This window comes from Vitis vinifera, chromosome 12 (genome assembly GCF_030704535.1).
Source record: "Vitis vinifera cultivar Pinot Noir 40024 chromosome 12, ASM3070453v1".
NCBI classification, from domain to species: domain Eukaryota; kingdom Viridiplantae; phylum Streptophyta; class Magnoliopsida; order Vitales; family Vitaceae; genus Vitis; species Vitis vinifera.
This window is the reverse complement of record NC_081816.1, coordinates 12,709,634-12,816,524: the sequence shown is the minus strand read 5'-3', so window position 1 is coordinate 12,816,524 and position 106,891 is coordinate 12,709,634. Positions and strand designations below refer to the sequence as shown.

The 106,891-nt window shown below is 37.1% G+C and overlaps 1 protein-coding gene across 1 annotated transcript; it reads right to left on the bottom strand.

The window, feature by feature from the left end:
- Positions 1-24,808: 24,808 nt before the first annotated feature.
- Positions 24,809-87,329, bottom strand: LOC100252548 (potassium transporter 7). The gene is made up of 10 exons (XM_002274543.5): positions 86,858-87,329; positions 85,228-85,456; positions 84,872-85,120; positions 84,663-84,713; positions 64,474-64,734; positions 47,150-47,202; positions 46,875-46,989; positions 46,410-46,664; positions 26,066-26,588; positions 24,809-25,692 (listed from the first exon to the last, which is right to left on the bottom strand). Exons 1-10 carry the CDS (start codon positions 87,107-87,109, stop codon positions 25,158-25,160), a joined length of 2,523 nt encoding a protein of 840 aa, XP_002274579.1. The 5' UTR covers positions 87,110-87,329; the 3' UTR covers positions 24,809-25,157.
- Between the last annotated feature and the right edge of the window lie 19,562 nt (positions 87,330-106,891).

Below are 106,891 nucleotides of genomic sequence, written 5' to 3'. Positions count from 1 at the left end.
GTCAAATTCATAAACATTTGACTATAATAATAATAGAAATGGTTATAATAATAGCTCTTGATTATTTTAAATGTCTATAATAATAGAAATGGTTTAAAACTCACTTCAAAACATTTATCACAAAGTTGTCTAATGTTTAAAAATGATATTTCAATTATTCAATTAATAAAACATTTTCAATTAAGGATGAGGTATCATTACCAACATTTTTATGTGTAATGATTCTTCCCTTGACATTATCTTCAAATATCACACTATACACACAAAAATTCGTAAAGTCTTGTAATATAAGCAAAATAATAGAAAAATATGCGAAACAAATTATTTTATTAAAATTAATTAATTGTGGAGTACAATCTTAGTGTTAATGTTCTTTACAAAAGAATATTTTTTTTCTAATTCTTTTACTTTGATCATAATCCAAAAGTAGACGACAAAAGTGTTATCTTGATTTTGAAAGTCAATCAAAAGTCTAGAGTTGCTTATTCCCAAATGACTTTGTTGAGAGGAGAAAAACATGTGTGTTGTTCTTCTGCAATTTCTCAAACTTGTGAGGAGATTTTGTGAAGCCTTAAGTCAACCGAGGACTTAGAGTGGCTTATTCTTGAATGACTTTGATCATAATCCAACAAATGACAATGAAGATATTTCTTTGTTTTGAAAGTCAATCGAGAACTTAAAGTGACTTATTCTTAAATGACTTTGTCGAAAAATGAAGAATATGCGTGTAGTTCTTTTGTGATTTCTTAGACTTCTAGAAAGATTTTGTGAAGCCTTTTCTTCTTTGTGAAGTCTCTTTTCTCGTGTAGGGTCGTTTTTGCCTATCTGAAGTCCCTTTCATTGAAGGAAGTCACCATTATTTATAGGTGAAACTAGGGAATTAAATATGGAATTCCCAAGATTTAGTTGCTTAATTTAAATAATTTAGTTCCTTGATTTTAGCAACTTATTTCATTCATTAAGGAAATTTACCAAGAAGAGAATATTTATTTTTAATTCTCTTTTGACTTCAATCGAAAGATTTGTTTCCTTTAGAAATTTCCCAAATTTCATAGCCTTCCAAATTTCGTCACATGTCATCTTTCAAATATATGCCACGTGTCAAATGTGTGTGACTTATCACTTGTCAAGCCTAAATTTTATTGAATTGAGAAGCCACAATTTTGAAGACCAATTTAATGATAATTTAATTCACTTAAAAAAAATGATGTCTACACACACATCCTTCTTTCTTCTCAATAAGGATGACCATTTTTTGAGGAATCTTTGTTTATATATGCCTTGAATACCCACTATCTAAGAATTATTTACCTTTTTGGCACCTAAAAAATAATTAAGTTGCTTTAGGTACCATACTTTCGTGGGTCTATAAGGGTTAACCTTGTTGGGATTGAGCCCCTAAAAGTAAGACATGATGTAATAAAATTAGACTTAATTGTTCCCTTACTATCTTTTTGGTGTATTAAAATTGATTTGAGCATTCAGTCCATGTCTCTTACATTGTACATGACTTGGGTGCATTAGGAGTTACATAGAAAATACAAGTCATGGGTTCCTTATAAGTATATAAGTTTTCCATAATTGGTTCATGGATTTGGGCAATCTAGTAGAGACTATAGTGCACTACCCTCAATTGGAGAGATGACTTATCTTGGTTGTTGAAATGGGTTTCTCATGGTGAGTGCACTAATGTATGTGATACACACTGGACAAGACTTACGATGAATCATGAGGCAAGACTATCAAATGTTATGATTTATCAAACTACTATATTGCATGGACTCTCAACCTTGAGAGGATATTAAGTCTATATTGAAATCAATTGGAAGCTTTGACCTATGAGTTAGACCCTAAAGTGGTCATATATCCCTATGGATTGGGTCACTATTAATGGAGGTTGGTGGTAACAGGTATTCTCAATAGAGACACTGTGATATCTCATGGGATTGAGAGAATGTGTCCCTTTGGGTGATCCAAAGGACATGCGATCATGAAATTTGTGACTACAATAATTTCTTTAGTGGAATTTGATATATACTCCTTGGAGTTAGAGTATATCATTTGATCACATAATAAGTGAGATATGCAACTCAAGGATTGAAGAGGTAATCTTGATAGGTGATAGTAGGTCACAGACCTGAGCACTTGGTGTCTCGTTGTAATATACATAGGGTATGGAAGTGCAGTTAACTCTCTATAATGGTATGTTAAGTCAATTTCAAAATTTAATTCTAAGGAAACCAGTACTCCTATGGGTCTAGTGGTCCCCACTTTGAGCTCATATTCCTTAATGACACTGTTTATGAGGGTTGGATGAATTTTTAATTCACTTCTATGAATAAGGACATTTTGGTAAGTACGCAAGGTTGCACATGGATAAGTGAGTGGTATTTTTGGATTGGGCTAATTGATTAATTAGGGCCCTGTTGTAGATTCTCCATTTTGCATTTTTAGCATATGCCCCATTTGGTGTTCTTTTAGTACTCCATAACAATTCCTTGGTAGCCTATTCCTACTCATATAACTTACTTTTTTTAGTCACCTTGGAGACTTTGGTTAAGGGATTTATTTGACCCCTCACTATGACCATTGACAACCCTTTTTTAAGATAGCTCATTTAGGTACACCTTTAAGATCGCATACTTTAGCTTGTCTATGTACTTTTTTAGGTTCACTTAGGCCCACCTAGGCACACATGACCCACTTAGATTCACCTGACCCACTTAGGTTCACCTAGGCCCACTCAGGTTCACATACCTAGACACACCTAGCCCACCTAGGCATACCTTGGCCCATTTAGGCACCCCGAACCATTTAGGCACCACCCTAGGCCCATATAGGCTCATTAGCCCACCTAAGCTTACCTAGGCCCATTTAGGTACACCTGGCCCATTAGGTACCACCAGACACATTTAGACACCCTTAGGCCCGTTTTGGCTCCCCTAGGCTCTTTTAGGCACATGTAGGCCCATTTAGGCACATCTAGGCCCACTTTAATTTACCTAGGGCCATAGATTCACTGAGGCACACCTTGACCCATCTTGACGCACCTCGACCTATTTATGTCCCCTTTAGGTAATTCTTGCATGACTTACATAGTTCTCATTATTTTCATTTTTAACACTTGCATGTGCTTGATTTTATCTATTTATTTATTTTATCTAGTTATTTTTTTTATTTAGTTATTTTAAGAAAATTGCATTTGATTGGTGATCTTATCTTATTATTATTGTTATTGTTGTTGTTGTTGTTAAATTTGCATGAATTAATACTTAGGTTTTTCTTATATATGCATGTATTGATATTTCTATTTTCCATTTCCAAATTGGCATGATTTATTTATTTATTTTTTATTATTAGTTTTATATTATAAGGTTTCTAACTTCTATCTCTTTTGATTTTTATTTTTTTGCATGGGAATTTGTTGACTCTCCAAGAAGAAAGACAAGGGTTGTCATCTTTCCAAAAGGACACATTCACGCACCTTAGAGAGATTTTTAACATGCATAGTCCACTTGCCTAAAAGAATTCTCCATGGGCGTCATTGAGAAAGAATAACACAACGCAACTAAGAGAGGATTCCCATAATAACACGTAGCCATAAATGGGAATAGGGGGATACTTTCCAAAGAGAAAAAGTATTCTCTCTAAGGGACAACACAACTGCATATTTGAAATTCTCTCTGTAAAGACAAACAGTGCACAACTAAAAAACAAAATTGCAACAACTTCAGCCATGTCATCTATTAGTTAGAGATTTGTTAGATTTTGTTCTTGATCAGTTGGCAGATTAGTAAGCAAAAAAGAACACTCTGCTTTTGTATGTATAATCAGAGTACAACCAACCTCTGTTGTGAGTAATGAGGAAAAAAAAAAACTTCAGTCTCTCCAATATTTGTTTCTTGGCTCCATCGTTTTCTTCCATTTTCTTTTCTTAGTCACCAAACAGTTTCTTCACATGGTGTCAAAACTCTCATTTTTCTCTCTTTAAGCAAAAGAATGTCTTAGTCACAATTTGGATTTGTCTCTGCTACACCAAGCCGGAACGTGTTGCAAAAGACAAATGTGTCTTTTCCATTCACAACCACTCTTAGAACAACACTCTTAATCAAACTCGATCGGGATAATTTTCTCTTATGGAAATCTCAAGTGTTACGTATAGCTAGAGGTCATGGCATTGAAGGCTGCTTGTTTGGAACAAAGCCACAACCACCAGAATTCCTGGAATCTCAAGATGAAGATGGATATAATGTCAGGATTATCAATCCTGAATTTGAACAATGGAATAGAGAAGATCAATTACTATTGAGTTGGTTGCTTTCATCTTTATCAATTGTAATCCTAAGCCAAGTTGTGTCCCTGCACCACTTGTTTACCTCAAAATAAAAAATAAAACTGCTACAACTCAAGATGCAATTACAGTCATTAAGAAAAAGATCTATGACAATGAGTGATTACTTTGCTAAGATGAAAAATATTGCAGATCAATATGCAATGGCTGGTTGTTTTGTCAATGAAGAAGATTTGGTACTTTATATTTTAGCAGGTCTCGGATTAGAATATGATCCAATCATATGCAGTATTACCACCCGTAATAGTACCGATCATCTTTCTCTAAAGAAGATTCATGCTCTTCTACTCAATCAAGAAAGTAGAATTGAGCAATTGTATGCAACTAATTCAGATTCACACCATTATCTTCCAATTTTGCTGCTCATAAAAATGGAGGAAATCATGGTCGTGGAAAAGGAAACCTGAACCATCGAGGTCGAGGCAAAAAAAGAAATGAAGGTTTTTTTGGTAGAAGAAATGGCAATAAACCTATTTGCCAAATTTGTGGTAAACAAGGACACATAGCCCTCACTTTTTGGCATAGAATGGATGAGAACTTTCACATCATTCTCTACTAGTAGCAACAACAACTATAAGGCAACAGTCTACATGGCCACACCGGATATAATGATTGATCCAAGTTGGTATGCTGATAGTGGAGCTACAAATCATGTTACAGTTGAGATGAATAATCTGAGGTTGAAGAAACCATATGAAGGACATGAGAAGCTGATGATTGGAAATGGTAAGAGTCTTGACATTACACACATAGGTCACTCATATTTGCCAATACCTTATGCCAAATCATTACACCTCAAAAACATACTTGGAGTGCCTAAAATTACCAAAAACTTAGTCAACATCTCCAAACTTACTGCTGATAATCATATATTGATAGAATTTCACTCTGACTTTTGCCTTGTAAAGGACAAAACTACAAAGAATGTGTTGCTACGAGGGAGACTTAAAGATGGCTTATACCTACTGATTGAACCTCAACCTACTATTGCATCCCAAAACAGAAAAACTCCAAGGTCTTTTGCTTCAAATTCTAACATGTTTATTAGCAGTTGTCATCCAAACAACTCTTGCAATTCATTTTGTTGCTCAATGATTGCTTCCAATGTTGATCCCAATGTTTGGTATAGAAGGCTTAGTCATCCCTCTACTGGAATTTTAAGTCAAGTGCTAAAGACTTGTAACTCTTCAATAAATAAAACTTCAGATTTCTGTTCAGCATACCAATTGGTAAAAGTCATGTGTTACCTTTTCCAAGTTCAGAAACCAAAACTGCTACCCCTCTTGAGCTCATTCACTCGGATATATGGGGAGCATCACTTGTAATTAAATTCCACTACTGGTTATAGGTACTACATTCACTTCTTGGATGATTATACTAGGTACACATGGATCTATCCCCTTAAATTTAAATTTGAAGCCTTTTCAGTCTTTAAATAGTTCAAGGTTTTAATAGAAAAATCTCTGAATAAATCCATCAAGTGTGTCCGAACAGATTGAGGTGGAAAATATAGGCCCTTTCAAAATTTTCTTGCTCAAAATGGAATCTAGTTTCGTTATCCTTGCCCTTATACTCATCAACAAAACGGTAAAGTGGAGAGAAAATATCATCATATTGTAGAACTTAGTCTTACCTTATTAGCCCAAGCGTTTATGCCACTCTTCTTTTGATAGGAAACATTTTCAACATCTGTTTACTTGATTAATAGACTTCCTACTCCTATTCTTCCACATGATTCACCATTCCAAAAATTGTTTGGTTATACACCAGGTTATCATTTCCTCAAAACATTTGGATGTACTTGCTTTCCCCATCTGAGACCTTATAACTCTTATAAGCTGCAATTTTGCTATTATAAAAGCCACTTTTTGGGCTACAATTCAACTTATAAAGGCTATCTTTGTTTACATCCTTCTAGAAAAATTTACATTTCTCATTATGTAATATTTAATGAGTTTGAATTCCCTTATTCTGAACTATTTGGTTTGAAATTTGATGTTTCTCATCCCATATCTCTTCAAGAGTCTTCAACATTGTCCACAACATTTTGTTTGGGTGATGCAATTGTAGCGAGGGACATGATTAGGCCTAGTGCAGACTTACTTCCTGTAGCTTCTGGCATCCAATCTGGGTTACCACAACCAACTCAAACCCCACTCTTAGATGTTCATACCTCACCTACCTCACAACCATTTATGTCTTTATCTGCTCATGCTCCAACTCCATGTCACCCCATGATTATTGGAGCCAAAGCTGACATTTTTAAACCAAAAGTGTATGTTTCTGTCAAACATCCCTTGAGTTTCTCACTTGGTCCTATTGAACCTATGTGTGTAAAGCAAACTCTTGTTGATCCAAATTGGAAGAGAGCAATAGAAGAAGAATACAAGGCTTTAAGGAGGAATCGCACATGGGAATTGGTACCTTATTAGCCCCAATATAATGTAGCGGACAATAAGTGGGTGTTCAAGTTGAAGTTTCACTCAGATGGCACTCTTAATAAACACAAAGCTAGGTTAGTTGCCAAGGGATTCTATCAAACTCCAAGTGTGGATTTTTCAGAAACTTGTAGTCCTATGATTAAACACGCCACAATTAGAGTTGTATTAACTCTAGCGATTGCTCAAGGATGGGAAATTAGGCAACTGGACACCAACAATGCCTTTCTCAATGGATATCTACAAGAAGATATGTTTATGTCCCAACCTTAAGGTTTCATTCATCCTACCAAGCCTCATCATATTTGCAAACTGAGGAAAGCTCTATATGGTTTGAAACAGGCTCCAAGGGCTTGGTTTGATAGACTTAAAGAAGCATTATTGCAGTGGGGTTTTCAAGATTCAAAGTCTGATGTATCTTTGTTCCTATATAAGACCAAAGGAATCCTACTCATGCTATTGGTATATGTAGACGACATCTTGATTACTAGAAAAAATAGCACAACAATTTCGGACTTGGTTCATGACCTCAATAAGAGTTTTCTTCTGAAGGATCTTGGTTCATTACTTTGCTTCCTAGGAATTGAAGCCTTTCGAGATGAAACATGTCTCTATTTAACTCAGTCCAAATACATTGCTGACCTGCTTCAAAAGACAAATATAGATGCAGCAAAGCCCTTACCAACACCAGCTATTTCTGGAAAAGTACTCTCAAGACCTGATCCTATGGATAATCCAGCCATTTATAGAAGCATAGTTGGAGCCCTGTAATATGTTACAATCACAAGACCTGATATATCATACATGGTTAGTAAGTTGAGTCAGTTCCTACAAAGTCCAACAGAGATACATTGGAAAGCTTGTAAAAGAGTATTACGATATTTGAAAGGCACCATCACTCATGGTTTGCATTTCATGCCAAACCAATCTTTAAATCTTGTGGGTTTCACAAATGTAGACTGGGCTAGCTATCCAGATGATAGAAGATCAACAAGTGGCTATTATGTGTATCTAGGAGGCAATCTTATTTCTTGGAGCTTAAAGAAACAAAGTGTTGTTGCTAGGTCTAGCATTGAATCAGAATATTGAACCTTAGCTCATGTGACAGCTGAGGTGATTTGGCTTAAGTCCTTGGCAACATATTTGGGCCTTCAATTGAGATTAAGACCAGTAATCCAGTGTGATAACCAAGGAACTGTACATTCAATTGATCAAATAGCTTATTTGTTTACAAAACCACTTTCAATCACTCGGTTCTTCAAACTTAAGGCCAACTCCAGGTGAAAGAATCCCTCTTTTGTTTGAAAGGGCGTGTAAAGACAAAAAGTGCACAACTGAAGAACAGAATTGCAACAGCTTCAGCCATGTCATCCTCTCCAGAAGCTTCTGCCATGTCAGTTATTAGTTAGAGATTTGCTAGATTTTGTTGATCTGTTAGCAAATTAATTAGCAACAAATTAGTAAGCAAAACAAAACACTAATTTTTTTTATATATAAGTACAGTGCAACCAACCTCTGTTCTAAGTAATAAGAAAAAAAAAAAAAAAAAACTTCAGTCCTAATATTTGTTTCTTGGCTCCATCATTTTCTTCCATTTTCTTTTCTTAGTCACCAAACAGTTTCTTCACACTCTCTAATGAAGCACGTTCGTGAGCATATGGAAAGAAGATTAAAAGGGATTTTGAAGGTTGCATCTTGGTTGATATGTGGATTAGATGCATTGGAAAAGCAGGAATTGCATCTTTTGGAAGGTTTTCACAACGCACTATTGAAAGAGGTAGGAAGAGGATGCCCAGGGCCACATGGAAGAGATAATCAGATCGTTGGAGAAGGGCATGCAAGCTGCGACTTGATATTCATTAGGGGACTCGAGGTTTGCCACTTGGATGGGGGGATCACGATATTAGAGTTTGAGGAAACTTAGGGATGCTAGAGAATTTGAGATGGGAGAGGACATCTTTTGGTGAGCATTTTTGGAGATGAAGAGCATTGAGACTTGAAGGAAAAAGGGCTGCCAAATATTGAAGAATAGGACTTGAGGGTTTTGGAGATTAAGATGACTATCTAGATGATGTCATTAGAAGAAGAAATGGATGATCTTAAGGTTTTGACTTACGGCTACATGGGGGAACTTGAGAAGAACACCAAATCATTGTTAGAAATTTCCAGCACACACCATTAGCAGCCACTTTTGCCACTTAGTGGAGAGCTGAATGAAGAAGAAAACTCATGGTTGAATCACAGGTTGTTAACGAGGGCTTGAAAGGTTTAATTTAAATGGAAGTTTGTGGCCATGGAGATGAGGTGAGATGAATTTTTGGCATTAACAATTCAAATATGGTGGCTGCATCATGGAGGATACATGATTGAACAAAGTGAATGCAAGATGAAACTTTTGTGGCTGAAAATTTATGGAGAATGGAGCTTAAAGATTGCTGAATTTTAATGGCTACAAGTAGGGAATTTCATGATGGAGACACGACTATGGATGGAGAAAATCATTTTTTATTTGCTAAAAGTGGAGTTCGATTCTTCCAATTGTGACTGAAACTTGCTGAATTTTTTTATAGTTGTTAGTGGATTCTTGGATGTCGAATTTCAGTGGAAAATTAAGGGGAAATTGTGGCTGCATAAAGGAAGATTCTTATGACTGAAAATTAAGGGAGTTGTGGTTGCATAATGGAGAATTCTTGTTATTGTTTAAAGTGGATACTATGTGGGAAGTTTAATGGATGAAAGTGGCAACCATCAAATGGTTCTCTGGTGGCTGATTTTTTTTTTTACTGAAAAATCAATGGAAATGCAACCATGTAATGAGGTTATAGTGGCTGAAAATGAAGTGTGGTTCAAGTGGAAAAAGTGGCTGCATGCGTACATGATTTCATGGCTGAAAATTCTATGGAATTCAAGTGGATTATGGCTGCATGTATGCGTGATTCCATGGCTGAAAATTCAGTGTTTTCAATGGGAATTGTGGTTGCATGTGTGCGTGGTTCCATGATTGAAAGTTGTTTATAATTCAATAGGAAACGTGGATGCGTATGTGTAATATAGTTGCTGAAATTCAGAGCAAGTTAATTGATGCACACGGTTTGAGTTTGGCAACGTGAAGATGACATCAATTTCGAAAAAATTTGAGGTAAGTTTCAAAATTTGTTAATTTGTTAATTTTGGTTTTTAGATTCATCCTATTTGACTTATGTGTGGCTTTAGGATTTTAGGTGATTAATTTATTATTTGATTCCATGTCATTATCATTGTGTTTTTAATCTTAGTTTTTGGATTCATCCTATTGATTCACGAGTCTTAGAATTTTAGTTGATTGATTTATTTGATTTCGTGTCATTATCTTCATGTTATTAAAATTATTAATTTTAGTTTTTAGATTCATCCTATTTGATTTATGTCTAGCTTTAGGATTTTAGTTGATTAATTTATGTGATTCCATGTCATTTTGTCTATGTCTTAAGTTTGTTAACTTCGATTCTCAATTGGTCCAATTTTAGATCATATGTTTTCTAGAGTTTATTAGTTTGAGTGAACTTGTGTTATTATATTTATGTTTTTTAAGCTTATTAACTTTAGTTTTGATTCATCATATTTAGTTTCAGTGTTTTTTTTTTTTAATTTTAGTTGATTAGTTTTGTTAACCTCATGTCATTATTTTCATGTTTTAAGTTCGTCAATTTTGGTTTTTGATCTATCGTAATTAGTTTCCATGTTTTCTAGAATTTCAATTGATTAGTTTAGTTGATCCCATATTATTACTTCATGTTCTACATTTGTTAACTTTAATTCGCGATTCATCATATTTCAATTTATACATTTTTAAGTTTTGGTAAATTAGTTTAATAGATCCCATGATGCTATTATTAGATCCTATCTTAGTTTACATGCTTGGAATTTTGGTTATTATTTTGATCAATTCCATGATATTTAGTTTTTATGTTGAGTTCATTTTCTTTTATTCTTGATTAGATCCTATCCTAGTTTACCTGTTTATTTGGAATTTTGGCTTTGGTTTTGAGGTTCCACGATACTTAGTTATATGTTGAGTTCATTAATTTTTGTTACTTGTTTATTTGGAATTTTGGTTATTGTTTTGAGCGGTTCCGTAATACTTAGTTTGTATGTTGAGTTCATTTTGTTTTCTTTCTGATAGGATCCTACCTTAGTTTATTTGCTTGTTTGATTGGAATTTGGTTATTATTTTGATTGATCCTATGATATTTAATTTGTAGCTTGAGTTCATTAATAGTCGTTTTGATTGAATCCTATTTATTTATTTTATAAATTTAGTTAATTCGAATAAAATGATTGTTTTGGTTGAATTCTATCTATTTGTTTCATAAATTTGGTTGATTCATATCTTGAGTTCATTAACATTTATTTTGATTGAAATCAATTTATTTGTTCTAGAAATTTAGCAAGTTCAAATAAAATAATTGTTTTGATCTAATCTTATTTATTTGTTTTAAAAAATATTGATTAAATAATTCAAATAGAATATTTGTTTGAGTTGTGATCCTTTTAAAATTATCTAATTGTTTTTTTTTGGGTTGAGTAAATTTTTTTTTCCCTTTTGTCAAAATGAATTTTCTCGACCATGGATATGACTCCTTGATCATGAATAAAAGGTAACCAAAAAGAAGATCCTAATTGTTTTTTTTTTTTTCCTTTTGTTTTCAAATTCCTTCAAGTTAGAAATTAAAAGTTCATTTTCTTTCTTTTTGCTTCTTCTAAAATTATTTTCAAAGGAATTTAAATTATTTAAAAACTTAAAAAAAAATCCATTCTAGGTTTTTAACGCAAAGATTTCACTTTTTTGCAACTCTATTTTATCCAAGTTGCATTCTCCATTTCCTAGTTTTTTAAGACTTTGTGTTTTTTTTGTTTTGTTTTGTTTTGTTTTGTTTTATTATTATTATTATTATTATTATTTTTAACATAGTTTTGAAGTGGTGCCCTGAAGCTAATGGTTTAAACTTATGCATATTGAATGGGGAGTTGATGAACCCCTATATGAAATATTTTTTCAAAACACATCTTTGCTGCCAATTTCCACTCAACTGCTTACCTTTAGTTTTAAAATTTGTTTTGATAATTTTAAAATGTTATAAAATTTTTGCCAAAAATTATGTGACGTTCCTTACTTCTTATAGTCGATTTTGGAATGTTATTTGAGTCAAAAAGCTTTTCTCAAAGTTGATTATAACCCTTTCTTTCAACATGTTATATATTTGTATGAAGCTACACATCCGAGAGTATTCCATAAAATTAAATTACTTCGTGATCTTTTAAATTTAAAGGAATATTTTCCTTAAACTCTTGACTTCTTAAAATTGAATTTTGACACATAAAATACTGAAAAAAAAAACATTTTCTTAAGGTAGATATGATCTTTCAAACTCACCTACTGCACATGATTGAATCTAGGTAACTGATCAAGTTTGAGCATTTTTAAAATACTTTCGAGTGCTTCCTAGTCATGGCTTTATTTTTATTTTTATTTGTAAACTAGATACCTTAAAGGACATGTATGATTTTAGGAGACTTGAATATTTTTACAAATTTAGTTTATGCATGTCATCATTTTCTATGCACTTCTAGGCCTTCTATAGCTTTTGGCTATTTTTGCTTAAATCTATAGTTTGAATGAGTGTTTGAGCTTTTGTATGTTGTCTAGATGTGTAGAAGATGTTTCTTGAAAATTTTTGTAATTAAATTCCACTTCAAGATATTTTTTAGGATTTGTTTTGTGATGCCTCCTATTCTGACTTCATATTGATAATCTTGTACTTTGCTCAACTTTGTTATTTATTTTGGAGTTATTTGACTTATCTTGGTTTGACCTTGGTTATTGTATGATGATATAGACATAATAGAGAGGTTTGTCTTAATTTTTCATGATAAAATGATGTTCCTAGGTATTAATCTACAATTTTTCTTTTGATAATAGTGTGTTATCCCTTTTGCTACATGTTTTAATCATAACCCTTGATTTTTTTTTTTTGGTTGTATACATGACTTGTGTAATAATTGGTGTTTCCTTATGCTCTAGCCATTTCTGTTATGATATTTAGATACTATGCATGCTAGGATTTCTTTTCTTTCTGAGTGATCTAGGATGATTAGAAATGTGCCCAAGTGACCTAGGGTGAAGTGCAATGTGCTTAGGTGACCTATGGTGAGCCTAAATGTGCCCTACGTGAATATAAGTGAAGTGTAACGTGCCTAGGTGACCTAGGGTGAGCTTAAGTGACCTAAGGTGTGACTTAGTGGTTTTAAGTGACCTAAGGTGATCAGCGAGGTGCCTAAGTGACCTAGGGTGAGTGTGTGCAATCTGGAGGTGCTTAAGTGATCTAGGGTGGGTGTGTAGTTTGAAAGGTGCCTAAGTGATCTAGGATGCGTCTACGTGACCTATAAAGTGTACCTAAATATGCCTAAGTATGCAATCCTAAATGTGTACCTAAAAGAGCTATCATAAAAAAGAAAAAAGAAAATCCTAGATCTAACTCGAGGTTGCCAAGGGTCAGAATGAGGGGTTAGATAAATCCCTCAACCAAAGTCTCCATGGTGGCTCAAAAGGTAAGTTGTGAGAGTAGCAATGGGCTATCAGGAAACTCATATAGAGTATTGAAAGAATAACTAAGGCATGTGCTAAGAGGACAAAATGGAGGGTCTAGAAATATGCCCTTCTTCGGTAAAGATCACGAGTGTAAGGAATATGAGTAGAAATACGAGTAATGAGTGGAATAAAGTGAACTATACTGAAGAACCAAAAGACCAAAATTTTTATCTAAACACATGACGAGGTAAGCTTAAAACTTGGGATTGTTGAACTAGGGAAAGAAATAACTCTACACACAAAGGATGACAAGGTATGGAGAATGTACATGTAATCAACAACTTAAGGCTGTGGATGCAATGAGCATCTCAAGGTTGTGGATGTAATGAATAACTCAGGGTTGTGGATGTAATGAATAACTTGGGATTGTGATGCAATGAATAACTTAGGGTTGTGACGTAATGAACAACTCGGGGTTGTGATGTGATGAATAACTCAGGGTTGTGATGCAATGAATAGATATGAGCTATGGGTTCTGAACGCCTAAAGGATGTGGGCTTTGAATGCCATAAAACCGATTGAAAGAAGAAGTGTGGTATGTAAACTCTAGATCAAATCTCTCAAAGGTAATTGAAAATAATGAACAACTTAAGGTTGTGATGCAATGAACAACTCGGGCCTGTGATGCAATGAACAACTCGGGCTTGTGATGCAATGAACAACTCGAGGTTGTGATGTAATGAACAACTCAAGGTTGTGATGCAATGAACCACTTGGGGTTGTGATGCAATGAACAACTCAGGGCTGTGGGTGCAATGAATAAATCAAGGACATAGGCTTTGTATGCCCTAAAAATGAACAAAAAAGGGAGTACGATATGCAAACTCTTGGTCAAACCACTCAAAGATGACCAAAGTAATGAAGGACTCACATTTATAAAGGAATGAACAACTCAGGATTGTGATGCAATGAACAGCTTCAGGCTATGGGTGCAGTGAATAGCTCGGGGCTATGAATGTAATGAATAGTATCAACTGTGAGGTGAGCCTAAGGGAGATCACAATTCGCGATTCCAAGTCGAACCACTAAAGGGTGACTAAAAATGATGATCAACTCATTCAAAGGAGAATCTAAATATCTCAAGGAAGGAGGTTTGCCTTAGATAATACTTAAGGAAAAGGATGCCACAAAAAAAATCGGAGTGAAGAGATGCCATGAGTAAAAGTAAAAGATAATAAACTTTAAACTTAGATGTAATAAATAACTTTGGGCTGTGGAAGGGACATGCCCCAAATGATGCTTAAAGAATAGGATGCCATAAAGGAATTGAAAATGATAATAAACTCTGAATTGAGATATAATGAATAGCTCCAGGTTGTGGGCTCTTAATGCCTAAGGGACTCCAAGTCAAACCACTAAGGGTGACTAAAGATAGAGATGATCAACTCATTGAAAATAAGGGGGTATGCCCCAGATGATACTTAAAGATGAGGATGCCACAAACAAAATCAGAAACTACAATAAACTCTGAACTAGGATATAATGAATAGCTTTGGGCTATGAAGGGGGAATGCCCTAGATGATGCTCAAAGAAAGGGATGCCACAAAGGAAACTGGAACAAAAGGATGCCATAAAAGAAACACTGGAATGATGATAAACTCATGAATTAAAGGTAATGAACAACTTTGGGTTGTGAAGGGAGTATTCTTCAAATAATGCTCTAAGAAAAGGATGTCACAAAGGAAACTGAAACAAAAGAATGCCATAAATGACACTAAAATGATTAGAGATAACCCAAACAAACTAAGAGATGGGTGGGTACGGGATTTGCAATCGAGAAGACCTAAAATAGAAACGAGGACAAATGAATGATCGATAGCCAAAAACAAACTAAAGGATCTAGAGGAGGGATGAAAAAGATAAAGAACTTAACGAAAAGGGGTACATGCCTAAGATGATAGCTCATAAGGATTAGCAAATGGATCAAGCAACCCTAGAGTCAACATAAGATCAAATAATCTCAATGAAGGAGGTATGCCCTAGTGTGAAAAAATAATCAATAAAATGATATTGAACTAAACACTCTAACGAGATATCAACATACTACTTAAGAAAGTCTACTGATAAGAAGAAGCTAAACTCATCTACTATATCGAAAGCATGAACATCCTCACTCATCTAGTTGACTCAAATTACTTCTCGAGGAACTATGGTAATCATGATGTTTCCAACCTAACAATAGTCCACTAAGAAATTAGAATATGAGTCCACCCATATGTCAAGAAAAATACTCAAGATTAAATCTTAAAAGGATGACCAAAATGGCAAAGGGTCTAATAATCTCAAGAGTGGAAACTACCTTAATGAAACCCTAACTGAATCTGATGTGAACCTGACAACCTTAAAGTGGGGAAATATGCCCCAGTATGCATGGTCTACACATTGCACTAAAGAACGTCTCCAACTCAACAACAATCCACTAAGAAATCATAATAAAGAACCAATTAACGTCTCAAAGAAAATACTCCAACTCTAATCTCAAAGGATAACAAAAATGACAAGGGATATGATAATCTCAAGAGTAAGAGCATGTCTCTGATAAATCCCCAACTAAATCTAACGGGAATTTGGTAACCTGGAAATGGTGAAATATGCCCCAATACACAAGATCTGTACATTGCATTGAAAACTATCTCCAAGTCAGCAACAATCCATTAAGAAACCAGAATTAAGAATCTGCCAATGTATCAAATCTCGAAAGGATAATGAAAATGACAAGGGATTTGATAATCTTAGGGTAGAGATATGTCTTTAATGAATCCCAACTGGATCTGATATAGTAACCTTGAAGTGGGAAATATGCCCCAATATGCCGGATTTGTACATTGCACTAAAAATTGTCTCAAACTCAGTAATAATTCACTAGTCTATCTCGGAAATGCTCCATAAGTGGAACCCAAAATCACGAAAACTGTTAATGAGCTCAACAATACTCTAACGGTCTCTATCTCAATAACAATCCTAGGCTAGTGAACAAATGATCCATCTCGAACGTACTTTAATAAGATTTGTCACTATCTCAAAATGATCCACTAAAAACTATCATTGCCTCTTAAGGAATACTCCTCTAGGGATCATGGTACAAAACAATCAATTGGATTTGTCTTAGAGGCTCTCCACTATGAACTCAAGATAACTACAAAGCATATCCACTAAAAACTATCCATACCTTAGACTACACTCCACTAAGGAACTAGAATGCACAACAATCAAAATGACCCATCTCAAAATCTCTTTACTATCTCAAAATAATCCACTGAAAACTATCTCTATGTCTAAAGGAATACCCCTCTAAGGATCATGGTACAAAAACAATCAATTTGATTTGTCTCGGAGGGTTTCCATTATGAACTCAAGATAACTACAAAACGAATCCACTAAAAACTGTCCATACCTCATAATGTAATCTACTAAGAAACTAATGCACAACAATCAAACTGATCCCTCTCAAAATCTCTCTACTAGGGAATCATGATGATGAAAATTGTCAAAACCTTGAGAAATACTCTACTAGAATTGATACCATCTCAACATACTCCACTAAGGATCTCCAATTGGTGAAAAAGCCTAGGCTCAAAGAAAGTGCTCCACTTGAGACTCATGTCAACCAAAGGAAAGTGCCCCAATATAGCAGCTGATGTAAAGTCACAAAGGCCCCCCTAAATGATACAACTCATCATCTTTGTGTTGAAGGGTGAGACAATCAATAACTCAAAAGGTACATGTGCAATGACCCATCATGCTAGCTCAAAAGCAAACTCCACTAGGAATCGAGAATCATCACACTGATTTACTACACTAAGAATATGGATGAAAACATGTCTCACTAAGGTAAATCCATTGAGAATAAGGAGGATATAAGAAAATATGAGTGTGATTAATGGCTCGGGGAAAACTCCACTAGAGAATCGTGATAAAACCACACTATCAAATCTACATCCATCATCATAAACAAAGTGACCATGTGAACCAATGGTAATTTGGCAATCTGGCAATCTCAACAAAAGAGGGATATGCCCCAGTATGACAGCTAATGCATAGTAGAATGGGAGGTTAGATAACATCAAATGTCCACTGTTGAAAGAGAGAGAGAGAAAAAACCTTAATTCTCATTCATGTGATTAACTTCTTACAATAGAGAAATATATACACAAGGCTAGGTTGAACTAACTACCATATATGTGACCTATATTAAGAAAGGAAAGAAATATTGTACACTATAAATACATTATATTCAACACTCCCTCTCAAGTTGGAGCATACATGTCATATGCACCAAGCTTGTTACAAATGTATTTAATCCTAGGACTTCTAAGAGATTTAGTGAAGATGTCTGCTAGTTGATCATTTGAATTAACAAAACTTGTAGCAATGCACCCTGATGCGATCTTCTCTCTAATGAAGTGACAATCAACTTCAATATGTTTGGTCATTTCATGAAAGATAGGATTAGATGCAATATGTATTGCGACCTGATTGTCACAGACTAACTTTATCTGTTCCTCTTTTCCAAATCTCAATTCCTAAAAGAGTTGCCTCAACCATATGAGTTCACATGTTGCCAAAGCCATAGCTCGATACTCAGCTTCGGTGCTTGATCTGGCCACTACATCTTGTTTCTTATTCTTCCAGGATATTAAGTTACCTCCAATAAAAACATAATACACTAAGGTGGAACGCCTATCTGAGGGTGAACCAGCCCAGTCTGCATTTGTGTAACCAACAATTTGGGTATGACCCCTATCTTCATACAACATACCTTGGTTTGGTGTTCCTTTAATATATTGAAGAATGTGGATCACAACATCCTAATGGTTGTCATATGGTGATTGTAGAAATTGATTAACCACACTCATAGGAAAAGAGATGTTTGGCCAAGTGATGGTGAGGTAGTTCAGTTTGCCTACAAGTCGTCGATATCTCCCAGGATCTCTTAGAGGCTCCCCCTATCCTGGTACAAGTTGACATTTGGATCCATAGGAGTGTTAACAAGTTTACATTCTAACATACCTATTTCTTCCAAGACGTCTAAGGCATACTTCCTTTGTGACATAACCACACTTGAACTGGATTGAGCTATTTCAAGTCCCAGGTAGTACTTGAGTTTGCCCAAGTCTTTGGTTTGAAAGTGGTTGAAAAGGTGTTGCTGTAGATTTACCAGGAGATAAAGAAACAAGATCCCATGTGCCATTGGAGTGCAGAGCAGCCATTTCATCAACCATTGTCTGTTGTCACCCAGGATGAGAAAGTGCCTCACTAGTGCTCTTAGGAAGAGAAACAGAGGATAAAGTAGAGACAAAGGCAGAATAGGATGACGATAATCGATGGTAACTCAAAAAAATTATAAATAGGATGAGGATTACGAGTAGATCGATTACCTTTCCGAAGAGCAATAGGCAAATGGTCAGTAGATGATAGGGTCGAGGTAGGAGAAATCGCTGGGACAGGAGGTGAGTCATCAGGTACCTCAGTTGAAGAGAGAGGAGGAGCAACGACATGATGTCGACGATGAAAAACCTGAAGAGGACGAGAGAGCACATCTGAAGGGGGGGATATATAGGGAAGTGACAATACTTCAGAAATGGGAAGAGATTCAGAGAATGAGAAGAATGGAGAGTCCTCAAAGAAAGTGACATCAACGGAGAGAAAATAATGATGAGTGTCAGGGGAATAACAATGATAGCCCTTCTGAAGTCGAGAGTATCCCAAGAAGATGCATTTCATAGCCTTGGCGGAAAGCTTGTCTTGTCCAGGTGTGAGAGTATGAATAAAACAAGTACAACCAAAGACACGAGAAGGAAGGAAATAAAGAAGTTGGGTAGGAAAAAGGAGGGAATGAGGGATTTGGTAATGTAATATAGATGAGGGCATACGATTAATCAAGTAACAGGCTGTAAGAACAACATTCTCCCAAAAACGAAAAAGAACATGCCTATGGAGAAGGAGGGTACGAGCTGTCTCAACAAGATGTCGATTTTTACGTTCAGCAACTCCATTTTGTTGAGGAGTATGAGCACAAGATGACTGATGGAGGATCCCATGTTGGGACATAAATGAAGTAAAGGGTGTAGAAAAATATTCCCGAGCATTGTGATTGCGTAACACTCGAATAGAAACATTGAATTGTGTTTGGATTTCAGCATAAAATTTCTGGAAAATAGAGAATAACTCAGCTCGATTTTTCATCAAAAATAACCAAGTACAACTTGAATAGTCATAAATGAAAGTGACAAAATACTGAAATCCTAAAGTAGACGCGGTCCGACATGGACCCCAAACATCAGTGTGGACAAGTTCAAAAGGAGACTTTGTCAGATTATTCAAACGCTTTGGGAACGAGACACGAGTATGTTTCCCAAGCTGACACGACTCACACGCAAGCGATGACAAAGTGGAAAAACGAGGGACCATCTTCTGGAACTTGGAGAGACTAGAATGACCCAGACGATTGTGAATGAGAAGAGGAACATCGGTGGAAATGCAAGTTGCAGGAGATGAAGGTGATGTGAGGTGATAGAGGCCTTGAGACTCACGCCCTATGCCAATCGTCTTCCCCGTACTCCGGTCCTGCAAGATCACAGATTTATTAGAAAAAGTGATAGAACAGTTAAGAATGCGAGTTATTTTGCTGATGGAAATAAGATTAAAAGGACACTCAAGGGCATAAAAGACAGAATGGAGAGGTACGGAAGGGAGAGGATGAGCCAAACCAATACCTTTAGCCATAGTTTGGGAACCATTAGCTAAAGTAACAATAGGTAAGGCAGAGATAGTAGTAATAGAGAAGAAAAAATGTTTATTACCAGAGATATGATAAGATGCTCCAGAATCTAGAATCCATGGGCCAAGACAAGGAGACTGAGTAAAACAGACAGAGACATTACCGGTCTGGGCGATAGAAGCAACAGAAGCTGATGTGTCTGCCTGATATCGGAGATAGGCATCATAATCACTACCAATAAGGGTGATACTCTGAGATGTGGAGCTTGTAGCGGAGTCAGGTCGAGATAGCAGAGGATCAGATGATTGAGCAATGTGGGCAGAGCGAGGAGGCCGTCCATGTAACTGATAGCAACGATCTCGAGTGTGACCAAACTTATTACAATAGGTGCACCGAGGACATTGTCCTTGACCCCGATTGCCACTACGTCATCCTCGAGAGTTAGTTTGAGAAGCTAACATAGATGAATTTGAAGGACCATCAGTCGACAAGGTCTTAGTAGAGGAGAGGTGTAAGAGACGAGCGAACACATCATCCAATGATGGTACTAATGGACTAGGAAGAATCTGATCTTGGACAGACTCAAGATCTAGACGGAGGCCAATGAGGGTTAACACTATAAAGAACTTGTCAGTCTGTATTTGTTGAGCTTCAGCACCATTAGTGAAGGGCATCAAAGTTAAGAACTCCTCCTTAAGAGACGCAATTCGGCCAATATAAGTAGACAGATCCATGTCCTGCTGTCTCACATGAACAATATCAGAAACCACCTTATAAAATCGTTGAATATCATTCGTGTATAATCCTTTAGCCTGAGCCCAAAATTTAAAGCAGGTTTTGTAAGCATGAAGATGATGTAAAATTTTGGGATCAATAGATTGCCATAATATGTTGCATAATTGTGCATCAATTTTCTTCAATTGCACTTTGTCAACAGCAGGTATAACATCCTCAGGTGTAACAAGATGATCCTTATAACCTTATCCCATAAACCAGAGTTCCACGGATGCTAACCAGGAGAGATAATTCTCACTACCAATCAATTTTTCCGATGTGATAGTAGGAGATCCAGGGATGACGGATGTAAAAATAGGATTTTTAGTCGCCATATCTACTTCACCTGAGATTGAATCACGTTTGGATCGAAGAGAGCCCTAAAGGGAGGTTGGATCACAGCTGTGGAAGAAGAACCTGGTATGTTAGGATCCAAACAAATGAGAAAAGTGACTGGAGATGAAGAAGAGGCCTTCCCAAGGCACACACAGGTCTCGACCAAGGAAGGGAGCTGTCGTCGGAGGCCGGAGGAGGCTGAAAGAAGACCCACGGAGGTTGAAATGCCAAAAAAATGGAGAAGTAGGGTTCAGAGAGGACTGATGGAGGCTTAGAAGTGCAAGACGACGCCGGACGAGCCTGTTGGTAGAAGCTCGGCACCAGAAAGTGGGCCACCCGCCCTCACGCGCCAACGTGTGGGATTCAGGCCGTGGGAGAAAAGCGGCGCGTGGATCGGTTTTTGGCTCTAGTTCTTTGAGAAAAGTTGTAGATCTTTTCTTTGCACTCCAGATGATGTGGTCGATGTCGAAAAATATCATTGGGAAAATGTTAATGGTGATGAGGGTTTTCTGACCACGATATGGTTGATTAGAAAGCTTTGGGAGATGGAAAAAGTGATCGGAATGAGACACGGTCACTGGACGGATTCCCGAAATTAATTACACGGGTAAACCAGAAAGAATAAAGTTTTCTCCCTTGGCTCTGATACCATGTTGAAAGAGAGAGAGAGAGAGAGAAAACCTTAATTCTCATTCATGTGATTAACTTCTTACAATAGAGATATATATACAAGGCTAGGTTGAACTAACTACCATATATGTGACCTATATTAAGAAAGGAAAGAAAGATTGTACACTATAAATACATTATATTCAACATCCACCATAAGATCAAGTAATCATCTACATCCATCACTAGATGAAAGGGGTATACCCTAGTGTAATACATTGAACAAAGTGGCTACATATTCAACCATACTCTTTGAGGTGGCTATGCCTTAGTGTAAGGTCATGCCACATCTCATGATCCATCATAATCTGAATAATCTTTGATCAATCTCAAGTATTGCCCACATGAGAGCTATTAAACACAATGCATGATGTCATGACCTCAGGGTGGACTTAAGACACAAGATGTAACGTAGGTTAGGGTGGTCATAAAGGTGCCTAAGTGACCTAGGGTGATCAGAAAAGTGCCTAAGTGACCTAAGGTGTGACTTAGTGGTCTTAAGTGATCAATAAGGTGCCTAAGTGACCTAGGGTGAGTGTGTGTAATTTGGAAGGTGCCTAAGTGACCTTGGGTGAGTGTGTGCAAGCTGGAAGGTGCCTAGGTGTGCCTAAGAAGTGTCTAAGTGAACCTAAGTGATCTAAGATGCATTTAAGTGACATAAAAAGTGTACCTAAACAAGCCTATGTATGCTATCCTAAAGGTATACCTAAAAGAGCTATCTTAAAAAAAGAAGAAAAAAGAAAATCTTAGATTTAACTCGGGGTTGCCAAAGGTCACAATGAGAGCAGATAAATCCCTTAACCAGAGTCTCCAAGGTGGCTCAAAAGGTAAGCTGTGTGAGTAGCAATGGGCCACCAAAGAACTCTTATAGAGTACTGAAAGAACAACTAAGACATGTGCCAAGAAGATAAAATGGAAGGTTTACACTTGTATGATTAATTAATCAATTAACAACTTTTTTGGGTTAGGTTAAGTGACCTAAACCTATGGTTGGCTTAAGTCACTTAAGCCTAGTAGGAAACATATAAATTTCCTTGTAGGGGTTAGGGTTTCTATGTCATGCTATTTTTATCCTACAGTCTAGAGAGAGAACCCTAACCTCTATCATTGAGATCTTTATCATCTTAGTGCCTAGATACAAGGAAGAGTCATCGGGTGAGAGATCAAGGTGTTTACAAGATCCATTACAACTTTAGAGTTATCTACATTGATTGGAATTGATTCAGGAACATCTACCTCAAAGGTATGTGACTTTATTTTCTAGATCTATGATTTTTGTGGTATCAATATTGATTTTTGAATACCTGGTTTTCCATTGAGATAGATTTAGAGAGCCTAGGCTAGATTTTCATGCACCTCATGAAATCCAAAGCATGGAAATAGAGTGATCCAAGTTCCCTACAAACCTTTCTTTCTTTTGGAACCCAAATAACTTTAGAATTTAAAGCAATATGAAAGGGTTTCTTGGAAGACAAGTGTTATTAATGTGAACATTTCTCTAAAAAAGTTTCAAATGGTAGATAAGATACTACTTAAGGCTTCTTTTAAAAAAGTCATTCTTGAAATACTTTTAGTTTTTGTGAGGCTTGTAACCTTTTTTGTGCCAAAAAATCACTTTTGGCTTGTCAAAATTATATTGAAAATCGTTTGCCTATTTGAAAATTTTAAGAGTGAAGCAACTAACCATTCATTTTTCTTTTCTAACACATCTCTTGCCCTTTTTCAAGAGAACTTTTAGACTTTTCACGAACTACACATTTTCTTTGAAATCATCAAGCTCTACTTGAAGTGAGAATATCTTCTTTTAAGAGGCATTTTTTAAAACCAAGTTTTTCTAAATCATCATGCAATTCTTCAAAGGCTCTTGTAAATCACTCATAATTTGTGGGGATTTTACTTTATCCCCCTTCTCTTCTATGGTTAGGACGCGCATGTTAACCATTTCATTCTTTTTATTAACCTATCAGGGCTCCTCATGGTAATTTCTAATTGGTTCACATTGTTAAACTATATTGTACTTATTTTTATCAATTGCGCAATGGAGATAACATACAACTCTAGAATTTAATTGAACCTTTATTTTTATCAAGTTCATTCCACTCATGGATTTGAAATGACCATTGCATTGTCAACTTTTATAGGAGTATGATGACCATTTTGATTAACTTCCCAAAGATCATAACCAATGGATTTTCAATACCAAGTTATTTTGTATTTTTAATAGCTATAGTCGCTCCTAGTGAAGAGTTGTCTATTGATTAAATAGTCTTCAATGAGGGATAAGTATGATCTCTATAAAGTTAAGTACTTAAACAAGGGACTTTGTTGTGATACCAATTGTACAATCCTTCTAATTAGCAAACTCTAAGTTATAAGAGTGAGAGTATGCAATCAATAAATGAAAAATGCCATATAGAAAGAGTAAATCAAATGCCAAGTATAATGTGGTTTGATGTAATCACATCTACATTCACAATCCTCAAGCTCATCCAAGCCCTAAAGTTGATCCACTAGAATGAGGATCCTTCGGGCCAAGGCTTCTTCCAAGTACAATTGGTTTCAAAGGGAACAACCAATCTTTACAAAGCTCTTCCATGTGAAAAGTCCTACTTAAAAAACAAGCACACAATACACTAGTAATAAATGAAGAACAATATAAGAATTTGCTTGAACAAGAAAGACTATAAGGGAAAGTAGAAAGTAATTTTTGCACACACCTTGATATTGAATACTAAGGAAATAATTTTTGCATATGAAGTACCTTTTAGGAGCACTTTTGTTCTATTAATGAATGTATTTTGCCTGTAAAAAAAAAAATGGAAAAGAAAAGGTTGTTTTGATATGAAGAATTGCATAAAAGTTGAAAAGATTTAGAATTAGTGGAAGGATGTGCTGAAATTCAAACTTTTAGAAACAGAATTATGACATAAAGAATCACATTCTCTGACTTTGAACCTGAAAATTACAAGAGCTTGTTCCATATGAGATGCCATCAACCCAAAGAAGAAAACACTACAAAACTTGTGAAATAATTAGGTGAGGAAATGTCAGAAGATTAGAGGATGCAAAAGGCCATCTATGAGGAACAATGCAACCATGGATGTGATGCATATTTTAACTGAAGAAATGTAAGATATTCCATCCATATCCCTCCCAAAGCCCAATCACCTCTGTTGTTGAACCTCTGCTGTCAAATTAAATAAAAACGTGCCTTATTTTTTTGGCAGCAAATTCAAACTTCAAACCATGTAAGTCATGCCCACCTGCATTAGATGCGAGTGGGGAACACTTAAGTTGGCAATGCCCCTCCTGCAGTTCTTTCTCAAGAAAGCATAGAAGTAATTTATCATCAACTTCTTAATGAACCAGGAATTCTTCTTTGCCCTGATATCTCCATGACCAAGAAGATAAACAACTCCAGATTCTTTGGCCTTGCGTATGAAGGACAGCTCCCTCTCAAGACTATGCTCTGTATCAGACACTGTTGGGTCCGAGGGAGGCTCTGGCCTCACCTCCTCTGAGGTGCTTGCTTCTGTTATGGGTCCCCTTGTGCCCTTGTACTCAGCCAGGAGAGGAACACCAAGTGAGTAGACGCTGCCATTGGGAGCTATAAGGACCCCTGAGGAGGACTCATCTTCAGAATCTGTATCACCATCCCCATCACTCTCCAGTGACCGTTCCTGGGCCTCACGTCGAATGAACTTCTCAAGGCTCTCTATTAGCAGCTGCTCAAATGTCTGATGATTCTCTTTGCGAACATCCTTGTAGCCATACCTGTCAACCACAGTGGAGCGATGGAACTTCAGTCCTGTGGTCTATCACAAAATAGGTTTAAAGGACTAGGCATATCAATATTACACTAGGGTTAGAGAATGAAAATTTGTAAGAAGATAATCTTGTTCTTGAGGAATGCTTCAATTGGTAACATGTCACTGAACTATTTTACAGGCTAAATAAAATATATATTTGGTGAAAATGAAGGCACAGTTTTTCTCCAACAACCCAACCCCCCAAAAAACAAAAAAATCAATGGCCTTTCACATATCATTCCACCAATTGGTGTCTATAGCAGGCATGATTGATGACAATGAATCTCATGCAATTCCACATATGTAACAAGGACAACTTGCAAGAATGAGACTGCTACCTGGCAATGCAGCGAAATATGTGGTAGCTTTTTGGGCAGACTCTGCGGAAAAGGAACCTTTCACTCTGAGGCACTACAGGAACTGGAACATACTTTATGCACACAAATATTATCATGGAATGAATTGCAGGGAGGGTGGTTAGGAAATGGCCAAATATTGCTGGTATTCCCTTCACCAGCTCATTATAAAGCAAACCAATCCCAGGAGCTCTGATTGTTCCCAGGTTGCAGCCTAGTTCTCGCATCAAATCCATTGAAAGCTTTTGCTTGACTTCAGTTTCATACTTGAGCTTACTTCCATAATTCCAGATGAACATAATAAAAAACATGACAATGGCAAAAACCAATATGATCCAACTCCCATCTCCCACACTCCATAAAACTGATGAGAAGAAAGTTAATTCCACCCCCAAGAACACAACCAGAAAACTGAGCACGATGATAATGTTTATCTGCCATATAAGAAGCATAACAATGGTTACTAAGATTGTTGTCATCATCATCACCCCAATTTCGGCAATGCCTGTAAAAGCAGAATCAGTATCAGAAAGTGCAATAGCTTCCACAAGTATCCACAAAGGAAGCAATATTCATTAATTCATTCAGAGATAGGAAGCATGTGATTGAATTCAAGTTCATATGTAGTCAGTGATATCATTTTCAGCAAATAGCAACATAAGAAAGGCTAGTCACTTTCAATACTATCCCCATATAACCAGATATATAGATGATAGCTAAGATTAATAGCACCTTGTCAAAAACAGGGGTGCAAACTCAGTGCACCTGGAGTACACACAGAGAGTGAAACATACACGCACACAACCGCACAAAAACCAGCACTGAGATAAAGCACCTATACAGCCTATCTATAACCCAAACCCTAAAGGAAATCCATCAGGGAGATCAAACCCACAAGGGAACCTAACCCAATCAAAAGGTGATCTCAGGAATAAGTCCTTAGGCATCTGATCGGGGTGCTCCTCTTCTCTGACAATTCTGCTGTTGCATTCCTTCCACATGTACACTCCACATTTTTTCCCATTCTTTTTGCATTCTTGTACCCTGCCAGGCTAAGAGTCTTAGGGAACACCCAATAATAGCCAAACAAAGCCAGCACAAGGTCCAAAAGCATTTGGACTTCGAGACAAATGGATTAGAGTATGACAAGCTGATTCCTCCTCACAGCTACATGGACAGTGTCTATCAGCCAACAGCCATCCCCTCTTCATAAGCTAATCAACTGTTAAAATCTTCTCCCAAACAGTTTCACAAGGAAAAAAACCCAACCCTCATGGGACCCCAGACCAGGCTTAGAAAGCATGAAATTCGTCACTGGAAACATTTCAGAAATCCAGCACAAAGAGAAGAACAGCAAGAATTGACAGAAAAGTTCCCATTCTTTGCTCCCCTACAAACTAGTTATTTTCATTGAACCTTAGATAGCCACTGAATGAATAAACTCAAAAAAAGTGCTACTTCCTCCAACTTCCATCATAAAAGCACCTACAAAAGCAAGGATTTCAGAAACCATACCCATCCCCCCCCCCCCCCCCCCCCCCCCCAATCCAAAGATGCCCTACTCTAGCATTTCTACTAGAAGCAATTCTAAACAAGGGGAAGTGATCTTTTGAAAACGATTCAGCACTCCACCTTCCTAACTAGAACTTGGTTTGAATCCCACTCCCAATGGAGATGCTACTCCTGTGCTAGAATTCACTCCACCCACTTCTAATACCTTCCAAAAGCCCCAGGTCAATGGCTCTCCTACCTGTTTGGAGCTCCATCCATCATCACTCCTGCCAAACTTGCCAAGTAACCTGTTTCCATAGGCAATTTACTCTACAGAAAACCTCCATATCCCTTTTGCAAGAAGGGCTTTGTTCAGAATTATAAGCCTTTTTAAACCAAGCCCTCCCTATTTCTTTTCCTTACAAACAATGTCCCAATTCATATGATGCATTTATTTTTTCATGAAAGTATACCCCCACTATAGGAATTCCCTTTGAATTTTTTCCAACTGATTTTTCAATACCTTGGGAATGACAAATAGAGAATAATAAAGTAGCAAGCTGGAAAGGGTACTCCTAATAAACCTCAGTCTGAGTTATTGCCATATTGTCATCACGGTTCCAAAATCAACCACCCTTCAGTTGTAAAAGAAGAAACAATATAATACTAATGATCAGTATTTATCATAAAAAAAATTTATTCTAAAAGTTCAGTGCCCTATCATGCATTGTATAATACTAATGATCCACTGATTGAAGCTTTTAACAAAACAATTAAAAAAGAACAGAAGATAATCTTACTTTCCTTAAAAGTACTTTTTCTCTTTTTCCATAAGTTTGACTTTCCTTGTTAAAATAAGAATCCTTCTCCATGCATTTATGAGGTGGACTTTCCATATTGATATAGGAATATGCTCTTTCCTTGTTGATATAGGAATCTGCTCTATATCTGTGTATAGTTCACTTATACTTTCAACATGATTATATGAAAATTTCTCTCTTTTACCATGGTATCAGAGCAGGCTCTGATACCCTAATCATCATCCTTAACCATTGCCACCATTATCCTATATTAGAAAATCCTGAGCTATCCCACTGGATGCTAACATTAGTGATCATGCTTTGGAAGCTTTGTTTCTGATCTCTACTGGTGCTGTCACCAACTTAATGTTGCAATTATTTATCTGATCAGATCTGGACCTTGTATTCTCTAGTACTCAATCTCTGGTATTTTCTAAACTATTTGTGATAATCTAATTTCTCTCTACATTTTGGCTGCTTCTGCACCTCCTGGGGCTGGTATTTCTATCACTGCTGTTAAATTTAATGATTCAAACTACATTCTTTGGTCGAAAGGAGTTGAAAATCTTTTTATGGCACAGGAGAAGTTAAGATTCCTGCATGATTCACCTTCTCCGATACATTGAAAAAATTATGATTCATGGTTAAAGGAAGATGCTAGAGCCATGACTTGGCTTTGGAATAGCATGGAGCCTCATATTGCCTTTACCCAACGTTCTTTAATACAACAAAGCAAATCTGGAATGCACCGAAACAAATGTTTGCACAAGATCAAAATGTATCCTGCATTTATCACTTGTATTTCACTATATTTTTATGTCAACAGGATGATAAATCACTTGGTGAATATTATGTGAATTTGGAAGGATTATGAGAACTCAATGTCTATCATCCTCTCACGAATAACATGGATGTGCTTTGTCGACCAAGAGAAGAATTCAGAATAGAAAAATTTCCAATCTGGTTTAAATCCTGTGTTTGAAAGTTCCAAGAATAACATTTTAGCAGATCAACTGCCTACACACAACAATGCATATTGCGTCCTTGAGAAAGTAGGCTATTCTTCATTTCAGCCCACAACACAATGTCCACAGGAAGCTGCTGCCTTAATATCTTCTGCTGGTCGTGAAGAGAGGAGTTGCTTCTTGATGTGGTCATGGACGTGGTAGAGACCGAGGAGATAGACATTGCACTAATTGTGGATGCAACAATCATGCATCTGAGAAGTGTTGGATGAAGTTTGGCAAACCAGCTTGGGCAAATCAAGCTTATTATGATCATGTGGATCAATCATCCGCTCCAATGGCTGCTAGCTCAACTAGTGCCCAGAGTTCCCTTGTGCCCACTTATGAGGAGTCGAATCATCTTCTGACTTCAGGTAACCAACCAACCAATGGTTTTTCATCTACTCCTACAGCTACAGTTGCATAATCACATACTCCAGATACTTTCTTATCCACATCTGATTCTACATCTTAGATTATTGACTCTAGAGCTTCCTCTCACATGATGGGTAGCTCATCTATTCAGTCATTTTTCTCCTTCTAAACAGTCCTCAGTTATCCTTGTCAATGGTTCCAAATCTCAAGTCTTAGATGAAGTGTTTCCTCCAATTGTTTGCCTCTTTCATCAGTTTTATATGTTCTGAATTTTACTAGTAATCTATATCTGTCAGTCAACTCACAAAAAGGCTTGACTGTTCAGTTACCTTTTTCTTTTTCTTTCTTTTTTTCCCCCTTGTTTTTGTGTATTTCAAGATCTTTGTAACAAGGAAGATGATCACTGGAGGGCATGAGTGGAATGGAGTATATCTTTTATCTACCATCTACTCAATATACACTCTCTTCATCCGTCTCTTCAACATAGTGGCATTTTGGATTAGGATACCTCCTCTGAGACTTTTCCAGATTTTAGGGTTTCTAGTTGATTCAAGTCTATCCTTCGATTGTGAGTCATGTCAAGTAAGGGAACACCATCAATATTCGTTTGCCCCTCAAGTCAATAAAGTTAGTCCTAAGTCGTTTTCTTAGTTCATTTTGATGTGTGGGTATCTTGCAAAATTCCCAATGTCAATGGTTTCAAATATTATGTGCCTTTTGTTGATACGACTACTCAAGAGTTACCTGGTTATACTTGTTAAAAGAGTGGTCAGAAGTCCTTTTGTATTCTAATAATTTTTCAATGAAACAAGAAATCAGTTTGGTTTATCTCTTAAAAGTATTTTGTTCTAACAATGCCTTGGGAGTTTTCTAATGCTTCTATTTCAGATTTTTGTACAAAAAATGGACTTGCTCACCAAACATCCAATACATATACCCCACAGTAGAATGGGGTAGCCGAGAGAAAAAATAGGCATCTCTTAGACATTGCAAGAACCATCATGTTCCACATGAAAGTTCCAATAAGATTCTGGGATGAAGCTATCTTTACTTTCTGTTATTTGATCAATAGGCTTCCTTCATCTCCGTTTTGAATTTTAGAATTCCATATTCTGTACTTTTCCCTGGTAAACCACCATTCTGTCTTACTCCACATGTGTTTGGTTGTGTGTACTTTGTTCATTCAGTTCACACTTCAGACAAATTCACTCCATGGTCAACAAAATGCATCTTGGATGCTCTAGGACTCAGAAAGGCTACAACTGCTATGACCCTATTTTAGGAAAATTTTATATTAGTGCAGATGCAACTTTTTTTGAGTCTACTCCTTTCTTTTCAGCCTCTGGATCAACTCTTGGTTCTGAATTATTTTCCCCTACTCCTATCCTTAATCCTGTAGTTTTTCTGCCAAAACTACTTCAAGTTAAAAGAGGAGAACATGACAGCAAGATAATCGGCAAAATAATATTACTCCAACCTTTCTTGGGGTTGAAGTTGTTTGTAGCAAAAGAGAAGTAGTTTTGTTCTAAAGGAAATATGTTAAAGGCCTCCGTAACTGAAATGGGTATGTTAGGGTCCAAACCTACAAATACTGTTATGGATCCCAACTTACAACTTGATGATGAGAGAAGTCCTAACTTTGAAGAAAAAAAGAGATATAGAAGCCTTGTGGATAAATTGATCTATCTAATGGTAACAAGGCCAGACATTACTTTTGCAATCAATACAACTAATCAATTTAGGCAGAGTCCAAGATAGATTCATTGGGGAGTAGCTTGTAGGATCCTCAGATATCTCAAATAGACAATTGGTATGGGTGGCCTATACAAGAAAGGTAAAAATTTGGATATAGTAAGCTACTCAGATGTTGATTGGGTAGGTCCTAAGTCTGATAGGAAGTCAACCAGTGGGTATTGCATTTATATTGGTGGAAACTTAATTAATTGGAGGAGTAGGAAGCAAATGCTGTAGCCAGGTCTAGTGCTGAGGCAGAATACCATGCGTGCAATGACTTATACTGCCTATGAGCTCATGTGGTTAAGAACCTATTGAGAGAGCTTGGTATTACAATTAGAACTCCTTTAGTAATGTATTGTGAGAACTAGGAAGCTACTTATACAACTAATAATCTGACTTTTCATGAGAGGACTAAACATATTGAGGTTAATTGTCACTTCTTTAGAGAAGTTATTATGAATGGAGAAATTGTCACTCCATATATAAAGTCAGAAGATCAAATTGGTGACCTCTTTACTAAAGCAGTGCACAAGAGCTCATTTCATCATCTTTGTTCCAAGCTGGGCATTAAGAATAATGATGAGATATCCTTTGAGAAAGTAAAACAAATACAGAAAAGAAAGAAACAAGAAATACAAGGACAATGAGCAAAAGCAAATAATTTCCTTTTTCTCCCATTACCCATGCTATCCGGCCCTAAACTCCCAACTGGCTTTAACTTTAAGCATGATCATCGAAATTTAACTTGAAGATACCTTATGGGATAGGAGATCAAGAGCCAATAATTTTCATTTTTCTAGTTGTGCAAGCAGCTTTCTAGTCCAAAGAGATAAAACAATGGAATGGCAAGAAAGCAAGGAACTTCTTGGTGTCTAACACCAAGTTAGATGTGAGAAATAAGATTTTATCCCATAATTCCTTCATAAATCTGATTATATTCTAGAAAACTCTCTGCATTCCACTCCAACCATAACACCCAAAGCACAAAAGACCACACACTTTCATTGATCTCTACCACCCCACTTCCCAACTGCTTTCAAAACCCTCAAAAGAAATAAATAGATAGTAGGGTTCCCAAAAGATTCTAGTTAAAATAAAGTCTTTCCCATTGTCATAAGCAAAAAAAATGATGAAACAAATAAATAGTCAAATAATTTCCCACTATACGTGAGATGCATGCATTGTGTAATCTTGTTTATCACTTATCTAAATTAATTTATTTCCTTTCGATTTCTAGGGTCCTAGTAGAAGTGGCCTCCAAGATTGAGAAATTCCACAGGGACTTTCTTTGGTTTGGATTTGTTGGAAAACCGAAACTGATATGGAAAGAAATAACTTTGTAAAGCTGTAAATTATTTATTAGTTGTCAATCTTTGTATTTTTAGGAAAGTAATTATTAGGAGTTATTTATTAGTTGTCAATCTTTGTATTTTTAGGAAAGTAATTGTTAGGAGTTATTCTTTCCTTCTAATCAGTGATTTAGTTTCCTAATTTGAAGGATTTGTATATGCTGTAAACTCTATAAAAGAATAATCTCAATGAAAGAAAATTATTCCCGTGAAACCCTATTCTTCAACTTGGTATCAGAGCTAGCAATTTGCTTGTCGAAATCCTCCTTCTTCCTCTCTTTCAATCCTTGTTCTCTGAAACCATGTTGGATATTTCAAACGAGTCCACTACTGTTCCTCAACCTTCTCTAAACAATCCCATCATCACTAATTCTTCAAAAATCAGTCCTACCACCTTGGAATCTCACTTTGTCCAAATCACCACGATTCGCTTGAATGGTGACAACTTTCTGAGATGGTCTCAATCAGTTCGGATGTACATCAGAGGACGTGGAAAGATGGGCTACCTGACAGGTGAAAAGAAGGCTCCTATAGTGGATGATCCGAACTATGCTATATGGGATGCTGAGAATTCCATGGTGATGACATGGCTTGTGAATTCTATGGAAGAAGACATTAGCTCTAATTACATGTGCTATCCAACAACACGAGCTTTGGGAGAATGTAAATCAGATGTATTCTGATTTAGGGAATCAATCATAGATCTTTGAATTAATCCTCAAACTTGGTGAGATACGACAAGGGGAGGACAACGTCACAAAGTACTTCAACTCCTTGAAGCGGATCTGACAAGACCTTGACCTCTTCAACACCTATGAGTGGAAATATGCCGAGGATGGACTTCATCATAAGAAGACCATGGAAGACAATCGGATCTTCAAGTTCTTGGCTGGCCTTAATGTCGAGTTTGATGAGGTAAGGGGGAGAATCATTGGAAGACAACCCATGCCTTCAATTGGTGAAGTTTTTTTAGAAGTTAGAAGAGAAGAGAGTCGGAGGAATGTGCTGCTGGGCAAGAAGGGACCTAGAGTTGCTATTGAAGGTTCAACCTTGGTTACCACGAGTGGAGGCTATAATAAAGCTGCTGCGTTTCAGCGCAAATCAGATGAAGGACCACGGGTTTGGTGTGATTTTTGCAACAAACCTCGCCATATTCGTGAGAATTGTTGGAAAATCCATGGGAAACCTGCAAATTGGAAAGGAAAAACAGGTGACAAACCAGGCTGAGCCATTTTTCCTACTGCTAATGAGGCTGAGACCAACCCCTTCACCGCTGAGCAAATGGAGCATCTTCTTGCACTGCTGAAATCCAACTTGACATCCGATACTTCTAGTGTTTCTTTGGCACACACAGGTAATGAATTATATGCTCTATCTTGTCGTTTTAAATCTACTCCATGGATGATCGATTTTGGAGCATCCGACCACATGGCCAATTCCTCAAACATGTTTGAATCCTATTCACCGTGTCCTGGAAATAAAAAAGTTCGGATAGCTGATGGTAGTTTCTCACCTATTGCAGGAAAAGGTCTAATAAAAATCTCTGAGGGAATAGATTTTAAATCTATTCTCCATGTTCCTAAACTTACTTGTAATCTCTTGTCTATTAGCAAATTATCTAGAGATTCTAATTGTTGTGTTATCTTCTATGAATCCCATTGTATTTTTCAGGACCAGAGCTTGGGGAAGACAATTGGCAGTGCTAGGATGATCAATGGTCTCTATTATTTCGAGGATAATTTACCTAGTAATAAAATTGCTCAAGGACTAAGTAGTATTAGTTGTCTTTCTGTTCGTGATCAAATAATGGTTTGGCATTGTAGATTAGGCCATCCTAGTTTCTCTTATTTAAAGCATTTATTTCCAGTGTTATTTCAAAAGGTTGATCCTTTATCATTTCAATGTAAAAGTTGTTTATTGGCAAAGAGCTAACGAAAAACTTACATTCCAAAACCCTACTATGCACCAAAACCATTTTATCTTTTTCACAGTGATGTTTAGGGACCTTCAAAAGTAACCACAATTTCAGGAAAAAAATGGTTTATGACCTTTATAGACGACCATCCACGTCTTTGTTGGGTATATTTAATGAGGGAAAAATTTGAAGTCAAAAGGATTTTTAAAGAATTTTACAGAATGATTGAAAACCAATTTCAAACAAAAATCAGTATTTTGAGATCTGATAATGGGACTGAGTACTTTAATAAAGTTTTGGAAACCTTTTCAAACGAGAAAGGAATTTTACATCAATCCTCGTGTTCTGATACCCCTGAACAGAATGGAATAGCTGAACGTAAAAATAAACACTTGTTAGAAGTAGCACGGGCTATGATGTTTTAAATGAATATTCCAAAATACTTATGGGGGGGGATGCCATACTAACTGCTTCATATCTAATCAACAGGATGCCTACAAAAATTTTGCAGTATACCACTCCTTTGGAGTGCTTGAAAAAGGTATTTCCAGAATCTCGAATTAATTCTGAATTACCCTTGAAAATATTTGGTTGCACTGCATATGTACACATTCCAAAAAGGTCAAGATCTAAGTTAGACCCAAGAGTAGAAAAATGTGTTTTTGTAGGATATACTCCTAATAAAAAGGGTTACAAATGTTTTAATCCCCTTACAAAACGTTTTTACACAACTATGGATGTTTCCTTTATGGAAAATGTCCCATATTTTACCAAAAATTTACTTAAGGGGGAGAAATTAGTGGAACCAAATTTTTGGAAAATTGTTGAACCTTTGCCTAGTGTAATTCTTAATATCTCCCTTGAAAAATAAAATAAGGAAACTAATCCTACTGAATCCGAATCTGAAATTGGTCTGTCAGAAGAAGAAATACTACGAATGAAAAAAAATAGAAAGAATCTTAAGCCTGTGGTTTATTCAAGAAAAAAAGTCCCTGGAAGAAGTAAAGACCAGCCGACCATCCCAACACATGGTCAACCGAAAGCCCTGGGCAATGTGTCACAGGATGATTCAAATGAGCCTCCCCATGGGCTTATATAGAGCCAAGAAGCTTCTGGAGACTCCTAGAGTGGGAAGACTGTGGAAGGTTCTAGAGATGCACTTAGGCAAGTCAAGACGCTTGATCTTGCTAGGCTAAGACGCTCACGACTCGAAAGCTTAAGAAGCTTAGTAGACAACTCTTTAAAGAATGGAAACTCTTATTAACTCAAGGAAGCCTTTACAAGTGCTTGGAAGCTCACTTGCTTGGTGCCTTGGCCAAATGAGGCCCTCACCTATTTATAGGCACCAATGGAACTCTTTGGAACCTTGGAGGGTTCCTTACAATTCAAGAATATTCTAGAATGTCCTACATCATTCTATGTATAAGCCTATGTACAAGAGACCTCTAGAATTCTCTAAAAAGCCCTGGACTCCTCTTATGCTTTCCACCATAGTGTAGAGTTGTGTGGAATCTCCAGGCAGCACGAGCTTAGTGAACGACTAAGTTCGTGACAAGTGGTATCAGAGCGCGGTTACGAAGTGGGCATAGCAAAGGAAGCATGTCAGGCTCTAACGTGGAGGAGACTAGCGAGCAAACTCGTGGAAGGGAGATGGAGCATACTACACGGGGCAGAGGCAGGAAGGATAGGTCTCGTGACGCCTTAGCCAACATGGAGGCAAGGCTAGCCAAGGTGGAGCTAGCCATGGCGGACACCTGGGAAGGGGTGGACTTGGTCAAGCAAGGCATGGAGAAGGGCTTAAAGGATCTAAGGGAGCAGATCCAAGACCTTTGCGAGGGGGTGCTAGGCTCACAAGTTCAACCGGTGTCACACGAGGAGTTCATGTCCTTCCAAGATAAGGTCATGAGCATGTTCGCTAGTGTAGAGTCAAGGATGGAGGCCTTGGCTACGCACATGGAGACCCGAGACCAAGAGATTCGTCAAGAGCTGGCCATCTACAAGACTGCGGTATCAGCACGAGTCATGGCCACTCATGAGGCACCAAGGGTGGAGGTGCCCAAGCCACACACGTTTAGTGGCAAGAGGGATGCTAAGGAGCTGGATAACTTCTTGTGGTACATGGAGCACTACTTTGAGGCCATCGCACTGACGGATGAAGCCACTAAGGTACGCACCGCGACCCTGTACCTCATTGATAATGCTACTCTATGGTGGCGTCGACGGTTTGCCGACATAGAGAAAGGGACGTGCACCATAGACACATGGGATGCCTTTAAGAGAGAAATCAAAAGGCAATTCTATCCCGAAAATGTGGCTTACCTAGCAAGGAAGAGTATGAAGCGTCTCAAGCACATGGGCTTGATCCGTGAGTATGTCAAGGAGTTCTCTATGCTTATGCTTGAGATACCCAACATGTCCGAGGAGGAGCTACTATTTAACTTCATGGACAACTTGCAAAGCTGGGCTGAGCAAGAATTGAGGAGACGTGGTGTCTAAGACCTAGCCACGGCCATGGCAGTAGCAAAGTCCTTGGTAGATTATAGAAGGGGAGACTCCTTCAAGCCCAAGCCACCATCCAAGGGTAACCAATCCAAAGGTGGGGGAGACAAGGGATCACGCGGCTACGCTTCTAAGGAAGGATCAAGCAAAGGCCCTAGTGGCAAGGATGGCAAAGACAAGGATAAGCGGAAGGAGTTCACGCCCAGGACCAATTGCTTCCTATGTGATGGTCCACACTGGGCGCGGGACTGTCCCAAGAGGAAAGCCCTAAATGCTATGATTGAGGAAAAGGAGAAGGAGGGTGATGCTCAGGTGGGGTCATTGCAACTCCTAAACACCCTCAAGGCCAAGCCGATGCCTAAGACGCCTCAAATCAAAGGGCTAATGTACGTAGAGGCCCTTGTGAATGGGAAGGCCACCAAGGCCCTGGTGGACACTGGTGCCACTCATAACTTTGTCTCGGAGGATGAGGCAAGGAGACTAGAACTCCAAGCATCCAAGGAAGAAGGATGGCTCAAGGCAGTCAATTCAGCTGCCAAGCCATCACATGGAGTAGCTCATGGGGTGACTATGCACATTGGCTCATGGGAAGGAAGGGTCGACTTCACAGTGGCACCCATGGATGACTCCAAGATGGTACTAGGGATGGACTTCCTACAGAAGGTCAAGGTCGTGCCACTACCGTTCCTACGCTCAATGGCAATCCTAGAGGAGGAGAAGCCATGCATGGTCCCTACAGTCACCGAAGGTACGCTCAAGACCCCTATGCTATCAGCTATGTAAGTTAAAAAGGGGTTAAAGAGGAAAGAGGTGACCTACCTCGCCACCCTAAAGGAAGAAAGGAATGATGGGTCGGGAGAACCCATGCCAAAGGAAATCAAGGGAGTCCTTGATAAGTTCAAGGACGTGATGCCGCTTGAGTTGCCCAAGCGACTTCCTCCTAGGAGAGAGAAAGACCATAAGATCGAGTTGGAGCTAAGAGCCAAGCCCCCTGCTATGGGGCCATATAGGATGGCACCGCCTGAGTTGGAGGAGCTAAGGAGACAACTTAAGGAGTTGCTAGACGCGGTGTTCATCCAACCATCCAAGGCTCCCTATGGCGCGCCGGTTCTGTTTCAGAAGAAGCACGATGGGTCCCTACGGATGTGCATAGACTACCGGGCACTCAACAAGGTGACGGTAAAGAACAAGTATCCTATTCCGCTCATCGCTGACTTGTTCGATCAACTTGGTAGGGCAAGGTATTTCACGAAGATAGACCTAAGGTCGGGCTACTACCAAGTAAGGATTGCGGAGGGGGACGAGCCGAAGACTACATGTGTGACTAGGTACGACTCATACAAATTCTTAGTGATGCCTTTCGGACTCACTAATGCCTTAGCAACGTTCTGCACCCTCATGAACAAGATCTTCCACCCATACTTAGACAAGTTCGTGATGGTGTACTTGGATGACATAGTCATCTACAGTAACACCTTGAAGGAGCAAGTAGAGCATTTAAGGAAGGTCTTCAAGATCCTAAGGCAGAACGAGTTATATGTGAAGATGGAGAAGTTTTCATTTGCTAAGAAGGAAAGTGAGCTTCCTAGGACATCGCATCAGAGATGGCAAGCTGATGATGGATGATAGTAAGGTGAAAGCTATCCAAGAATGGGATCCACCAACCAAGGTACCTCAACTCAGATCTTTCCTTGGTTTAGTTAATTACTACCGGCGGTTCATAAAAGGTTATTCGGCAAGGGCAGCTCCACTCACTGATCTTCTTAAGAAGAATAAGGCATGAGAATGGGACGAAAGGTGCCAACAAGCCTTTAAAGATCTTGAGAGGGCTGTGACTGAGGAGCCGGTGTTGGCACTACCCGACCACACCAAGGTTTTTGAGGTACACACAGATGCCTCAGACTTCGCTATTGGGGGAGTCCTTATGCAAGAAAGGCACCCAATCGCATTTGAGAGTCGCAAGCTAAACGACACGGAGAGGCGTTACACGGTGCAAGAAAAGGAGATGACCGCCATCGTCCACTGCTTGCGCACTTGGAGGCATTATCTTCTGGGGTCTCACTTCATAGTGAAGATCGACAATGTTGCCACTAGCTACTTCCAAACACAGAAGAAGCTAAGTCCTAAACAAGCTAGGTGGCAAGACTTCCTGGCCGAGTTCGACTATACGTTGGAGTATAAGCCAGGAAGTGCTAATCATGTGGCCGACGCCCTAAGCTGCAAAGCGGAGCTAGTGTCCATGACGAGTTAGCCCCAAGGAGACATAATGAATCTTCTAAGGAAGGGACTGCAACATGATCCAGTGGCTAAGAGTCTCATCGCTTTGGCTCATGAAGGGAAGACTAAGCGGTTTTGGGTGGAGGACGGCCTACTCTACACTAAGGGGAGACGACTCTACGTGCCCAAGTGGGGGAACATAAGACGGAATATGATAAAGGAGTGCCATGACACCAAGTGGGCTGGGCACCCTAGACAACGACGCACGAGGACACTACTTGAGTCGGCTTATTACTAGCCTCAAATACGGGATGAGGTTGAGGCCTATGTGAGGACTTGTCTTGTGTGCCAACAAGACAAGGTGGAGCAACGACAACCTAGAGGCCTGTTGGAGCCACTACCTATAGCAGAGCGCCCATGGGACAACGTCACCATGGACTTCATCATCGGGCGACCCAAGTTGGAGGATAGTGGCTCTATCATAGTAGTAGTGGACAGGTTCTCTAAGTATTTTTTTTTTTTTGATAAGTAAATGAATTTCATTAAAAAAAGGGGAGAGATGCTAAAATAGCGACTCTAAGTATACAAAACCTATACACCCGCCATCAAAGGCCAAAAGACAAAAAACCGATTGCCACAAGCCTTCATGGTAGTCAAGTATGCAACCTTCATAGTAGCCCCGACTGACTGCACTGCGGAAGAGACGGCGAGGCTATTCCTAAAGCACGTAGTCAAGTATTGGGGGTTGCCTAAGTTCATCATCAGTGATCGCGATCTACGTTTCACTAGGAAGTTTTGGATGGAGCTCTTTAAACTTATGGGCTCGGAGCTTCACTTCTCCACAAGCTTTCACCCACAGACGGATGGGCAAACAGAGAGGGTGAACGCCTTACTGGAGCTCTACCTAAGGCACTTCGTGAGCGCCAACCAGAAAGATTGGGCCAAGTTGCTAGACATAGCCCAGTTCTCATACAACCTACAAAGGAGCGAGGCAACCAATAAGAGCCCGTTCGAGCTAGCCACAGGGCAGCAACTGTTAACTCCTCACACTCTAACGATAGGCTATACGGGGAGAAGTCCAGCGACTTTCAAGTTCGCGAAAGGGTGGCACGAGCAAGCTGACATAGCACGCTCATACTTGGACAAGGCCGCTAAGAAAATGAAGAAGTGGGCTGATAAGAAGCGACGTCACACGGAGTACAAGGTCGGAGACATGGTGCTTGTCAAGCTCCTTTCTCAACAATTCAAATCCCTAAGGCCGGTGCATAAGGGCCTTGTGAGAAGGTATGAAGGACCATTCCCCATACTTGGGAAGGTCGGCAAGGTGTCTTATAGAGTTGAGCTACCACCGAGGTTAAAGATCCATCCTGTCTTCCACGTAAGTTACTTGAAACCCTATCATGAAGACAAGGATGATCCGAGCCGAGGGTTGTCTAAGAGGGCACCTACAGTGGTCGTGACCTCCTAAGACAAGGAAGTGGAACACATCATTGCAGACTGAGTCATTAGGAGACGAAGTGTACCTCCTGCTATGGAATACTTAGTGAAATGGAAGGGACTACCAAAGAGCGAGGCTAACTGGGAGCCAGCAGATGCCCTATGGCAGTTCCAGGAGCAGATTGAGTGGTTCCGGGCAAAAGGCGCGATGAGGATGTCTGCGGCTTAGCTGGGGAAGAGTGTCACAGGATGATTCAAATGAGCCTCCCCATGGGCTTATATAGAGCCAGGAAGCTTCTGGAAACTCCTAGAGTGGGAAGAGTGTGGAAGGTTCTAAAGATGCCTGGAGAAATCCACACAACTCTACACTATGGTGGAAAGCATAAGAGGAGTCCAGGGCTTTCTAGAGAATTCTAGAGGTCTCTTGTACATAGGCTTGTACATAGAATGATGTAGGACATTCTAGAATATTCTTGAATTGTAAGGAACCCTCCAAGGTTCCAAAGAGTACCATTGGTGCCTATAAATAGGTGAGGGCCTCATTTGGCCAAGGCACCAAGCAAGTGAGCTTCCAAGCACTTGTAAAGGCTTCCTTGAGTTAATAAGAGCTTCCATTCTTTAAAGAGTTGCCTACTAAGCTTCTTAAGCTTTCGAGTCGTGAGCGTCTTAGCTTAGCAAGCTAAGCATTGGGAGCAAGGCTGACTTACCAAGATCAAGCGTCTTAACTTGCCTAAGTGCCGCACGAGCTTAGTGAATGACTAAGTCCGTGACAAATGGCTCTCTAAATGTCTTAGGTAACCCTCCTTTTATTCCTACTCATATACATGCTTCTTCTTCTTCTGTTACTGATCTAAGTTTACCATCACTTTGGTCCAAGTCCAGAAATATCTGCACCCGAACCCGGTTTAGGATTAGCCCCAATTGTTCTTGCATAGGACCTTGACCTTGATCTCCCTATTGCTCTTAGAAAGGGAACCCGAGCTTGCACTAAACATCCCATTGCCAAATATATCTCCTATAGTAACCTTTCTGACAACTATAGAACATTCACTACAAATATTTCAAAGTTTGTGGTACCTAGAAATATTCAAGAAGCACTAGATGAACCGAGTTGGAAATTGGCAGTGTTTGAGGAAATGAATGCCTTAAAAAAGAATGGCACTTGGGAGGTTGTAGATTTACCAAGGGAAAAAAAAGGTGTAGGGTGCAAATGGGTGTTTACAATAAAGAGTAAAGCAGATGGAAGTGTTGAGAGATACAAAGCCAGACTTGTGGTAAAGGGTTTTACTCAAAACTATGGGATAGACTACCAAGAGACTTTCGCCCCCGTAGCTAAAATAAACTCGATTAGAGTTTTGTTGTCCCTTGCAGTAAATTCCAATTGGCCCTTACACCAATTGGATGTTAAAAATGTCTTTCTTAATGGAGACCTAGAGGAGGAAGTGTTCATGAGTCCTCCACTAGGTTTTGAAGAAAGTTTTGGAGTTGGGAAAGTGTGCAAATTGAAGAAGTCCTTATACGGACTTAACCAGTCGCCTAGAGCTTGGTTTGAGCGCTTTGGCAAAGTAATATAGCATTATGGATATACTCAAAGTCAAGCTGATCACACGATGTTCTACAAACATTCAAATGAAGGTAAAGTAGTCATCTTAATTGTGTATGTTGACGATATTGTGTTAACTGGCGATGATTGCAATGAACTAGAGAAGTTGAAGGGGAAACTTGCTGAGGAATTTGAGATTAAGGACCTGGGGGCATTAAAATACTTTCTTGGGATGGAGTTTGCTAGGTCCAAAGAAGGTATCTTTGTAAATCAACGGAAGTATGTTCTTGATCTTCTTGATGAGACAGGTATGTTAGGATGTAAGCCTGCTGAAACACCTATAGAGCTTAATGTAAAACTGCAGTCTACAAAAGCCAAGAATGTGAAGGACCGGGATCGTTATCAGAGACTTGTTGGGAGATTGATTTACCTATCCCATACACGCCTTGACATAGCATTCTCAGTGAGTATGGTTAGTCAGTTTATGCATGCGCTTGGACTAGAGCATTTTGAAGTTGTTTACAGGATTCTAAGGTATCTAAAGGGGACACCAAGTAGAGGTCTTCTATTCAAGTCACGACGACACCTATAAATTGAAACCTACATCGATGCAGACTGAGCTGGAAGCATAGTGGATCGAAGGTCCACCTCTGGGTATTGTTCATTTGTAAGTGGCAACTTGGTTACGTGGCGAAGTAAAAAACAGAACGTGGTTGCTAGAAGTAGTGCTGAGGTTGAGTTTAGAGCTGTACCTCATGGTATTTGTGAGATTATGTGGATAAGAAGATTACTGGAAGAGTTAAAGATGACAAGTTCATCTCTTATGAAGTTGTATTGTGACAACAAGGCAGCAATTTAAGTAGCTCACAATCCGGTTCTCCATGACCACACCAAACATGTGGAAGTGGACAAGCATTTCATTAAAGAGAAGATAGACAACGGATTGGTCTGTATGACCTATATCCCTACTGAGGAACAAGTGGCTAATGTCTTCACCAAAGGACTACACAAGAGGCAATTCGATTTTCTAGTTGGCAAGCTGGTTATGGAAGATATCTTTAAGCCAGCTTGAGGGGGAGTGTTGGAAAACTGAAACTGATATGGAAAGAAATAACTTTGTAAAGCTGCAAATTATTTATTAGTTGTCAATCTTTGTATTTTTAGGAAAGTAATTGTTAGGAGTTATTCTTTCCTTTTAATCAGTGATTTAGTTTCCTAATTCGAAGGATTTGTATATGCTGTAAACTCTATAAAAGAATAATCTTAATGAAAGAAAATTATTCCCATGAAACCCTATTCTTCAACTAGATTCAAGGAAGGAAAGAGAGACCACCTAATTGGTTGGGAACATGTGCGTAAACCAAAAAAGGGATGGAGGTCCAAGGTTAGGGAGATTCTCCTTGAGGAATAAAGCCCCTTTAGGTAAGTGGCTATGAAGGTTTTCTAGAGAGAGCAATGCTTCATAGGCCATACTCCAATGGAAGGAATGCCAACATTGTTGTTAGTTGGTCGTACTGCTGTCCTTAAAAGGCTATTACTCAAATTTTCAGTGATTTTTCTATTTTTACCCAATACTTAATGGGAGATAGCATAAAAATTCATTTTGGAGAAGACTTGACTGAGAGATTGACCTCTCAAGCTTCAAGTTCCAAATCTTTTCAAACTTATAATAAGGACTAGAAATTTGAACTATTTTCTCAGTTCTACTTTCATCCTCCACTTGTCCATCTTGGAATTTCAATTTTCATTGAAAACTTTCTGATCCAAAGATTAAGGAAATACATGCCTTTGTTCCTTCTTACTATATTTGTACCAATCACCTTACTTCCTAGATGAAAGGGTTTAATCATTGACACTCTCAGGACTCTTCTCAGTGAGCTCTTTCCATGAAGCTTTCTCAATATCTCATGTTTTTTCTGTCTTTACCCTTTTGCTCTTGCTCAGTTAATATGGAACTCAAAAACTCCACCCAAGGTTAAGGCCTTTGCATGGCTTGTGGCTAATATGTAGGCTCATACTAACAAGTTGGTTCACTTAAGGAGGCCTTACAATCTTGGACCGATGTGTTGTGTTTGAAGAGTAGTGAATCATCTAATCATCTTTTTCTTCATTGTTCCACAACATTAGAACTTTGGCAAAGATTGTTCCACGTAGCCAAAAGTTCAATGGGTTCCTCCTAAAGGCATAGCAGAGAGGTTGAGAATCTTCTTTGAAGGCTTTGGCAACATACCAAAAGAGAAGACTCTAAGGCAAGTGGTTGTCTCATCCTTGATATCGTTTTATGGTTGGAGAAGAATGCTAAGATATTTAAGGATAGATGGGTATTTGTGGATGTCAATTGGGTTTTAACTTACTTTTTCTCTTTCCTATGGGCCTTCGTCATTGAGCCTTTTAGGAATATTCCTTTCTATACTCTAATGCTAGATTGGAAGGGTGTTTTCTACTCAAAGAGATCGAAGAAGAAGCTATGATTGGATTGGTTACCCCCTCCAATCGGTTCAATAAAGTTAAATTTTAATGAATGTTCTTTAGATAATCTTAGATGACTAGATATTGGGGTGGTGATAAGAGATCATTTAGGTACAGTATTGAGAGATTACTCTAAGCCTACAGATGCAGGATCGACTATTGAGGTAGAGATGTTAGCCTTATTGGAGGGTCTGTTGCAGACCAAAGCTTTGTCTATCCAATATAATCCTAAAGGGACATTATGCTATTGTAATATCTTAGGTGTCTAATAGGGAGAGGCTCATAGAAATTTGATAACCGGATATGCAAAATAATAGGTGTCGCTACTCACTAGTGAGTTGGGATGCTCCTCTTGGGTTCCTCCTTCAACTAATCAAATCACAAACCGATTAGTCAAACAAGAAGCAAAGCACTTGGTCTCCTTTGTTGGAGATTTTCTTTCACCATAGTGTATAAAGCTGCTTTACCATGTGTACATTGTTTTTCTTTTCCTTGTGAAGATTGTCCAGTTTTTTGTGGAGCAGGATATTGTTTACATTCTTATCAACCAATGTACATCTTTGGAGGATTGCTCATCCTTCTTGTATTTAACATTTAATGAATGAAGATATTTGCTTCTAATAAAAAAAATATATATTTTCCCTTTAATTTGATGGGCCATCCATATCATACAACACATAAGAGTCACTACTCAACTTCATCCATTCTGCTTCAATTTTATGCACATCATCCACCCCAATCTCCCCTTATAAATAATTGATTCAAGATAATGGAAATAATCACTTTAGGCGTCTCTTGAACATAATTTTCACCATACTCCTATTTCTGCTCCTAGTTTTACTAAAATTATATTCTATATATTCTAGATGTTTGTTTTAGCCTGCTAAAATTAAAACGTTTGGATTCTAAAGTATCTTTTCATAGCTCTAACTAGGAATCAATCACTTGTCTAGTTTCATAAATTAAAGTAGATAGTTGACAAATACTATGCACTAGGGACATCTTCATAAATATGCATTGTAAGTTATGATAAGTTTATTCATAACCAATGCAAGAAAACAAACAATTCTTTATATCACCCTCATGCTAGTTAGGACCCTAGGTACATGTCATTGATCATATCATTACATCTAGGACCTTATGCACAATTCTTTATATGCTTCTTCTAAGTCAGATTCCTGTGGAGGTCTTTCTTTCTTTTCTCTGAGCTCTATATCAAATTCATTTTCTAATAATGACCACTTCACTCATTTCTCAAAGTCTAACCTGGTCTACACTTAAAACATGTCACCAGATCCCAATGCAAATTTCAACAGATGTCAAGATGAAACTTGGAAACCAAGTGTTTACAAACTGAGAACGTTCACTAATGCAGAACAAAATTGAACAGAAAATGAAAACACCAGCATATATATATATATATATATATATATATATATATATATATATAGATCTATTATGAATGAAAGGTAGGTTGGAAAGAAGTTTACCATATGCATTTCCAATCTCATTGACATTTGAGATAAAGATGACTAACACCAAGCAAACCACCAGCAGAAACCAGTTTATGACTGGAATATAAATCTGGCCCATGAATTTCCGGGATGTATGAATGATTTTAAGGCGAGGGAAACAACCAAGTGCTGTTGATTGTTTTACACATGAAAATGTGGCCGTTGTCATTGCCCGACTGGCAATTAGTGCAGCAATGTTGGCAATGAGGAAGACTGGCCAGAAAGCACCACCTGGAGACAGAATAAAATTTCCTTCAGTTCCTTTTTCTTCAAACAATAGGCATGCAACCACAATTTCTTAAAATTCAACCTACTTGTTTAATATAATCACACACAACACATTGCATCTAGGAAGTTAAAAAAGTATTATTATAAATAGGTTTTGCAAATTAGATGATAGACACACATGAACTGATTAATAGAGAAAACAATGAAGCTTACTTGGGATAGAAGAAAAGAAGAGTTGACCATATTGATCATGGTTTTCCATAAGGTATGCAGCTTGACCAAGGTAGCCCAACAGAAGGCAAGGCAGTACAAGAAACACAAAGGTAAGCTGCAAACCACCAATACCAAATAAATTAGAATACAATGATCAGAACATGAAGGAGTAGTAACAGAGGAGAACCACCACAAGGTGCAATATTCATTATTCTATATTAAAGGGTACATGTTGAATAAATGATCCAGCAACTTCTATTTCATTCCTACTTTACCTGCACTGATCTTACTGGAAAGTAGCAAAGATCTGCAAACATTGCCTCAGAACCTGAATCAAATAAGTCATCAATGAAATATTAAAGAGGGAAGGAATAATAAAATTCATGTAACCACATAATTTCCATGTCACCATATCTGAATTAAGAAACAATGATAACAAAAATATCAACTAATTCTATTATTATTTTGATTTATGAACTGTCAATTCATTACATTGGTTAAACAGTAGATTCATTAATAGCAGAACATTTTCATGTCTAACATCTGTGCTGCAGCACATAAGCATTACATAATAGGTGTAGATGTTTAATCCTAACATTATAAAAAATTAGTAAGATTATGTATATGGGTCTATGGGGTCATAAACCTGAGGAGAAGGTGATTTGGGATGGCATTCAATAAAATGCAAAGAAGATAATAGGAAAACCAAAGACCAACCTATCAACCTAGACAACATTGATATCATAACTGGCAAATCAGCAGAGTAATTGACCCTATAACAGAAAAACTTCAGTTAATTTTTGTTTGATCATTACTTTCCATATCTTTTATTTGAAATTCCACTATCAGTAATTACAATTTGCATATAAAATTCTTTATTAATTAAAAAATAAATTGCACTTGAAAATATCAGAAACTTGACAAATAAAGAGAGAACTTAAGACTGAATTCAGAACACACTAATGAAATTCTAAAATAAGCATTTAAAATGCCATCATTTCCTTTTTCTTCAAAAATAAACTTCATTCTCCAACATTGTAACTCTGCCATTCAAACAACAAAATAGTAATCCTCTCTCCTATGAGGTATCTTTCTAATGACGATTCTCAGCCAGTTTTCCATTTGAAGAGATGCTGATTCTTTATTTAAAGTCATGATCAGTGATGGACTAGCTACAAAAACAGGGGTGCAACCTAACAAGTAGGCATACAGATAGCACAAAGAGAAGGCAACAAAAGGACAAGAAAATACAAGGACCACAATCCTTCCCTATCTAAAACCATCAATAAAGTCCAAAAGAGAGCTGAAGTCCAATTGTAAAGCGAATCTAGACCAATCCATAAGAGATTAAAGAAAAAATTATTTCAATCTTTGATTGAAAGTTCCTCTTCGATAAAATCGTTGTCATTCCACTCTTTCCATAAGCACCAAAACAAGCATATAACAGCCAACCTCCAGGCATTCCTCCCCCTTTTGTCAAAGTCTCTCACATGCCAACTCAAAAAAAGTTCCTTTAGTGACACTAGAAGAATCCCCTAAATCCCAAAGATAAAAGGTAAGAGATCCTATAATAGTCAGGCTTTAACAAAATGGATGAGAGTATCGTTAGTTGTCTCCTTGCACACCTTACATAAATTTCATTTTTTTTCCAAGGATCATCCTTTTCTCACTAGTCTACTTCTATGCAAACTAAATGAAGAACCTTCACTCTAACCACAAGGTTGGCTAAGGAGACACTTCCTATATACTCATAATCCACAATAGGTGTAGTAAGATTTAATGGGTGTTCTTTGGGTAACCCACAGCTGCTAGGAGGATAGTAAGGGGTCCATTCAGTATAATGCTGAGAGAGCCTTCTCTAAATGTAGAGATTCTAACCCCTTTGGAGGGTTTTTCCAATCTTTCAATGGAAGAAGATTCTGAATGTTGTCATATCTTAGGTGACTAAGAGAGAAAGGGACCTATTGAAGTTTGATTGTTTACTTGACTAAGTTGTTGCCATTACTTTAGAATTGGATGGTTACTTTCATTGTGCTCCTTAGTCAATCATGTGGTGAATATCTTAGCAAAGCACAAAGCCAAGTGTCCTGCTCCTTTTGAAGCATATTTTTTTTCTTTCTATTACCTTTGAGAGTTGTATTAAGCGAGTTGTAACCATCTTCCTTCTGCAGTTAGATTGTTTATTATCCTTCTTTTTTGTCAAATTTTGTATAGCAAATTATATAGTTGACCAAAGGAACATCCTTCTTTGTACTTACTATTCTAGTGCAATGAAATGGCTGTTGCTAATGGAAAAAACTAATTGCTCCAAAATCTGTAACACGCTTTTATTGACAGATTAAGACTAAAGCTACTCTCCAGAGACAAGGAAATAGAACCGGTAGATTTTTCATTTGCCAATGACTTTGATCTAGGACTCAACCAATAATGAGATATTGGCTAGAAAAAGGTTCCATGACTTGGATGCCCAGCCAACTCAGTCCATCAAGCGCTCCTCATCCAAATACAATAGGCCCCTTTAATCGAATTAGGATTTTTTATCTTCTTACTTGCTGGCCTTGAGCCTTTTGCCTGCTTCTCGCAGCAGATTTGTATGCCTATTTTGTTGATCATGATGCAGAGCTATTCAAGATTCTTCATCGTTCACAAATCATTTCCTTTTATGAGTACGGGAGGGTTTGGTTCTTTCAACAGCTAGGCACCACTCTCTTTCTGAGTTATTCAAGCTTTTTCATTCTTTCGTGCCATGGACCCTATTTTATTTAGGAAAACTGTTGTTTCTAGGTTGAGTTCCTATATTCTCTTCTAATTTAATTTTTCTGCTGTCTCCTAGTGTTTGACGTATTAATTTATTTTTTTCATGGACGGGAAAAGAATTGTAAGACAAGTAATGTATAAAATTTCAAATAAGCTATCTAACATACTCTCATTATGTATGATACTGAGTAAATATAATCCTTCTAAAAGTTCAAAAAAAATAAAATAAAAATAATTATCCTTTAAGATATTAGCAGCATAAGAGGCTTGATCTGTCTATAACATATGTTGATGATCAAATGCTCAACATGTTTTTTAGTATGTTTAGTTGCAAATTAAACTTTTGTTTTTCATTTTTTTTTTAATCCAAAAACTCAAAGGGATCTATCTATTTATCCATTATAAATAATCTAACAATGATATATAATATTTTTTAAATATTATTATGTTTTTACAAAAATTATATATAAAGAAAATTGTATTAAATAATCCAGAAATTTCCAAAGATTTCACCGTGGAGACAGAGGGAGACGAAGGGCTTTCGCGTTGTAGTTTGGCAAACAAGGTGTGTCTTCCTCTCTCAACTTCTTTTGAGAAGGGCCATCCTTTGGCTGGGGCTTTTGTTCCAAAATCTCTTCCCGTTTCCTCTGTTTCCGCTTTTCACTCTTTTCGGTGCTAGCCCATTTCTTCGATTCCACTGGAGTCAAACTTTGTTCTCAGGTTGTTCCATTTTCGAATTTTCCTGGTGATGAGTATAGCCGTTTTGTTACCGTGCCCATTTCAGAAGGTGTGGCATCCCCCTTAGAAGCCTCAAACCAAAATTTAAAAAACTGTTCTTTCCTTAGGGAACCACTTAGTAGCCCAGAGAAGCTTTGTGTCTCAGGTAGGGTGTCGTCCCTAGAGCCAGAACCTCCCACCCTCCCGTTGGAAGGTTTTCAGATTGAGGGCCTCACGCCCAGGAAGATGGTCAAGGTTCAGTCGGTTTTGGAGAGTTCAAGGATTAGAATTGTCAGAGATAATGGAAAAGGTGCGGCAATAGAGAGTAGGAGTACTCTTTCTGCGGACAAGGTCTATTTCAGAAGGAAAAGAAAAACTGTTTGTGGAATCTAGGGAGAGGCTTAGATCTGGTTGCAGTTTGTGTTGGGTTTTTTTATTTACATGAAGATCTTAAGTTGGAATAAAAGAGGGTTAGGTTCCAAGAAGAAAAGGAGGATTGTTAGGAATTTTTTAAGTTCTCAAAATCCAGATGTTGTGATGCTTCAGGAAACAAAGAGAGAAATTTGGGATAGGAGGTTTGTGAGTAGTGTTTGGAAAGGTAGAAGCATGGAGTGGGTTGCTCTTCCTGCTTGTGGGGCTTTAGGGGGGATTGTGATTATGTGAGATTCAAATAAGTTAAAATGTATAGAGAAGGTGTTAGGGTCTTTATCTCTAACTATGAAGCTAAATTATAGTGAGGAAGGGTCTTTTTGGTTAACTTCAATGTATGACCCGAATAAGCCTTTGTGGAGGAGGGATTTTTGGTTGGAGCTTCAAGACCTGTATGGTATGACTTTCCCAATGTGGTGTGTAGGAGGGGATTTTAATGTAATTAGGAGGATCTCTGAGAAACTGGGTGATTCTAGTTAACATTCAACATGAGGTGTTTTGATATTTTTATAAGGGAGAGTGGTTTGTTGGATCCCCCTCTAAGCAATGCGGCTTTTACTTGGTCAAACATGCAAGTTGCTCCTATTTGCAAGAGGTTGGATAAGTTTTTGTTTTCTTCTGAGTAGGATTCTTTTTTCTCTCAAAGTCTTCAAGAGGCGCTTCCTAGATAGAACTCAGATCATAGCCCAATTTGTTTGGAAACTAATCCTTTAAAATGGGGTCTGACTCCTTTCAGGTTTGAGAATATGTGCTTGCTCCATCCTGAGTTTAAGGAGAATTTTAGAGATTGGTGTCAAGAGTGTACGGTTGAAGGTTGGGAAGGTCACAAGTTCATGAGGAAATTAAAGTTTGTTAAATCAAAGTTGAAAGACTGGAATAAAGTGGCCTTTGGAGATTTAAGAAAGAGGAAAAATTTCATTCTTTCGGACTTAGGTAGAATTGATCTAATTGAACAAGAAGGGAATTTGAATCTTGATTTGTTATCAGAAAGGACCTTAAGAAGAAGGGAGTTAGAGGATTTGTTATTAAAGGAAGAGGTTCATTGGAGACAAAAATCTAGAGTCAAGTGGATAAAAGAAGGGGATTGCAATTCTAAGTTCTTTCATAGAATGGTCAATGGAAGGTGAAGCAGGAAGTTCATTAAGTCTTTGATCTTTGAGAAGGGGGTGGCTTTAAGCAACATTGAGGTTATCTCTGAGGAGATTGTAAATTTCTTTGGGAAACTCTATTCCAAACCCGAAGGTGCTCCTTGGAGGGTTGAAGGGTTAGATTGGGTCCTTATTTCTAGAGAGAGTGCAGTTTGGCTGGACAAACCTTTTTCTGAAGAGGAGGTACAATTGACAGTTTTCCAATTAAATAAGGAAAAGGCCCCTAGTCCTGATGGTTTTACTATTGCAGTATATCAAGAGTATTGGAATGTGATCAAAGAGGACCTCATGAGGGTGTTTCTAGAGTTCCACACCAATGAGATAATAAATCAAAGTACAAAATGCGACCTTCATTGCTTTGGTGCCTAAGAAAATCCAAACTTTTAAAATCTCAAATTATAGACCTATTAGCTTGGTTACAAGTTTATATAAGATAATTGCTAAGGTCTTATCAGGGCGTTTACGCAAAGTCCTACATGAAACAATCTTTGGCTCTCAAGGAGCCTTTGTTGAAGGGAGACACATTCTAGGTGCTGTGTTGATAGCCAATGAAGTGGTGGATGAGAAAAGAAGGTTAGGGGAGGAAGGGGTGGTTTTCAAAATCGATTTTGAGAAGGCCTATTATCATGTGGATTGAGGCTTTTTAGATCAAGTGCTAGAAAGGAAGGGGTTCAGCCCGAAATGGAGATCTTGGATAAAGGGTTGTTTGTCTTCATCAAATTTTGCAATCTTAGTTAATGGGAATGCAAAGGGTTGGGTTAAGGCCTCTAGAGGTTTGAGACAAGGAGACCCCCTTTTTCCTTTCCTTTTTACTTTAGTAGCAGATGTTCTAAGTAGGTTGATGATCAGAGCAGAGGAAATTGGGCTAACTAAGGGTTTCTTTGTGGGGAGGGACAAGACTAGAGTGTCTTTTCTACAGTTTGCAGATGACACCATTTTTTTCTCTAAAGCCTCTCTAGAACATCTTCAAAACCTCAAGATTATCCTTTTGGTTTTTGGGCAAGTATCAGAATTAAAAATCAATTTAGAAAAAAGCACCATTTTAGGTATTAATACAAGGCAAGAGTAATTGTCTAGTTTGGCCTCGGTTTTTGGTTGCAGAGTGTCAAAGTGACCTTTGTCTTATTTAGGTCTTCCATTGGGAGGGAACCCAAAGACAATAGGCTATTGCGATCCGGTGGTTGAGAGAATTTCGAGGAGGCTGGATGGTTGGAAAAATACATTTTTGTCTTTGGGAGGGAGGATTACTTTAATTCAGTCAAGTCTATCTCACATCCCTAGCTACTTTCTCTCCCTCTTCAAAATCCCAGTATCAATAGCCTCAAAGATTGAGAAATTGCAAAGGGATTTTCTTTGGTCTGGGGCGGAGGAAGGGAAGAAAGATCATCTTATTAGATGGGATGTTGTTTGTAGTCCAAAGGAGTTGGGAGGTTTGGGTATCGGGAAGACTTCTTTAAGAAATATTGCTCTCTTAGGGAAATGACTCTGGAGGTTCCCTAGAGAAAGAAATGGTCTTTGACATAAGGTTATTGCGAGTATTTATGGGACACATCCTGATGGATGGAACGCCAACATGGTGGTTAGATGGTCACACAGATGTCTTTGGAAGGCTATTGTTCAAGTTTTTCAAGGTTTCTCCCCTTTTGTCCGCCTAGTGGTGGGGAATGGGGAGAGAATTCGTTTTTGGGAAGATCTTTGGTGGGATAACCAGACTTTGTGTTCTCAATTTGCTGGTCTTTATAGAGTTATTTCTGTGAAAAACCTCACTGTCTCAAATGTCCTTGGTAATTCCTTTCCACTGTCTTGGAATTTTAATTTTCGTCGCAATCTTACTGATACAGAAATTGATCTCCTTTAGAGATTAATGTCCTCCCTTAGTTTAGTGCTTTTCTCTCCTTTGGCAGATTCAAGAGCTTGGTCTTTGTCATCATCAGGCTTGTTTTCAGTGAAATCTTTTTTCTTGGCCTTGTCAAAAGTCTCAAATCCTATCTTGTTCCTTCCGGCCAAGTTTTTGTGGAGTTCAAAAGCCCCCTCAAAGGTTAAGGCCCTTGCTTGGTTAGTAGTACATGGGAAGGTAAACACCAATGACAAGTTGCAATTGAGAAGACCCTACAAATCCCTCTATCCTCAATGGTGCATTCTTTGTAAAGGAAATGGAGAATCGATCGACCGCCTTTTTCTTCATTGTCCTGTTACCATTGGACTCTGGCACAAGCTGTTCAATCTAGCAGGTTTGGCTTGGGTCCCTCCAAGGAGTATTGTGGACATGATGGTTATTGCTTTTAAAGGTTTGGGGAATTCATTAAGAGGCAAGACACTTTGACAAATCGCTTGCCTTTCTTTGTTATGGATGGTATGGCAAGAGAGAAACAATAGGATTTTTGAGGATAAGGAGAGAACGGAAGAGATGTTATGGGACATGCTTCTTTTATATTCCTCTCTTTGGGCCTCTTGTACTGCAGCTTTTAGCGGAGTTCCTCTTAGTGTTTTACAACTCAACTGGACTGCGGTTTGCGCTTCAAAAGTTTGAGAGTGTTGGGTTTTTTTTTTGTCTTTAGTTTTCTAAAGTTGGGTGTTTTCTCTTTTGTTCAGTTTTTGTTTTTGTGGGAAGGACCTCTCATCCTTCTCTTGTTTTCTTCTCTTTCTCTTGTATCTTTTCTTATTTTAATATAAATTTCTTCGTTTCTTATTAAAAAAAAAAAAAGTCATCATAAAAGCATAAGGTCAAAATCATAAACTTAGTGCTTTACTATGGTGCATTTGAAAAAAAAAAAAGAAAATTGAAGATTCCCTAAAGGATGGGAACTAGCATAAATAAATTTGAAAGGCATCCTCAAGTCTTTATTCCCATGCTGTTGCATTTGAAAAGAAAAAATAAAAATAAAAATTGTAGATTCTCTAAAGGATGGGAACTAGCAGAATTAAATTTGAAAGGCAACATCAAGTCTTTATTCCCATGTTGTTGGGGTTCTTTTGAGGAGGGAAGTTTGTTAACTAGATTTTTTTTTTAATCAAAATCAAAATCTATATATATATATATATATGTATAAGTATGTATAAGTGGGGTATGCAATCTGAGATGTCTGCTAAAAGAGGAGGTAGATGCTGGTTTGCAGTGGACTCAAAGTCTTTTGAAATTTCTGTGGAGGTGTATGGGGAGAGACTTAAGGGAATCATTGTGGAAAGGAGCAGAGGTTTTACTTTCGTGGATTAAGTTTGGAAACCTCAGTTTGTGTTGCTTGTTGAAGGAGTGGAGGCTTGCTGCAGGGGTGTTATTGTGCAGGGTTTTGTTAAAAGTTGGGAAGATGGAGGAAGGAAGTTTAAGCTAGAAAGTCGTGCAAATGAGGCAGGTAGGTTCTTATTATGCTCTATGGTTGACTCGGAATCAAAGAGATATTGTTTAGTGTTTCTAGAAGGAAAAGGTATTTTGGGAGGTTGGGTCTTGTTGGCTGAAAAGCTTTGCTTTCTTGGAGTTTTGACTTGGGATGAACCCAGGGAAACTACTGCTTTCTATGGGACAGGGCGTACAGATGGGGAATCTGAGGGGAAAGCCAAAAAATCCTATGTTGATGTGGTGAAAACAGGAGCAAAAAAGTTAGGGGAAGCAGTGTGGTTACAGTTGGGGGAGAAAGATATCCTAAGCGAAAGGGAGTTATTAGACCGATGCCTGGTTGGGAGATGGGGACAGTCTCCAATGTCGGCTCTAGATATGCCCACTCTCGAAAGTTGGGGGAGATCCCTGAGGAATATTAAAGGAGGGGTGAAGCTTGCGAGGCTTGGGGGCCCTCTCTTGCTGATCGAATTTGAGAATAAAGAAGAAGCAAATAAGGTGCTTTTAAGAGGACACCAATGGTTCAAGGAATCGATCCTGCACTTGGATAGGTGGGACCCAAAGGTGGGGTGTTCTCAAAATGGCGAGAGGGCTAAGAGTGTTTGGGTGAGAGTTGTGGGTTTGCCGTTGCATTTTTGGAGCCAGGAAGTATTTAGAAAAATCAGGGACTGTTGCGGGGGGTTGTTGCAGTGGACGAAGACACTGCTAACTTTAAGGAACTACAATGGGCCAGATTATTAATGAGATCTGAAGGTATAGAGTGGCCGAGCTCCTTGCAAGTAGCAGTTAGGTCTTTTTGTTATGCATTCCAGCTATGGTGGGAGGTGAAACCAGGGATGTCGGAAGTAGTTCCGATGATCAGAAACGAGAAGGGTAAGGAGCGGGAGGTTAGGGATGATGGAGAAGGAGATTCACACGCTGGATTCAAAATGGTGAAGGTACAGACGCATGGGGAACCTGCAAAAGTGGCTAAGGCGTGTGAAGTTAGTGAAGGGGGTTGCAGAAAGGAAGCTGAGTCCTCTGGTACTGTGTCGGAAACAGTAGCAGAGGCTGATGGGACAAAAGAAGGCCAGCGATCAGATTAGGGGAAGAGTTCTTTTTTCGGGCCTGGAAAAGAACTTCCGTTGGGCCGGCAAAGGGAGTTGGGGCTCGGGAGAGGGCCCGTTGAGGAGGGCCAAGTGTTTGAAGTCTTTAAAGATTTAGTGGAGATGGGCCGGCCCATGACGGAGCCTTCTAAAGGCCCAGTGGTGGTGGGATAACCCAACTTGGAGAAATTAAAAGGGGTTAGGGCTTGCGATGGGAGTCTGTGCGTTTGTGGAGAGCAAGAGGGGGAAATGTTTGGTTCCCAACTGGGGTCGCTTCATCCGACCTTTAATCTCACAGTGATCATCGACGAAGCGTTGATGGAGGAGGCTTCCAGGTACTCTGATCAATTCTCTTGTTCTTTGTTTTCTTCAGGGAAGCGGGAAATCTCTCTTTCTTCTACTCCTTCTGGGCAGGATGGGGAAGGTGTTGCCATTGCCAGGGTTTCTGATCGGGGCAGTGGTTTAGAAGCCGTAGGGGGAGCTGTTATGGGCCCGTTAAGGATGATATTGGCGAATGGGAGGGAGGCTGAGGTCTTGGATCTAGCGGGTAGGGAGTCTAGGACTTTTGAGGAGGCATCAGAGGGGGTTTCAGAAAGGGTCTCCCAAGAGGATGAGGAGGAGAGCGACGAAGAGGGGGAACTGTGTTGGCATTCTAGTAGCTTGGCTAAGTTTAGCCGCTATCTTAGAATGCCGACGGAGGGCTTCAAAGGGGAAATTTTGTTTTTGCTTAAAAGAATGAAAGAGAGGAAACTTCAAAAAGGAAAGTTGAATGGTAGAAAAAGGAAAAAATTGGAGTCGTCAAAATTCAAAAGAGAATTGAGAAAGTTGGAATGGACAATGAACTATCTGGGAGGAGGAGGAGAAGGGGAAGAGGGGGGGGGGGGGGGGGGGGGGGGGAGTACAAGCAGGTCTAAATGAAGCTCCGACTGCTTACTTGGAATGTAAGAGGGGCCAATAATTGCGAAAAGAGGAAGGTGATCAAAGCTTTGATAAAGAAGAATATGGTGGATCTGGTTTGCCTACAGGAAACCAAGATACAGGAAATGTCAATGGGCATTATCCATAGTTTAGGAGTGGGAAGATTTCTTGAGTGGGGAGCTGTAGATTTAAGGGGCGCAACTGGAGGTATAGTGGTGTTTTGGGATAATAGGATGTTGGATTTGGTCGACCTTCAAAAAGGATTGTTCTCTATTTCTTGCATTTTTAAGAGTTGCGAGAATGGTTTCATATGACGTTTACAGTGGTTTATGGCCCAACATTGAGGAGGGACAGGGAGAGTTTTTCGGAGGAGTTGGGGGCCATTAAGGGGCTTTGGAATGGGCCGTGGTGCGTTGTAGGGGATTTTAATGCCATTCTAAGTCCGGAAGAGCGTAGCAGAGGAGGGAACCTGAATTCAAATATGAGAAGGTTCTTAGAAGTAATAGAAGATCTAGAGTTAAAGGATCTGCCTATGGTTGGGGATCCTTTTACTTGGATTGGAGGGGTGATCAATTAGTCTTTTTCAAGGCTGGATCGTTTCTTGGTTAATGAGGGGTGGGACAGTCATTTTGGTGATGCGAGGCAGTATGTCCTACCAAGAACTGTGTCCAATCACTTTCCGCTTCTTTTGGACGAAGGGGGCTTGAGAAGAGGCCCTTCCCCGTTTAGATTTGAGAATATGTGGCTGAAAGTAAAAGGTGTTAAGGACCTTTTGAAGTATTGGTGGGAGGGAGGTAGCTTCAGTGGATCCCCAAGTTTCATCTTGGTAGAAAAACTAAAATTTCTGAAGGCTAAGCTGAAGGAGTGGAACATAAACACCTTCGGTAGGGTTGAATATAGAAAGAATTTGGCTTTGGAGCAGGTGGAGTTTTGGGATGCCAAGGAGAAATTAGCAGACTGTTGTTGGAAGAGCTAGAAGCTAGAAAAGAAGCAAGGGAAGATTATAAAAAATGGGTCTTACTTGAAGAAATCATGTGGAGGCAAAAATCTAGGGAAGTATGGCTGAAAGAGGGGGATAGAAATACCGGTTTTTTCCACAAGATGACCAATGCTCACAAGAGGAGGAATAATGTGGACAGAATTAAGATTAATGGAGCCTAGCTTACGGAGGATAATGGAATTAGGGAAGGGATTGCCAATGCTTTTAGGTTGTTGCTCTCCAATCCGGGGAATGGTGCCTTTTTGTTTCCGGGTTGCAGTTTGAGACTTTGGAGCCTTTGGACGCTAGTGCCTTGGAGATTCCTTTTATGGAAGAGGAGGTCTTTGATGCACTATTGGGCTGTAATGGGGATAAAGCCCCAGGGCCAGATGGATTCTCTATGGCCTTTTGGCAATTTGCTTGGGATTTCATGAAGGCTGATGTGATGTGTTTTTTCAAGGAATTCTATGAAAATGACAAATTTGTTAAAAGCCTAAATGCAACTTTTGTGGTCCTAATTCCAAAAAAAGCAGGGGCTAAAGCCTTAGGGGATTTTAGGCCTATAAGCTTGGTGGAAAGCTTGTACAAGTGGCTGGCCAAGGCCTTAGCCAATAGGCTAAAAAAGGTGGTTGGAAAGGTGGTCTCCAAGGCTCAAGGGGCGTTTGTGGAAGGTAGACAAATTCTAGATGCAATGTTGATAGCTAATGAAGCCATTGATTCGGTCCTCAAGAATAATGAGAGTGGCATTTTGTGCAAACTGGGTATAGAGAAGGCGTATGATAACGTGGACTGGACTTTCATTCTCACGGTTATACAGAAAATGGGTTTTGGGGAAAAATAAATCAGGTGGATTAAGTGGTGCATATCCACTGCAAGTTTCTCCGTGTTGGTCAATGGAACCCCTACGGGCTTCTTCCAAAGCTCCAGGGGTTTGAGACAGGGCGATCCCCTTTCCCCTTATCTCTTTGTGATAGCTATGGAGGTCTTTAGTGCTTTTCTCAAAAGGGCTGTAGAGGGAGGTTTCTTATCGGGTTGTAAGGCGAAGGGTAGGAGTGAAGAAGGGGTCCTAATTTCCCACTTGTTGTTTGCTGATGATACACTGGTGTTCTATAAACCTTCTCAAGACCATTTGACTTATCTTAGTTGGTTACTTATGTGGTTTGAGGCCGTTTCGGGATTGAGAATAAATTTGAAAAAAAGTGAACTCATTCCAGTAGGGAGGGTAGAGAATATGGATGATCTTGCTTGGGAATTTGGTTGTAGACTAGGTAGTCTTCCAACCACCTATTTGGGGATGCCCTTGGGTGCTCCTTTTAAGTCAGTTACAGTTTGGGATGGTGTGGAAGAGCGCTTTCGAAGAAGGTTAGCCATGTGGAAGAGACAATATTTATCCAAGGGAGGGAGGGCGACTCTTATTCGAAGCACGTTATCGAATTTACCCATCTATCTCATGTCATTGTTGTGCTTACCAAGCTCAGTCAGACGGAGATTAGAGAAGATCCAAAGGGACTTCCTTTGGGGTGGGGGCAATTTGGAGCTAAAGCCTCATTTAGTAAGATGAGAGTTGGTGTGTTTAAGTAAGAAGAAAGGAGGTTTGGGGGTCAAATGTCTTTCCATTCTCAACAAGGCTCTTCTTGCTAAATGGAATTGGCGTTTCGCAAATGAGAGAGAGGTTTTGTAGAATCAAGTGATTAGAGGGAAGTATGAAGAAGATAGAGGGGGTTGGTGCTCTCGGGAAGTGAGAGAGGCTCATGATATGGGGTTGTGGAAAGGAATAAGGATGGATTGGGAGTTGGTGAGTGATAGGATGGTTTTCATTGTTGGTAACGGGGGGAGGGTGAGATTTTGGAGGAATAGATGGTGCGGGGATTCTCCTTTGTATATGTCTTTTCCTTCTCTTTTTGCTTTGACTGTTGAGAAGGAAGCGTGGGTGGCAAATATTTGGGACCCTTTGGCTGAGGGGGGTTGGAACCCCTGTTTTTTAAGAGCTTTCAATGATTGGGAGGTAGAGGAGGTGAAAAGATTTTTGGAGTGACTACATGGTAAGAGAGTTATTGAGGATGTGGAGGATATGGTGTCTTGGACTGAAACTAAGAGTGGTAAATTCTCGGTCAAGTCTCTCTATGTTGCCCTTGAAGCGGGTTGTTCATCTATGTTTCCTTCAAGCTATATTTGGAATGTGAATGTGCAGCCTAAGATTAGTTTCTTTGCATGGGAGGCTACGTGGCGCAAAGCCTTAACCTTGGATATGGTCTAGAAAAGAGGACAGGCATTGGCAAATAGATGCTTTATGTGTCTTGAGAAAGAGAAGACCATAGACTATCTTCTTCTTCATTGTTCAAGAACAAGGGTTTTATGGGATCTACTTTTTACTTTATTTAGGGTGTCTTGGGTGTTGCCTTCTTCAGTTAGAGAGACCCTTCTAAGTTGGCATGGTTTTTTCGTGAGCAAAAAACGCAAGAAGGCGTGGAGAGCTGCTCCTCTTCACATTTTCTAGACGGTTTGAAAGGCGAGTAATAGATTGACATTCAAGGATGATATGTTGTCAATTCAACGACTGAAATACTCTTTTATCCTTTCTTTTTGGTCTGAGACTAAGTTGTTCATAGATGATTGCCCTCTAACTATAGCTAATTTTATTGATTAGTTGGGCTCTAATTAGGATTGTGTTGTTGGGCTATCTTTGTTTTTTGGCCTTGTTGGAGGCAGGTGTATAGGTGTTGTATACCTTGAGTTGCTTTTTTAGCGTCTCTTTTATATATGAAATCTTATTTACTTATCAAAAAAAAAAAAAAAAAAAAAGTTATGTATAAGAGGCCCACAAAATACAAAACCTAATCAAAGTAAGACTATTCTCGTCCACTAAACAAGGAAAACTACAAATAAAAGACATGAACAAAAATATCTCAAAAACCACAATCAAATTCTCTCAACATTATACACCCCTTTCAAAATATACATACATACATACATACATACATACATACATACATACATATATATATATATAAAAGAGGTCTTTCTCATAAAATACAAAACCTGATCAAAGTAAGATTATTCTCCTCCACTAAACAGGGAGAACTACAAATAAAGGCATGTACAAAAATATCTCAAAAACCACAATCAAACTCTCTCAACATTATCCACCCCCTTCAAATTACAAACCAAAAGCCAACTAAGTTGAATAACATTTGTTAACTACATTTCATCGATGGACATAAGGAGTTGGTCCAAAGTCCTCTATTTTGGCCTTGTGTTTTTGGCCCCTTGCTTTCATATATATATATCATATTTTCCTTTAAATACAATAAATAAATTTGGGAAAATTGAGATAAGATGTAACAAAATAAAAAAATAAATAAAAATTGATAGGTAAATTTTTGTCCCCATTGGGACTTGAACCCACCTCCCACAAACCCTCCCCATCCCTTTACCACTTGAGTTAGGCCTCAAGAGCATAACAAAATAAAAATATTTGAAAAATTATGATTAACTTTTTGCTTTTTTAATTCACATAAATTTATTTGAAATGTTTCAATATATAACATTTATCAATTAAATAAAATAAAAAATACAACATATGGTATTGGAAATTGAGATGATGACATTTGAACAAGATGAAGTTCTTTGAAAGGGTTAACGTAGAAAAGAGTTATGATTTTAGGGTTTCATATTAGGAACTTAATTTGTAGATAATATTTGTAATTCCATAGGTTAATTAGTTATTATTTAATTATGTTGCATTTAATATTTAGAAAATAAAAGATTTTCTTATTGTTTAGTATGGTTATAAATGTAATTTTCCGTTAGGAGTCTCTTTATATGAATTAAAATGTGTTTTAATCTTTTCGTTTCTTTGAAAAAGATAAAAGTTAGTCACATTTTTCAAATATTTTTATCTTGCTACACCTTATCCTAATTTTCCCAATAAATTTTTGCTTCCTATAGATAAGCGTTCAAAGGTCTTTAAACAACATAACTCAAAACCATAACTTTCAATATTAATTTCATTTTTTACCTATCAAAAAAAATATATATTAATTTCAATTTTTGTCAAATGATAACCAAATCAATAGGAGTTTTATTTTGAAGATTCCATTGTAATTAGAAGATTAAATCAGAAAAAGACATGCTCCAATATTCTAAGCTAGTGTGGGGCTCTTGGGCACCTTTAATGGTTGGTTTTTTTTGCTTCAAAGGCGGTTTGGGAAAGGTTCTTAACCTTAGATCAACTTAAGAGAAGAGGATGGTTGTTAGCCAACTATTGTTGTATGCATGAAATCAGAAGAATCAGCTGATCACTTGCTAATCCATTGTGGAAAGGCAAGGGTCTTTGGCATATGTTATTTTCTCTCTTTGGTTGTTCTTGGGTCCTCCCATTCTCTATGAAAGATTTGCTAAAGACTTGGCTTGGGAGTTTTGTTAGCAAAAATAGAGAAAAGATTTGATGGACAACCTCTCTTTGCTTGTCTTGGATTCTTTGACAAGAGGGGAATTGAAGATACTTTGATGGAATTCAATATTCAGATCAAGCTTTAAAGGACTCTCTTATTTGTACCTTTTCCACTGGACTTGCCTACATATTCTAGAGGGTCTTAATCCCTTGTTAGATTTTATTGGCTGGTTGTGTGTGTCAGTGGGAGGGTGTCTTCTATGCTCTTTTGTGGTGTTTCTATTTTGTTGGCTCCCTTTGTATACCCCCTGTGAACTTGGGGTGCACCCCCTTGTTTTTATTTGGTGCCTTTAATATATTTTTGGTTGCCTATCAAAAAACAAAAAATTGTCTTAATGGCCATAGAGCAAACATGGAGAAAAAAATTCCCAAGGTTTCAAGAGAAACAACTAAGACATTGCTATTTCTTTGAGCTATTATGGTGGCTTTCCTGTTTTGTGGTTTTGTATTATCCTTTAGATTCTGGCTGCCTATTCCAGCCTTAATTGGCTTCTATTTTGACTACCAATTTTGGCCCACACCTATACAAGCCTTTTAGACCACCTAACTGGCTACATACATACATGACCACCTAACTGGCTACCTACCTACCTACCTACCTACCTACCTACCTACATACATACATACATACATACATATATATATGTAATGTATATGGATGCCAACACCAAGAAACAACGAGGAAGAGGAAGTACACAATGAGGAGGAGCTTCCACACTCAACTTCACCCCAGCACACTCTCCTTTCCTATCTCTCCGAGTGGACAACATTTGTTTGAGTTAACAACAGAAGAAAAATCCAGCAAAATCAAAATCATAAGTTTTGTACTCTTTTCCTCCTGCAAAAGAATAAAAACAACAAAGGAAATTCTGTGTTGCACTAAGAATTTAAAGTAAGACAAGTTGACAATAATATATGATTCATTATCCATTACATACATCATATTCTTGCCTTTTTCATGAAGCATTGATTATCAGTAAACTAAATTTCTAGTCACTAATCTGACAACATGTTCAAGGGTAGCATCTTATCATACCTCAAGCCAACTTCAATTGCAAAACTTATATATAATACAAAATATCAATCAAATCAATATAGTGAAAGATGAATTGTTGAATTGAACTCAGTTAATCATCCCAATGGAAAAAAATCAACCAGGTAGTTCACCACTTAGGGTCAACTAGCCATTTTGACATCTCTAGTTAGAGAAAAGAACCTCTGTTACCTAGGTTTCAAACAATTGCTTTTGCTGAGTGATTTCATAGCATGACAATAATTGAACTCCACTTAGACTTCACTTCAGATTTTTTTTTCACTAGAATCTCTGTTTAAGAGAGGTTAATGACTATCCTTTCATTTGCTTAATTATCCATCAGTAGAAGTTAAACTAAACTTGCTGTCTATAAATTCTCTTTAATCTTTGCTATAAGGGGAGGGAGTTCGTTTTTTGTTTCCCCTATATCGAAAGGAAAAAAAAACACTTCTTGCTTCAGATCCTTTCTCACCTAAGCACTTGTTTGCTAAAAAATGAAGCTGATACCTTGGGGATCTTACATCATCAGGTAGAATAGCATGTCTACACTTTTTTTTTTTTTTTTTGAACAAAAGTGGATGGTATCCACCTGTAGGATAAAGAAACATTTATTGACTTGAAAAACATAACATCAATTGAGAGGACAAAAAAACCAAATTTAATAGTTAAAGCAATTATTGAACCTATCCACAAGACATGTCAAGTACTGTGCATTCTTGAAATGTAAAATTCCTCAATTGACTGGTTACCTGTTGCACATAGAAGACAACCACCAAGGGCATACCAGGCTTTAGTCGAGTTCCTCTTGAAGAAGTAATAGATGTGAACAGGATTAAATGCCATTAAGACACGACTGTCATATTTTACAAGGTTGTAGATCCCAATTCCAGCGAGAGAACAAAACCATATGAATAAAGCAGGACCTACAGCAAGTCCCACTTTACTTGTCCCAAACTTCTGTACACTGAACAAAATTATAAGGAAGGCAACTGCAATCATCACCACTTCATCTGCATATGACACAAAAAAAAAAAAAAAAAAAAAAAGGAGAGAGAAAAGGAAAAAGAAATGCAGAAATTATTAATATGGCCAGATTGATTACATATAAAATTAAAATCAGAAATGCATACACAACTCAAAAATCCACTACTGTATCTGAGAAAAAATATTGGAAAAGGGGGAAAAATGAAATGGACAATTTATTAAAATGGCAAGATTCATATAATGAAAATTGAAATCACAAAGGCACAAGCAACATAATTTAAAGAAAAATAGAAACTAAGAGTATAGATATGTCCAAACCACTTCAACAGCACATCCACATATGCAAAATGAAATACAAATATGCTCATTTTACCTCAAATTTTGAACATACAAGCCTATAAGAGAGTAATCTGGTTCTAGTTAGGAGATGTGAAATCTATAACCTGCAACTTAACATAGGGAGTAGTCTAACCATGTATGAAACTTCAGAGCTGATAGCAACCATAGTAGGTCACCAATGTTCCAACTTAAGTTGCTGGGCAAACACAATGAACAGATGCAAGAGAAGAAAGGACAAAATCCTCAATTTCATAAGAATAATAATTACTATCACCAATATTCAGATTGGTGGACCTCCCCATCTAGCACTGGTGCAATATGGGTTTAGAAGCTGACACAGCTAGAGCATGGGATTTAGCAAACTCCTCAACTCAGGATTTATGAATGGAGCAGCATGCTTAAGATTCTACCATAACTAATTCACTGGAAAAGTTTGCTGAACTGAATTACATCTCATGAATCATATAATATATGCATGGCCAAAAGCTGAATAAACATCACAATCTATATGTACCATTAGTGGGCATTTTTTCATTTGGTCAAATAATTAAGAACAAAAACTCTATCTGAATTGGCTGGGTTCCCCTTTTTTAATAGAAACAAACATATTTATTGCATTGAAGAGTAAATAGAAAGAAGGACAAGCAATCATTTTTTTCTTTTTAATAGGTAGAAGGACAAGCAATCGTTCCAAGGAGCACAATTGCCAATCAGAAAGTAGAAACTTATACCACTCCACAAAATACCTGCATGACTATGGGTAGAAATGCAATATGCATACACCAGAGTTAATACACACGGGGAGGAAAAACGCTCTATACCTCTTGGAAGAAAAATTCTTCAATGTGGTTCTATCTACATTGTCAAGATGTTTGTTGGATCATATGTGAGTTCAGATTTTCCCCTTTTCAGTGGTTACGGGGGTGGGTGGGGTGTCAAATTAGGTCTTTGCATGAGTGGAAGTTCTAAAACCAATGTGCTAGAATCCTCAAGATTTTGGATGCCAAGAAACTAATAGGTTGTCTTCAAAAGAGGCAAAAAAGGAAAAACTTTAAATTAGAGCTCAATATATGGCAAAATTTGGAGGGGAATTGTAGGTGACAAATCCAAAAGCAATTTGATACAAATAAGGTTATAAAATTTCAAAAATTATTCCATAGGCTTGTGAAGTTGACAATAAATAAAATAATTACATTGGAAAGATGAATTACTGCAATCTATGGTGCTCTAATCCTTTATCATTACAGCAGTCTGCTATCTAGGTGCTCTAATCCTCACCTTAGCAGTGTCTTTGCCCTCTTGCAGCCAGTGTCAGGCCTGTTCTAGTATAAGAAGTTCTCTTTTTTTGCTCCAGGTGAGTGAGTAGACCGTAATTGTAGAGACGTGTGTAGTTAGCAATTCAAGGACAACAAATCCAATCCGTGGGAGTTACAGTACCTGTGGGGTTATTTTGGACAATCCAATGTTCAACTGGCTAAAAGTTGAATTTTTTTTTTTCCTTTTTGACCGTTAAAAGAACTAGCACACGAGAGACCCCCATGCTTACCACTTGACCCAAACTCGTGGGATAATTAACTAATACTAAATTTTATACAGCACAAATTACTTGACTTAGACTTGGGGAATGCATTTATCTTTTGTGAGAAAATAAACATTTGATTATGAGAATGGGTGAATTGAAGAGCCCCACTGAGATAGTATCATTAATGAGAAATAGGAAGGAAATAGTAAAATTAAAATTTCAGGGTTATTTCTCTCCATGGAACAAAAGTTTACCAGTATCTTTATCTTTCTATGACAGCAATTGAGGAATGAGATGTTATGGCAAAGATATATTCCCATGTGAGTAAATATGAGCTTCAGCCTAATAATCAGCATGAAAACATGATAAGTTGATGCATGTTGATTTCTCCAACCTTCAGCAGATATGCAAGATTCTAATCATCATAGGGTTTCTAATATTATCTCTTGTACCCAACAGATCCAACAAATTACGAAGCATGTTCAACAGGAACACGTTTACAGTTCATGCATGGTTTGTATCATGAAAATGGTCAAGCTAGGCCTCAGATCCTTGAATATCCACTCTCACCACCACCCCACACCCCCACCCCCTAACACACATACACATGATTACTACTAGTGCATATTACTGGTGTTAATTGATATATATTTCATACTTTTGGGTAGTAATCATTTCTTAAATACTCAATTAACATGTTTGCATTCTTGCAATGATCACTAACCACTCGTCTGAGTAGAGGAGTATTTTGAAGGTGCAATTGGTGAAAAGAAAGCAGATGAGCCAATTGAAAAGGATGGAAGTGAAGTTGTGGAAAGATGGTGAGTGAGAAAGCTTGCAATCATAGGTGTTAAAAACTTATGATACCACGATACGATGCATTTTTATGGAAATTGATATGTAATGCCATCTATATCTCATTTTAAAGTGTATCTTATGATACATATACGATACATGATACTATACGTGATATTACTATACAATGATACATACAACCTCTTTCTATATTTTTTTTTTTTTAAATCAAATTAATTTTTTTTAAAAGAATTTATTATGTTAATTGTTTAAAATATACTAAAAAATTTAAAATTGATTATAAAAAGGAGAAATAAGTAAAACAATCTTATATGAAAAGTTGCATTCTTGTTATCAAATGCTATATTAGGAGTCAAGTAAGTTTATCTTTACAATGACTATTGGAAAAATTTTATTTGAATGGTTTGAATGTCGATAATGAAAATAATAGTGATTAGTGAATAAAAAATTTTACTTAATATATTAGTTTTTTTTAATTTCTTTTTTAGTATAAAAAGGAACGATGATGAACCTAAAAAGCTAAAAATTTGAAGACGACACATAAAGGCATATATATATAACAACACAATAAGTGCATATGCCTAGTTAGAATTTAAAACAAAAAATCACAGCTAAAAATTGAAGAAGTTTATTTTTGTGGATTATGTAATGAATCTATAAATTAAAGTTATATTTTTTATGAATAAAAAGCAATATATTAAAAGAAAAAAGGCACATCAAGGACGCGCCCCAAAGTATACAGGTAGTATACAAGAGAGAGAAACAAGAACCCCTTAACCAAGGCCTAACCAATCTACAAAATTTACAAAGGAAGGGGGGCCAGAGTAAAAAAAAACCCTTAGTTGGAGCCCAAAGATGACAAAGGAAAAACGATTTACACCCTTGAATCGAATGTCCCTCCTTTTCAAAAGCCCTATTGTTTCTTTCCTTCCAAACAATCCAAAAAAGGCACAAGGGAGCTGAAAACTACACTTTCTTCCTCTCCTTTCCCACACAAGGCCCAAGCCACCCCAATAACGCCTCTCTAATTGAATAGGGGAGCACCCATAAAACCCCAAAAAGGGAAAAAAGAAAGTTCCATAAACTTCTTGTCAGCACACAATGTAAGAGGATGTGATCAATAGACTCTTCCTTTGACAGACACAAATAACATCTATTAGCCAAAGAGAACCCCTCCTATGAATACGATCCAAGGTTAAGACCTTTTTCCACGTAGCCTCCCAAGCAAAAAAACTCACCCTCGGAGGCACCAAAGAGTTCCAAATAACTCTTGCTGAAAAATCCCCTAGTCTTTCCGATTCCAAAGCCTTATACAGAGACTTAACAAAAAATCTTCTATCCTTTGCCTTTGTCCAAACTACTTTTTTTTTTATTAGAAACGAAGAAGATTATATTAATATAAGAACAAATACAGGAGAGAAAAAAGAGACAATAGAAAGAGAAAAAAACCAAGGGAAGGATGAGAGGTCCTTCCTACACAAATTGAACAAAGGATAAAACTCCCAACAATAGAACTCTAAAAACAAAGAGAAACCCCATCAATCTTCAAACTTTTGAAATGCAAACCCCAATCCAATTGAGTTGTAGAATGTTTAGAGGAACTCCTCTAAAAGCTTCAATACAAGAAGCCCATAGAGAAGAATAAAACCGGATCAAATCCCATACCATCTCTTCCGTTCTCCCTTTATCCTCAAAGATCCTATTGTTTCTCTCTTGCCACACCATCCAAATCAAAGTAAGGCAAGCAATAAAAAATTGCTTGCCTCTTAATGAGTTCCCCAAGCCTTTAAAAATAATAACCAACATGTCCTCAAGGCTCCTTGGAGGGACCCAAACCAACCCTACTAGATTGAACAACCTGTGCCAAAGTCCAATGGTAACGAGACAATGAAGAAAAAGGTGGTCAATCGACTCTCCATTTCCTTTGCAAAGAATGCACCATTGAGGACAGAGGGCCTTGTAGGGTCTTCTCAATTGCAACTTGTCATTAGTGTTTACCTTCCCATGTGCTACTAACCAAGCAAGGGCCTTAACCTTTGAAAGGACTTTTGAGCTCCATAAAAACTTGGTCGGAAGGAACATTAAAGGATTTGAGACTTTTGACAAGCCCAAGAAAAAAGATTTCACTGAAAACAAGTCTGACGAAGACAAAGACCACGACCTTGAATCTGATGAAGAAGGGGAAAAAAGCACAGAATTAAGGGAGGACATTAATCTCTGAAGGAGATCAATTTCTGAATCCATTAGATTGCGGCGAAAGTTAAAATTCCAAGACAGTGGTAAGAAATTGCCAAGGACATTTGAGACAGTGAGGTTTTTCACAGAAATAACTCTATAAAGATCAGCAAATTGAGAACACAAAGTTTGGTTTCCCCACCAAAGATCTTCCCAGAACCGAATTCTCTCCCCATTGCCCACCACTAGGCGGACAAAAGGGGAGAACTCCTGGAAAACTTGAGCAATAGCCTTCCAAGGACATCTGTGTGACCATCTAACCACCGTGTTGGCGTCTCATCCATTAGGATGTGTCCCATATATACTCACAATAACCTTATGCCAAAGACCGCTCCTTTCTCTAGGGAACCTCCAAAGCCATTTCCCTAAGAGAGCAATATTTCTCATAGAAGTCTTCCCAAAGCCCAAACCTCCCAACTCCTTTGGTCTACTAACAACCTCCCATCTGATAAGGTGATCTTTCTTCCCTTCCCCCACCCCAGACCAAAGAAAATCCCTTTGCATTTTCTCAATCTTTGAAGCTATTGATACTGGGATTTTAAAGAGGGAGAGGAAGTAGCTAGGGATGTGAGACAGACAAGACTGAATTAAAGTAATCCTCCCTCCCAAAGACAAATAGGCCTTTTTCCACTCATCCAGCCTCCTCGAAATTCTCTCAACCACTGGATCCCAAAAGCCTATTGTCTTTGGGTTCCCTCCCAAAGGAAGGCCTAAATAAGACAAAGGCCACTCTGACACTCTGCAATCCAAAACCAAAGCCAAACTAGACAACAGCTCCTGCCTAGTGTTAATACCTGAAATGGTGGTTTTTTCTAAGTGGATTTTTAAACCAGATACTTGCCCAAAAACCAAAAGGATAATCTTAAGGTTTTGAAGATGATCCAAAGAGGCTTTAGAGAAAAAGATGGTATCATCAGCAAACTGTAACAAAGACACTCTAGTCCTATCCCTCCCCACAAAGAAACCCTCAGTTATCCCAATTTCCTTTGCTATAATCATCAACCTACTTAGAACATCTGCTACTAAAGTAAAAAGGAAAGGAGAAAGAGGGTCTCCCTGTCTCAAACCTCTAGAGGCCTTAACCCAACCCTTTGCATTCCCATTAACTAGGATTGCAAAACTAGATGAAGACAAACAGCCCCTCATCCAAGATCTCCATTTCTAGCTGAACCCCTTCCTTTGAAGCACATGATCTAAAAAGCCCCAATCCACATGATCATAGGCCTTCTCAAAATCAATTTTGAAGACTACCCCTTCCTCCCTTGACCTTCTTTTCTCATCCACCACTTCATTGGCTATCAATACACCATCCAAAATTTGTCTCCCTTCCACAAAGGCTCCTTGAGAGCCAAAGATTGTTTCATGTAGAACTTTGCGTAAACGCCCTGATAAGACCTTAGCAATTATCTTGTATAAACTTATAACCAAGCTAATAGGTCTATAATCTGAGATTTTAAAAGTTTGGCTTTTCTTAGGCACCATAGCAATGAATGTTGCATTTGTACTTTGATTTATTACCCCCTTAGTGTGGAACTCAAAAAACACCCTCATAAGATCCTCTTTTATCACATCCCAACACTCTTGATAAACTGCTATAGTAAAGCCATCAGGGCTAGGGGCCTTTTCCTTATTCAATTGGAAAACTGCCATTTGAACCTCCTCTTCAGAAAATGGTCTATCCAACCAAACTGCACTCTCTCCAGAAATAGGGGCCCAATCAATCCCTTCAATCCTCCAAGAGTCACCTTCAAGTTTGGAATGAGATTCCCAAAGAAATTTACAATCTCCTCAGAAATAACCTCAATGTTACTTAAAGTCTCCCCCCTCTCAAAAATCAGAGACTTAATGAACTTCCTGCTTCTTCTTCCAGTGGCCACTCTGTGAAAAAACTTAGAGTTGCAGTCTCCTTCTTTAATCCACTTAACCCTAGATTTTTGTCTCCATTGAACCTCTTCCTCTAATAACAAATCCTCTAGCTCCTTCCTTCTTAAGGTCCTTTCCGAAACCAGATCAAGATTTAAATTCCCTTCTTGTTCAATTAAATCAATTTTGCCTAAGTCCGAAAGAATGTGCTTTTTCCTCTCTCCTAAATCTCCAAAGGCCACTATATTCCACTCTTTCAACTTTGATTTAATAAACTTTAGTTTCCTCATAAACTTGTGACCTTCCCAACCTTCAACCGTACACTCTTGCCACCAATCTCTAAACTTCTCTTTAAACTCATGGAGCAACCACATATTCTCAAACCTAAAAGGAGTCGGTCCCCATTTTAAAGGATTAGTTTCCAAACAAATTGGGCTATGATTAGAGATCCATCTAGGAAGGGCCTCTTGAATACTTTGAGAGAAAAAAGAATCCCACTCAGAAGATAACAAAAACCTATCCAATCTCTTGCAAATAGGATCCACTTGCATGTTTGACCATGTAAAAGCCGCATTCCTTAGAGGGGGATCCAACAAACCACTCTCCCTTATAAACTCGTCAAAACACCTCATGTTGACTATTAACCTAGAGTCACCCATCTTCTCAGATATCCTCCTGATAACATTAAAATCCCCTCCTACGCACCACCTTGGGAAAGTCAAACTATACAGGCCTTGAAGCTCCAACCAAAAAGTCCTTCCTCCACAAAGGCTTATTCGGGCCATACACTGAGGTTAACCAAAAAGACCTTTCCTCATTAGAGTTCAACTTTACAGTTACAGAGAAGGATCCTAACACCTTCTCTGTACACTTGAACTTAATTGAATCCCACAAAATCACAATCCCCCCCGAAGCCCCACAAGCAGGAAGAGCAGCCCACTCCAGACTTCTGCCTTTCCAAACACTGCTCACAAACCTCCTATCCCAAATTTCTCGCTTTGTTTCCTAAAGCATCACCATATCTGGGTTTTGAGTACTTAAAAACCTTCTCACAGTCCTCTTTTTCTTCCTAGATCCTAATCCTCTTGTATTCCAACTTAAGATCTTCATGAAAGCAAAAAACAACCCGACACAACCAGCACCCAGTACTAATCCTCTCCTCGAGTTCCAAAATCATTTTTCCTCTTTCTTCTGGAATAAACCTTCTCCGCAGAGAGAGCACTCTTGTTCTCTCCTTCCACACCTTTTCCATTATCCCTGACAATTCTAATCCTCAAACTCTCTAAAACCGACTGAACCTTGACCATCTTCCTAGGCGTAAGTCCCTCAACCTGAAAACCTTCCAATGGGAGGGTGGAAGGTTCTAGCTCTGAGGGCGAAGCCTCACCTGAGACACCATGCCCCTCAAGGTTACTGAGTGTTTCCCTAAGGAAAGGTCGGTCTTTAAATTTTCGGTTAGAGGTTTCTAGGGGAAACACCACACCTTCAGAACAGGACGCACCACCACGACGGCTGATATTCACAACAGGAGAGATAAAAAAGGAACCACGCTAAACAAAAAAGCTTGACTCCAACGAAAACGAAGAAAAAGGCTGACAACGAGAAGGATGAACCACAGAAACAGAGGATTCGGGAAGAAATTTTGGCTCAAAAGCCCCAACCAAAGGAAGATCCCGCTCGGATACAGCTAAGAAAGGAGGACGCACCTTATTGACCAATTTGCATTGCGAAATACCCTCTTCTCCCTCTGTCTCGCTGGTAAAAGCTTTGGATGTTTTTAAACCAGGAGAAAGATCGCTCTTATTGGAGCGAGATTTGCCCCGAAAAGTGTCTTGATTTACCTCCGATGAGCCACCTCCTTCTAAGTTACGCTTCGGGGTAGAAGACGCCTCCTCTAATCTCGGCGACCAACTTCTTGCTATGCGCCTTATGGAGACTGAGGATCCTTTTGCCTTTGACAACTCTTGAGGATGACCTTTCAGCATATTTTCTTTGCAGTGAACCCTGGTCGTAGGAGCTTTGAAGACGAAGATGCATCTGGGCCACCATTAGAGGAACCTTTGTGGGCTGGACCCGCTAAGGGCCCAAAATCTTTCACCCCAAATTGGGCCCAATCAGAACAGGCTTTAAAGGCGTCTGGTTTTGTTGGCCCGACGTTGCTTCCCACCGTTGGGCCCAACATTCACCTTTCCTTTCCTTTCTCCCCCTTAGAGGATTTTGAATCTGAAGAACGAGAATGGGAACGATGACGAGGCCTCCAGCTACGGCACTCATTGGTCCTAGCAGTAGCTCGCAACCCCTCAGCAATCTGTGGCTTCTGAAAGACGCAACCCCCCACTGACCTCAGCTCGTCCTTGTTGCGATTTGACTCAAGTCTGAGAGAGGCTTCTCCGTCATCTTCTCCGGTGACTGTAACTACAACCGTGTATGTCCAATCTCCATCTTCTACCTCTAGTAGCGCTGGAAGCACGACATTTGGAAGCATCTCCACCCACAATGTTACCTTTGTCAAATCAACAAGCTTCAACGATTTCCTCGCCACCTTCGTTACCCTCCCCCACTTCTGCAAAATGTGTCTCAGTTGCGCCTCATCCCACAGATGGAATGGAAGGCCTCTTAGTTCCAACCACCCCCGTCTAAATTTTCCATTAACGACTGAGTTCTCTTTTGGCGACCATCTCCTCAGAGCAATAACCTCTCCTCTCGCTGTGAAGCTCCCTTGATCTTGAATCCACTAAGCTCTCCTTGCAGAATCCACAAAAAAAGACCCTTTGTAAGCATAAATGGGTGTTACAGACACCATTCCTTTCATACCCACCCTTCTCGCTATAGCTTTTCCAACATCACACCAGTCTCGTATTTTTCCTTTGCTTTCACAAACTACAGCTCTTGCCCATTTTCCAACTAGCATCTCTGCACCATTCCTAGGTCCTTTCTCTGCAACCACATCAGCATAGGACCACTCACCTCTGTACATTCCTTTGCTCTCTTGAGGCTTTTTTTGCTTCTCCTTCGAAACTCTTTCAGCTTGAACAGAGAAATCTTGGACTGAAGCAATCGCCTTCCTAAGATTTTCCCACCCATAGCCTTTAACAAGTTCGGGAACAACTAAAACCAAAGGTTTTCTCTTTGCAACGAATTCTGTGATTTTCATATATCTCCCTCTGCTATTAAAACATATCTCCATCAGATGAGTCCTAGTCTTGCCCCTCATCTTTCGAATGAAACCCCTGGAAGCCTCCAAATCCACAACTTTCTTCAACTGCTCCAATAACCAACCCGACTCCTCTCCAAAACCTAAAGAAACCACAAAACCTCGACTTCTCTCTGTTATTGTAATCCACGTTCCCCCATTAAAACCTTCAGACTTTACTTGGAAAACCTTTCTCTCCACTACAAACGATTGATTTCGAATCATCTCTCCACTTCATCAACTCTCATAGCACCCTGCAAGTTGAGGAATTTCCCTCTTCTCACATAGGCATCCCTTACCTCAAATTTGATATGATAATGTCCTACCTTTGTCCAAACTACTTGATCTTCCACATCATTATAAACCCTCCTCCCTTGCAGCCTTAATAGAAAACGCTCCAAATCGAACACTTCCCAATCATTAAGCCGCCTAGAGAACCTGGGAGCCCACACTCCCCCACCAGAATGGCTCCACACACTCCACCCAAGCCTCCTTAGCCAAGGGGTATAGCAAATAGAGAGGAAAAAGAAGTACACAAAGGATTGTCTCCACACCACTTGTCCTTCCAAAATCTAACCCTTCTACCATTCCCCACAGAATAAACCATATTGTCACCTATCACATCCCAAACTCTCCTAATCGCTTTCCACAAACCAACCCCAAAACTACCTCTCACAACACAAGACCTCCATCCGCCCTCTTCTTCCCCATACTTCGCACAAATAACTTGCCTCCACAAAGCTTCCCTCTCCACCGCAAAACGCCAACTCCACTTACATAAGAGGGCCTCATTCAGCAACGCTAAATTCCTCACACCCAAACCACCCTTTCATTTATCTGAACAAACAATAGACCAATCACTAAATGGGGCTTCCTCTCCAAGGCCCCACCACCCCAAAGAAAATCCCTTTGGATCAGCTCCAATCTCAAACTCACACTCCTTGGCATATAAAACAGGGACATACAGTAGATAGGCATACTGGATAGAGTGCTCCGGATCAAAGTCAGTCTATCCCCTTTAGAGATATACTGTCTTTTCCAAAAGGAAAGTCTCTTCCTCAGCCTTTCCTCAACCTTGTCCCAAACTGCCACCTCCTTGAAACGAGCACCCAAAGGAAGACCCAAGTAAGAAGACAGGAGCGTGCTAACCTTGCAACCAAGCTCAAGAGTCAAATCCTTTACATTCTCCACTCTCCCCACCGAGATGATCTCACTTTTGTCCAAATTCACTTTCAACCCCGACATGGCTTCAAACCACATAAGAAGTCAACTCAAGTAGGACACCTGATCAATAGAAAGCTCACAGAATACTTAAGTGTCATCTGGGAACAGCAAATGAGTGATCTCCACTCCCGCACCTCCTCCACCACTGAGCTGCCACCTCGGTAAAAACCATCCCTCCTTCGCTCTCTTCAACAAGCAACTGAGAGCCTCCATGACAATCACGAAAAGGTAAAGGGATAAAGGATCCCCCTGTCTCAAGCCCCGAGAACTTTGGAAGAAACCGGAGGGAGTTCCATTAATAAGGACGGAGAAACTAACAATACCAATACACCACTGAATCCAACTAATCCACTCAACTCCAAAACCCATCCTTTCCATCAACCAAAGAAGAAAACTCCAATTAAAGTTATATTTTGTTACTTTGAACTTGTCAAAACTTTAACATTCAATGTTTTCATATGATATGATATAGTTCAACTCTTTACATTCTACCATCTTCCATAAAATTGGTTATATTTTACTCTATAATCCATACTTTCAATAGATATTCACACATATACATATTTTTCTATTTATTTTTCACTATATACAAAAATTTACAATACACGATATTATATGATACACAATAACAAAAAAATAGAAAAACAATACAAGATACGTTTTACAAGCTAACAACTATGGCTATGCATATGTCAAGTTCATCCTGTGGACTAATGACTTGGGTAGTTACAAGGATGAAAGATGTTTTGTGAAGTTGCAAATGGCATGCTTGGATTCCAATTCAAGTATGCACAACAATGGGGAGTTCTTGGTAAAATGGAATGGGGTTTTACAAGCTTAATTGAGGGAGACAAACCTCTAATTTGCTTGCCTATGCAAATGGAGGAAGGATGAAAGTGGAATTGTGCACTCTATGTTTTTTCACACACCTATGCAAGCATCAATGCTATTCTTGGTTACCATTCCAAGCTCATTAGAGAATACATTAAAAAGAGGGTCATGCTTTGTTACTTTGACACACCCATGTGAAGGTGATCTTTAGTGCTTGAATGTCTATCCCAACAGCCATAGCCGCATTTTCGGGGATTTAGAGATTCATCCATGTGAGGAAGGTGATTGCCATATGAGGTTCCATTTGAAGTTGCATTTGAGTGGAGGAAGAAGATGACCAAGGCTGTGATGCATCTGGACAGTCAGTGCAAAGTTGATTCATGCTTAAGATGTATTGAATTTCCTTTTAAGATTATTGGTGATGCAATTGGAAGAGATATGGAGTGTCTCAAGATGGATCATGGCTGAGAATGATGGGTTTAAGGGTTTTAAGGGAATTTATAGATTGATCTTTTAAAGGAGATTCAAAATTCAGGTTTGGTTAGGAAATTACATGCATTAAAGCTTGTTTGAAGATAAAAGTTTCATAATCAGAAGCTTGTTTGAGCACTTGAATTGATCATGAGAGGAGGAGCTCGTTTGCTCATTTGCAATGCAGTTGGAGGAAGAATGGACAATCTCACATGCCCATGCAAAAATTGGAATACCTCTGCCAAGGGAACCACCAAGTATGTTTTAATGGCAGCCCATGCACCATGCTTGCACACCCGTGCAATAATTGGAATTGCCATGTGAGCCTCCACAGAATGCGTGCAATTCAGCTGCATTTCATGTTCTCTTCACATGCCTATGTGAAGTTTCAAACACCTCTGCGAGCCTAACAAGAATTATGCATTTTGAGCCGAAATTTGCTAAAATTTGCTACTTGTATTTGCATGTCCATGTGAGCAACCACTACACCGTATGAGGAATCTTGGCACCAAACTCCTATTTTTGAATTGGAGCCTTTCCAATGATAACATGGCGAATTGGAAGGTTCTAGAAGGCTTCTAGCATGGTGACAAGTGTACACTATTGTACTTGGCCTATAAATAGGAGTTAGAAACTCTAAATTAAAACTTTTTGCAACTTTTGGCGATTTTGTAATTGAGGGAGCTTTGTAATTTTTCTTTGGGGAACTAGAAATTTTGTTTCACTTTCTTAGCAATTTTCTTTTATTTTTCTTGAAAGCCAAACATATCTTGTGAAATCAAATCTCCAAACACGTGTCGCTAGTTTTTCATTTTTATTAGAGGTGGAAGGAACTAAAGTTGAGATCTAAGGTGAATTAGTCAACTGGACTAAAAATCAAAGGTATTCTTGATTGAATTGGTTGAGTAATGATTTTAAGATAACATTCTTTTTCAATTGCCTCGAATGGGGAATATAGTGCAATCTTGATTGATTCACCCATTCTTAAGGCTAGATTTGGTGAGATTGTGTAGTTTCATGATAGAATCTATTGAAAGGTGATTTAAAAAGAATTGAGCCAAGTATGAAGGTTAATCCACAAATTAGGAGACCTAATTTGAGAATTAAATTGATATAGACCTAAAGTTGAATCAAATATCAATTCAGGTGAGATTTCAAGGTGTTACCCTAACTTAATGAAGAGTAGATCATGATGATCTAAATCACCATAGACATTGATCTCTAGTGAACTCTAAATCTGAGAGGTTTTTCATTTGAAAGATTTAATTTCCATTTTAGCCAAATTTACTTCTTCAACTTTTATAAATTTTATCAAATTTCAAATATAATTTGTCACCACACCATAACTTTGATTTTTATCATTTCAATTCACACCATTTTCTCGCTTCATTACCAACATTCAACAATCTCAATGGATGATACTTGGTCCATTATACTACCATAGGTTCCTTGTTCTTATACATTTTTCATCAGACGAGAGCAACTACCATATGGTTTTTATACATTTCATTGTTAAAACAAACTTCTCAAGTCTCCACTAAAATCCCAAGTTGTTCAATATGATAGGAAACACTCCTATCCCCTATGAACTCAATTGTCCAAACATCATGGAAATGTCAAACTAGTTTTGTCAACTTCCTTTATAGGAATTCAAACCCTTCAAAGGTTTCCCCATTTCTTCCTTTCCATGTGTTCTGTGCAAGCAAAGTTAGATGTTTTTCCATGTTCTTCCATTTTCCTCTCATGAACTTGCCATGCCAACTTAAGAGACATCCCTCATTGTTCTAAAGAGAGCCCATGGTATGATACAAAGCAAAAACAACTTGGGATCGTAGGCTACTAGCCAATGGACCAAATAGTGAATGCTACTTTTAAGGGAGTTGAATAACCTAAAACATTTTAGGATAAAGCCTTAACTCACAAGAATATTAAAATCTCAATTCCAGCACTATCGAGCCTTCCAATTTGCTTCATGTCTCTTTTTCAAATTCCCAAAAGAGTAAGGGTTAGATTGGAAAAAATACAGAGAAACTTTTAAGGATTAGCCATCTAGAAGAAAAATGAATCTAGTGAGATAGGGAATTGTTTACAAAGATAAGAAGTACGGTGAATTGGGATACGAGGTTGAAGGTCTTAAACCAAGCCTTACTAGGCAAATGGTTATAGAGGTTTGTCACTGAACATGTGCGGGAAAATTCATCCAAGCCAAATATGGGTATATAGAGGAGGGTTGTAGCACCCTATGGATGAGAGAGTTTTTTAGTGTAAGCTTACGGAAAAACATTAGAAGAGGATTGGATGATTTTAAAATGAGAACAACTACTTAACTTAGAAATGGTACGAGTACTAAATTCTAGTGGGGTAGATGGGTGGGTGACAATCCCATCTAAGAACTTTTTCCCTTACTTTTTAGTTCAGCCTTTGACAAGAATGCTACAATAGCACATTAATTGTGGGAAAGGGTAAGCAATGGAGGCCTTTTGTTTCTTTGTTGGTTTGTTCGTTTGTTGGTTTTTTACCAAAAACAGAAGATGTATTTATTAAAGTTAAAAAGAACAAAAGAAAGATGAGGATTCTTCCTCGTAAATACAAAACTTGATTAAAATATGATTGAACTCCACTATACAAGGAGTCTACACAAAAGGTTTAAACTACAAAACAAAATACAAAGATGTCATCTCCTCAAGTCTTGACTAAGCTTCTCTCAATGATGCCCAAACCCTTTTGATCACACTAAATGTCAATTGAGTTGAATAACACTAAAAGAAATGTGTTTAAAAAACTTGGTGAATGAGGCCTAAAAAGAGGAGTAGACCATTGGAGGCCAATGGTCTATATAGTTTGGAAGGCACTTTCAAGATTGGAAGTAGATGTGGTGGTTCAATTTTTAAGCTCATACATGTAGTGAGACTGCAAGGAGTAAGGGTTGATGGTTTACAAAGAAAAGAAGATAGGAAAGGGAACTTTTGCTGACAAGGCAAAGAAAGGTTTAAAAGGCTTGGGAGAGGCAATTTGGTTTCAAATGGGGGAAAAGGAGATCTATCTTGAAAAGGAATCCCAGAAGAGATGTCTAGTGGGGGGATTTCTTCGACTTGGTGCCAAAACTACAAACTCTGAAGAAATGGGCAGTTCACAATTGGCAATTGAAAGGGAGAGTTGATTTATTTTTATTAGGGGGAGCTCTCATCCTTTTGAAATTTGATTTCGTTGAAGATGTAGAGGAGGTGTTGTACAAAGGTCTAAGGAAGTTTGCTAATAAACGCTTGTCCTTAAGAGCTCTCAAAGAGACATCCACACGAAGGAGGTGTGGGTTACACTGGTAGGGCTACCTTTACATTTATGGGACATGGCTTTATTTAAATATCTAAGGGATTGTTGTCAGGGTTTCATTGCAGTGGACGAAGACACTGCAAGGCATCGCAATTTCCAATGGGCAAGATTTCTTGTGAAGTCAAATGGCAAGAATGTTCCTGGATCCTTGCAAGTGGTGGGGAGATCTCTCTGCTACTCAATTCAATTGTGGTGAGAGGTCTCACCTTGGTTATCGCAGTATATAGCTAGCAAAATTACGAAGCCGTAGAAGGCTAGGGTAGAAGAAGAAGGTGGTGGTGATCCACGCACTAGAGAGGGCATGAGAGAGAAAGTTTTGTTTGGTAGTAGAAGCTCAGGAAACGTATCAAGCTTAGGAGGCCTTAGGGGTCTTAAAGTTGGAGAAATAGTAGGTGGTTCAGAAAAGCCTCTATCCCTAGGCCTTTCTAATGGTGGGTGTAGGCTTAGAGAATTGGACCTCAAGATGCTAAAGGAGGCCCATTGCAAGAATGGTTTTGATGTGCTTTTGGGCCAGGACTGTAATGATAAGGAAAGTTGTCGTGGTCTCCAGCCCTTTAGCCCTTAACATTTGTGGTTTGAGCCTCGCCCATGTTTCTAATTTAAGGAATTTAAATGGAAAAACTTTGGAGGTGGGCTAGGCCTCAACTGGTTACTACGTGGCCTAAGGGCATTTATAACCTCTCACCCTCTAAAGGAGATTAAGAGAATGGTTATAGGAAGGGGTCTTGCTTGAAGTTCAGGAATCCCATAAGAGGAAGTCTATCTTAAGACTTGGTGACTTCTCTAGCTAATGTCGATGGTCCGAGGTTTGTTTGTGATGATGATGCCCTTTATCTTTTAGTTCAGTCTTCCACATGCCTAGAGGAGAGAGCGCCTGCTATTGATGCCGCTCTTTTGCTTGAAGCAGAACTTTTTTCCGGTAAGTCTTCTTCTCCAATTGGCTTGAAGGGGGGACAGTCTTCTTCTTCGGATTCGTCTTTGTCTAAAGATGAGGGGATTCACCTTCAGGAAGGACTAAAAGCTTGGTCCCATGAGAGGAGCAGGGCATAGAACCTTCAGTTATGTGCCAGGGTGATGGTTACGAGCCGTTGCGTTTGATTTCTAATGAGGGTTGGGTTAAGGGCTCCTCGAATAATCACTCTAAAGATGCCAAGAGTGCAAACCTATAAATGTGCAATGAGGAAGGGCTTCGGGTTTTCGGAGCCCAAGTAGGGGGCCGATGGGAGATGAGAGCCTCTCCAATCTTGCTTTAAAAATGTCTCCTTCAGCAATTTTCTAGGAACGCCAGTGGAAGGGCACATAAGAAGGAAATTGCTTCCTTGCTGAGAAAGTTGGAAACTAGAAAGGGAAGCAAAGTTTTAGCTGCAAAAAGGACTCCCTCTACATCTAGCATTGTTAGGGGGCTTCGTAAATTGGAATGTTTGGTCAATTACTGCAATCAAAAAAGAAAGCGAGGAGCCAAAATAATGGGTGGGAGATGGTTTGTAAGTGACCTCGTTGGTTGTGATTTTCCAGTTGTTGGTAGGCTCAGGCTTGGTGTTCATCTTTCCTCATATATAAGTGTTATTTAGAACAGGAGAGGGGTTGGAGTCTAAAGATGGTGGTTTCAAGAAGTGCAAAGAAGAGTGGAAATAGCAATTGGGTAGTTCTAGTTTATGTTTTTTGTGTGTTTGCCAATCAAAAAAAAAAGGTTAGATAGGCTTAGGGTCTCTTTGTTCTTCCAAGGCTTTAAGGTGAAGGTTTTTTTTTTTTTTTTGTTTCAGGTTATGGTTTGTTGTTTCTTTTCCCTTTTGCTTGTATTCGGTTGCTACTTGTATACTCCTTGTGTACTTTATGCGCATTTTCCAAGCGCTTTTAATATATGCTTTGTTTATCTATCAAAAAAAAGGAACTTGTGTCAAGTCTTAATATAGTCCATTATGCAATGAGAGTAGAGAGATGTTCCCAACTCAAGAAAGTTGGAGGCTCATGCTCCTCTAAGAACCTAATTGTTTGCCTAGGAAGCAATTTGAGGGGAGACTATAGCAATAGATTTTTTTTTTATACGTAAACAACACAAATATATTAAGAGTGTTTGAAACAAGCACACAAAGTACACATGGAGCATACAAGTAGCAACTGAATACAAGCAAAAGGAGAAGGAAACAACAAACCAACACCCAACCAACATCCGATACAAAAGATTTCACCCTAAAGCCTAAAAAACCATAACAACCCTAGACAAAAGTAACACTAAGATGAGACCAACTTCAAGCACCCCACTATAGCCACATCCACACTACCCTGCCCTTCCTAAAACCTCCACCTTCTACCCTATAGAAATTTTACAATATAAGCCACCAACCCCAAAACCCAACTCAAAAACACAACCTACAAAGTCACATCATAAGAGGGTTGATGATGCAAAATAGATGTAGTCTATGTAAAGATAGTGAAGAAAACATCATATCCTAATCCATTATGATAGGATGAAAAAGTTGTGAAATCTTAGTTTAGCTACTTTTGGATTGAAGTGAGTGTTTTTAGATTTGGTGAAAAACCTTCTTGATGGAAGGTAAGGAGCATGGAGAAAAGACGAAAGAAGATTTGGTGCATGGTTCCCTTATGTTTATTTTGGTGTATGTGGAAAGAGTATCGAAGGATCTTCGATGAGGAAGAGCTATTAGATTAAAGATTGAAGGAGACATTTTTTAAATCCTTGTTAGAGTGGTCTCTAGATGCAATGGGGATGGAGATATTTCACAACATTAGATTTTTTTTTTATAGCCTTACATGTGAATAGATAGGTCTTTTTATGGGCTACCTTGTTTAGTTGTCAGCCCTTCTTTTTGGAGCTTTTTGTATACCACCTATATAATTTAGGGGCATTTTTTTAGGCTTTTTTTCTCTTAATATATTATCTATTTGCCTATCAAAAGAAAATCTCAATTCCAACACTCCCCCCACTACCCATCACCCTTCTCTCTCTTCCCCAACTCCTTTCCCCCACCTAAATAGGTACCTTCTATCGTATCACATCCACCTTCTCTATCCTAAAGTAAACATACAATTCTCACATCACAACATTCAATTCCCTCTCATCCCCTAAAATGCACCACTAAAAATCCATATCAGCTTTTACAATCTCTTCCTCAACAATTCAAGATGGAAAAATTTAACACAATGATAGGGATGAATCTCTAAGACCATTTAAGTAATTTTGCAATCTTTTAGGTTTTAGAGTCATATTTAGTGAGTAGTTGGCAATTTAGTTGCATTTAGAATTGGACAAAATTTTTATTTGAAAATTCTCCTTAATAAGAAGTTTCCATATTTCAAAACTTAATAATCTTTTTTTTCCCTAAATTTTTTTTTGAGTCCTTATTAAAATCTAAAAATCTTTTTATCAAAAGCTCTTATTATAAAAAGTTTCTATAAAGTTTCAAGTTTCTAACCTTAAAAAGTTTTATTTTCCTTTTAATTCCATTATGGGTAAGACTTACAAATTTTAAGGGAAAAGGGAAAAAAAAAAAAAAGGGTCCTAATAAGATGATGCCTCCAAAGGCAAACCAAATGAGCAAAGGGTGAAGTCAAGACTCTGCAATGCAAAATTGTTGCAAATCTATCCACATCCCCATCAGAACTGATATGATAAACTCTCTATTTTACAAGTTCAACTTCACCATCATGGATAAGTAGTAACTGATAATTATCATTTTCACAAGCATCAAACTGTCAGCTTCTTTAAATAAGGAATTGAAATGTGACTTTTCCTAAAAACCATTATCTTTTTTTTTTTTTCCTTTTCCCTCCTTAGAACAGGGGAGCTGGAATACTACAACCCACCCATGAGACCAGAGTTTTCCATTTTAAACCAGAAGGCCCCACGCCAGCAAATCTTCCCATTAAAAAACTATGCATTTGCCAGTCCAACTAAGAACAATAAAGAAATTATTACTTTATATACTCAATCGAAAAGGAGAATAAGCAGAAAAATTAAACATTCTGATATTATCCCTTTTTGAATAATTATACATTTCTTTAGGAGAAAACTATGCATTAAATAACAGAATGCTGAACAATCAAATAATCAAACAACCAAACAATCATTATTGCAGGACATAGAGCGAATTGAAAAAGTCTACTGTCACCTTGCTTTATTCCAGATATTCCAACCTTCAGCCCACCAACAGCTGACATCACTGTACAAAAAAAGGGGAGAGGGGGGACAATCCTATCGTCAAAACTAAGCTCCAGCTACAATGAATTAAGCATGGAAAATGACTTTTTCGTTTGAATTATTGCATTATTCAATTTTGTCCAAGTGCTAAAAAGAATAAAGGAGATAGCATGTAAAAACCTGACATTGCAGGCGTAACAACCCCATCAGCTATTACCATAGCAGTACCAGCAAGTACTAACATTAGAAGCAGCTTTTTCAGAGTCAGTGAAGTCTCAAGTCGTTCCTTGATTTTTAGTGACCTCTCAAGTTCTGGGGATGGCACCTTTAGCCTGAAGCTTGATATACGAGCATCAGATGGAAGTTGATTTGGGAGAAGACTGACCTTAGCATGCCTACAAATCAATGAGTATAAAGCAAACGTACCACCTGCCATGGTTAGGTAACAACAGAAAAAAATTCATTCATATGTAAGATACAGTTGAAGATGAATATTATACACAGAAACACACATCCATGAACATATATCTACACACCTTCACCATCATCATTTGCCCAAAGGACAACAAGGACATATTTGATCAGTGGGATCAAGATCAAGGTGTATAGAATTAGTGAAAGTCCTCCAATAATATCTTCATCTCCTTTAATGGGGGCCTTACTAAACATCACACCAAAGGTATATAGTGGACTTGTTCCAACATCACCAAAGACAACCCCAAGTGTCTGAAAAGCAAGTATAATTCTCCTTCCCAGACTAAAGTCCTGCAATTAAATTTAAAAAGTTCAGATAGAAACTTCTTATTGTTCCTTCTATGTTTTTAGACAAGAAACAAAATTCATGTTGATAATAAGGGAGAGGGAGTACAAGGAGAAGTATGAAGCTTGTGGAAAACACATTGACAGACAATCTCATATTTAATGATTCTCCTATCACCTGTTATCCCTTTTTTCTCCTCATAAATATGAGGTGGAATTTATTAGAAAGAAAATAATGCAAAAAAAAAAGGCCTCAAAGAATACAAAAGGAGGCAAAGAAACAAACAGGGAAGCAACTACATAAGGAAAGATATAGACCCCACTAGGAACTTCCAAGTCAAGGCTGTTCTCTTTGCAACAAATCCATGTCCAAGTTGGATAACATATGAGCCAAGGAAGGTAAAAACACTAATCTACACTCTTAACTTCATTGTATGAACTTTTGGAACAAGTTATCCTTCTCAGATAAAGTTTGGGGTTAGACAAAAGAGTCCACAATGATAATGAAAACTCAAAAAGTTTGAATTAGAACCTAACTTTACTCTAGCCTAAGAACACTACAAATGCCTTGACAACCTTTCTCCAATAACAAGGGCATTACATTGAAAAGTAACATACTCCCAACAGGCAGTCCATAATGTCATCCATCATTAGCATTATAGGAAATAGTTAACCCAACTTTTAGTCAAAGCCCATGTACACACTCCAGATTATATGCAATCATCTTTTAAGTCAATATTGAGAACTGTAACCCAAAAACTTGGATCAGAGTCTAAATAGGTTGAATAGTAGAGAATACTACAAATTCTTCCATAAATACTCTCTCAATCAGAGTTTAATTTAAGAATCCAACTCATGTTGAACAGAGTTCCACTGCAGCTTAGACCAGATCCTACATAACAAATCCTTCTTTTCATAATGTTCTGTTGATTTTGCCAATGAACTTTAAGAAAAGAACAAAAAATTTAAAAACTTAAAATACTACATTCTTCATTGTGCATGACCTGAGAAAACGAAGGCATCCGCTCAACTGTCCCTAATGACACTACTTGACTTAATTGTTGTGAATTGTCATTCCCAGAAACACATATAGAAATGAGAAAACAAAACATAAGTTACCAAATTAAATCTCCAATCTTTCTCTCCGTTTTAAATGAGAGCTACAGAAACACTTTGTTAGGTTACCGAGAAAATGCACAAAAACCTCAGTCAACTTACACTAACACCACAACACCAGCTGAGCTCAGGTTGTCCTTCATTTTTTTTTTCTCTATTCAAATCAAAATTAAAACGAAAATAAAGAAATAACAACAAAACATCCAGCATTTTATTTTCTTTCCCGTTTCCCCAATTTTCCATTCAAGCAACGAAACAACAAAAAAAAAAAAAAAAGCCCCAAAAACACACCTCATAATCGTTCCTCTGTGCGCCGGGAATCTCGAGGGCCTCGACATCGAAGGAATCGATTCTGGGCCCAGTGCGGATCAACTTCGGCTCTCCATTCTCATCATCCTCGGAATCCAAAACCGTACGCAGGCCCAAATCTTCGTCATCGTCATCCATCTCCGTTTCGTCCTCGTCCTGGAAAACCCAGCGTGATTCCATGGAATCCATCGCCACCAGCCCTCCATTTTCCCTCTCGGATCCCTCTTCCGCCATGGATTCTCGGTTCCGATTCCCAGGAAAACTACCACCGCATCAACATCATTGGCCAGAAATTTGTGATTTCCAGAAACCCTAATTGGCTGGGGAAATCCGATTGGATTGTGGATTGATTCTTCTGTGGGGAAAGATGTGTCGTTGTTGATGTTGTTGTTTGCTGCTATTTATGGATGGACGCTCTCACAAGCTTTGGCAGATCCCACTGCACGGAAATGGAAAATAACTGCTTTTAATTGATAAAGCTCCAAGGATATTGTCCCCTTAAGTGGGCCTCCAAGGTAATTACCCCTTTCGGCATGTGGGCCGCTGCAACGAGCCCAATTTGGATGTCCAAAATTAGATTTTGGCCACGGAAATGGAAAATAACTGTTTTTAGTCCTAATTTGAACTTCTCTAATTAAATGTTTTCCAAAAAGGAAAGCTTGGATACATTCACTTCCACTAATGCTCTTTATTTCGTATTTAATTTAAATTTATTAACTCAACATATGGAAATCACCAATTATTGCAAATACCATTGAAAAATAACATAAATGATTTTAATAATTTTCTAAATATGTTCTTACTAGATTTGGGTCGAGAGGATAGCAAATCCCTCATTTGCTCACCAGGATTGACCCACATGACAAATTCTGATGCCTGATAATAAACATAAAAATATTGATTGTTTCTACAAAGATATTATGTTCAAAGAAAAGCTAACCCACATTGATATTTATGTGCTTAACGTGGATTTTTTTTCTTGTTTTTAACCCCTGATCAGTTAAGCTTAATACTTTATGATTATCATTTAATGAAGTTATCTACTCGATAATCCTTGTCTAACACAAGTATAAATTGTAAGCTCAATGACTCCAATAAAGGAGTCAATTCATACTATATAATATGACAATTATTTATTCTCAACCAATATAGATTGTCCACTTTCTTTATGGTTGTAAACTAATTTTTAGTTTGGAATGAATTGATAACCATAATGTTATGCATTGTGGTCATCTACAATCCAAACCTTGGGCACTTTTAATGCATTGCTCTTGTATTAAAACAAATACAACTTATTCAAAATGTGCAATGAAGTCATAATAAATATTTTATTAATAAAATAAAATGTCAAAAAGAATATCTTTTGGGCATGCAACTTTAGGTGATCTCATCCTTACTACTAGTGCCCTCATTCTTCTTTTGATATATTACTACATTTTTTTCTCTTTATTCTTGTTACTAGTTGTTAACTTTCTTTTTATTTATTTATTTTTTTGTTTCATTTTCCTTTCTATTATTAATCAAGGTGTTTGATTCTTCTCAAACATTATTTTGAAAAAAAAACCTTATTTTATATATAATCTAGAAGACCTAAAATAGGATTTGGAACTCAATATTCATCTAAAACTAGAATAGTTACTCCATAGCTTTAAGTGATACTACTTATAGCCAACGTTGGGGTCGGGATCATGCTCATTGTAATGAGGGCATCATGGTATAGGATTAGGTCATGGGTCATAGTGATGACTCCTCTTACTAATAAAGAGAACCTAAAGGGATGTTAGAATTTCTATTGTTAGGATAGAACCTTTAAAAGCATAACATGATATATACAAAATGAAATTTCATTAATATATTTATATTATGTTTTTAGTTTCCACTTTATATCAATGATTACATTGTTATTATCTAAGCATTCAAACCTACATCACTTGCATTGTAAATTATTTAGGTGCATTAGAAGTTGCAAAGAAAATAAGGTTAATTGATTAATTGGAGCCCAATAAGGCTAATTAATCAATTAAAATATCATTACATTAGATTAAGTGACCAAAGCTTAAGATGGGTTCAAGTCATTTAAGCTCACTAGAAGCTTCTATAAACCCTCCTTAAAGAGTTAGGGCTTTAATTCAATCTTCTTATTCCCTCTAAAGAGAAAAAAACCCTAGTCACCATCCTTATATGAGATATTTGAAAAAGCCTTGAAGTCCAATAGGGTAACACCCAGAGGATGGGTGAATAGGTGTATTTAAAAAATTACCATATAAGGATTAAATATTATGCTCAATTTTTAACCCTACAAGTGGTTAGAAATTATCTATTCAAATAATGATAGACAATTCAAACAAACTAATCAAAAGATATAAACAATGAGATACAAGAGATTTTTACATGGAAAACCCTCCACTAACTGTGGAGATAAAAAAACCATGAGGTCTAAGACCACTAATCTCAATCCACTATATGAAATCAAATTACACAAATTTACCTGATTTCTTTACCCTAAAGACTTACTTTCTAATACCTACAACATGATCCATGTTCGTAATACAATAACCGCTGATTGCTCTAGTGAATACACTTCAACCTTGTTGAAGGGATGAAGATCTTTAACCCAAGATTCAAATATCAAATCCTTGAATAAGAGATCGGGAATGGTGTGCCATGTTAGATTTTCTCTTTGAAAAACCCTTTTTAAAGAATACGTGATCTCCTAATGATCTCTACATGATCTCTAACCCTTAAGGGGTTATAATAAGGTATTTATATAAATAAATCCTGAAGAGGTTTGGTTTTAAAAGACTACTAAATCAGATTTGCATGAAAAAAATATCGCTTGGAAATTCATTACTGCTCGAGCCCACTTAGGCAGCTTGAGCGCTTTGGGCGTTTGAGTGGTATGGGGCACTTAAGCGATCAGTGCTTGAGCGCTACACCCCACTTAAGCTTCCCCTATTTTTCAAAAACTTTATAAAAATTAATTTTAAGTTCAAAATAATTACCAACCTCTCTATACCTCAATGAAGCCTAACTTGCCAAAAGCCAAGCATTTTTAGATGTATCTGTAATTTCTCAATTAAACGAACAACAACTCGTGATCTTTAATGAAGAGCAAGTCACTATCTAAAAAGATTTCTAAGGCCAAACATTAAAAGGAACAAAATTGCCAACATACAAACAAGACTCAATGTCTTAACAATCTCATTTTTTGACAATTTTGTGACAAAACATTGTTACATAAACCCACCCAAACTCTCATAACGAAGTTTACATAACACACATTAACACTCAATTAAAAACAAACTAAGGGAATGCTTTGCATCATCTTGTAGTACTTATCTTCCAATTCTATATAGAAAACTATACCAAAGGTAAATCAATATGTGAAATAAGATATGATCAAAGTAATATAACAAGATAGTTTGAGATTTTTCTTGATGTATTATGAAAGCATGTAAAAGGAACATATCCCCATAATGACACCAAGGTATAAAACAAAGCTCGAGAGGAATATATATATGTGCAAATCAACCAAACATAATAGAAGCTTGCTAAGACACAATAAATCAAACAACAATGCCTAGAGGTCTATCATCAAACATGATATATGTAGTAAAGACTATGGGAAGAAGCTTCTATGACTCAGAATAATTCTAGAGAGATGGACAATTCAAACATTAATATCTTGCAAGAAACATTTGTGTTAGGTATCTCTCTTAAACTTCTAAGTTATGCTTTCAACAGTTGATTTGGTTTCCTCTAGTGTCTCAAGTTTAATTTTCTCCAATATTTCAATTAATTTCCCTTAAGAATTCAATGAATAAAAGAACGAATTAAATAAGTAATTCAAAAATTATTAACTCCCCTATTTGTCAAGAAGTTTCTTTACCTTTTCTCAATTAATTCTTATGTGCAATTAGTTCTTAAAAGTAATATGCTTATGCTCCCCCTATTTAAGTGAGTCAAATATGGTTAGTGATTTTTTTTTTTCACAAAAATGGCAAAGCATATGAAATATATAAATTAGAAAGGACATAAGAGAGAAAGAAAAATAAGAGCATCATATATATATATATATCAAAAATATGATTCTAGATACATAAGATGTGCAAAAAAAGAACAAATACATATCAATAATACAAATAAAACATAAAAAATAAATATCTAAGTATCTGAAGGAGGCGGAGAAGGGACAAAACTCAAGGCGCCTTGAGAATGAATCCAGGATATGGCATAGTCGAGCTAACCTTGGATCTCATGGTGCTGAATTTCCTATAAGTCTATCATCTGATGAATATAGGGCATGGAATCCAATGTCTCTTGGGAAGTCGGGTCGATGGAAGACGATGCCTCGTGAGTAGCTTAAGAAGAACTTGCACGACCTTAATTAGAGTGTGTCCTTAGAGTAGGCTCAAAAAATCTGACTTAAGAACTGCATCCTACTCCATAGCTCAGAGCTCATCTTCCTTAACTAAATCCTCCTAAGCTATCTAAGGTGCTGCATCCTGAGGACCATGGTAAGCTAAGGGTTCCATGAGTCCATAATCATGACTATAGTACTTGGCCCAGGAGCTCCCATCTAAAAAGGCATAGGTAGCTTGGACTCTTAGTGGTGGGTCTATCGCAAATCCCATATCCTCCAAAATACGTGAGATAAGGAGGGCGAAGGGAAGACTACCCTCTCTATTAGATGGAAAACTACTGGACAGAGAGTATGACATGAATTAACTGAGTAAACGATCAACGAATCTGGGTATGATGAGTAGAAGGGTAGAAGAAGTAGGTGAATAAATTAGCAAGTAGCCATGTTGGCTTAGGAAAGCCAACAATCAGAATATATGATGAAAAATAGGGAAGAACATCATAAAGAAAGGTTAGAATGACATCAAGCTCTCCTCTTCTGAGAGCCTATACTTTCGGAGAAAAAGAAAGAACACAGACCTCTAATCTAAGCATCCCAAGTACATGCTTGATGGACAAGAAGAGACGAGAAATGACTAGTCGTACATAGTCACCCTAAAGGTGACTTTGACGATAACAAAATGTATGTTCGTATTGAACATGAGAAAAAAAATGAGAGGTAGTACGTCCCTTAAAGAGAGAATAATGTCTCCCATCCTTGCTATCTAATGATAGTAGGGAGAGAAGTGTCCTCGAAAGCTCTAAGATTCATCGGACACTTGATCTCAACTAGCTTATCACAGAAATAAGTGTAGAAGAGGTTTTGTGCCTCCTAATAGTGGCAACACTTGACTGGAAGATTTGCTAGGTCGAAAGAACCCTACAATGTGATGCCTTAAATGGGCTTAGGTGACCTAGGAGGGGTCAGCTCTCATGGACATCTACGACTAGCCATACTATAATTAATAGAATATGAAAGGACATGAAAAATCAAGAATGATAGATAAAAGTCTAAAAGAAAACTAAACTGCTAAGAATACTAAAAATAAGGTGCAAAACAATATTATACGAACAAAAATGCAAAAAATTAAGCGGGTTAAAAGGACAAAGAAGAGAAAACCTAGAGCGCTCGAAACAACTTGGAAATGTGAAATGTTCTAAAAGGCACACAAGATGGCTTTAAATAGCATATAGGAACGCTCAATGCAGATTACTGTTCAAGTGTCGTGAACGTTGGAAGTGGCACTGAATATGACATAAAGCACCTAAGCAATCAAATCGCTCTAAGTGGCGCTAAAAACAACTTACAACACTTGAGTGCATGGTGTGCTGGAACAAACACTTGAGCGTTGGTAACAACACTTGAGCGTTTGAGTTAAAAGCTAGGCACTAAGAAAAGAAACAAATAACTTTGAAACGAACAAAAATTCACATGAATTGAATTAAAGATGCAATAAACACCTTGAGATAGAGTCATAATGTATTTAAACTCTCAGTATTAAATCAATTAATAATAAACCTAGTTAAATTCCTAGATAGTATACTTCAATCCATCAAAAATGAGGTTTCAAGTTCAAAGGTAGAAGTTAAATCATAATTTTAGTTTTGAAACCTAATGCATAATCATCAATGTATAAAAGGGTCAACATAGAAACATAAGTATTGATGTTCAAGGGAATACAACTAACTAGTTCTATATTTTGAAATTGATCACCTAGAAAAGATCTAGTCATGCCTTTGGTCAAATTAAAATATGTGACGACTCATCTTTGCAGGCGTTATGCATGCAAGATAGTGTCTTCTTCCTAGTTAAAAGATTGAGATGAAGATACTATCTTAGGAAATTAACTTGTAATCAAATATGATGTGTTAGAGCAACATAAGGAAGCATAATTAAGAAACTATTTATTCATTACCTTTATAAGCTACAAAATTTTTAGTACATAAAAGTGGTCATAAGGCCTCATTACAAACTTTGCACAAATGTATGAAGATGACTAGATGCCATCAGTTTATCAAAAGAATAAAAAAAAAAAAGGGTAACTCGCTCGGTGTCTGGTTTAACTAGGTCCTCATCTGGAAAAATTTAGGAGACTATAGAGTGAGTATAACTCAATGAATGATATTATAATGTAAGTTTTAAGATGGTCAATCCAAAATATAAAATGGAGTTTCATCATGCAAATAACGATTCAACGTAAAAAATATTTACCATGGGAACTAAGTAGGCACACAACATTGGACAACCTAGTGTATAATCAATCAAACACATGTGTAATCCATGGCTATGATGCCACTTTAACTCTTGGCATATCCCAATATCACTCAATATCAGTGCTACCATGCCCCTTCCTCCATTGACATATCACAATGGCGTCCATAGATGTCATGTATCTCATACAACATGGTGACATATAGACACTGTGCCCTTACATCTCTAGGCATGCTTCTTGTCCAAACTGCTCTAGTGCCCCTTCATCTCTCGACATAAGGATCACAAGGTCCATCAACTACAATATGCCATTTTATCTCTACGACATGATATAGGTCTAGGGTATATAACAATCACATCCATAATAATACCATAAAGTACCATGATGATAGTGTAGACCCTCCATTTTGTCCTCTTAGCACATGTGCTACTAGGTGCCTTCATGTACTTCTCTCTTGAATTTTAGTCATCCCTTAGTGGCCCATTGACACTTCTACGACTTCTTTTCTAAGCCACTTTCAAGGACCCTTCGATGAGAGACTTATCTGGCTTCATTGTGACCCTTAGCAACCCCGAATTAGACTTAGGATTTTCCTTCATTTTTTAGGATAGCTCATTTAGGTATATCTTTTAGGATAGCATACTTAGGCATGTTTAGGTACATTTTTTAGATCACTTAGATGCATCCTAAATAACTTAGGTTCACTTAAACACTTCTTAGGCACACTCAGGCACCTTTTAGCTTGCACACACTCACCCATGGTCAACTAAGCACCTTCCAGATTACACACACTCATCGTAGGTAACTTAAGCACCTTACTAATCACCATAGGTCACTTAGGATCACTAAGTCACACCTTAGGTCACTTAAGTTCACTAAGTCCTCTCATATTGACACAGGCCCATTTAGGTTCACCTAAGCCTGTTTAGGTTCACATAGGGCCATTAGGTTCACCTAGGCCCACTTAGGCACACCTAGCCTACTTAGGTTCACCTTGGCCCACTTAGGCCTACTCAGATTCACATAGGCCCATTTAGGTTCACATAGGCTCTTTTAGGTTCACCTGGGCCCACCTAGCCCACTTAGGTTCACCTAGGCCCATTTAGGCACATTTAGGCCCGCTTAGGTTCGCTAAGTCCATTTAGGCACATCCTGGCCCCCACCTGGGTTATTTTCTAGGTAATTGTTTCATGACTTACATAGTTTGCATGATTTGCATTTTTAACACTTGCTTGTGCTTGATTTTATTTATTTATTTAGTTCTTTACTTATTTATTTATTATTATTTGTTTATGTTTGTTTATTTATTTATTTATTTTCATAAAATTACATGTGATTGGTGATCTTATATTCTTATTATTATTATTATTATCAGTAGTAGTAGTAGTAGTATTAAATTTGCATGAATTAATACTTAGGTTTTTTCTTATATATGGATGTATTGATATTTTTTTATTTTCCTTTTTCAAATTGGCATGTTTTTTTTTATTCTTTATTATTATTATTATTATTATTATTATTTTCCTATTATAACGTTTCTAACTTGTATATTTTATTTATTTATTTATTTTGCATGAGAATTTGATGACTCTCCAAAAAGGAAATATACATGCTGCCATGAACTCTCTCCAATGCACACACACCTAAAGAATGAAAATCTAGATTTACAAGACAAAATATAGGTTGTAGAAGGATTTTTGGAAAGAGGATCACCAAATTTTTTTAAGGAAAGATTTAAAGTTGCATATGGGTGGAAATATTCTCTCCAAGGGCAACATGTATTATTAGGATCCTTTTTCAATACAGCGACACCATTAAGGATTTTTTTTAGGAAACACAATTGAATATTTTTGGTTAGACAACACAATTGTACTATTGGAAATCCTCTCTAAGGAAACATGCACAAAGATATATGGAAAGGAGATTGGAGGAGATTTTGAAGGTTGCATCTTGGTTGATATGTGGACTGGATGCATTGAGAGGGCGGGCTACATCTTTTGGAAGGTCTACACAGCACGCTGGTAAGAAAGATAAGAGGAAGGCAGCATGAGAGGCAACATTAAGGCCATTCAATAAAGACGCACCATAGAAAATCTCCATGACAGGGGCACACCAAAAAAACAAAGAGTGGACTACATCTTCTGGGGGTTTTCCCAACATGCCTCATAGTGGATTTTGCAAGGGTAGTGTGCATAGGAGGATTCCATGAGGGTTGCACCCTTGAGATCACATAATCATATGATTCATGAAGAAAGCCATACACGTGATTCCAAGGATAACATGCAGTCGCATCCTTGAAGAAAAACAACTGCATGATTGATTCCCCGAGGCCATCACACTCTAGAGGGAATTTTCTTCCATGCGGGCTGCCATTTAGACACACCATAGAGGAGAATTCTTCAAGACAGGCAGCCACACACCTCCATAGGCTACAATTGGAGGAGCACCCGACAATATGCATAGAGAAGAATCACAAACAACCCACTTCCTAAAGGATTCGATGCACCAAAAACACAAGCACCACTCGAAAGAAATCTCCATGCATAACCACACATGGGAAGGATGACACAAAAACATTACCACCCAAAAAGAATGACACATACAGACTACCACTAAAAAAAGATCTACACGCATGGTTGCAATGCTCCATGGGCTACACCATTATTTGAAAAAACATCGACACGTGGGGAGAGCAACACACACAATCAGTCAAAAATGGGATTCTTAGATTTGGATTTTCTGTTTTTCCTATTCTTTTGATATCCTCCACAAGCTGCCACTTTGGAGGGATACTGGTAGCAGCCCCGACACGCCCTAGATTCTGGGTAACCCAGAATTCAACTTGTGACCCTAGGTCAAAGGTTTGACCCTAAGGGTTTCTCCTAGTCAAAGCTAACAGTCAACCAAAACACCTTGGATTTTTTTTCTAGAGATAAATCACAATTTAAATTAAAACAAAACTTATTCCAACTAAGATTCCAATTCACCAATATAGAAACAATACTAAAAAACAACATGAGAAAATAAAAATCATTAAGGTTTCTAATCCAAGTTTATAATAAAAGTCCACAATTTGAGCAAATTTTAAACAAAATAAAGTCCAAGTACAAAATATATAGTTTAACAGTCAACTAGCTCAATTCCAAAATAAACAAATATATCAACAATACTAAAACCCTCTAGGTTGCTCCAAAATTTCTTGTGGCAAGCCTTCCCTACTCTATTTGTTGGTCCACATGAGCAATATGTACATTTAAAAAGTTTCAAGAAAGAAGAAGCAGGTATTCCCACATTGCTCAGTAGGGTGTCATACATCCAAGGAGGTAAATTGGTATTACTAAGGTTTAATGATACACAAAATAAAACATTCAACCATAAAATAAACAACCCAAACATTTTATTTGATCTAATTATATCACTTCAACAATTCTCAACATTTAAATAAAATGCATGTGAGGATGTGACAAATAGTCATACAATGCACTATTGTTCTCAGGCTTTCACCGAATGATACACGTCAGTACCCAAATACACTTCCCATTTGGAGTCTTCTCGGGGTAAACTTTTGGGCCTTTCACCCTAGGGATCTCACTCCCTTCTTAATTCGCCTTTCATGGACCTTTATTTTTCATCATCATTTTTTTTTCTTTTTCCATTTCATGCAACCTTCCAACAATTTTCATTTTTTTCCACACAACCACGATGCATATGAAATGCAGTAATTTCATATATCATTATCCACAATTTTTTTCCAAGACAAATTTTATTAAATCCAACATAATAATTTCTTCACCATTACATCACCCCAAATATCAAAGAAAATTCCTAATACTACAAATATCAACAAAACACAATTTATACCCTAATTTTATTTATTTCCAACGATCTCAATAATTTTTAACACTCAATATAATTATTTTTTCATATTTAAATCACCAAAAACATCAAAGAAAATTCCCAATAATACAAATATCAACAAAACACAATTTATACCCTAATTTTATTTATTCACAATAGTCTTAATAATTTTAATCACCCAACACACAATTTTTCCACAATTAAATAATCCCAACATCACAAAAATTCCAAAGAAAATTATGTAAATCACCAAATAAAATTTCTCATCATATTCAAATGCCACAAATATTACTTATTTATCTCCCAACAACAAATCTATATATATTAAGAAAAAACATTAAATAGAAGTTTTAGGGTTAAACTACCCTACCTCAAATCCAAACATCTAACCGTTGAAACAAAAATCGAACTTTTGTAAAAATGTTTCTCGTGTTGAATAGAGTATCCTCTTAAAATTTTACGTGAAACAAATGTTGTTAGGTAGGTCCATCAACGCCCTAAAGCTGACACCCTTTTTTTTGCCACTCTTAGTCGACTCCTTGCACATTCTCTTTTTTTTTTCTTTTTTCTTTTTCCTTTTTAACTCCTCCCTACAGTTGACCCATTATATATATATATATTTCTTATTATAACAAATCCCAAAATACCACACATGTCATTTATTTATTTATTTTTATTTAATTCACATTCTTTATATATAAATTAATCTACTATTCTGTAATTCACATTCCACAATAATAAATTATACTCAACTTATGATTTTCTACTTTATGAAAAATATCATTGTATTCTTAATTAAATATAGTACAAACCTACTTTTCAAAAAATATAATTTGACTTTAATTACCTAAAACATTTTTACTATTAAATTCATTTAGGACATGATTCCATTAACTATTAAATAAAAATAAAAAATAAAAATCAATTTCATAAAATTTTTTAAACATAAAATAATTCTTCGACATACAAGAAGCTGAAATTCATAATAACCTTTAACCCATTAATTTTACCAATATTTATTTACCAACAAGAATTTAAGCAATATTCTAAAACTTAATTCTAGCAATTATTTAGTCATTCAATTTATAATAATCAAATTCTCAACCCTTTAGTATAACTTGCATTTAATTTATTTTATTTGTCAAATTCCTCAATTGAATCAAAATTGCAAAAGTTAAATTCACTAAATTCGCATTTAATTAATTTACCCTTTTGTACATTTTCCTAAATTCATATGTCATAATTTAATCTTAACTTAATTTCAATTCAATTCTATTTAATGTTTTGTAATTCTATAAGGTTTAATTCCAATTATAAGAGTTAGATTGATATATCATATAATTAAAATCAATTTCTTTTTAATTATTCATTATAACAATTTGATATGATATACATTTTTTTATTAAGTTTTTCTCCCTACAATTCTTTGATAATTACCCAATAATAATTAAATTAATTCTTGCAATTTACATATTCAAAATTTCACAATCTAATGTCAATTATTTGATGGTTAAATTTTTCTCCAAATCTAAATTTAATTTATGAAATTCCTACTCTTACAACGTGACAAAATTTTCAAACTATTGACTTTTGACCAACTTTTCTAAAATCTCTGCTAATTAAATATTAATATGTGGGTCTTCACCATTCTTTTTAACCATTTGACTAACAATTTTATGAAAACTTTTTTGAACCCTGAATCTGACGTGCCATTAAAAACTCGAGTATTACAAGCCCATTATTCCATTAATGGGACACATCGTATATTTTCTATAGGCATGAGATCACGTGCACAGTAGGTTTCCATGGGCTGCCATGAGGAGGGCACCATTGAAAAGCTTCCATACACCATCCATGAGTTGGAACAAATCTAGAATTTCGAAAAAAAAATAAAATCCAAGGACACAACCCACACCTTTGAAGATTCCACAACCCATGTGCATTGTCCAACAAGATAAGTTGGAATGTTGTTTAATTTAATCTTGATTCATTACATTAATTCAAAAGGTTTGGTTTTATTTAGTTTTAGTTTCTAATTCACTAGATTAAATAAAAAGGGTTTGAAGTTAGTTTAGTTTTGATTTCGATTCATTGTAATAAAATTTGAATTTTTTCTAGTTTTGGTTTTTGGATTCCGAGCATGTGTATTTAGAACTCTAGTTTCTTAGCCTAATTAATTCCATGTCATTGTATTTGAGTTTTCAAGTTGATAACTTTATTTTTCTTTTTTATTTACTAATCCTATTTTGTTCTTGAGTGTTTTGAATTCTAGTTTCTTAGTTAAATTAATTCCATGTTATTGTATTCTTGTCATTTCAGTTTTTTAGTTAATCAATCCCATGTGATCAAATTCCTTCTTCTAGTTTTGTCATTTGATTAAATTCTATCTCAGTTTAATTGCCTTAGGAAATTTTAGTTATTATTTTGAAGTTCCATGATATGTAATTTTTTTGTTGGGTTCCCTAGTTTTGTCACTAATTAAATTCTACCTCAGTTTAATTACCTTAGGAAATTTTAGTTAGAGGTTCCATGGTATGTAATTTATATGTTGAGTTCACTATTTTTGTTTTCAATTAAAACTTATCCTAGTTTAATTGTTTTCGGAATTTTTGTTATCATTTTGATTGACTCCATAATATTTAACTTGTAGTTTAAGTTCATTAGTAGTCATCTTGATTGAATCTTATTTATTCGCTTTACAATTTTAGTTAATGTGAATAATAATTGTTTTGATCGAATTCTATCTATTTGTGTTTAAATTTCAGTTGGTTCAAATATGATAATTGTTTTGAGTAAGATAAAAAAGTTCTTCTTTAGTCAAAAATGAATTTTATCCATCAAAGATATGGGTCCTTGATCTTAAATGAAAGGGCCAAATGGGGATCCAAGTTGATATTTCTCTTATTTTCAAAACCTTTTTAAGTTAAAAATAAAAAGTCCCCATTTTGTATCCAATGTTTTGGATTTATCAAATTACATGGCTCTTTTTGCTTTCCTAAAATCATTTTCAAAAGAATTTGAATCATTTAAAAACCTTAAAAAAATAAAAAAAATCCATTCTAGGTTTTAGGGTAAAGATCTCATTTTCTTTTAAGAATATGTAATTCAGTTTTATCTAAGTTAAGTTAATGGGAATACACAAGTTAAACTTATGAATATTGAATGGGGACTTGATGGAACCCTTACATAAAATAAATAAACAATCACCAGAATTTTCTTATCTTTTCTCACAACATAATATTTTTTTTGTGTTTTAAAAAGGATAAAAGTAAGTCTGAAAAGTCAAAAAGAAAAAGGAAACTAGTGGGAGACACGAGAGAAAGTATGAATGACAAAAAAAATATATTCAGATTCTTATAAAAAGGATCCCAACTAACATTATTTATTAAAATATTTCATTTTCATGTTAATTTTTTTTAAAATTATACATTAAAAATATTATAAGAATGGTAAATAATAAGATATTCACATTGAAAATATTTATCACATTTTCTCTTGTTTTTTATTTTTGATTTTTTTTCTAGTCTAATACAAGTACGGTGTGACAAATTTTCGATATTAAAAAAAATAAAATCTTGATTTTTTTTTCCATTAGTGAATATTAGTTTTGATGAAAAAGATGATGAATTTTTCTTTTTCACATGAAATCAATTACTTAGCTCACATCATTAATATTTTTTTGTCTTTTAGTATATATTTTATTAAATATTTTCCAATGTAGGATTTATAAGTTACACTTTCACCATATTTTAGAATTTATTTTAATATTGTGTTAAAAGATTTTATATCTTCTTAGCACTTGAAATTGAATTTAAATTAATGATGGAATATCATCTCATATTTCTTAAGTTGCATAGCTCCAAAGCATTTAATAGTAAGTTTTTTTTTTGTAACTTATCAAATTAGTAGGTCAATTCTTGGAGGAGAGAGAATTTTTACATAAATTTGTAAATAAAAAAGCAAGTTTGGGTTCATCAATAGAATGAGTCATTAAATCATCTCCTAAGTTGGTCATTCACGAATGTTTGGATTCTTTTTCAAACAAAGGCTCCATAGAAATGGTCATAAAATGTTTTACTAGAAAAAGTCATTAGGGTATAGGAAGCTTGGCTATATGATGGAAGTATAAATTTAAAAATTTATATATAAGTAACTAGAAGCAAGAAAGAAAGATGATAGAGGCTTCATATGCAAGTGCCCATGTTTGATCGACTTTTTACTAGGGATGTTTCTCCCAACTTTTAATTGTGACTTATCACCCAAGTTTCATTACCTTCACAGTTTTAAAAGGGAAAAAGAGAAGAGGGTTTCACTATCTCAATAAATGGATGCATATCCAAGAAGAAACATCTCATTTAATTTGAACCCTAAGACCACCTAACTTACTATTAGGATGTTAGAATTTTCACATGAATTTATCACTTAATTTAAGGCAAGTTTCAAATTAAAATTGTGGAACAATATCATTTTTTTTCTATTGGAAAGTGAGGTTCACGTGGATAGAAATGAAGGTTGAATGTGATGTCTGCACATATGGAAGGAAAAGTTAAAAGTAGGGTTCACATTGTTACAAATTAATGTTTAAAATAGGGTCGACATGATTAAAAATGATAAATGGGATCACACGACTAAAAAGAGTTGTCCAAACTGAGTCCACTTGGGAACCTTCATTTCCCACTTGTATTTTTTTCTTTCACATTTTTCTCCATTTTTCTTTTGTTTTTTTTAGAGGTTATGCAAGTGAAAATGGATTCTTTTCAATTCAATTGTACAAACATTTATAGTATAAAAAAATTTATGTTTATAACAAAATTCTCATATAACAAGCATAGTCTAAGCTAGGTCCACTTACCAACAACCCATTTCCTTTTCTTAGCATTTAATCTCAATGAAAATTCACCAATAGGATGTTAGATTGCCATACTCAGTTGCTTAGCCCTAAAGCATTTATTTGTAAATTTAATGATTTTTTTCTAATTTATTATATTAATGTGTCAATACTTTGAGGAAGAGATAGAATTGTTGCATAAAATTATATATGAAGTTAAGGCGAGTTGCAAAAGTTGTGGAATAACATTATTTTTGTTTTTATCATACTTTTTAGATATTTATTGAAATAAAAATATAAAATAAATATTTTAAATTCTATAAAAAAAAAATAATTATATTACATTATGCTATGATGATAATTAATTATGGTAAGAAAAAGGGTGCTTGCACCACTATAATTTTTCTTTTATCATTTTCACCATATTGATATGTGATAGGTAAGGCTACAATTTGGACGGATTAGTCTGACCTAAATTGAATTCAATCAAATTTTAAAGTAGGATCATCCAATCATTTTTAGTATATGAATTAGGCTTAAGTTCAAAATTTTCCATCCAAATTTAATTAAAGTTTAATTTAAATCAAGGTTTGAATGATATGAGGTAGCCTAACGTAAACATGATTTAATACTTTTATAATATTTATAATTTATATCCATACTTATTTTATACTATCTTTGAATTCAATGAAGAAATTTATTTATTTATTTATTATATTATAAATGATTTTATTCTACTCAAATTTAATTCAGTTATTAACCTAGTCTTCTAATGCTAAACTTATTAACTTGAGCTTAATTTAAATTTAGAATAATAAGATTGAATTATGCTTGTATTGACCATATTAAATTAGACATTATATTGATTTGGTTCAAATTGAACTATCACCTTCAAATAACATTTCTAAAAACCAAGTACACTTATGAGCTAAGTATGGAATTGAGGTGTGTTAATGAGCCATGGTGGTTGAGAAGTATTGTGGAAATAGGGTTTATATGATTGAAAAAGTGTTATTGAATCTTGAAATTGGAGTCCATACGACTAAAAAAGTTCATCCAAAGTGGGTCCAGAAAATTGAGTTCACACGCTTGAAAGAGTGTTGTTGAAACTAGGTTCACACAGCTAAAAATGGTCATCCAAGGGGGGTCCACAAAATGGGAGTTTACACAATCCAAAAAATGTTATTGAAAGTGGGATCCACATGGCTAGAAAAGGTCCTCCAAGGTGGCTTTCTTCCCATTTCCCACTTATCCCTTATTTTTTCCCTCACTTTTTCCTCTCATTTTCCCTTTTGGGGCTTTTCTTTGAATTTATCATTTTTTAAACTTCTTCCTTAATTCCATTTCCTTGAAACATAATGCAGTCAAACATGCTAATGCTAAAGTCCATTTTTGTTTAATTAAATTTTTTTAAAAGAGTGAAATTAGATATTTTAATAAAAATATTTTTCAAATATAATTTTCCAATATAAAATTAATTTTATTACTAAACAAATAAAAAAAATTAAAATAAATTAATTTAATATTCTATGTTATTTTAACATATTTGGTTAAAATTCTAAATGTACTATTTATAACAGACAATTTTCTAACAATGAGTTGCGAGAGAAATTTATTTAAAATTTTAAATTTATAAGGAAAAGTTATAATAATGTTAAAGAAATAAATATATGGCCTATGTCCAATTAGGTGATGCCTACAAATCATTGAGTGCAATAATACTACTTTTACGTATTGTGATTTGTAATCATCAAAAGAATGGTAACATCAAATGTCAGAAAGTTTCATTCTTGACCATCTCATTCTAATCTATCCATCTTGTATAGCAAATTAGATTTTAACTCTTAGTTGTATCCTAAGTTATCTCCCTTTTTAGAAGGCTTAACTCACCCACACTAGACAAAGATTGATTTTTAAATGAGATGGTCAAAATTAGATTTAAGAATGTGTATCAGAAATAAGGATTTCCAAGTGTAGTCCCTCCATTTTGTCCTTTTGGCACATGTTATTCGATGTTTGCCTTTCTTCATCCTCTACTCCCTCATTATGCACTTAGGACCCTTTTTTGAGCTGTTATTGAGTTTCCATTAGTGATCTACTATGACTCATGTGATCATTTTTGTTAACATTTCTTTCGAGATATCTTAGAAGGTTTCTAGGGATCCTTAGTGTGATTGCTCAATGACCTCTAATTTTAGTTTAGGATTTTGTTTGATTTTAAGTGCTTTAGGTTTAGGTTTCTTTTCCTGTTGCACAATTTTAGGATTAGGTGAGTTTTGATATTTTGACCTTGATTGCATGCATGAGATTGATATTTGTTATGCTTGATTGCATGTGATTAACATTTTGTTTTTTAGTTTCATGAGTTTCAATTTTGGTTTTTGGTAAATATGAAATTTTCTTTGCTTTTTTTTTTGTTACATGATTTTTGTTCTCTTAGTTTTGTTTTAGGTTGCATAAGATTGGTTTGTAATTTTGTATGGCATGTGCACTAACTTTTGTTTTATATTCTGCAAGTGATCATTTTTATTTTTATTTATTTATTTATTTATTTTTGTTTTTGGTGAGTGCATAGTTTGATTAGATCATTAGATGCATGATTTTATTGAGGCCACGTGAGATAAGAGGTCATGTGGATTGAAAAGCATATTTGGAGGAAAATTTTGGAAGTAAGAAGCTTTGGTTAGAGTACAATTCATAAAGTTGGCATGAGATGGAAATATTTTGGAAAAAGGTGGTGGTTAGGAGGATGGAAGTCTTTAGAAGGTGAGGGGCATGGAAATCACATTTGGGGAGGAGAGAAGAAGAACTACATCACATGCATTTTTTGAGGGGTAGTTGCTTGAAGATTCTAAAGGGGAACTTTAGGATATCTCTTTAGAACTTGGGAGAGACTAGAAAGAGGAGCTTAGGGAGAAAGTTTGTTTGGTTGGTGAGAAAAATTTTTAGGCGGAAAGTGGATGGATTCAGTGGATGAAAAAAACAACAAGTTACAATCATAGCATGTCAAATTGCATGGCTAAGTTTGGTGACTTTTTCAAAACGATTACGTGGTTAAATTTGTGGTCATGTTTGTGTTGAATCTCATGGTCGAATTTTTAGCCGCGTGGGAGCATAAATTCAATTGTAGTTGCAGCCACTAGAGTGTCATGTTGAAGTTCGGATTTAGTGAAAATTTTGCAACTGACTTATAAAGAATTTGAAGGCTTCTTGGTGCATGTTTGGGAATTATAGTTGTCCTTAGTGGAGAATTCAACCATTCATAATGGAACATTCAACCGCCCTTAGTGGAGATCCAGTTATCTTCAATTGTTAATTCATGGAGAAAAGTTGCAGTTATTGATTGCTCGGATTTTGATGGAGATTTCAACCACTTTGAGTCATGATGATGCTTTGATCTAATGGAGAAATTTCATCCACTCTGAGTCGTGATGATGCTTTGAATTAATGAAGAGATTTCATCCATATTCAACGGTTTAAAGTTTGGATTCTGTTAGCCTAAGGGTTCTCCTAATCAGGTTTTGATGATAACAAACCATGGTTAAGTGACTAATTGTTTTAAATTGTTAAGAATCTCAGGCATAATCTCAAAAATTCATCAAGGACCAAATGAATACGGGATCGAGATCATTTGGAAGACTTGTGATCATAGGAAATGAATGTAAGATGATAGCATGAGTGCACTTAGGATGTTCATACCTTTTCATGCATCTTAGAAAACTCGGTTTATTCTTTAAAACTTGATTTTCTTTAAAACCTGAATTTTATCAAATATACCTTAGGCAAATTGATTCAAATTTGGCATATTAACTCACCTAAAGACCTTGCCTAAGTGTTAAAAAAGAAAGGAATAAAAAAAATAGGTTTTTTGGGGCAAAAAAGGGTCAACCAATCAAGGTTATGACCAACCGATTGAGGAACCGATTGACCGATTGAGGTCGTCCGGTCGAGGAAGGTTAAAAACCTTCTCTCTTTCCCAGTAGTCTTCTCTTCCCGGTCGAGGTGATTCCTTTACCGGTCGAGGTCCGGTTGAGGCAACGGTAACCTGTCATGCATTAAATGCTCCAACGGCTAGTGAACCGGTCGACCCCTAGCTCGACCGGACGAGATTGCCTTTTGCTGTTTTTGACTCCCGAGCTTAGAAACCTATAAATTGAGAGCTCCACTTCATTTATGACTAAGAGAACCTTTACAATCAATTGTCTACCTACCTGTTCTTGATCAAAAAGCTCTCATTTCTTTCTTAGTGCATTAAACCATCACTTGCATATTCTTAGTGCACTCTTGTAAATCATCCTAGCTTTCTCTTGTACTTGAGCCATCCTTAAGCTAGGTTGAGAGTTTCATCTTTGTGTAAACTGAGTGTGAAAGCCTTCAAGTGGTTCAAATCTTGAAGATATTGTGTAAGATCCCATTGGAGCCGGAATCCAAGTGTAAGAAGATTGAAAGCTTGATTGAAGCTTCAAGTTAGTAGAACCCTCACTCAGTTAGGAGATTGAGGATAGTGGACGTAGGCAAGGGAGTGCCGAACCACTATAAACCCGAGTTTGAATTCTCTAACTTTATCTCTTTCCTTTATTTATTTTGTGCATATATTATTGTGTGGAAAAAGATTTTGAAAAACCCAATTCACCCCCCTCCTTTTTTTGGGTATTTTCCTTAATTATTCATAGCCTTTGTTTTATCAATTGGTGTCGGAGCTAAACCTCTTGCTTA

Bases quoted from the DNA above. Each gene is read 5' to 3' on its own strand.
- LOC100252548 (XM_002274543.5), bottom strand. From the start codon at position 87,109: ATGGCGGAAGAGGGATCCGAGAGGGAAAATGGAGGGCTGGTGGCGATG. The intron at 84,714-84,871 runs GTTTTTACATGC...TTTTTTGTACAG, and splicing joins TGTTACGCCTGCAATGTCAG to TGATGTCAGCTGTTGGTGGG. The intron at 47,203-64,473 runs GTAACCAGTCAA...TATTTGATTCAG, and splicing joins TTGTCTTCTATGTGCAACAG to GTTCTGAGGCAATGTTTGCA.